Here is a 144179-nt window from a genome sequence, read left to right as displayed (position 1 = left end):
TCAAAAAGATTAAGAGTTAATCTAGTGAGAGTCCATATCTTTGGGCGTCACGAACGTTTTCTCAATCTTTCCTTCTTTTTAATTCTTCCTTTAGATTGTTCCTTATCATCTAAGTTTTCCAAGATCTTAGATGAGAAGAGATTATCATGAGAAACCAGAGGTTTGCCCGTAATAATTTTTAAACAATGTTTAAGGAGTTCTGGTGTGCGTTACAGATGCCAAGAGCAAGTTTTCCAAAGAAATTTCCCTTAAGGAAATTTTTAAGGATCAATCAAACACAAACTTATTAGGTTTATAGTGTTTGCCTGCTCTGATACCAATTGAAAAAACGAGGTCTAACAACCACACCCAATATTTTTCTTAGCAATCTATATGTAAAAACTCCAATATACTTTTAAGAGAATCAACTAGACAGTCGGACTCAATCTTAATAAAAGTATATCAAAGAGTTATATCTCACTTTCTCGATTCAATACTTACTCAAGCAAATAAGAATCTACGAGTCTAATGGAATACAAGAGAAACTACTTGAACGGTACCAAAGACCAATGTTCAAAGATCAATCAATTTCAATCAACAACCAAAGGTTGGATTTCCCAATTGATCGATTCAATGCACAACCTGTGATATTTCAATTATATAACAAAATATAATGCGGAAAATAAATAGCACAGACACCAGAAGTTTTGTTAATGAGGAAACCGCAAATGCAGAAAAACCCCGGGACCTAGTCCAGATTGAACACACACTGTATTAAGCCGCTACAAACACTAGCCTACTACAAAATAACTTCGGTCTGGACTGTAGTTGAAACCCAATCAATCTCACACCGATCCAAGGTACAGTTGTGCTCCTTACGTCTCTGATCCCAACAGGAAACTACGCACTTGATTCCCTTAGATGATCTCACTCACAACTAAGAGTTGCTACGACCCAAAGTCGAATACTTTAATAAACAAATATGTATTACATAGAAAAGTCTATGGTAATAGATAAATCTATCTCCCACAGAAATACCTACGAGTTTTTGTTCCGTCTTTTGATAAATCAAGGTAAACATGAATCAATTGATAACTCGGACTTATATTCCCGAAGAACAACCTAGAATTATCAATCACCTCAAAATAATCTTAGTCGACTAACGAAAGAAGATATTGCGGAATGACAAACGATGAGAAGAAGGTGTTTGTGACTTCTTTTTGCCTATCAGAGAAATCAATCTCAAGACAATCTTACGATTGTACTCAAATATGATAGATACAACAAGATCAGATCACGCAACTACAAAGAAAATATTTGGGTATGGCTTCACAATCCCAATGAAGTCTTCAAGTCGTTAACCTACAAGGTCTCGAGAATAATCCTAAGGTTAAAGGAGAATCGACTCTAGCTAATACAACTAGTATCACACAGAAGGTGTGGGGATTAGGTTTCCCAGTTGCTAGAGTTCTCCTTTATATAGACTTTCAAATCAGGGTTTGCAATCTAAGTTACCTTGGTAACAAAGCATTCAGTATTCACCGTTAGATGAAAACCTGATTAAATTCAAGCTAATATCTTTGAACCGTTAGATCGAACTTAGCTTGTTACACACAAATGAAATGCAAGTTTATTTAGGTTTGTGTAACCGTACCCAAACATGTACACTTAGTTGGTTCAACAGTAGTTAACCAAATGGTTATCCATATGAGCACTTCCATATCAACCATATTCTTCTTTACCACAACTAGTTCAAATGACTCAAATGAACTAGTTAGAGAGTTGTTCAATTGCTTAGATCTTATAGAAGTATACAAGACACGATCGAAGCAAAAACGATTTGATTCACTCGAATCAATTCATGAACTTTATAGCCACGGTTTTCAATTATGCATTCCTTAGTTTATATAAGTTTAAGTTCACGAATAACCGTTATTAGAAAATAACCAACTTAAGTTCGCATACTGATACGCGGACTTAAGTACCCAGAATAAGTTTGTTTTCGGTTCACAAACTCCAACAGATTTTCACGGAGCGTGAACTTCCGATGGTGCACGTACTGGTAAGCGGACTTTAGTTTCGGTTTCCTGAGCAACAAACTACGCATACTTTGGTTCAAGGAATAAGGACCTACACACCTATGTGTTACCACACAATGTTTATATCCTTCCAAGGTTATATATTATAAACTCTCATTTCAATCATTGAAACATTCTTAAAGGACGTTATATAGTTGCAATTCACAAACCATTTTTCGTCAAAGCCGTTTTCAAGTAATTGAAACTTAATATGACTTTAGTCACTAGTAAAGATGAACTTGGCCAAAGCGAAAGCTTACCAACACATATTTCGAGAAATAGATACGTGAGATAAACTCGGCTCGAAATAGCAAATGTGTATAATCAAAGTCTATATAACAATACGACTTTTCTCTCAAGATAGGAGATATAGTAGATAGACTTTTGAGTGATGGATAAGTTCAAGTCTCCACATACCTTTTAGTCGATGAAGTTCCAAAAGTTCCTTGAGTAGTTCTTCGTCTTTGTATGATGATCGCCATGGAGTCTTGAGCTCAACTACACTTTCTATCCTAGTCCGAGACTTAGCTATAAGTAGACTAGAAATCAAGACTTATAGTTTTGATTACTAACATTGACAAACATGCTTGAGATAGCAACGCATGCGAATTCGACCGAGCAGTGCTCTAACAATCTCCCCCTTTGTCAAATTTAGTGACAAAACTATCAATACATATGGAATACAAAATAAATAAACAAATTTTGTAGCTTCTCTTCCACTTGTCTGATCTCCTTGGTTCTTCAACATTACTCAAAATCTTCGTCACTTCCAAGTACTCCAATGATTCCAAAGGTTGTAAGTTTAGTATCATCGTTGTTCAAAATCCGTAGCTATAACAATGAGAAAACAAGAATTCTCAATCATTGTTACACAGTGTCGTAGTATTATTATACAGCATCAAAGTTCAATTGTATCACAACTTCGACAACAATACTATGGTGATATGTATGACTCTCCCTTAGTAAATACTCCATCTCACATGGAAACCACTCCCCCTTACATAATGATCCGAAAACCATACGTATTTGTAGTGTGAACTACACATTAATTCTCCCCATTTTCGTCAATAAAATTGGCAAAGGTACGAAAACTATTGGGATCCTAATGAAATTTCCATAGAGGCATTTCATGACCAAAAGAAAACACATATAAACTTTTTAGATGCAATCATATAGCCGAAACTACAGCAATACATGGTCGATAACTACATGAAGATCTCAATAATGAAGTTGAGATGGGTTCGAGATAACCAAAGGACATTCCGAGCTGATTGGTACTCTGGCACTCTTGATGCCGCATATGCAAACACGGGTACCAATAACTCAAAGCTATGATTATATAAGTTAGACTGCAATAACTGACTTCGCATTACAGAAATCATTTGAAAGTGACATTTCATAAACTGTCATTTTTATGATTATATAGTTGAAGTTTTGAATTACAGAAACTGTCATTTCTATGTATATTGTAGATTAAAATTCCTTTGATTTCCATTCCATAAGCAACTTATTTATAATTTCTCCTACTTCAGTATTACTTTTGTAAATCAAAACTGTATACACATATGGGTTCGAGTAACTTCCCTTAGAATCAGGTGGTTTTAAATTGGACTGTCCCTTTCTCTTTCAGATTTCTCTAAAATTGTGGTGGTTCTTTGCAGGTGATATTGGACAGCGGTTTATTCTGCCTCCAAGTTGCAGAGGAAGCCCACGTGATATGCATCAAAGGTATTATGACGCCATGGTATTGGTTCAAAAGTACGGAAAGCCTGATTTTTTTATAACCATGACATGTAATCCTAAGTGGGAGAAAATCCAAAAGAAATTAAAACCAGGGAAACATGCACATGACAGGCCAGATTTGACAACGAGAGTGTTTCATTCTAAGTTTGAAGAACTGAAGACAGATCTGTTCACTAAGGGGGTTCTGGGAAAGGTTGTTGCACATGTTCATGTTATTGAGTCTTAGAAAAGAGGTTTACCACATGCACATATTCTTATCATTCTCGATGAAAGAGACAAGCTACGTAGCCCAGATGACTATGATATAGTTGTTCGAGAAGGAATACCCGATCTGAATGTTGAACCAGAGTTGTACGAGGCTGCCCTGAAACACATGATACATACGCCATGTTCGTTGTCGACTGATAGTGTTTGTAAGAAGAACAGGAAGTGTAAGAAAAAGTTTCCGAAGAAATTTGCACCAGCAACTCTAGAAGGCGAGGATTCTTATCCAATCTGTAGAAGGCGAGATGATGGTAGAGAAGTTACACTCCACAATGGGAAAGTGGTGAATAACAGTTGGGTCGTACCGTATAATCCATGGCTTTTAAAGAAGTATCAATGTGGAGATTTTCTCAAGTGTGAAGTCTGTGAAGTATTTGTACAAATATGTTTGGAAAGGGGTAGATTGTATCTGCATGGAGGTTTCGAGCGAAAAAGGTGTCGAAGATGAGATCAAGCAGTTTGTAGATGCCCGTTGGATCTACCCGCAAGAAGCACTCTGGAGAATATACAAGTATCAGATGAATAAGATTTCTCCACATGTAGTGTCATTACAAATACACCTCAAGGATCAGGAAAAAATTTTACTTCCAGAAGGGCAGACCGTACGAGATGTGCTGCAGCGAGAGAAGGCATCTCGTACAAAGCTTACCGAGTATTTTAAGAAAAAGGCAGAAGATGAGTTTGCAAGAACCTTTTTATACAAGGAATTTCCGGAGCATTATGTATGGAATCAGTCATTAAGGCAGTGGGATAGAAGGCGACGTAACAACAGAGTCATTGGAAGAGTTAATGTTGTTTCAACTCGCATCGATAATTACTTTTTGAGACGTCTGCTGAATAATGTTAGGGGCCCAACTTCTTTTGAGGACCTGCTAAAGGTAGGTTCTGTTACCTTTCAACGTACAGAGAATTGGCGCGGCATCTTGGTTTGTTAGAAAGTGATACCGCCATGCGTGATACACTTCTTGAAGCAACACAAGTGCAAATGCCTTCTTCTTCGAGAAGGATTTTCTGTTCGATGTTAGCCTTATGGAACCCAACCGGAGTCCGCGATTATGGGATGAATTTCTTCCACACCTGACTGAAGATCACCTCCGCTCCAACACAGAACAAGGTGCTATTAATCTTCTGTTACGGGAACTTAGTTCTACTCTTGGTCCAGATTTGATGAAGAAGTATCAGTTTCCAACCATCACCGAAGACGTAGGCACTTCAGGAACAAATGATTTGGTCATGGAAGAAAAATCGATTCCTATTCCTCCAGAAGATTTTTCGGCTATCGGCCAGCTAAACAACGACCAGAGGCATGCATTTGACAGGCAAAATCCCTTGCAACATATACTCATATTGTAGTCTCAATTTTACTGACTTATACTCGCCTCGAGTCATTCATTTTGAGTTTGTAGCAATTAGCAAAGTGGTGTAGTGTGTTCAGTTGACAGATAACATAGAAAGCTTAGGTTAAACATTTATATTAGTATTTTGTTGTATATGGGTTTATTTGTAATTGTATGTTAACTCTTAAGCAGGGTGGTGAACTCTGTTTCTCACCGCGAAAGTTCTATATTCTTTATTGATGGTCCAGGTAGTTCACGGAAAACTTTCCTGTACAGGGCGATACTGGCCTATCTAAGAACTCAAGGACATATTGCAATTGCAACCGCGACATCAGGAATTGCTACAACCATGATGCCAGGTAGACGGACCGCTCATTATAGGTTCAAGATACTCGTACCACTGACTGAACATCTACATGTGATATACCTGTGGACACTGATTTAGCAGATCTCATTCGGAAGGGACGAAGCAACAATGGCAAACCTATATGAATTTGAAGCTTTAGATCGTACATTAAGAGACATAACTAAGGTTGAGCTACCATTTGGAGGTAGGATTTTGGTTTTGGGTGGTGATTTCCATCAAGTGTTGCCTGTAATTGAACGTGGCACACGAGCACATGCAGTAAGTGCATGCTTAACCAATGCAAAATTCTGGAAGCACGCCAAGTTAATTCATCTCAAAGAGAAGATGCGTTCAAGGTTGGATCCCTGATTCTCAGAATTCTTGATTCGCATTGGAGATGGAGTTGAGTCTTATGTTATAGAAAAGATGGTGAAACTTCCAGATGATATTATGTTGGAATGGAATGGAGAGCAGGTTGTTAGGAGATTGATTGAGGAGGTTTTTCCAAGACTTAAAGATAATGCATTTGACAAAGTTTATATGAGTCAGAGGGCTTTGATATCTCCAAAGAATGACGTTGTCAAAAAGCTCAATCAGAAAGTTATTGAAATCTTCCCCGGAGCCGAGGTAGTGTATCACTCCTTTGACACGGTAACAGATGACCCCAAGAATTTGTGGACACAAGATTTTCTCAACACTATTGCTCCAGGTGGATTACCTCCTCACAAGCTTATACTGAAGATAGGTGCTCCAATTATTCTCTTGAGAAACCTTGATCCAAAGTGTGGCCTTTGTAATGGCACAAGTTTATTGTGTCGAAGACTATTCACAAACTTCATCGATGCATAAATTGTTACAGGTATTTGCTCAGGGATGAGAGTGTTGATTCCGAGGATACCCATGGAGCCTCCAAAAGAGTCGAAATTTCCTTACACGAAAGCAGTTTCCAGTTCGTGCAAGTTTTGCTCTAACGATAAACAAGTCTCAAGGGTAGACCATACCACATGTTGGTGTTTACCTACAAGAACATGTGTTTAGTCGTGTACAGTTGTATGTTTCTTTGTCCAGGGGAGTCTCAAGAATCACAACAAAAGTATTAGTTAAGAATGGGGCTCTTCCAGCTGTTATAGGAACGTTTACCAGAAATGTTGTTTTTCAAGAGGTCCTGAAATTATGTGATAGTGTTGGGTGATGTATTTCGGATTGATTTAATCCTAAATGAAAAAAAATCTAATATTTATTGTTGGTATCTTGCTGAGAAATATTTTATTATAGCGTCATATTTTTGCGAACATGGAATAGCGTATGTAAGAGCCTGTTGTTTGACGATGTGCAACGCACGTGCACTCCACTTGTTATTTATAGTTCGGATACCAAAGATTGGGTAATACGTGTCGAGTCGGTTCGGTTTCATACCCTCTCAGTTGCTAATATTAGCACCATTTTTGTTTGGATCTGACTTTGTTTGACCATTGGTATTTTATTTTCTTGATGTCTAACTAAAGTCTCACTCTCCTATACTTACACATATGACAGGGAGCTAATTGAGTTCGATATTATTTTATATTTGGTTCGTAGGGCACATATATGATTGGAAAAAATAAATAATCCATAACTCTACTATTTTATTATTTTTGAGATGAGGCAGATATAGTGAATAGATTCAGATGCCATGAGTTTAATTCAAATGAGTGACACCCAGAAGACTTAGTCGAGTCAAGAAAAAACAAACAACCCGTTAATTTTTGAAGAGTCAGTCGGACAGTTCGTTGGATAATCCTAGAGAGTATTTAGCACCATCTTTCCAAATTTGACCTATTTGATTTATCACATTTGGTTTTGGTTTACTATATCTAATTCAAAAATACAAAACTTGTAATTGATTCTAAACTAGTATTATACTAAGTCATATTTCGAATCAGACCCATATAAAAATAAATAAGAAAACATACAATCTGACACCTGACTTGATCCGAATCAGACCTTCGTAATGATCAGATCTCGAGTGGGAAAAAAAAAACAAGGTGCATGTCTAAGTTTAACTCAAGGTAGTTAGATCATGTTTAAAACTTACCCAACGAACTCGGCGCTTCTAAAAAAATATGGTGGAGATTTGGAATATAAATTGATGCATTTTAGAGAAAGATAATTGTGGAACATTTTGGAGAATCATCAACCGGTTGGGAAAATCTTCAACCGAAAGGGTCAATGGGGTGTAATATGTGTCACATTATTTGCAATGAGCTTGAGGATTTTAACATACATGTGAGATTTAAGATCGGTGTGGTGAATGAAATTAGATTCCAGAAAGATCTTTTGCATCTTATGCAATTCCATTGGCATTTGAAGCTCCGAGAACAAAACATAAAGTGGTGGCTAGGTTATATAAGATTTTGAATAATGACATAAAAGGAAGTTCATGTATCGGAGTAGATATTCTCAAGCCGTAGTGAGAGATGTTTCTTCCATAAACTCATTAATAGAAGTGACAAGTATCCAAGAAGGGGCCTTAGATCTGGATTGTGTATGATGGATAAAATCTATGATGTGTATAAAAACAAAATTGATATAAATTTTATCTATGAAACAATTGCACTGCAAGATGACCCTTCTTACCACAATGACAACAAAACGTGGTAATCATCGAAACACTACCAATGCGATGAGTATGATTCAAATTTCTCTTAGATATTGATGTATAATGTGTATTTCGACATGTTAAATCATTAAAAGAAAATGAGACTTTATTATCATCTGATTTGTTTTTGGCACAACATCAGTGCGTTTATCTGAAAATAGTTTAAGCTTATTCTTTAAAATTGCATTCTTCTTTTTCAGAAGATTGCCATGTTTGTTTGTCAAGATGAGATCAAATTTGGCTTTTCTTTTCAAGTTATGCAGATTATCCAATTTTGAGAAATGATCCTCTACTAGTTGTTTTCCCCTTGTAACTCATTTTCTGGTAATGTCCTCAAGGGAAAGAACATTATGTTGGATGATATCAAATATTGAACAAGATTGTTAATTTTGAGGGAGCATGATTCGAGAGTTTTACAGAGAGAATATTCGATGTCAAGAGATTTGTTGAGATTATCAGCACATTGATCATATTTTTCTCAAAGAATGTTCATCCAAAGACTTGATAGTTCAAAACCTTAGAAAGGTCTTCAAAAAAAAAAAACCTGAATGGTACTGTTGATGGGGAAAAATAATTTGCTGGTTTTTCAGGAAATGGAGAGAAGACCATGCGGACGGAGACTTCTCAACCGAGAAAACTGCCTAACCTCAAACAGATGCACTGCACAGGAGTGCCTTGAGTTGGATATATCAATCTGTAGGACTTCGGCCTAAACCAAGAAATGGTCGTTCCAGAGTCAATTTAGCCACAAAAAGGGAAGAGGATTGATCTGTAGGAGGGAAGCTGAGAAGTGTGTGAGATCAATGGTGATCAAGTATTGTGAATGTGTTGTGGGTTTCTGCAAATGAAGAATAAGTTTTAATTCTGCTCAATTGAGTGAGATTGTTGCTCACATGATGATTATTGGTTAGACGAATGTTGTCTATTCGACCAATTTTGTTGCTCAATCGTGAATTCAGAAACTTATTTATATTGCTAGAATGTAGACACATTGATCCCCAGTAAGCGTGACAGTTGCTCGAGTGAAAGAGTGGGAAATCGTGGTTTAACCAATTCCAGGTCGTGCAGAGACTTGGTTGATTGTACTCCCACTACTTTGCTAACTCCCTCAACTGCTTGCAGGAATTACTCACATTTCTCATCGTGGATGAACACACGTGTCACATGCTGCCAGACAAAAACCCTAATTAATATCCCCCATATGACGTGATTGACGTCTCACGAACGTGGAGTCTACAAGGCATACATGTATTTGATTAGTCAGTCGTTGACTTGATTAGACGATGAGTCTAAGTATTGTTCAGTCGAGCATGATTGTTGAATGCTCAAGGATTCATGGATTGAGCATGTCTGCTGGGACGTATAGTTCTCGAATAAATGATCACTACACCAAATTCTGGGATTAGAAACAGAAGTGAGCCGTTACTAAAATGGGTTGTAAGTTGTAATGGCTTTTGCTTGTTTCAAAAAGGGGTATTACAGTTTTTTTTTACAACAATGGGGCCGTCACGAATTTTGGGTTGTAATGGCGTTTGTAACAAGCTTGAGCCGTTACTACGTGGCGAGTCGTAACAGGCACGAGTCGTTACGAAAATTTTGTAACCCGACAGTCATAACACCCCCAAGATGTTACGATTTTTTTTGTAACTGACAAAAAATTAATGCCAGTCAACATTGACCTGGTCAAAATTGGTCTGTAATGTCCAATTTTGACTAGGTCAATATTGACCGGCAGTTCATTTTCTGCCGGAAATAAGCTGGACATTCCGAATATCATGCATACACCTTTCAATCCATCCATTATCCACATTCAATACTTTCTTCAATCAATCAATTCATTTCAACATTCAATCAATTCAGAAAAGAATATAGATTCTTTTAAGTACAAAAAAAATCTGTTAACTGTTAAGTATCAAATACTGAGGGAAGTCATAGAAACCTATTAAGTTCCTAAGTTCAGTTCATTCTCACTATAAGCAGAACCTACATGGAAACTTACTCAAAATTTGCAGCTGCTAAGGGACATAATGGCTGCCATTTAATGGTAGAACCTCTTGCTTATGTTTGATTTCAGGGGTATAATCCCTCTTATCCTTCCACTAGCTCAAGTTGTTGCAGAAACACCAACGGAAACCCCCTCCAAAGAGATCTGTCATTGCATAGCTGAGGAGATATGAAAACAACAGTACGACATCTGAGACAGAGAAAATTTAGAGAGACATTCAAACTGGTTTAGCTCTTCCTAAAACATCAGCATAAAAATATGGCAAGGGCTACTGCATCAATGAATTCAGAGAGACATTTCAAGCATCTTCCGTCATACACAAAATAAATGTATTTAAGCTGACTACCTACCTGATTCTAAAGACTTTTCGACTAAATCCTAGTTAAGTTAGACAACACACATGATGGGTTTACTGCCAAATATGATACCAACAACAAAATACTAATGTCAGATCTTGAATACTACACATAGGTGTTGGACTTCACTCTTTCACCAAGGCGTGGAGCAAGGTTTCAACAACATCATGTATTTGACTATATTACAAGAACTGAGTACAATTGTAAGAAACGGGAAATTTATCAAGTATACAAGTGAAGTGCTTACCAGGTAATCTAGAAGGTACACAAGTTGATGCCAACCAAAAAGGTATTATAAGGATCGTCAGTAGATGCTCATAATTACATCACATTCATTGATGATTTCTCCAGGTATACTAAGATATATCTATTGAGAAATAAAGATGAAGCAGGTGAGATGTTTCAGAAATATAAGTCAGAAGTTGAAAATCAGTTAAACAAGAAGATTAACAGACTTCGATCTGACCGGGGTGGTGAATATGAGTCAAATCCATTTAATGATTTTTGTGAGAAACATGAAATAATTCATGAGATTAAACCACCACGCTCACCTGAATCCAACGGTATTGCCGAAAGGAAAAATAGGACTCTCAAAGAAATGATGAACTTTATGCTGGTTAATTCTGGTGCATGTCCGAACTTATGGGGAGAAACTATCTTATATGCATGTCATATACAGAATAAGATACCCTATAAGAAAACATGCAAGAAATCTTATGAATTATGGAAAGGTTACTTACCTAACCTTAAATATTTCAAAATGTGGGGGTGTCTTGCAAAGGTTCTTCTACCTGAACCTAAAAAGAGGAAATTAGGCCCTAAAACAGTAGATTGCATGTTCATTGGTTATGCACAAAATAGTGTCGCATACAGATTCTTGGTACTAAAAAGTGAAAATAATTTGGTTGAAGCCAACACCATACTTGAAACCAAGAATGCAGAATTCTTTGAGAATACATTTCATATGAAAGTAAAAACTGAAAGGCTTATTTCAACTACATCTCAAGAAAGTATTATGCCTCAAAAAAATTCTGAAATTGAAGTAAGAAAAAGTAAGAGAGCACGAAATTCTACCAGTTTTGGTGATAATTTTTATACTTTTATTATTGACGATGATCCACAGACATTTCGGGAGGCTGTAACATCCCATGATTCCCCATTTCTGGAAGGAAGCAATTCAAAGTGAATTGGACTCCATTTTGGCGAATCACACTTGGGAGTTGGTTGACTTTCCTCCAGGTGCTAAAACTATTGGATGCAAATGGATTTTCAAAAGGAAATTAAAACCATATGGATCCATTGATAAGTATAAAGCAAGGTTAGTCGCAAAGGGTTATACCCAAAAGAAAGATGTTGATTACTTCGACACTTATGCACCAGTAACTAGAATTTCCTCCATAAGAGTTTTAATTGCCATAGATGCTGCTCATAATCTTATTATCCATCAAATGGATGTTAAGACAGCATTTTTAAATGGCGAATTAGAAGAGGAAATTTATATGAATCAACCAGAAGGTTGTGTGGTGGCTGGTAGTGAAACCAAAGTCTGCAGGCTAGTTAGATCACTGTATGGCTTGAAACAAGCGCCAAAACAGTGGCACGAAAATTTGATACCGTGCTAGTATCTAATGGATATCAAATCAATGAGGCAGATACATGCATATACTACAAATCTACTGATTCTAGTAGTTATGTCATTATATGCCTCTATGTCGACGAAGGATATGAAGGATATGGGAGAAGCTAGTGTTATTTTGGGGTTAAAAATAAATAAAACTAGCGATGGCCTCATATTATCTCAAAAGCACTATGTAGAAAAATTCTTGAGAAAGTTTGGATATTTTGACTGTAAACCGGTGTCGACACCATATGATGCAAATATCCATCTTAAGAAGAATAAAGGAAATAGTGTGTCGCAAACTGAATTTGCTTAAATTATTGGAAGCCTTATGTATTTGATGAATTCAACAAGGCCTGACATTGCTTATGTCGTGGGAAGACTTAGTAGATATACACAAAGTCCCTGCAATATTCATTGGACTTCCATCGAGATAATTGCCAAATACTTAAAAGGTATAATGGATTATGGAATCAAATTCAGCGGCACTCCGCCAATTTTAGAAGGTTATAGTGATGCTAACTGGATCTCTGATTTGGACGAAATAAAATCCACCAGTGGTTATGTATTCACTCTTGGCGGAGGTGCAATATCATGGAAATCGTCTAAACAAACTTGTATTTCTCGGTCGACAATGGAATCAGAATTAATTGCCTTAGAGAAGGCATGTTCTGAGGCTGATTGGCTTAGAAATCTCTTGGCAGATATTCTCGTTGGTATTAAACCGCCTCCATCAGTGCATATGTTATGTGATTGTCAGGCAGAAATAACAATAGCAAAGAATAAAATATATAATGGGAAGAGTAGACACATTCGAATATGACGTCGTATTGTTAAACAGTTACTAGAGTCCGGAATAGTAACTATAGACTATGTAAAGTCATAGTTGAATTTGGCCGATTCTCTGACAAAACCACTAAATAGGAGGATAGTGGCAGAGTCCTCGAAGGGAATGGGGATAATGCCTAAACCTTAGATCAATAGTTATTTTAATCTCACCTATTCGATTGAAAACATCATCAAATAGGTTCATAGAGGAAAAACAAATCGTTAGTTGTTCACAACACTATCAAAATTTTGAGAAGTCCGTTCCTATGGCGCGATAGTGCACATATGCAGTAAGTAAGGATGAGTTATTACAAATACTCTTAATGAATTCCATACCATTTGTTGGGGTGTATAACTGTAGTACACATTTGATGGAGATTCACCTATGTGAGTTTGGAATAAGGTCGATTCCAATAGAAACTGAGGCATGTTTCTACATAAACTCATGAAACCAGAAAGGCGCAAAACCGAAAAGCGCCAAACCGCAGAACAATACTATTTTATAAACTCAGCGTGGATGATAATCCCTATGATTTACAAACAGAATAGTGGTTCATAGAAACCTTTGTCTCACCATATTCTTCTAGTAAAATATGATTTATCAAACAAAGATTGGTCCATAGCCCAAAAGGAACCAATTCTAATGCTCTTAGTTTGTGCTGTTTTAAAGGCTAATCTTTTACAGTATATTTTTGAAATGTCGGGGATTGTTGGAGTTTTATACCGAGTTTCAAAATACATATTGTAATATATTAAGTTATGGGAAGTTACAATCCGCTGGTTACAGAGAAGAGTGACAAAGAGAATTGCACCACGTAGTGAAGTGTTGTGTTGATTGGTTAACACCAATCAACAGTTTCATAAAGGATGAACATATGTATAATTGGGTCTTAATCCTAAGAGACACATCTGTTGAATTTCTATATAAACAGTGAGACTTCTCAATTGTAAGATATTAAAAAAGCAGGGGTCTAACAACCACACCCAATATTTCGATTAGCAATCTGTATGGACTAACTCGAATATACTTTCTAGAGAATCAACTAGACAGTCAGACTCAATCTAGAGAAAAGTATATCGAGGAGTTAATATCTCTCACTTGATTTGATTTTACTCAAGCAAATAGAAATCTGAGAGTCTTTATCAAATACAGGGATAATAAACTTGGATGGTACCAAAGACCAATATCTAAGGATCAATCAATTTCCAATCAACAACCAAAGGTTGGATTTCACAATTGATCGATACAAATGCACAACCTGTGATATTTCAATTATATAACAAAATATAATGCGGAATAAAAATAACACAGACACCAGAAATTTTATTAACGAGGAAACCGCAAATGCAGAAAAACCCCGGGACTTAGTCCAGATTGAACACCACACTGTATCAAGCCGCTACAGACACTAGCCTACTACAAACTAACTTCGGTCTGGATTGTAGTTGAACCCTAATCAATATCACACTGATTCAAGGTACAGTTGCGCTCCTTACGTCTCTGATCCCAGCAGGATACTACGCACTTGATTCCCTTAGCTGATCTCACCCACAACCAAGAGTTGCTACGACCCAAAGTCGAAGACTTTAATAAACAAATTTGTATCACACAGAAAAGTCTATGATGAACAGGAACCAATAAATAACCCGGACTTATATTCCCGAAGAAAAATCTAGAATTATCAATCACCTCACAATAATCTAAATCATATGGTAGCGAAACTAGATATTGCAGAATCACAAACGATGAGACGAAGATGTTTGTGATTTCTTTTTATCTTGCCCTGTCGGAGTCATAATCTCAAGCCAATCTTACAACTAAAATCGTAAGATAGAAAATGGCAAGATCAGATCGCTCAACTACAAGAGAAGTAATTTCGTCTGGCTTCACAATCCCAATGAAGTCTTCAAGTCGTTAACCGACAGGATCTTGAGAAGAAACCTACGGTTAAAGGAGAATCGACTCAAGAAAACCAACTAGTATCACATAGGAGGTGTGAGTATTAACTTTTCCAATTGCTAGATGTCTCCTTTATATAGTTTTCAAATCAGGGTTTCCAATCCAAGTTACCTTGGTAACAAAGCATTCAATATTCACTGTTACATGAAAAACCTGATTTATCCAAGCTAATATCTTTCAACCGTTGGATCGAAAATTAGCTTGTCACACACACAAATGAAATGTATTCATTTAGGTTTGAGTGACCGTACCTAAACGTGTACACTTAGTTGGTTCACAAATATTTAACCAATGGTTAGTCATATGAGCACTTTCATATTAACCGTATTCATCTTTCTCATAACTAGTTCAAATGACTCATAAGAACTAGTTCAAGAGTTGTTCAATTGCTTAGATCTTTATACATGGACACAACTGAAACAAAATCGGTTTGATTCATTTGAATCAATTCATGAACAATATAGCCACGGTTTGCAAAGATTGCATTCCTTATTGATTTATTGTTTAAGTTCATGAAACTACCGATTTGAGAAATATAACCAGCTTGGGTACGCGTATGGGTAGGCGTACCTTGATCGCTGTTGTATGCGTCAAAAATAATTTCACTTTCCTAAAGTACATAATAAGAAAGAGTTCGTCTCCACAGAGAGGCAATTGTAGTTATTACATATTCAATTTCTTAAAGTAATCAATTGGGGGGATTTCTGATTTTTATGTAAGCAATAGAAGTAAATTAAAAGCAAAGTATATTGGAGAAATAATCAATAGAGAGAGATATTGGTCAAGGAGTTCATCTTCAATCTTAAACATTTGCTTGCATACATGATTAGAATTACAATTTAATCTCTTCATCATCAAAAGCCTAGAGTATCAAGAGAGCAAGATATTCCATTAATTTCCTAAGTTCATCAACACACACATTAGAGCTGCGTATGTGAATTCTACCTAAAGAATAACCTAACGCCTTGCGCTAATTAAGTTCAATTCCTAGGAGCATTAAGTTTTGGAAATATGCTAATCAATGCAATTGTCATACATTGCGCATAACAATTCGGACAATGGTCAAACTCTACATATGATCACAAGAGTGTATCACTACAAACCGTGATCATATCATGCTACTTGTATTCGGGGTTATCGCTCGATGAAAAACCCTAAAATAGCTATGGACAAGGATGCAAGTCTAATTAATTGGCCACTTAACCAAACAAACACCTAATCCTATCACAATACATCAATCATGTGATTATAAAAACAGTAGAAGTTCGAACGATAATCAAGAGAGAAAACTAATGCATTAATCAAGCACAAGTTGTAGATATAGGACTACATCCTTAACCAAAAATGAATAAATTAGCTACTCATAGCTATGGAGTTCATCACAAATATATTAATTGAATAAAAGAAGATGAACATAAGCAAACCCTAGTAGAAATAGCCGCTCTCCTCCAAAGCTCCAAGTAGAATATGTGATATCAAAGTTTTAGAAAATTCTTCTCCTTTATAATTCCTCTTGTTCCAAAATTAGGTCCAAGTCTTCAAAGTCCAATAGATAGGAGTCCTCCAAGCCCATGTGTGAGAAAACCCGTGTAGAAAAACTAGCCAGAAAAGTGGTCGCCGGAAATCCCAAAAGTTGGCCGGAAGTTGCCGGGAAATAACTCAGGTGACTGGAGAAGTCAACAATCATCGGTCACAGTTCAGTCAAACGATTCAACTCGGAAAGTCAGGCCGAGTCAGCTAACTCGACTCAGTGATGTCACGAGTCAGAAACGAGTCAGAATCTAACTAGCCTGACTGAGCTGAGTTGCTTTCGCTTAGGCCATTTGCACAGGCCAGAGCTATGTGTTGCACCATGATGGTGCAGTAGCCAACTTCAACCCAGCCATCGTTCTTCACAGCTGCATCTCATAACTTCCGTAACTTCTCAGCCTCCATCCCATTCTCAGCACCATGAACAACCTAGCTCTCTGAAAGATTCATAATCATTCATTCTCCACCTGCTTCAGCTTGTACTCAGAGCTTCATCATCTTCAATTGCAGAAACTGCCTGCACCTTGAACCATAAAAACAGCACCTTGTCCAAATCCAGTTCCATGTCCTGCAACTGCTGCTTTAACCTTCTTCCCTGAATTGCAGCTGCAACCCTCTACTCATTTAATCCCAACTGTGTAAAACTACCAGCTCATACAGATACAGACCAACATACATAGATAGACTGCAACCACCATAAACTTATCAGTCTCTTCTATCCATCTCAGGTGCAAAGTAGCATCACCAGCCATTCTGTCCAGTACACAAACTGCAACTCATTCTGAACTGAAGTACCACCTGAAGCAATAGTTACCACCATCCACTGAAACACCAGCAATTTCACCTGCAAACGTAACATTCATCTACACCGTTCTTGAGCTAACACAACACCATATTAATTCCAGCACAAAGCTCGACTGCAACCATTCATCATTCCACTTGTTCACAGCTCAACCATGACAGCAACTCAGCTTCACTTCCATTCAGCTACACAATATACTTCCTGAAATCCATGGCAACACAGATTCGACCCACAACTAATCACTCCTTGAAGCAGCACCACCATCTCTAGTTACTATGCACCTGCACCTGAGTCTCCACAATTGAACAGCATCACACCATCACAGCCTCACTGCATACCATTTAAGCACAGACCAGCAAGACCTCCAGCTAACGTCATCACAATCCCATTCATTGCACCAGTCTTTGCTTACTGCAGCATCCATGTCCCTGCCCATTGCTTACAGCTGCACATTTATCCAGTCACAACCCATAACTCCATCATACATTCATCTCCATAAGTTGTGCCTCCAATTTCAGTTCCTGCAACAGATTCAACACAACCATCATCTACCAGTTCTTGTTATCTGCTCAACCACCATCTCTGTAACATCACTGGTCATTTCAGTACTACCCCCTTCACAGTCACCAGTTCATCTGAGCTACAGTTTCCATAGCTCCACAACCAACACCACATCTTGCAGTTCACCAACAACACCCTAATTTCTTCTTCAGATTCACCTTCTTCTCTATAACCTCTGACTGAGCACAACAAACAATTTCTACACCTCAATCATCGAACTCAGTTAAAACCCATCAATCTCTTCTTCACCAGTATCAGCAGCAAACTCCCATGGATACTCTTCTCCATTCATCAATTTCAAACATCACAGAAACCCTAGTTTTTGTTTCTTCTCAATCAACAACACCAGCAGCTAATTCAACCTCGACCCAAGCTTAACCACCTCTCAAATCAATCATTATAATAACAAGCTTCTTCAATCACTAATCTTCATATCAATTTCATTCCAGATTCGCACCCAAACCCTAACTGAATCTCTGACATTTCCAAAAGCTTTATGAATCAATTACAGTTGATACTAGTTGATTAACCTGCACAAGAACATCCTCAACAATACCCATTGGGTAAACATTAGAGCGATCGGCTAATTGCAATGAAATTCCATCCTTTTTAAGAGGACCAAGATCGAGTGAGTTATACATAGATGCATCCATAATATTAACGGATGCACCTAAGTCCAACATAGCTTTGTTAAATGTGGTGTTACCAATTATGACGGGAATGTCAAAACTACCGGGATTCTTGCACTTAAGTGGGAGTTTGTGTTGTAAGATTGCCGAAGCATTCTCCCCACACTTAGCACTTCATTACCTTTGAGCCTTTGATTATTGGTACACAAGTCCTTCAACACAGTTGCATACTTTGGAACTTGCTTGATTGCATCTATGAGTGGTATGTTCACATGGATCTTCTTGAGAAAGTCTAAAATCTTCTTTTTTAGTTCCGCCTTCTTGGAATTTGCAAATCTACGAGGACAACGTATAGGAGGAACATAAGTAGAAATCGGAGTTTTAAAGTTAGAAATAGGCACCTCAGAATTTTGGGGAGAATCCTCATTCTTCTCCTCCAATACAGGTTCCTTTGGAGCTTCCTCTTTGCCTGAATCAGTAACTCCGGGTTGCACAAGTTGTGTACCACTTCTCAACGTAATTGCATTGACACCCTCTTTTGGGTTGATAGGTTGAGAAGGGAGTTTCCCACCACTTTGTGCCTTCAACTGGTTCAACTCAATATCCATAGAACCAACTTGAGTTTGCAACTCCTTAACCGTGCTCTCCATTCTTTGCATAAAAGAATTCAGCAACTCTTCCATACTTGACCCCTGATTTTGAGGTTGTTGTTGTTGTTGTGGAAATTATTGTTGCTGAAATTGTTGTTGTTGTTGTTAAAAGCCACTCGGACGGTTGAAAGTAGGTTGCTGAACCTCTCCTTGCTTGATGGCATAGCTAAAATTGGGGTGATCTCTGCATCCCGGATTGTAAGTGTTGGAGTAGGGATCATACCGTCTTTGTTGATTTGGAAAGACCGCATTAGCTTGTTCATTGGCGTCTTCATACCCTTTAAGATAACTTGGTATCACCGCGGATGCAACTTGTTGCATCATTGCTGTCATGTTACCCATTTGTTGACGAAGTTCCTCGACCTCGCTCACTTCGTTTACTCTCCTAAGAATCACATCTGAACCACGACTCAAGAATTGTTGGGAGTTCGCTGACATGTTCTCAATCAACTCTCTACCTTGTGCCACCGTTTTGTTCACTAGTGCACCACCACCCGCAGCGTCAAGAAGATTCATATCACTTGTTTGGAGTCCTTCATAGAGGTATTAAGTTATCATAGCGTCACTGAATTGGTGGTGAGGACAGCTTGCCACCAATCTCTTGTATCGTTGCCAACATTCATATAAATATTCTCCCACATTTTGCTTCATCCTGCAAATCTCCTTGCGAATTTGAGTAGCCTTTGATGCTGGAAAATATCTCTCTAAAAAGAGTTTCTTCAACCCATTGCATGTTGTGACACTTCCGGAGGGCAAGTAATACAACCAATCCTTAGCACTATCCGCCAAAGAGAATCGAAAAACTTTCAACATTGCACCATCGACATCAGTATCCGCTGGAAGCATGGCCGTGACAATGGTGTGGAAGTCCATAAGATGCTTGTTTGGGTATTCATTCACCATGCCATGGAACTTTGGTAATTCTCTAAGCAACCCCGGGTTGATCTCGAAAGTAGAGTTTGTTTGAATACACCATTGTTGTGTATCCATCTTGTGAGAAGCCAAGTCCTCTTCTTCCACTTCTAACTCTTGTTCTTCCGTTGTATCCTGACTTGGTTGGAGTATTGTGCCTCTTCGAGTAGCTATCCCGCACCTTGGATAGTTCCAATCTTTAGAATCCAGGGATTAGGTACCTGAAAAAAATTCTCACAAACAAGTAAGAAAAACGAAATAAGAAACAAAAAGCAAATATGGAAGCAGAAATGATGATAAGAAACTAAAAACTTAATAACTAGCCGTATGCCTCCCCGGCAGCGGCGCCAAAATGATCGTTGTCGTATGCGTCAAAAATAATTTCACTTTCCTAAAGTATATAATAAGAAAGAGTTCGTTTCCACGGAGAGACAATTGTAGTTATTACGTATTCAATTTCCTAAAGTAACCAATTGGGGGGATTTCTGATTTTTATGTAAGCAATAGAAGTAAATTAAAAGCAAAGTATATTGGAGAAATAGAGAGAGATATTGGTCAAGGAGTTCATCTTCAATCTTAAATATGTGCTTGCATACATGATTAGAATTACAATTTAATCTCTTCATCATCAAAAGCCTAGAGTATCAAGAGAGAAAGATATTCCATTAATTTCCTAAGTTCATCAACACACACATTAGAGCTGCGTATGTGAATTCTACCTAAAGAATAACCTAACGTCTTGCGCTAATTAAGTTCAATTCCTAGGAGCATTAAGTTTTGGAAATATGCTAATCAATGCAATTATCATACATTGCGCATAACAATTCGTACAATGGTCAAACTCTACATATGATCACAAGAGTGTATCACTACAAACCGTGATCATATCATGCTACTTGTATTCGGGGTTATCGCTCGATGAAAAACCCTAAAATATCTATGGACAAGGATGCAAGTCTAATTAATTGGCCACTTAACCAAACAAACACCTAATCCTATCACAATACATCAATCACGTGATTATAAAAACAGTAGAAGTTCGAACGATAATCAAGAGAGAAAAATAACGCATTAATCAAGCACAAGTTGTAGATATAGGACTACATCCTTAACCAAAAATGAATAAATTATCTACTCATAGCTATGGAGTTCATCACAAATATATTAATTGAATAAAAGAAGATGAACATAAGCAAACCCTAGTAGAATAGCCGCTCTCCTCCAAAGCTCCAAGTAGAATATGTGATATCAAAGTTTTAGAAAATTCTTCTCCTTTATAGCTCCTCTTGTTCCAAAATTAGGTCCAAGTCTTCAAAGTCCAATAGATAGGAGTCCTCCAATCCCATGTGTGAGAAAACCCATGTAGAAAAACTAGCCAGAAAAGTGGTCGCTGGAAATCCCAAAAGTTGGCCGGAAATTGGCCGGGAAATAACTCAGGTGACTGGAGAAGTCAACAATCATCGGTCACAGTTCAGTCAAACGATTCAACTCGGAAATTCAGGCCGAGTCAGCTAACTCGACTCAGTGATGTCACGAGTCAGAAACGAGTCAGAATCTAACTAGCCTGACTGAGCTGAGTTGCTTTGGCTTAGGCCATTTGCACAGGCCAGAGCTATGTGTTGTACCAACATGGTGCAGTAGCCAACTTCAACCTAGCCATCATTCTTCACAGCTGCATCTCATAACTTCCGTAACTTCTCTGCCTCCATCCCATTCTCGGCACCAAGAACAACCTAGATCTCTGAAAGATTCATAATCATTCATTCTCCACCTGCTTCAGCTTGTACTCAGAGCTTCATCATCTTCAATTGCAGAAACTGCCTGCACCTTGAACCATAAAAACAACACCTTGTCCAAATCTAGTACCATGTCCTGCAACTGCTGCTTTAGCCTTCTTCCCTGAATTGCAGTTGCAACCCTCTACTCATTTAATCCCAACTGTGTAAAACTACCAGCTCATACAGATACAGATCAACATACATAGATAGACTGCAACCACCATAAACTTATCAGTCTCTTCTATCCATCTCAGGTGCAAAGCAGCATCACCAGCCATTTTATCCAGTACACAAACTGCAACTCATTATGAACTGAAGTACCACCTGAAGCAATAGTTACCAGCATCAACTGAAACACCAGCAATTCCACCTGCAAACGTAACATTCATCTACACCATTCTCGAGCTAACACAACACCATATTAATTCCAGCACAAAGCTCGACTGCAACCATTCTTCATTCCACTTGTTCACAGCTCAACCATGACAGCAACTCAGCTTCACTTACATTCAGCTACACAATATTCTTCCTGAAATCCATGGCAACACAGATTCGACCCACAACTAATCACTCCTTGAAGCAGCACCACCATCTCTAGTTACTATGCACCTGTACCTGAGTCTCCACAATTGAACAACATCAACACCATCACAGACTCACTGTATCCCATTTAAGCACAGACCAGCAAGTCCTCCATCTAACATCATCACAATCTCATTCATTGCACCAGTCTTTGCTTACTGCAGCATCCATGTCCCTGCCTATTGATTGAAGCTGCACATTTATCCAGTCACAACCCATAACTCCATCATACATTCATCTCCATAAGTTGTGCCTCCAATTTCAGTTCCTGCAACAGATTCAACTCCACCATCATCTACCAGTTCTTGTTATCTGCTCAACCACCATCTCTGTAACATCACTGGTCATTTCAGTACTACCCCCTTCACGGTCACCAGTTCATCTGAGCTACAGTTTTCAAAGCTCCACAACCAACACCACATCTTGCAGTTCACCAACAACACCCTGATTTCTTCTTCAGATTCACCTTCTTCTCTATAACCTCTGACTGAGCACAACAACCAATTTCTACACCTCAATCATCGAACTCAGTTAAAACCCATCAATCACTTCTTCACCAGTATCAGCAGCAAACACCCATGGATACTCTTTTCCATTCATCAATTTCAAACATCACATAAACCCTAGTTTTTGTTTCTTCCCAATCAACAACACCAGCAGCTAATTCAACCACGACCCAAGCTTAACCACCTCTCAAATCAATCATTATAATAACAAGCTTCTTTAATCACTAATCTTCATATCAATTTCATTCCAGATTCGCACCTAAACCCTAACTGAATCTCTGACATTTCCAAAAGCTTTATGAATCAATTACAGACCTATCATCAACTTCTTTAATCACCATGAACAACATTTGCTTCACTCATTTCTCGATCTTCCTGAATATCGCTAGATCTCTTTCTGGAGCCGCCATCGGGTTTACTCTCATCTGAATTTGAGAAGTAAAGTGAATGATTGAGAAATATCTCAATTTTAGGGTCATGTAATGACCATAAGTGCGCAAGGCACCACAGATAGATTCGGGCCACCCACTGACAACATTTAGTGACTCCACAGTAGCCCCTTTATCCTTGGCCGAGCTCCCAATAGCATTTGCTCCAGAAATGACGGTTTTGCTTTTCTTTGAATTTTTTCACCAGCAGCAGTCGCCTCTTACATCTCAAATCCACTTCTTCTCTTTAATTTCTTTTCATCACTAAAGCAGTCGTGCTTTTCAGACAAATATTTGCATCTTCAAAGCCGACATGCTTTTCAGATAGAAATTAAGAAATAAAAGCAAATAATGAGAAATAGTTCGTCTCCAACCCCAGTTGCACATGTGATGAGACTTTTGCGTTGTTTCTTCTTCTTTTGTTCCAATTGACTCTGAAGTACCTAAACACTCAAAATCAAACATAAGATACATAATCCACAAGAAAACTTAGCAAAGAAAGCATAAAAAATAGATAAATATCAAGGTGTTTTAGACACCTATCAAATTCCCCCACACTTAGACTTTGCTAGTCCTCGAGCAAAGCAACCAAAATAATTATAAAATATACATACAACTCCGTCTCATCGAGGCTACGGTTACCCTTAGCATAAATAACAATCCTTTAAACCCCTAGGCATCCCTAGTGGACGAGTTATAGTCTCGTGAAGGTTTACAAGAGGTGTACCTACAAAACCTTTACTTACAAAATCCAACTACCTGTGAAAAGTCTGAAAATGACATTAAATATTTTGTAATTGGCATACTATCAATGATTACAGAAGGAAGTACCCACTTTCAAATCCAATTAATAAATTAGTAATATAGCTTTATCAGAAAGTTAAACACAACCACAATACTCGGAATCGAATCAACCACAATCACATGAAAAGATTAAGAAGATGGATATAGAAAGTAGATGGTGGCGGACTGTTGCAAATATATTTGCTTGCACAAAATCTGAAACAACTTTAGAATCATTAGTTGGGGTGGCCTTAGCTTCCACCCATTTCGAGACATAATCCACAACAAGCAAGATATAATAATTCCCATTAGAATTGAAAAAAGGGCCCATAAAATCAATTCCCCACACATCAAAAACCTCAACAAATTGAATAATAGTTTGTGGCATTTGATTTCGAGCACCTAGATTGCCTGTTCTTTGGCACCTATCACATGTGATACAAAATGCATGTGCATCCTTAAACAAAGTTGGCCAATAGAAAACACATTCTAGTACCTTGAGAGCGGTTCGCTTGCTCCCAAAGTGTCCTCCACAAGCATGTGAGTGGAAAAAATACAAGATAGAATTAAATTCTGATTCGGGAACATACCATCTTATTACTTGGTCACTACAATGTTTTCATAAGTATGGATCATCCCATATGTATTGGTTTCCTAACTTCTTAAGTTTGTCCCTCTCAGCACGAGACAAGTTCTTTGGGATTTGTTTAGAAACTAAGTAATTAACAATATCAACGTACCATGGTTCTCCAAAGGCAATTGAGAATAGTTTCTCATCCGGGAAACTTTCACGCAATGGGATAGTTTCCTTGTCCAAAGAAAAATGGCTCAAGTGATCCGCAACGGTGTTCTCAATCCCTTTCTTGTCTTTGTTCTCAATATAAAACTCTTGCAAGAGTAAAATCCATCGTATGAGCCTCGGTTTCGCCTCTTTCTTCATTATCAAGTACCTAAGTGCTGCATGATCAGAAAAGACAGCAACTTTTGTACCAATTAGATAAGAGCGAAACTTTTCAAAAGCAAAAACCATGGCTAACAACTCTTTTTCAGTGGTTGTGTAATTTTTATTGGGCTTCATTGAGTGTCTTAGAAGCATAATAAATGGCATGAGGTATCTTCCCCACACGCTGCCCAAGCACCGCACCAATCGCATAATCACTTGCATCGCACATGATCTCAAAAGGCTTGCTCAAATCCGGCGGTTTAATGATAGGGGATGAAATCAAAAGTTCTTTCAGACGATTGAATGCCGCCACACACTTTTCATCAAATTTAAAAACCACATCCTTTTTCCAATAAATTACAAAGTGGTGATGCTATCTTGGAAAAGTCCTTGATGAATCTACGATAAAAATCTGCATTCCCAAGAAAAGAGCGTATCTCCCTCACCGTAGTGGGAGGGTTTAGAGCACGAATAAGGTCTATCTTAGATTTATCGACTTCCAAGCCTTTAGAAGATATCATATGGCCTAGAACTATGCCATGAGTTACCATGAAATGGCACTTCTCCCAATTCAGCATAAGGTTTGTTTCCACACATCGTTCAAGGATTAATGATAAATTTTTCAAGAAAAGGTCAAATGAATCACCAAAGACACTAAACTCATCCATAAACACTTCGATTATGTTTTCAACATATTATGAGAAAATACTTACCATACACCTTTGAAAGGTAGCTGGAGCATTGCACAAGCCAAAAGGCATCCTTCTATAAGAAAAAGTACCGAAAGGACAAGTGAAAGTGGTTTTCTCTTGATCTTCCGGCGCCATCACAATCTGATTGTAACCTGAATATCCTTCAAGGAAGCAATAGTAAGAATATCCAGCTAAACGTTCAAGCATTTGATCAATAAAAGGTAATGGAAAGTGATCCTTCTTAGTGGTGGCGTTCAATTTTCTATAATCAATACAAACCCTCCAACCGGTTTGCACACAAGTTGGGACAAGTTCATTCTTATCATTCTCCACCACCGTCACACCTGATTTCTTTGGTACCACTTGTACCGGGCTCACCCACTTGCTATCGAAGATGGGGTAGATAACACCCACGTCCAAAAGCTTGAGTATCTCGTTTTTCACAACACTTCCATCATGGGAGGGTTCAAACGACGTTGCGCTTCCCTTGTAAGCTTTTCATCGTCTTCCAATCGAATCTTGTGCATACAAATGGCAGGGCTTATACCCTTGATATCGGCAATTGTCCATCCTATGGCCGTCTTGTACGTCCTTAGCACCCCTAGAAGTTTTTTCTCTTGTAATTCACTAAGCTCATTAGAAAAAATCACAGGTAAGTCTTCGTTGTCACCCAAGTATAAGTACTTTAAGTGACTTGGAAGAGGTTTCAATTCTAACTTTGGAGATTTAACAATAGAAGGCACAAGTTTTTCATCATTGCAAGGTAAAGAAGCATATGAAATATTCTTAAGTGCAGATTTTTCCGGTAATGAGTCTAGAGAACCAATGGTTTCTTTAATCTCATCACCGTACTCCAAACCATTATCAATGGGCGTAGTGAGCACGGTTTCCAAAGTATCAACACCATTCAATTCAAACATTTGTTGCGCCAATGTATCCATCACGTCAATGGAGAAACAAGAGTGGACATCACTAGGATATCTCATCGTCTCGAAAATGTTGAAACGTATTATTTCTTCATCGAATTCCATATTCAGCGTTCCCTTGTCAACATCGATAATGGTTTTCGCAGTTTTCATGAAGGGACGCCCAAGTAGCAATGGAAGAGATGAGTCCGGTGAACCTTCATCCATCTCTAACACGCAAAAGTCAGCTGGAAATACTAGTTGATTAACCTGCACAAGAACATCCTCAACAATACCCATTGGGTAAACATTAGAGCGATCGGCTAATTGCAATGCAATTCCAGCATTTTTAAGAGGACCAAGATCGAGTGAGTTATACATAGATGCAGACATAACATTAACGGATGCACCTAAGTCCAACATAGCTTTGTTAAATGTGGTGTTACCAATTGTGACGGGAATGTCAAAACTACTGGGATCCTTGCACTTAAGTGGGAGTTTGTGTTGTAAGATTGCCTAAGCATTCTCCCCCACACTTAGCGCTTCATTACCTTTGAGCCTTTGATTATTGGTACACAAGTCCTTCAACACCTTTGCATACTTTGGAACTTGCTTGATTGAATCTATGAGTGGTATGTTCACATGGATCTTCTTGAGAAAGTCTAAAATCTCCTTATCTAGTTCCGCCTTCTTGTAATTTGCAAATCTACGAGGAAAAGGTATAGGAGGAACATAAGTAGAAATCGGAGTTTTAGAGTTAGAAATAGGCACCTCAGAATTTTGGGGAGAATCCTCATTCTTCTCCTCCAATACAGGTTATTTTGGAGCTTCCTCTTTGCCTGAATCAGTAACTCCGGGTTGCACAAGTTGTGTACCACTTCTCAACGTAATTGCATTGACACCATCTTTTGGGTTGATAGGTTGAGAAGGGAGTTTCCCACCATTTTGTGCCTTCAACTGGTTCAACTCAATATCCATAGAACCAACTTGAGTTTGCAACTCCTTAACCGTGCTCTCCATTATTTGCATAAAAGAATTCAGCAACTCTTCCATCCTTGACCCCTGATTTTGAGGTTGTTGTTGTTCTTGTGGAAAATATTGTTGCTGAAATTGTTGTTGTTGTGGTTGAAAGCCACTCGGACGGTTGAAAGTAGGTTGTTGAACCGCTCCTTGCTTGTTGGCATAGCTAAAATTTGGGTGATCTCTCCATCCCGGATTGTAAGTGTTGGAGTAGGGATCATACCGTCTTTGTTGATTTGGAAAGACCGCATTAGCTTGTTCATTGGCGTCTTCATACCCTTTAAGAGAACTTGGTATCACCGCGGCTGCAACTTGTTGCATCATTGCTGTCATGTTACCCATTTGTTGACGAAGTTCGTCGACCTCGCTCATTTCGTTTACTCTCCTAAGAAGCACATCCGAACCACGACTCAAGAATTGTTGGGAGTTCGCTGCCATGTTCTCAATCAACTCTCTAGCTTATGCCACCGTTTTGTTCACTAGTGCACCACCACCCGCAGCGTCAAGAAGATTCATATCACTTGTTTAGAATCATTCATAGAGGTATTAAGTTATCATAGCATCACTGAATTGGTGGTGAGGACAGCTTGCCACCAATCTCGTGTATCGTTCCCAACATTCATATAAAGATTCTCCCACATTTTTCTTCATCCCGCAAATCTCCTTGCGAATTTGAGTAGCCTTTGATGCTGGAAAATATCTCTCTAAAAAGAGTTTCTTCAACCCATTCCATGTTGTGACACTTCCGGAGGGAAAGTAATACAACCAATCCTTAGCACTATCCGCCAAAGAGAATCGAAAAACTTTCAACATTGCACCATCGGCATCAGTATCCGCTGGAAGCATGGCCATGAAAATGGTGCGGAAGTCCATAAGATGCTTGTTTGGGTCTTCATTCACCATGCCATGGAACTTTGGTAATTCTCTAAGCAACCCCGGCTTGATCTCGAAAGTAGAGTTTGTTTGAATACACCATTGTTGTGTATCCAGCTTGTGAGAAGCCAAGTCCTTGAATGTACGATTTGCATCACCCATTTCTTCTTCTTCTTCTTCTTCTTCAACTAGTGGTTCTTCTACAAATGGAACCTCTTGTTCTTCTTCTAGTGGTAACTCTTCTTCCACTTCTAACTCTTGTTCTTTCGTTGTGTCCTGACTTGGTTGGAGTATTGTGCCTCTTCGAGTAGCTATCCCGCACCTTGGATGGTTCCAATATTTAGAAGCCAGGGATTAGGTACCTAAAAAACAATTCTCACAAACAATCCAGGGATGAACATAAGCAAACCCTAGTAGAATAGCCGCTCTCCTCCAAAGCTCCAAGTAGAATATGTGATATCAAAGTTTTAGAAAATTCTTCTCCTTTATAGCTCCTCTTGTTCCAAAATTAGGTCCAAGTCTTCAAAGTCCAATAGATAGGAGTCCTCCAATCCCATGTGTGAGAAAACCCATGTAGAAAAACTAGCCAGAAAAGTGGTCGCCGGAAATCCCAAAAGTTGGCCGGAAATTGGCCGGGAAATAACTCAGGTGACTGGAGAAGTCAACAATCACCGGTCACAGTTCAGTCAAACGATTCAACTCGGAAAGTCAGGCCGAGTCAGCTAACTCGACTCAGTGATGTCACGAGTCAGAATCTAACTAGCCTGACTGCGCTGAGTTACTTTGGCATAGGCCATTTGCACAGGCCAGAGCTATGTGTTGCAGCATAATGGTGCAGTAGCCAACTTCAACCCAGCCATCATTCTTCACAGCTGCAGCTCATAACTTCCGTAACTTCTCTGCCTCCATCCCATTCTCAGCACCAAGAACAACCTAGTTCTCTGAAAGATTCATAATCATTCATTCTCCACCTGCTTCAGCTTGTACTTAGAGCTTCATCATCTTCAATTGCAGAAACTGCCTGCACCTTGAACCATAAAAACAACACCTTGTCCAAATCCAGTTCCATGTCCTGCAACTGCTGCTTTAGACTTCTTCCCTGAATTGCAGTTGCAACCCTCTACTCATTTAATCCCAACTGTGTAAAACTACCAGCTCATACAGACACATACCAACATACATAGATAGAATGCAACCACAATAAACTTATCAGTCTCTTCTATCCATCTCAGGTGCAAAGCAGCATCACCAACCATTTTGTCCAGTACACAAACTATAACTCATTCTGAACTGAAGTACCACCTGAAGCAATAGTTACCACCATCAACTCAAACACCATCAATTCCACCTGCAAACCTAATATTCATCTACATCATTCTTGAGCTAACACAACACCATATTAATTCCAGCAAAAAGATCGACTGCAACCATTCTTCATTCCACTTGTTCACAGCTCAACCATGACAGCAACTTAGCTTCACTTCCATTCAGCTACACAATATTCTTCCTGAAATCCATAGCAACACAAATTCGACCCACAACTAATAAATCCTTGAAGTAACACCACCATCTCTAGGTACTATGCACCTGCACCTGAGTCTCCACAATTGAATAACATCAACATCATCACAGCCTCACTGCATCTCATTTAAGCACAGACCAGCAAGACCTCCATCTAACATCATCACAGTCCCATTCATTGCACCAGTCTTTGCTTATTGCAGCATCCATGTCCCTGCCCATTGCTTACAGCTGCACATTCATCCAGTCACAACCCATAACTCCATCATACATTCATCTCCATAAGTTGTGCCTCCAATTTCAGTTCCTGCAACAGATTCAATACCACCATCATCTACCAGTTCTTGTTATCTGCTCAACCATCATCTCTATAACATCACTAGTCATTTCAGTACTACCCCCTTCACAGTCACCAGTTCATCTGAGCTACAGTTTCCATAGCTCCACAACCAACACCACATATTGCAGTTCACCAACAACACCCTGATTTCTTCTTCAGATTCACCTTCTTCTTTGTAACCTCTGACTGATCACAACAACCAATTTATACACCTCAATCTCAGTTAAAACCCATCAATCTCTTCTTCACCAGTATCAGCATCAAACACCCATGGATACTCTTATCCATTCATCAATTTCAAACATCACAGAAACCCTAGTTTCTGTTTCTTCTCAATCAACAACACCAGCAGCTAATTCAACCTCGACTCAAGCTTAACCACCTCTCAAATCAATCATTATGATAACAAGCTTCTTCAATCACTAATCTTCGTATCAATTTCATTCCAGATTCGCACCCAAACCCTAACTGAATCTCTGACATTTCCAGAAGCTTTATGAATCAATTACAGAACTATCATCTTCATCAACTTCTTTAATCACCATGAACAACATCTGCTTCACTCATTTTACGATCTCCTTGAATATCTCTAGATCTCTTTCTGGAGCCGTCATCGGGTTTACTCTCATCTGAATTTGAGAAGTAACGTGAATGATTGAGAAATATCTCAATTTTAGGGTCATGTAGTGACCATAAGTGCCCAAGGCACCCACGGCTAGATTCGGGCCACCCACTAACAACATTTAGTGACTCCACAGTATCCCCTTTATCCTTGGCCGAGCTCCCAATAGCATTTGCTCCAGAAATGATGCTTTTTGCTCTTCTTTGATTCTTTCACCAGCAGCAGTCGCCTCTTACATCTCAAATGCCCTTCTTCTCTTTAATTTCGTTTCATCACGAAAGCAGTCGTGCTTTTCAGACAGATATTTGCATCACTAAAGCCGACATGCTTTTCAGATATAAATTAAGAAATAAAAGCAAATAATGAGAAATAGTTCGTCTCCAACCGCAGTTGCACATGTGATGAGACTTTTGCGTTGTTTCTTCTTCTTTTGTTCCAAATGACTCAAAAGTACCTAAACACTCAAAATCAAACATAAGATACATAATCCACAAGAAAACTTAGCAAAGAAAGCATAAAAAATAGATAAATATCAAGGTGTTTTAGACACCTATCATACCTTAGCTACCGGATTTGAGTTGGCTTTTGGTTTCCAAACTCAGCAGAATTTTTAGGGTAGAAAAGTTCCGCCAGTACGTGTACGGGTACGCGTACCTAAGGTGACTGGTTCATGAGTTCGTAAACTCCAAACTCAGCAGAATTTTCCGGGAGGAAAAGTTCCGCCAGTACGCGTACGGGTACTCGTTCTTCTTTTATACCCATAGTTGGGCTTGGACCCGTTCATGAACCGCGGCCCACATAAGGAATATAGGATTTTTAGAGGTAAGTATTGTACAAACCCTTCTTGAAAATCTTTTGTCACACGGAGGAAAAAAAAAACTTTAAACAAAGTCAACCATTTACTTGCCCCATTTCAAGTTATATACAAACAGGGTGATGCCATTCCTGAAATCAGGTGGTGTAGTATGCAGAGAATTTCTCATGCAAATTTTTTGATTGACATTTGTGACCAGAACTGGGAGTAAAACCATAATGATAAAACTCAGAATATGTAGGTCCTTTTTTCTTATGACACGGAGAAGACATTTTCTTATTAATGATTCCTTTACCAATCTTACAAGAAATCTTTTTATTAACTTCAAGAGAGCTGGTAGTTGGAACAGTTTGTACATCATTAGAACATGATTTCACAGGTACAAAAATTTTATCAGAACGATTCCATTCTTCTATGGAGTTAAGCTTTTCTAAGAATTTTAACATGTTCTCAAACGCTCTAAATAGTTCCTTGTCAATAGATACTTTATGATAGTATTCCTCAGAAAGATTAAGTGTGATTCTTGTGAGGTTCCATACCTTTGATAGTTGATCATGTTTTCTTTGACGATTCTCATTAGAGAAATTTTTAGTTTTTCCTTTAGACTGTTTCTTCACATCAAGATTTTTCGGTGATCTAGATGGCATAAGATTATCATGAGAGACGGTTGGTCTGAACAATAATCTCTGAGCAGTCTTTAAGGAGCTCTGGTGTGCGTTACAGATGCCATGAACAAGTATCCCGAAAAGATTTCCCATAGGGATAGACTTTTGAGGATCGGACAAACACAAACTTATAAGGTTTCACGTGTTTGCCTGCTCTGATACGAATTGAAAAAGAAGGGGTCTAACAACCACACCCAATATTTCGATTAAAAATCTGTATGGACTAACTCCAATATACTTTCTAGAGAATCAACTAGACAGTCAGACTCAATCTAGAGAAAAGTATATCTAGGAGTTAATATCTCTTTCTTGATTTGATTTTACTCACGCAAATAGAAAGCTGCGAGTCTTTATCAAATACAAAGATAATAAACTTCGATGGTACCAAATACCAATATCCAAGGATCAATCAATTTCCAATGAACAACCAAGATCGATACAAACGCACAACCGGTAATATTTCAATTATATAACAAAATATAATGCGGAATAGAAATAACACAGACACCAGAAATTTTGCTAACGAGGAAACCGCAAATGCAGAAAAACCCTGAGACCTAGTCCTGATTGAACACCACACTGTATTAGGCCGCTACAGACACTAGCCTACTACAAACTAACTTCGGTCTGGACTGTAGTTGAACCCTAATCAATATCACACTAATTCAAGGTAAAGTTGCGCTCCTTACGTCTCTGATCCCAGCAGGATACTACACACTTGATTCTCTTAGCTGATCTCACCCACAACCAAGAGTTGCTACGACCCAAAGTCGAAGACTTTAATAAGCAAATCTATATCACACAGAAAAGTCTACGATGATAGATAAATCTGTCTCCTACAGATAAACCTAAAAGTTTTGTTCCGTATTTTGATAAAATTAAGGTGAACAGGAACCAATCGATAACCCGGACTTATATTCCCGAAGAACAGCCTAGAATTATCAATTACCTCATAATAATCTAAATCGTATGGTAGCGAAACTAGATATTGCGGAATCACAAACGATGAGACGAAGATGTTTGTGATTTTTTTTATCTTTCCCTATCGGAGATATAATCTCAAGCCAATCTTACAATTGAAATCGTACGATAGAAAATGGCAAGATCAGATCGCTCAACTACAAGGGAAGTAGTTTCGTCTGGCTTCACAATCCCAATGAAGTCTTCAAGTCGTTAACCGACAGGGTCTTGAGAAGAAACCTACGGTTAAAGGAGAATCGACTCTAGCAAACCAACTAGTATCACGCAGGAGGTGTGGGGATTATTTTTTCCAATTGCTAGATATCTCATTTATATAGTTTTCAAATCAGGGTTTGCAATTCAAGTTACCTTGGAAACAAAGCATTCAATATTCACCGTTAGATGAAAAACCTGATTTATCCAAGCTAATATCTTTCAACCGTTAGATCGAACTTAGCTTGTTACACACAAATGAAATGTATTCATTTAGGTTTGAGTGACCGTACCTAAACGTGTACACTTAATTGGTTCACAAATAGTTAACCAATGGTTAGCCATATGAACACTTTCATATTAACCGTATTCATCTTTCTCATAACTAGTTCAAATAACTCATAAGAACTAGTTCAAGAGTTGTTCAATTGCTTAGATCTTTATACATAGACACAATTGAAAAAAAATCGGTTTGATTCATTTGAAACAATTCATGAATAATATAGCCACGGTTTTGCAAAGATTGCATTCCTTATTGATTTATTGTTTAAGTTTATGAAACTACCGATTTGAGAAATATAACCAGCTTGGGTACGCGTACGGGTATGCGTACCTTAGCTACCGGATTTGAGTTGGCTTTTGGTTTCCAAACTCAGCAGAATTTTTCGGGTAGAAAAGTTCCGCCAGTACGCGTACCTAAGGTGACTGGTTCATGAGTTCGTAAACTCCAAACTCAGCAGAATTTTCTGGGAGGAAAAGTTCCGCCAGTACGCGTACGGGTACGCATACCTAACCCGTCTCCTTCACCAATACCGTATGCACACACATGCACACACTTGGTTTCCGGTACATGGATTTATACACTAATGTGCGAACGCACTATATATGCTTATATCCATAGTTGGTTACGTAATCTCAACTCTACATTTCAATCATTGAAACATTCTTCTATAATGTTATAATAGTCGTTAGACATAAAGAATCGACTATCATCATAAAATCTATTTTCAAGATTGAAACGTCATCATGACTTTCATCACGGGTAAAGATGAAAATGGTTAAAGCAAAAGCTTACCAACACTTATTTCGAGAAAAAGATAGGCGAGTAAACTCGGCTCGAAATAGCAAATGTGTATGTATGAAAACTATCATACTTATACGACTTTTGTCTCAAGAGTAGGAGATAGAGTAGATATACTTTTGAGTGACAAATGAGTTCAAGTCTCCACATACCTTTTGGTCGGATGAAGTTCCACTGGTTCCTTGAGTAGTTCTTCGTCTTCGTAAGATAATCGCCATGGAGTCTGGAGCTCAACTATTCCTAACTATTCTAAACCGAGACTTAGTCATAAGTATACTAGAAATCAAGACATATAGTTTTGATCACTAACATTGACAAACATTCCTGAGATAGCAACGCATGCGAGTTCGACCGAGCAATGTTCTAACAGATATGAAAAGAGCAGTCTCTCTTTCTCTCGTTCTCTCTAATCAGCGACACCATTGTGAATTTCTGATTACCAAGAAAACATACTTAGTATTTTTCATAAGGATCCTGTATTGAGAGTGCACTCTTACCGGATTAAGATCGTTGAATCCTGGGGAATAGACGCCATTAACCGTTTGCACTGTAGAGGCGAAAATCTATTCTTAAGGACAGTGAGTTTCTTCACGCCTCGATCCTTTTGTTCACAGTTATAACATCCAATTTCAGCAGAAGATTTCCAACAATCTTCCTTTAATACCTTGAAGTTCTATTGATGCATGTGAAAACAAAGAAAACATAACAAGTTACTTCTTCTGATATAATCAGAACAATTGGATGCGTATCTATGCAGATGATCTCAATGCTACAAACATCCTTCTCACATCAGCATTGGACCAATCCCAAAGTGGGCCACCAGATTCTGGACCTTAGTAGAATATACACAATTGTAGAAAATGCGATAACGTTGCCTAAAGAGAAAAGGACTTCATGGATAATAGTTTCCAGTTATGGGATGAGATAGGAGTAGCTAGCATTAGTTAAATAGTCTGATGGAAATTAGTAAGATGGTGAACTCTGGTGCTTATGTAAGTATGGAGGAATTTGGTTAGTAACATTTAAAAAGTTAACTTATTTCATTAAATGTAGCCGTAGGCACTGACTGGCAGGTACATATTATCTTCACACCAACAAAAGGGAAATAAATTCTTGTAGTTAGGTCTCAAAACAAGTACATGGTCATATTTCTTAACAAATAAGCTACTTACCTTCCAACTGCAAAGAATACCCTCATAAGGTTTTGGTAGGAATGGTCTTCAGGTAGATTTTCAGCAATGATAATGCGTGATTGCACATCAAAAAAAAAATGCATCAAAAATGGTGAGTGCAAACAGCCCTTCTAAGTTCTGAAAAATTATGAGCTTTAACCACAACTTTAAGTGCCCAACACAGATCATTGGGTGACCAGTTGAAATTGAGCACAGAAAACATGAAAACAATATCAAGTGATTATACAAATCCAGGAACATTGGTTCACTCTCAACTCCTGAAAAACGTACCTCAGATCACTTTTGTGTAAAGAGGAATTCACCAAATAGAATTCTGACAATGCGAAAGAGCAATGTTAAGTTAATCTTCTAGAATATTTTCTACAGATGGATCATAAACATACAAGCACCTAGCAATACTCTTTAATTGCCTAACACCTCAAGAGCTTAAGAGTTAAAAAAATTAAAGACTTAGGATGATATGGGAACAGAACCTTTTGGTTAGAAAATAAATCCCTGGTCTCTTTTTCTCATTCAGACTTTGAGCATCATCATAATCATGAACCTCATAAAGTGGAGAGTTAAGTAAAGCTATCCCCATGAAAAACGGTACTTCAAAATAAAACAATAACAGTAACGCAGCCGCTCTTCATGTTGATTGTCATCCAAAATGGGAACAATTTTGAAACTATAAAGTGATATACATGCAAGACATACCAGGGAAGCTTAAGCTTTCAAGTCTTCAAAATTGAAGTTTCACGTACTCACGCCTATCTTGTACTCTCTCCTCCAAACTCAGCAGCATCAACATCTGTTCCATATACCACTAACACAAAATCCGTCCTGATTTCTGATTTCTGTTGGAGTGTGTGGCTCGATAAACACCACATATGTATAGTTAGGATAGTCCCACATGGAATAAGAGGAAGTACATGTGGTTCCTAATAAGCTTGGGCATCTCCTTACATAGCACCGAGGCCTTTTAGATTAAAACCCCACACCTGCTGCAACAGGTGTTCAAGTGGGGACAATATCGGTGCTATGTGGTCGGGCCCGGAAGTAGGGTCCGGCGGTCCGTGAAGATCCTAACAACTGGTATCAGAGCCTATGGTTGGGGCTACTGTCCGAACGTAAAAACTGTCCGAACGGAGAAGTGGTTGTGTATGTCACCCGGTTTAGGACGCAAGTGGAGTCAGACTCAAGGTGGAGCAGGCAAGGCCCAAAGTAGAGTTGACGCTCAAGGTGGAGCTAGTGCCACACCCCATTAACTCAGGTGGAGCAGGATTCTATGGTGGGCAAGGTTGTGCTCAAGGTGGAGTTAGTGCTAGCCTTTCTATTAACTCAAGGTGGAGTACGGTTCCAGGGCGCGTGGTGGCAATAATCATGTTCGATGGGTACGGTTCCAGGGCGAGTAGTGACAATAATCATGTTCGATGGGTAGCATACACGAACGGTAATCATATGGTGGAGTATGATTGGATTAGTGAGGTGGTTTAATCTCGCCAAGGTGGAGATTGTTGGAGTATGTGGTTCGATAAACACCACATATGTATAGCTAGGATAGTCCCACATGGAATAAGAGGAAGTACATGTGGTGCCTAATAAGCTTGGGCATCTCCTTACATAGCACCGAGGCCTTTTAAATTAAAACCCCACACCTGCTGTAACAGGTGTTCAAGTGGGGACAATATCAGTGCTATGTGGTCGGGCCCGGAAATAGGGTCCGGCGGTCCGTGAAGATCCGAAAAATTTCTTCTCAACATCATTAGTATTTTCGCTTCAAGCACCACCAAAGCGGATGCATCTTAAAACAAGAAACATGCATTTAATGGTTGCAGCTTAAAACAAAAAGTGGAAGGAAAAGGCTGTACCAAAATGGAAGCGAAGGCATTGCCTTTAATCTTAAGCCAGAACCCACCTTTCCTCTTCCTGACATTACCTTTAATCGTCTCCATTAATCCTTGAAGTAATCCAGTACCAAGTCATACTCACAACAAGGACGACAAACAGGGAATGCACTCTAATTACAAGCACAAAGGCATCACCACCATTACAATCTTGTTGTTGGCTCTACATTACAATCTATTCCATATTATAGAACATTTCAAATTACCGAGTTTTTGAACCAATTTAACAAGAACCGATTGTAATTAACTTAACAAAACCAATAAATGAAGATTATGATCAGTAAAATTTCACCTAAGAAAGTGCAGGATTGGCAGCATCGGAAGAAAATCTAAGTAATTTGGTAATGAAAGTTCATTAATACTGGTTAATCGGTTTCCCATTCTTAAATCCCAATGGCTCTATCGAACCTTTATTAACACAAAAATTATAGAAATTTTTATCAATAAATGAAACCCTATATTATAAAGCGAAAAGAAAAGCCCTAAAAAATGAATTTACTTACCACAAAATTACCCACCCTCTTCAAAGATATGACACACTTTACCATCACTGATATCTTTCTGAAAATGCGGGGGCCTAACAACCACACCCAACAATTCGTTTGGAAATATAAGAGGACTTACTCCAATACACTTTCTAGAGAATCAACTAGACAGTCAGACTCAATCTAGAGTAAAGTATATCAAAGAGTTTTAATATCTCTAACTCTTAATTCAATCCGCAATCAGTAAATAGAAATTTGCGAGCCCGATTGAATAAGAGGAGTAACTTGAACGGTACCAAAGACCAATGTTCAAGTGTCAATCAATGTAAATCAACAACCAAAGGTTGGATATTCTAATTGATTGATCTTAACGCACAACCTGTAATATTCCAATTATATAACAAAATATAATGCGAAAAAGAAATAACACAGACACCAGAATTTTGTTAACGACGAAACCGCAAATGCAGAAAAACCTCGGGACCTAGTCTAGATTGAACACCATAATGTATTAAGCCGCTACAGACTCTAGCCTACTACTAATTAAGTTCGGACTGGACTGTAGTTGAACCCTAATCAATCTCACACTTATTCAAGGTACAGTTGCGCTCCTTACGTCTCTGATCCCAACTGGATACTACGCACTTGATTCCCTTAGATGATCTCACCCACAACTAAGAGTTGCTACGACCCAAAGTCGAAGACTTGATAGACAAATCTGTCTCACACAGAAAAGTCTATAGGATTGAATAAATCTGTCTACCACAGAAATACCCAAGAGTTTTTGTTTCGTCTTTTGATAAATCAAGGTGAACATGAACCAATTGATAACCCGGACTTATATTCCCGAAGAACAGCCTAGAATTATCAATCACCTCACAATAATCTTAATCGACTAGCGAAATAAGATATTGTGGAATCACAAACGATGAGACGAAGTTGTTTGTGATTTCTTTTCTATCTTTCCTATCAGAGATATAAAATCTCAAGCTAATTATTTCAATTGCACTCAACACTATAGAAACATCAAGATCAAATCACGCAACTACAAAGATAATAGTTGGGTCTGGCTTCACAATCCCAATGAATTCTCCAAGTCGTTAACCTACAGGGTCTCGAGAAGAAACCTAAGGTTAAAGGAGGATCGACTCTAGTTATGCAACTAGTAACACACATGAGGTGTGGGTATTAGATTTCCCAGTTGCTAGAGTTCTCCTTTATATAGTTTTCAAATCAGGGTTTGCAATCCAAGTTACCTTGGTAACAAAGCATTCAATATTCACCGTTAGATGAAAAACCCGATTTAACCAAGCTAATATTTTTCAAACGTTAGATCGAACTTAGCTTGTTACACACAAATGAAATGTACCCTCATTTAGGTTTATGTAACCGTACCCAAACGTGTACTCTCATATCAAACTTATTCATCTTAACCATAACTAGTTCAAATGACTCAAATGAAACTAGTTAAAGAGTTGTTCAATTGCACAGAAAACACAATTGAAGCCAAATCGGTTTGATTCACTTGAATCAATCATGCATATTATAGCCACGGTTTGCAAAGATTGTATTCCTTATGATTTAAATGTTTAAGTTCATGAACTGACCGATTTGACAAAGTAACCAGCTTAAGTATGCGTACAGGTATGCGTACTTAAGCAACCAGATTTGAGTTTGTTAAGTTTCCAAACTCAGCAAAAATTTTAGGTTCGAAAACTTCTGCCAGTATGCGTACGAGTACGCATACTTAAGGTGACTAGTTAAGAGTTTGTCAAAACCAAACTCAGCAGAAATTTTCGGTTCGAAAACTTCCACCAGTATGCGTACGGGTACGCATACTTAACCTGTCTCCTTCACCAATTCCGTATACACACATATGCATACACTTGGCTCCCGGTTTATGGATTTATACACTAATGTGCGAACACACTATATATTCTTATATCCAAATATGGTTACATTCAACTCTTTATTTCAATCATTGAAACATTCTTCTATAATGATAATAGACGTTTTCACACACTACTAGCATCAAAGCAATTTTCAAGATATTGAAATATTCATTGTCGAAACATTCCAAGCCTACATCAAATGATTGTATCACACAAACCATGTAAGATGTTACTCGGCAATTTTCTCATGATATAAGATGAACTTGATCGAAGCGAAAGCTTACCAACACATATTTCGAGAAATATGTGAGCGAGATATACTCAACTCGAAATCTCAAATGTGTATAGAGAAAACTATATTGTGACACGACTTATGTCTCAATATAGAAGATGGTAGAAATAGACTTTCCAAGTGATAGATGAGTTCAAGTCTCCACATACCTTTTTTCGAAGAAGTTCCACAAGCTCCCCTTAGTAGTTCTTCGTCTTCAAATGATGAACTCCGTGAAAACTAAGCTCAACTACACTATCTATGTCCTAGTCCGAGATATCTATAAATAGGCTATAAATCAAGACTTATAGTTTTGATCACTAACATGGACAAACATGCTTGAGATAGCTCCGAGCAATGCTATAACACTTTCAAACCCTAAAATGAACTCATATTAGGTCAGTTAGTATATTTAAACCATATATCCTTCAGACCCTAAAATTTGATTTAACAAATGATGAAACAAATTTCTTCAAAGTTCTAAAGTTCTTCAACAGATAAAACCCTAAAACGAAATAATTATTAAAAAAAAATTGTATTCGATTTATTAGATGAAGAAACCATAAATAAAAGAACAAACGATTAATGAAAAACTTACGATTGAAATTGTTGTCAAACTATAATCTCTAATCTCTTTGATGGATTTATCAGATGACTGAAACCCCAATCTCTTCAGGGGAGGCGATGAGAAGAGAAGAGAAAGAGAAGAGAGTCAGGAGCAGAAGAGAAAAAAGAGAAATGGAAAACGAAAACTCAATATGGATTTCACTAAGGTATATCCTCAAAATCAAGCATGTGAATGGAACACGCATGGAAGGAAATATCCCTAGTGTTACTCATATTGGGTGGAAACAAAATTGTACACGTGTGAATGGCACATGCACTAATTCCAGGTGTTACGACCCAGGTGTGACGAAGCGTATGGCTGGCACGCCTATAAAAAAAATTCGTAACGGCTGGCCTCTGTTATGAAATTTTGAAATATTCGTAACGGCTAAGGCATGTTAAAAAAATCGTAACGGCTATTTGTAACGGGGATTTCGTAACGTCCGGCAAGCCGTTACGAATTTCTGTTAATAAATCCCAGAATTTGAAGAGAAAATATGAATATACCCGAGCCTCAAGAATTTTTCCATAACGACTGAACGAATTTTCAAGTTGTCTATCTATAGTTTCCCATGACAAACCTCCAACAAAAATCCTATAATTATCTTCTTTGCCAGCCATTTTCAAGAAATCCTAGAAAACCAAAAGAAAAACAAAGATTAGAACCCTAAAAATGATAAACCCTAACCTATGAAATTGTTTTCTGTAAGCAATTTAACTTCCGAAACCCTATTTGAGAACAAGTAGAAGAGATTTGCTTGCCTTGTCTCACTCTCTCGGTCTATAGTATGAGGAGAGAAACAACGACACCCTAGAAATGAAAGAACACTAGAAAATTAATTGTATCTTCAGAGGTCTGAGAAGGGAAGGAAAAAAGAGGAGGAGAAAACGATTGTGTGAATTTTGAAGCGGTAGTAACGAATTATACATAGTTCGGATATAAAAGATTGGGTAATACGTGTCTAGTCGAGTCGGTTCGGTTTCATACCCGCTCAGTTGATAATGTCAGCACCATGTTTGTTTGGATCATACTTGCAATCTGACTTTGTCGGACCATTGGTATTTTATTTTCCTGGTGTCTAAATAAAGTCTCACTCTCTTATACTAATACATATGACAAGGAGTTATTTGAGTCCGATATCATTTTATATTTGGCTCATAGGGCACATATCTGATTGGAATAAAAAAAATTCCATAACTCAACTATTTTATTATTATTTTCGAGATGAGGCATATATAGTGAACAAATTTAGATTCCATGAGTTGAATTCAAATGAGTCACACCCAGACGACTTAGTTGAGTCAAGAAAAAACAAACAACCCGTTAATTTTTGAAGAGTCAGTCGGACAGTTCGTTGGATAATTCTAGAGAGTATTTAGCACCATCTTTCCAAATTTGACCTATTTTATTTATCGCATTTGGTTTTGGTCTACTATATCTATTTCAAAAATACAAAACTTGTAATTGATTCTAAACTAGTGTTATACTAAGTCAGATTTCGAATCAGACCCATATAAAAATAATAAGAAAACATATAATCTGACACCTGACTTGATCCGAATCATACCTTAGTAATGATAAAATCTCGAGTGGGAAAAAACAAACAAGGTGTATGTCTAAGTTTAACTCAAGATAGTTAGATCATGTTTAAAACTTACCCAATGGCGGCGCTTCTAAAAAAATGTGGTGGAGATTTGGAATATAAATGATGGTTTTTATAGAAAGATAATTGTGGAAAATTTTGGAGAATCATCAACCGGTTGGGAAAATCTTCAACCGAAAGGGTTAACGGGTGTAATATGCATCACATTATTTACAATGAGCTTAAGGATTTTAACAAACGTGTGAGATTTAAGATCAGTGTGGTGAGTGAAATTAGATTCCAGAATGATCTTTGGATTGCATCTTATGCAATTCCATTGGAATTTGAAGCTTCGAGAACAAAACAGAAAGTGTGGCTAGGTTGTATAAGATTTCGAATAATGACATCAAAGGAAGTTCATGTATCGGAGTAGATATTCTCAAGCCGTAGTGAGAGATGTTTCTTCCATAAACTCATTAATAGAAGTGACAAGTATTCAAGAAGGGGTCTTAGATCTAGATTGTGTATGATGGATAAAATCTATGATGTGTATAAAAAAAATGATATACATTTTATCTATGAAATGCACTGCAAGATGATCCTTCTTACCACAATGACAACAAAACGTAGTAATCGCCGAAACATTACCAATGCGATGAATATGATTCAAATTTCTCTTAGATATTGATGTATAATGTGTATTTTGACATGTTAAATCATTAAAAGAAGATGAGACTTTATTACCATCTGATTTTTTTTGGCACAACATCAGTGCGTTTTTTTGAAAACAGTTTAAGCTTATTCTTTAAAATTGGATTCTTCTTTTTCAGAAGATTGCCATGTTTGTTTGTCAAGAAGAGATCAAATTTGGCTTTTCTTTTCAAGTTATGCAGATTATTAAATTTTGAGAAATGATCCTCTACTAGTTATTTTTCCCTTGTAACTCATTTTCTGGTAATGTCCTCAAGGGAAAGAACATTCTCGTTGGATGTTATCAAATATTGAACAAGATTGTTAATTTTGAGGGAGCATGATTCGAGAGTTTTACAGAGAGAATTTTCTTTGTCAAGAGATTTGTTGAGATTATCAGCACATTGATCATACTTTTCTCAAAGAATGTTCCTCCAAGAGACTTGATAGTTCAAAACCTTAGAAGGATCTTCAAAAAAAAAAAAAACTGAATGGTAATGTTGATTGGGGAAAACGATTTGCTGGTTTTTTCAGGAAATGGAGAGATGACCGTGCGGACGGAGACTCCTCAACCGAGCAAACTGCCTAACTTCAAACAGATGCACTGCACGGGAATGCTTTGAGTTCGAGAGATCAATCTGTAGGGCTCCGGCCTAAACCAAGAAATGGTCGTTCCAAAGTCAATTCGGTCACAAATAAGGAAGAAGGTTGATTTGTATGAGGGAAGCTGAGAAGTGTGCGAGATAAATGGTGATCAAGGATTTTGAATGTGTTGTGGGTTTCTGCAAATGAAGAATAAGTTTGAATTCTGCTCAATTGAGAGAGATTGTTGCTCACACGATGATTCTTGGTTAGACGAATGTTGTCTATGCGACCAATATTGTTGTTCAATCGTGAATTCAGAAACTTATTTATATTGCTAGAATGTAGACACATTGATCTCCAGTAAGTGTGACGGTTACTCGAGTGAAAGAGCGGGAAAGTGGGAAATCGTGGTTTAACCAATTCCAGGTCGTGCGGAGACTTTGTTGATTGTCCTCCCACTACTTTGCTAACACCCTCAACTGCTTGCACGACTTACTCACATTTCTCATCGTGGATGAACACACGTACCGTAGGCCGCCAGACCAAAACCCTAATTAATATCCCCTATGTGACGTGATTGATGTCTCACGAATGTGGAGTCTGCAAGGCAGACGTGTATTTGATTAGTCATTCGTTGACTTGATTAGACGATGAGTCTAAGTAATGTTCAGTCGAGCATGATTATTAAATGCTCTAGGATTCATGGATTGAACATATCTACTGGGACGTAAAGTTCTCGAATGAATGATAATGATAATATAATAAACATAATGAATATTGATAGTCTGAGTAAATATTGCTCATATGAGCAAATATTGCTCGTACGATGAATCGTAGAATTGTTAAATATTGATAGTTGAACCGAGCATCTGAGCAAGTATTGCTCATTTGATGAATTACTCAATATTCGAGCATCTGAGAAAATATTGCTCAATTGATGAATTATTGAATATTGATAGTTGAAACAATATTCGAGTGTTTGAGCAAATATTGCTTATTTGATGAATTACTGAATATTGATAGTTGAATCAATATTCGAGCGTTTGAGCAAGTATTGCTCATTTGATGAATTATTGGTAGCATGACCAAATAAAATATTAATTAAAATATTGGTAACTGGTCTGAATATTATATAATTAATTCAGATGTTGATTGCTGGATCAACATAAGATTATTAGTGTTTGAACTTGCTCAGAATTATGATTTGCGGAGCATTCGTCTGAAACCCTAATTTTGATCAATTGCTGATGAATTGATGATTTACTGAAAATAAGTCACTGATTAAAGGTGGCACCGGCTACATGGGATGATGTCCGACCATGTGGCGCCCAGGTGCTCGAGTGAGCATGCACCAAAATCTTTTGGTTACCGGTTGGCGAAAGGATGATCATATGTTGGTTTAATCATTTATTGAAAAATAGTGCTCGTCTGAGCGTTAGGTAATAAAACCTAATTATGGAGAGGTGAGGGACCAACCAAGGGGTCATTGTACTGGCCCTTGGTTATCGTGGGACCAGCTGGCGGTCGATTGAGAAAATTCCAAGTTGGTTGGAGAGAGTTTGGACCTAATACTGTTGAGAGCTAATTAGGTCAAAATTATGAAAGAGTGTGGGACCGACTCCTTGCAAGCCTAAGGGCCGACCTTGGTAGGTCAAGATGGCATTCCCTTGTCACCATACTACCCGTGTCTCAATCCTGAGAGTTTTGGTATTTTTTGGTGCACGTTTGAGCAATATTTTGAATTTTCAGAAGAGTTTGATCTTGACTGAAACTCTCAATTTTGCTCGAATGAGCAAGTAGAACTCTGCTCGTGCGACCAATATTTTGAGAATATTAAAATAATAATATTTTAATTTTTGACGTGAGAATCCTAGTCGGTCATGTGACCATTTGACTTTTTGGCTTTTTCATGGTTTGAGCAATATTTGAGAAAATATTGAAAAACTAGGGTTTTCGCTCAAACGATGGAGTTTCATGGGATGAAGGAAATAATAATATGAAAAATAAGGAATTGCAAGGTGTGGGAACGGTCACAGCTAGGGCATGGCCGGCCGGCTATGTGTCCCAGTCCCGTGACATCTTTCCCTATATTTTACTATTTTTTCATCGTTTGATGGAAAGTATGGAGAAACTTAGAGTTTTGCTCAAACGAGGGACTTTACTAAAATGAAGGAGTCTTCATGAGATGAGGGAAAAATAACAAAATAATATAAAATAATTTAAAGAGGTACGGGACCGACCTCAACGACATGACCGGCCGGCCGGTGGGCCCGCTCCCCTTAGGCGCCTTTTTATTATTTTATTGATATTATATTCCTCCCTATTTTGCACAGGTTTCCTCGTTTGTTCACATTTTTGAATGCTCGTTCGTGCATTCGGGTGCTCGTTTGTGCATTATTACTAGATACACTCGCACCATTTTCTCGGGGCTTACTCGGTGGTGGCCAGATGCCCGATCGGTGAGTATTTATTACTAATTCATGAAATTAAGCTGAGAATAATTCATGAAACAAAATAATAAAAATCATTTGAGTATTTATTACTAATTCATGAAATTCAGCTGAAAATAATTCATGAAACTGAGTAATAAAATGAGTTGAGTATTTATTACTAATCCATGGAATCCAGCTGAGGATCAGCCATGAAAGAGAGTAATGAGATATAATATATTATTTTCTAGGAATTCAGTTGATGAATGACACGCTAGAATTAACCTATTTGGAGAATTGAGATATGAGATAATTGAAGCATCATACTCATTCTGAGGGGGTGTATAGTCAGGGAACAACGAATAGTGTGACGTCCTGATGGCGTTAGGCTCTTTACTAGCATACAATATGTCTAGGAGCCGCCCAATCATTAAGAGATTCTATACACGGTCTCTCTACGTAGTCAGGGAACAACGAGCACCGTGACGTCCTGAAGGCGTTAGGCTTTATACTAGCATGCAATATGTTTAGGAGTCGCCCAATCATTTTGATTCTATGTAGAGGTGATGATGAAATGTGTGAATCATCGAAAGCTCAGCTGAGAGGCTTTTCAAGAAACATATTCATCATAGCTCTGAGAGGAACGTTCGCTCAGTAAGATATTGTGAAATGGTTCACGGATCATAAAATATAAATTGTCAAATACATTCCTGAAGCCGGGTCAGAAACATGCAGTATCATGATTTTACGATTTTTTCCTTTGTCGAAAATCCACCTTCAACATTAAGTCTCATGCTTAGTTAGGGACAGTCATGTTCCGCAGTATGCACTAGATGGTGATTTTTCAGTACACGAGATAAGTAGTTGAACTTAGTCGTACAAAGGTATTTCCAGAATCCACGATTTGCTTCAATGATGTCATGTACAAGCAAATTCCTGGATAAGGACTCCAGCAGTATGATAGAGTTTCATCCCGTGAGCACAGAGAGACGAAGCACTGCTGATTTGGACGATCAGACGTCCAGTTTTGGTCGGTTTAGCTTTTACGGTCTTGGGCCCAAAAAAGGAAATCCTTGTTTTAGGAACAGACTTTCGTTCGTTCGTTAGTTTAAGAAACAAACAATAATCCCTAGCATAAGAGAGATTTTTTTTTAAAGTAGACATGCGTCTAATGATAAAAAAATTGTCAATGAGCTTTCACGGAAACCAATTTTTTTTTAAATATGTGAGATTTCACAAAATGGAATAAACTCTTGTTTCAAAGGTGGATGCTCGTACGAGAGAAAAGTTTTTTTTTTTTTTGAATAGACGTGCTTCTGTTAGTAATAAAAAAAATTTATGAGCTTTCATGAAAAATTTAATTTTCGATATGTGAGCTTTCACAAATTTTTGAAAATATACTCTCATTTCAAAGACTTATGCTCGCGCGAGAGAGAAAATATATATATATATATCAAATTTACTTGAGTTTCACGTTAAAATATATTTTTTTGTAAAATCAATGTTTTGATTTATAACAACTGTTGAAAGTAGACAATTATACATGATGAAACAATGTCTATATGTGAGTCTTCCCAATTGTAAAATGGACGTCTGTCCAATTTTTTAAAATCAGTGGATGTTAACACAGTAAAAATTTACGTGGGTTGTTCACGGTTTTATGAAAATCAATTATGATTTTTGAATAATGGACTTAGCCCGTCTTTGCAGGTTTGAAAAAACGGGCAAGTTCTTTAAACTTTTGTTCTAAGTTCACTATTGTTACTGAAATTGTAAACATGTAAGAGTTGGAGTGTTACCATTTTTGTTATGTGTTTGTTATTGGTATATCCATGACTCCATGTCTTTCTCCTCAGATAATGGTGACTTCCAGTTATAACCCCCCTTCTGACTCTTCCAGGGAACGCTCCAGAAATATCAAGTCAAAGATGAAGATTTCTGCAGATGTTCATGCCAAGGTGAATCAACCTTTCAGAGATGCTGGAAAGTTGATACATGGTATGTCTCTTGATAATCTGAGTATGTTTCGTGCTAAGATACATGCTTTCTTGGTCTTAGCAGATGCGGAAGGAAAGCAGAGACGTGATGAAATATCACAGAAGAAAAGAGCTGAAGATGGGAAGCTCATATCTCATCAGTAGAAGCACTTCCGACTTGCAAGTGAGACTATCGGCTGAAAATGAAGTTCGGCCTTGCGTTAATGGTGTATCTCTTGATTCAGATGTGGATGAATGAAGAATCTCGTCGTCATCAGAAAATTCAGAAGTTATGTCATCATTGAACATGTTGTAGAATCTTCATACGATGTCCTTTTTTGATGATCTACCCAAAAATTTTGATGCCCAGGAAGTTTTCTAGATTTAGGAAAGAAGCTTTTTCAGTTTTGAGCACGTTTAGTGGTCGAAATCAACGAAACAGTAAACTTCCAGGAAGTCTTCAGAAACTTCTGCTATCATGTATTTTGATGTTTCAGCCACATCTTTTTGCTCGTTCATCCAATTATTGTGAATTTTGGATATGTTGTAGATAACATCCATGCAAAGAGAATGGTATATGACACATACCTAGATTCTTCACCAATTTCTCCCAGCTCACTTCTTTGTGCAGGATAGTGTAAAATCGTCTCAGACGAGCTTGTTGTAAAACGCCCATGTTGTGTCTTTAGACCATTTGCTTATGTCTTGAATGCTTGATGAAATATTTCAATGCCATTGATTAATTTGCAATCTGAATCCCTTGGTTGATACATGAGCCCGGTGCTTGCAGTACCATTTTTTGTTTCTATTAGTCTTAGAAACATCACTTCTGAAACCCTGGTCATGGGACCATAACTGAGGTTTCTCTCAAGAGGGGATGATGTAATGACCATGGTTGTATGTCTCGGTTGTATCATTCGTTTTATAATGAATGATTAGTATAGGCGAGCTTGGTGCCAGTCACGAGCCGTGAACTGTGAAACTGATTGTCATGATCAGTGGATCGTCAGTTCCCGGTATTTAGTTAAATCTCCTTCTCGTTTTTCCTTCTTCTGGCAAGACCTAGATATAGGACCCAGGTAGAAAAACATGATGTAAAGACCTAGGTGGTCGAGGTTGGAGGTACCTTGATGAAGAACTTAGTGGAAAGACTTGGTGGACATCGATCGACTGTGAAGGTAATGAATCCCGTCTAAGAATTGCTGCTTGCATGTTGTATGCTCTAGAAGCTGTAGGAACCTCATATGACGTCAGAATTTGGTGCTTGACCCAAAATTTTGAAGATAAGATACTGACGAATCATATGCAAACATAATCCTTTATGAGATGTCTAGGGAATCCATTCATAACTTGTAATCCCGTGCAAATTTTCAGATTCCATAAACATGAGTGTGGAAGCCATATCTTTCAGCTCGTATGTCTGATTGACGTGCCCTTTTGGTATGTTGTAGAAGAGACATAGACGAACATATTTTGTAGAGGAAGCATTGTCCCATTCCTCACCCATTGGTACGTTTTTGTAAACCCATGCCTGAAGTGTGTTGTATCTCATTTGTAGAGGTGATGAGAACATCTTGTAGAAGACTTTGGATTGTGCCCTCCAGTCGTGCCCTTTGGAGGACTTTTATGTGAACATGTTATCAAGTCTACACATCTTGATATGAATCATTAGTTCTTGGAGAAGTCCGCTTCATGTGTAGCACTTCAGAGAATGGTTAGTTGATGAAGCCCTGTCATGAGGATGTTGCTCTTGAGATCGTTGTTGATGCTAAGACCATGGACATAGTTCCTCCAGATATCCTTGTTGATGCTGATACTATGGTCGGAGTTGCTCCAGAGACCGAAAAGGCTAGAACCATGATTATCGACATAGCCTTCGCTCCTCCATCCAGTGAGCCTTTTAGATTCACGGACTAGTTGATGGGTTGAGCATCCCTAAGATGAAGGTGTATTGGGAGTTCAACCCAATTCTCCTGGACAGTATAACATTATGATGAACTGGCTTTGTCAGTGAGTCGACGTTGTTGCGGTAGATAACAGCAGCAGTCTTCATTCTGGATGTGATTGGTGAAGAGAGAAAGTTCCTCAGTCGTGCAGGGGCTTGTGATGTAGAGAGGTCACGTTGATGAAGTTTCATGTAATCACATCAGGCTGCAATAACTTGTTATGTGGATAACATTTATTGAAATAGATTTGAATCGATTTCTCTAATAATATCAAGTCCCCAGTGTATGTTGAAGAAGTTTGTGCCATCCATGGATGAATGATGGTGCATATGCTTCATAAGTCTTATCATGGGGTAATGAAGACTTATCGATTGTAGTTCAGTTACACTTTGATTGTGCTGGTGTTGAATCAGTGTGTCATTGTCGAGATATTTGTGTTGAAGCTAGAGGCGTCATTATCGAAGGTGTACTCTTTGATTGGGAGTACAATTTGAAGGCTTCTGTGGCACTTAGAGATGAAAGGTTTTTGACTTTCAGTTGGCTTTGGAGAAGTAGATGATTGACAGTTGTAGGGATTTTATTTTGGTTTGATAGATTCAATTGCTTAATCCAAGGAGGAATTGAAAATAATGGATAAGTTAAGAAAAAATCCTAAATACTTCAAAACTTAGCTGTTTGAGCATTGAAGCGTCACACTCCTTAAGCGTCGAATGTCTTAGGCTTGACCCTCTCGATCTCGAGTATCTTTTGTTGATTCAGCATTCCTTTCGTTGTGGTAGTGGGATTCAACACTTGTGCAGACTTTCTGATTTTGTGGCACACATGGACACTCCTGCAAGGCTGTGAAGAAACACCCAAAGTGTTCTTTGCCAAGCTTGGAAATCATTTTAGTAATTAATGTCTCAGTGAGATGCTCTATTCATAGAGGTCTCAGATTCAACCACTTGGTAAAATATTAATATGGTGAAGCTACCCATTCATAACGTCTTGTAATAGCATATATAGTTGCTAGAATAATTGAGCCCTCATGCTAGGATAGCATGTGAGGAAATAAATGACATAGACATGGGAGGAATGAGACTTGCCTGAGTGCGGAACCTCTTGATGAATGTCTATGCATCTTTTGCAGGTTCTTGTTTCAACCTCGTCGAAGTTCGAAATTCTTCCAAGTGCATTGATGATGGAACGTCCGTCAAATCTTCTGGATCAAAACTTTCTTCGTTCGAGAGATGTGCAACCAAAGACTCTTTATCAATAGCCTTCTTTTCAGTGTGGATCCACGCTCGTTTGAGGATCGTGTCATATCTTAGATCTTCTTGATTATGTGAAACTTGGTTTCTGTCCAGGTTGAACCTATTTTCACTTTGAGAGTGATATATCCATAAGCATCTCTTAGCGTTCCTTCGTGGTATATGATTGAGATGGGAGCATGAATAGCTTCTTGTCGAGTGATGCATGTGGATCTGATGGTTTTCAGTGGAATGTTGTTGATGGCGGTGTCAGTATCGATCAACATTCTTCCAAATTCGTTTCTTCTGAGATTGACTGTGTTAAGGAGTCCCCAGTATTACATATCTTTGTCTGTGGTTGGAGGCTCAGGAAGTATTTCCGGAATGGACTTGCTGACACGATGTGATTCAGTGCTGTGAACATGCCTCTCCTTTGTTCCTTCAACAGATAGAGTAATTCACATATATGTTCGACCAAGGATTGAACTGCATTTTTGATAGGTTGTTCAGAGAGAGTGAAGGTCTTGATTGGGAGAGGGTTCTGTATAGTCCTTCAGTCCCCAGTTGAAGCTATTATGACTCAACCTACTCTTTGAAGATGTGCTTCAAAATATTGCAGTCACTTGTTGGATGACTGATAAACCTATGAAGGAGACGGTACCTGGGATTCTCCATTTCTTCTTTAGTTGGCTCTCTCCTGATGAACGACAATTTGATTGCACCATCTTGAATCCAGACTTCCAGTAACTCGATCACTCCTTCATGAGAAGAGGGAAGTTTGAGTATGTATGATCATTTCCCCGTTCATTGATGTCGGGTCGAGGTTTGCGCATTTCAGGATTGGTTATCTTTTCTTAGCGCCTTCAGAGGATCCTGGGATGTTGGAGAGCGTCCTGATATTGTGAATCGGCTTTCCTTTCATTCCTTTCAGCAACAACGTTCGTTGAAGGTCGGAGATCGTACTGATTGTTGACCAGGCGTCGTCTACTACGAGGTTCTTCTACCTTTGCAGACTTTGTTCTTCCCACTAAAGAAGGTGCAGTAGTCGCTGATCGTTTGGCTGCTTCATGAAGTTCTGAGAAAGTCTGGAATCAGAGATTTTCTAGTAAATCTCTGTAGACTTGGTCATTCCATTGATGCACAAGTCTACGAGTTGTTGTTCAGTGACATTCAGATCATGACGAATCTTGGACTCAGAACCTTTTCACGTAATCACTGGGATGCTCATTGTTCCTTTGAAACATTCTTCCCAGGTCTGAGAGGGTGACCTGTTCTGAAACGAAGAAGTACTTTCTGCAGAAAACATTAATAAATTCTCCCCAACTAGTGATGCTTCTTGGTGCGATGTTGTTGTACCATGTGTATGCTCTTCCGGTTAAGGATTTTGAAAACACCTTCAAGCGGAAAACATGGTTGTACTCACGCTCGCCCATGATTCCAAGAACCGAGAGACATGTTCTCGAGTATTGCCTGTTCCATCATAAAGTGTGAACGTTGGAGGAGTATAACCTTTCAGAAGAGGAACTATTTGTATAGTATAAGGATATGGAGGTTGGTGACGATGGACAAATGATGTCTTGTCTTTCCCTCGATCCTCCATAAAGCGTTCCAAGTATTCATGAGTGATGAAACCTGCAGACTCCATCGCTGGTGGGTTATCTGCAGCTTTGCGGACTTCATCATCGTCCACCACATGAATTCAGGAGATATCGGGATCAGCAGCCAAGGATGTTTCTTTGGCTTTTCCTTTCTCCGACCCGTTTTGAGTTTTCTCTGACATTTTGTATGTGAGATTTTTAAGATAAGTGCATAACTCCTTATGCGTTGCAGCCATTTCTGTCTGATTATTGGCGAAAACTTCCCAAACCTTCATGAGATCAGCTATGGTAGGCGGATTTTCTCTGATTTCATCGGGAGACCGACCGAAGAGAGGATTACTTCCGATGTTGGTTTGAGGAGCGGTGATATCAATAGTGCCATTGTTGGAAGCGGGAGTGACTGGAGTACTACCATTGTTGTTGCTAGTGCTAGCACCATTTGGGTTAGGATTTGTAACTGAACCTGACCTAAGACCAACCATTTTGATGAATTCAGATTGCAACCGAGAGAATGATCTCCCACTGTGGTCGCCAATCTGTTGACGGGGAAAAACGATTTGCTGGTTTTTCAGGTATGGAGAGACGACCATGCGGACGGAGACTCCTCGACCGAGCAAACTGCCTAACCTCAAACAGATGCACTGCACGGAAGTGCTTTGAGTTTGAGAGATCAATCTGTAGGACTCCGTCCTAAACCAAGAAATGGTCGTTCCAGAGTCAATTCGGTCACAAAGAGGGAAGAGGGTTGATCTGTCGGAGGGAAGCTGTGAAGCGTGTGAGATCAATGGTGATCAAGGATTGTAAATGTGTTGTGGGTTTCTGCAAATGAAGAATAATTTTTAATTCTACTCAATTGAGAGAGATTGTTGCTCACACGATGATTTTTGGTTAGACGAATTTTGTCTATTCGACCAATGTTGTTGTTCAATCGTGAATTCAGAAACTTATTTATATTGCTAGAATGTAAACACATTGATCTCCAGTAAGTGTGACGGTTGCTCGAGTGAAAGACTGGGAAATCGTGTTTTAACCAATTCCAGGTCGTGCGGAGACTTGGTTGATTATCCCCCCACTACTTTGCTAACTCCCTCAACTAATTGCACGACTTACTCACATTTCCATCGTGGATGAGCACACGTGCCATAGGACGCTAGACCAAAACCCAATTAATATCCCCCATGTGACGCGATTGATGTCTCACAAACAAGGAGTCTGCAAGGCATACGTGTATTTGATTAGTTAGTTGTTGACTTGATTAGACTATGAGTCTAAGTATTGTTCAGTCGAGCATGATTACTGAATGCTCTAGGATCCATGGATTGAACATGTATGCTGGGACGTATAGTTCTCGATTGAATGATGTTGATAATAGAATCAACATAATGAATATTAATAGTCTGAGTAAATATTGCTCATATGAGCAAATATTGCTCGTACGATGAATCGTTGAATTGTTGAATATTGATAGTTGAATCGAGCATCTGAGAAAATATTGCTCATTTGATGAATTACTCAATATTGATAGTTGAATCAATATTCGGGCATCTGAGCAATATTTGCTCATTTGATGAATTACTCAATATTGATAGTTGAATCAATATTCGAGCATCTGAGCAAATATTGCTCATTTGATGAATTACTGAATATTGATAGTTGAATCAATATTCGAGCGTTTGAGCAAATATTTCTTATTTGATAAATTACTGAATATTGATAGTTGAATCAATATTCGAGTGTTTGATCAAATATTGCTCATTTAATGAATTATTGGTAACATGACCAAATAAAATATCAATTATAATATTGGTAACTAAACCGAATATTATATAATTAGTACAGATATTGATTGCTGGATCAACATAAAATTATTAGTGTTTGAACTTGCTCAGAATTATGATTTGCAGAGCATTCATCTGAAACCCTAATTTTGATCAATTGATGATGAATTGATGATTTACTGGAAATAAGTCACTGAGTGAAGGAGGTACTGGTTACATGGGATGATGGCCGACCGTGTAGCGCCCGGGTGCTTGAGTGAGCACCAAAATATTTTGTTGACTGGTTGGTGAAAGGATGATCAAATGCTGGTTTAATCATTTATTGAAATAGTGTTCGTGTGACCGTTAGGTAATTAATAAAACATAATTATGGAGAGGTGAGGGGCCGACCAATGGGTCATGGGACCCACCTTTGGTGGTCATCGGACCATCTGGCGGTCGATTGAGCAAATTCCGAGTTGGTTGGAGAGAGTTTTGACCTAATATGAACTGTTGAGAGCTAATTAGGTCAAAATTATGAAAAAGTATGGGACCATCTCCTTGCAAGCCTAAGGGACGACCTTGGTCGGTCAAGATGGCATGCCCGTGTCACCATACTTCCCGTGTATAAGTCCTGAGAGTTTTGGTATTTTCTGGTGCGCGTTTGAGCAATACTTTGGATTTTCAGAAGAGTTTGATCTTGACTGAAACTCTCAATTTTGCTCGAATGAGAAAGTAGAACTCTGCTCGTACGACCAATATTTTGAGAATACTAAAATAATAATATTTCAATTTTTGACGTGAGAAGCCTAGTCGGTCATGTGACCATTTGAATTTTTGGCTTTTTCATGGTTTGAGCAATATTTGAAAAAATATTGAAAAACCAGGGTTTTCGTTCAAACGATGGAGTTTCATGGGATGAAGGAAATAATAATATGAAAAAAATAATGAATTGCAAGGTATGGGACTGGTCACGGCTAGGGCATGGCCGACCAGCTATGTGGCCCGGTCCCATGACATCTTTCCCTATCTTTTACTATTTTTTCATCGTTTGATGGAAAGTATGGAGAAACTAAGAGTTTTGCTCAAACGAGGGATTTTGATCAAATAAATGAGTCTTCATGAGATGAGAGAAAAATAACAAAATAGTATAAAATAATTTAAAGAGGTACGATACCGGCCACGTCTACATGATCGGCCGGCCTGTGGGCCCGCTCCCCTTAGGCGCCTTCTTATTATTTATTGATATTATTTTCCTACCCATTTTGCACAGGTTTCCTCGTTTGTACATATTTTTGAATGCTCGTTCGTGCATTCGGGTGCTCGTTTGTGCATTATTGCTAGATACACTCGCACCATTTTCTCGGGGCTTACTCGGTGGTGGCCCAGATTCCCGATCGGTGAATATTTATTACTAATTCATGAAATTCAGGTGAGAATAGTTCATGAAACGGAGTAATAAATATCATTTGAGTATTTATTACTAATTCATGAAATTCAACTTAGAATGATTCATAAAACAGAGTAATAAATGAGTTGAGTATCTATTACTAATCTGTGGAATCCAGCTGAGGATCAGCCATGAAACAGAGTAATGAGGTAGAATAGATTATTTTCTAGGAATTCAGTTGATGAATGACACGCTAGAATTAACCTATGTGCAGAATTGAGATATGAGATAATTGAAGCATCATACTCGTTCTAAAGGGGAGTATAGTCAGGGAACAACGAATAGCGTGACTTCCTGAAGGCGTTAGGCTCTATACTAGCATGCAATATGTCTAGGATCAGCGTAATCGTTAAGAGTTCTGTACATTGTCTCTCTACGTAGTAAGGGAACAACGAGCAGCGTGACGTCCTGAAGGTGTTAGGTTCTATACTAGCATGCAATATGTCTAGGAGCCGCCCAATCATTTTGATTTTATGTAGAGGTGACGATGAAATGTGTGAATCATTGAAAGCTCAGCTGAAAGACTTTTCGAGAAACATATTCATCATAGCTCTGAGAGGAACGTTCGCTCAGTCAGAGATCGTGAAATGGTTCACATATCATAAAATACGAATTGTCACATACATTCCTGAAGCCGGGTTAGAAACATGTACTATCATGATTTTATGATTTTAACCTTTGTCGAAGATCCACCATCAACAGATACTTATTCGGAGTTTGAATCATAATCATCAAAGTGCGTAGAGAACCTTGTCAGGGGGAAATATTATGAGTTTGTTACCATTGGCTCTGGAAGAATCGATCAACGAATCATCCTTTGTGGTAAAACCTAAACTCTTGGAATAATTTAATCTTGAGCAAACCATACTTGTACTAATTGTCACCAGTTTTGGATTGCTTCAAGTTAACACATACTTATAAGGTCTTTACAATGCTTGCATGCTCCGACACCAATTATAAATGAGAGGGTGTCAAGTAAATCACCATCTTTTTCGTTCGGGAACCTGTATGGACGATTACTTGTTACAATCAATAAGTACATATCAAAATGAAAAGTCTTTGTACCTGATTGAAAAATAAGTTCCTTGGACGATCTCAAAAATCAATATCCAAGAACAACCTAGTGTATATCCGAACTACACACAAACCGAATTCCAACAAGAAAAAATCTTGTAATATATATATTTCAAGACAAGAATTCACAAAAACAAATATTGTAGGTTTTATACATTTAGAGCTTAAAAATATTTCAAGACAAGAATTCACAAAAACAAGTATTGTGGGTTCTTGTTGTGACCTTATTATTTCTTGAAAAAAATTGTTATTGTATAGGTGATAAGGTATGTGGTGTGGTTTGTGGTGGGGTTTACCGTGGGATTGTATAGGATTGTACTTAATACCGTATTCCTTTCCCTGAGATGGGACATGTTTTTTTCGGACGAAGTTGAAACTATAAGAGGATTGTCAAACAACATCATAGTTGTCCTTAGTTCTGGAAGAGAGTTGATTTGTAATTGGTGTTACATTAGGATTGTAAATCAACGGTTAGGTTGTATGTACTTCTCTGGAGGGATACTTGAGTTGCAGTTTGTGTTACATTGTCGTTGTCAAACAAGTTTTGAAATTGGTTTCTAACTGGAGTTGTAGGATTACACTTGAAGGTGAATTTTGGTTAAAGGAATGGACTTTAGTTTCAATTAAGTGTTGTTTTTTCATTTTCCTCCATTTCATCCTCTCCTGCAACTTGATTCTCCGTTAGCACAACATTATCTTTTAGCATTGCAAGTTTATAGTTTGGGCATTGTTTTCTTTTTTTAAAAGAATATTCATTTCTCGCAATTATAACGTATACATGATATAAATAATTCAATGATTCGTTAGTGGGGAGAAATACAAAGTAAAGTTAAAAAAATAATAATAAATTAAATACAATTGTAGTTAAATTTGGAAAACTTACATGTTTCTCATAATCCAGGTTTATATTTTTCGATAGTTCCTTAGCAAGACACTTAGAAAATCCATTCCTTATTTCCTGTAGGTACTTATTCTACTTGGAATTTTAATATTTGTAAGTTTACGGGGATTTCCATGACACAACTCAACAAACTTTTATAAAACGTTTGGCCAAAACTCTTTCTTACTGAAAAACTTACTTCCTTCTCTAAAATACGAAAAGCAATAACATGATGCAAGTCTTCTTCAAATTTTAGGTTTTTGTTTTATAGAACATAGAATATAGATTAAGAAGAAAAAAAAACTAGTTCAATAGATGACCTGAAGTGATATGAGAATGGTGGAAGGATGTGATCTTATATCGAAAAAGGAAAAAAAGTCGAAAATCTTGAAAGTCGAGTCGTTAAGCATTTGAATTAATCATCTAACAACAAACAATAGAAAAGTTGGGAACCAACGGATATTATTTTTTTGGGAAACTTAGTTGTCTCCCCACCAATCATTTCATTGCGAGTCAGATTTTTTCACTTGTGATTGTGTTTCTCCTAAATCAAATTTAACATCAATTGAGACAGATCAAATTGAGTTTATTTAATAATTTCATCTTATCGATTTGTTACCCATTGAACTAAATCAAGTTGTACTAAAGATAATCACTTCGAAATTAAAATTATATTATCCAGTGGGTTATGTCGTTATTCCATTTTAAAATTATATATAAAAAAAATTATTAGATTTTCAAATTTAAGACTGTATTTTTAAATACAATAAAATACAATAGCATCTAAATTAGAGAATTGAAAACTATGTTTAAAGTTGAATTACTCCATTGCCTGAATCATAAACCTTGGTTATATTCAACCTCTTCAGAACACTTTATTTATTTTCCTTTAGCTTCGTGCTTTTGGGTCTAGGTTACAGGGACCCAAATCCATTTTGGTGGTGTCTTTTTTTTTTTTTTGTATCTTGTCTTGGTTATTCGTCATGATGTCAAACAATTGGACTTGTTGTTGCATTTCTCTTGTCGTATCTTTTACCATTCATTATTATTTTTTCCTTTAACTTTTAAAAGCATATGTTAATTCTCGTTGTTCATGGTTTCATGAATGCCATCCCCCTAAATCAAATCAATCCGATGAGTCTGATAAACTTTAACAATCGTTTTTTTTTAGCAGTTCAAAAACCTTTTAGTTGAATTCCTATGTAGACATTCGATCCTAGACTCAATTTAGGGTTGCTTGCTAAACAAAAACCGGAGTTCTTACTTCATAAAGTCACAAATCTTTTTTTTTCTTCTTTTTTTGATTGTAAAAGGGGATATTATTCATGTGCAAAGAATTTACATGTTGAAAATAAAAAGTACAAAAATAAAAATAGAAAGAAAGGAGAAAACTGAAAGAATAGCCACACTAACTGAAAATAGAAAAAAAAATTAAAAACCCAAAAGAAGTAAAAGCTCATAAGTTGTTGATGCCCAAATTCAATTTGCCTTCATCAAGATTGCACTATTTCCAGTGGTGTTGCAAATCCATGGTTGGTGACCCCTTGGGACTTCATTATAGCCATTAAAGTAGCATTACCAAGCCCAATGTATCAAAATACAGAAACCAACATCATAACCACACACAAATCCGACCCTACTCGAAAATTATCACAGGAAGCGAATCCTAATCTTGATACACATGAGTATGAATTACCCTAAACAAAAATTCATCCATTACCAAAAACAGTATTGTTGAAATCACCTTTAAAGTTAAAATGGACCCGTCATCTCAATACCCAAAAACCAGTAGCAGTCATATCTTGACAAACCGTCACCAAAAAAAGAATGAACTTTTATCATACATCATCGACCCTCAATAATAGAGGGAGAATCCTTTCACACTTCTATATTCACACTATCTCACATTTTAGACATTATTTTTCTCGATAAAACATAAATTGTAGGGTATCTGAAGATAATATTTTGGGAATATGCTCGTCTAACGAAGCTCTACAAACCCACAAAAAACGAGTTCATTCCGAGATTCTAAACCTCACCATCTACCAATCTTAATTTTAACCGTTGGAAATTTGTTGATTTTAGACGGTTGATTTTCAAAATGGTAGATGGTGGAGCTACACGTTTCGGAATTTCCTCATTTTTTGAGGGTATGTAGAGCATGGTAAGACGAATATATCCCCAAACGCCACCATTTAGTTTTTGTACGAAAAATAGTACCTAAAGTGTGAGATGGTGTGAATAAAGGAATGTGAGAGATCTTCCTCTAAATAATATCACTACCAAAGAGTTCCACGCTCTGTGACCCAATGGGTCCCACACCCAGTCGTTAGGCGCCACAGAAGCTTCGGCGGCTGTGGGTTAAGATTTCTTCAATGACATCATCTTCTAAAACTACCAAAAAGCAATACTGCTAATGGCGTACCAGATTCTACAAGAGGGTACCAAAACGCATATATATAGAACAAAATAAAAAGGCCTCTATCTTATATACGTTTGGTACCCTCCCGTGAAAACGGGTACCCCTATTAGCAATGTTGCCAAAGATTCCCCAATCACCCTCAATATCACTACCAAAGAGTCCCACTCCCACGCTCTGTGACCCAGTGGGTCCCGCACCCAATAGCTGGGCGCCACATAAGCTTGGGCGGCTATGGGTTAAGATTTTCCCCATGACATCATCTTCTAAATCTAGGATGATTTCCTGAAACCGGAAGGAATGGAAATTATCACTGAACATGGAAACACAGGCAGTTTCCGTTTTTGGAATATCATCAAATTTCACTATAATAAATACACAAACTTCGATTCGTATTTACTCTGTTTTACACTCTCTCAGTTTCAGATCTACAAATACCCTTTTCCATCCAGCTCTGAAATCAAATTCTTCTGATAAAGGCTGCTCCTTTCTGAGAATATCTTCAACTATTCCTTAGAAAAGGATACCCTTTGGTTTAAATATTGAAATACTTACTTCTCATCATCTGTTGGTTTTAGAGTTACAGACCTATCAGTGTTTTTTCATGGGTGAAAGTGGTGATGTAGCTGCTGCATTATCAGTTGATAGAAGAAGTGAGCTCAAGAGTCCACCCCCATCAAAGGTAGCACCATGGCTTGTGATTCCATATGGAGAAGAAGGTATGACAGAAAACCAAGCATTTTATAATATCTGTGAACCCAATAAAAAAACTCTTAGAAAATGTATACCAGAATTGAGTGGAAAAACCTTTAAGCAGAAAACATCTCATCAAGGTTGGTGCATTATTGTATGTGATGATCCTGATGTTGATTATGCACCAGATTGGAATTTTGGTGATTGTTTTCTTTGGAATCCTGCAACATTACAGACTATTGAATTGCCTAGTCTACTATTTTATATAGATAACGATAAGGAATTTCATCATAAAGACTGTGTTTTGTCCTCTCCTCCTAGTGGAGAGGATACAGATAATGATTCAATGGTTCTATTTCTTTTTGAACGAAAAGATAAACGGTATGACCATGTACTTATATATTGCTTCCCCGGGGACAAACAATGGAGAACACATACGGTGGCTCGAGATATGGTAGATTTCGAGGATGTTACATCGGTCTGTTATTTTAAAGATAAATTCTATGTAATGTGTGTGGGAGATCGGCACATAGAAATTGAAATGCAAAAACTTGGGGACATTGTTAGCTTCTCTATAAGGCCAATTGAGGTACCTGACACCATCTTATGGACAACAGTAGGAGGAATAGAAACTACTGTTACTGGTACGCATTTCGTGGAGTGTGGTGATGAGCTTTTCAGGATTGAGATAACTTACCCTGCAAGAAGAGGATCACCGAGAGTAGACATAGCAATATATGTAGCAAAGTATGATTTCTCTGTTATGGAGTTGAAGGAGGTGACCAGTTTTGGTGATCATGTTCTATTTTTAAGTAACAATACCTCATTTAGTTGCTCGGCGGCTGAGTTGGGACTCTCCAAGGGTTGGTTGTTTTACACACTCGAGCAGGATCAAAGTCTGCACAAATATGAAGTAGAAAGTAACGGTACCACTGTTATTTTGCCATGTCTAAAGCTACCAAGGCCGTGGTACACTTCTAGCTGGATTATGGTACACGATAAACATCATACAAAGGAAAAGATGTTTGGTAGAGACGAAGAACTGAAGGCGGTACTGGATAATAAAACAAGTACAACTGGTAGTGATAGCAATGAGGATCAGAGGGAAACAAACGGTAGACGAGAACTACAAGAAGCAATCCCTTGGGATATTCTTTATGAGGATATGGTGCGGTTAATAGCAAATTATCTTCACCGGTTGGATTATATACATTTTCGTCTTGCCTCTAAAGCAAATCGGGTACTAATGCCTATGGTAAAGCTGGCATCCACTTGTACTACTAGATGCACAGATTTATCTCCGTGGTTGGTTTTCTCTCGGGATAAATGCCAGGAAGTCTACAATTTTGTGAACCCGATGCATAATAACGAGAACTACCTCATGAACTTCTCTGATTTAGTAGGTGCTACTATCCGATTCCAGAAGGGTGGTTGGCTACTGATGTCCAAGGGGTCAGCCAGTATATTCTTTTACAATCCCTTCACGAAAGAAATCATCAATCTTCCAGATTTGCCAGTCGATACGTTTTCCGGCATCTCATTTTCCTCCTCGCCAACTTCGTCAGACTGTATAGTTTTTGCAATTCAACAAATGCGTGTCAGTGATGGAATGTCCAATGAAATCAGCATTTACTTGATCAAAAGAGGAGCAACGTCATGGAGTTCCTGTGACTTTCAGAATAAAAATGTGGAAAAGTTCATGCCTTTGCTCAACACCCCAGTTTTCTATAACGGGGTCTTCTATTGCGTCGATTACAACGGAACGTTGGGAGTTTTTAATTTAGAGGATCATAATTGGAAAATTCTGGAGAAGCCCCTTCAGCAATTTAGTGGTATATATCCAAGTTTCTTGGTGGAGTGCGCAGGACAGATTTTATTAGTAAGTTTAGGACACCTTGGCGCATCAGTTAGAGTATTTAGATTGGATTTCTCTAAAATGGTTTGGGATGAAGTTCGGGATCTGGGAAAGCACATGTTGTTCATCAGCTACACCTCGTGTATCTCAGCAATTGCTCTGAATAGGCGCATGGAGAACAAAACCTATTTCCCTAGATTATGTTTGAACGGCGAAGGGGTTTTATTCTATTCACTTGAAACAGGTAATTATCACTCTTTCGGGACTCGCCATTCTGCTAATAATTTTTATGATACAGAGGGTTGGTATACAAACTGTACTTGGATTGAACCGAATTGGTCAAAAGCTCAAGAGCTCGACTGGCTTAAGGCCCCCTCATAAAGAAGCTCCCTTGCAATCATGAAAAACAAGTACTAGTTTTTTTCCTATACCCTATCTGGACATGTTGTCTGTGACATTAGTCTTAATTATCTGGACATGTTGTCTGTAACATTAGCCCTTGATAAAGTAGTTTTTCCTACTCTATCTTGGATATGTTGTAACATTAGTCGTCTTCGTAAACTTGTGCTTGTAAGCTGCAATTTTTTTAATGAAGCAATTTTTACCATTAGAACTACTTACTATGGCATGAGCCTGCTGCTTGAACAGTTGAACTTAAATGCTCCGACTATCAGAAACTGAGGGACATGTCTAGGTTTACAACTACCAGTTTCACCAACAATGATGGCTCTCAACTGGAATTAACAGAGTTATCCTCTGCATTTGCTTGACAAATAAAAATGCAAAGGTGCCCACTGATACACCTTGACTAATTTCAATCTAATGCAACCACACTTGGTTGAATGATATTAGAATTATGCAGCAACAACAAGTATTGGTTGCTAGTAATTTTTTTGCTTAATCATAATTTTATTGAAAAACCAAAAACAGCACCAAATAGAATTACAAAAGGCAGACGAAAAAGCAGAAATAACAACTTTTAGAATCAGTCCTAAAATATAAAAAATTTAATGCAAAGCCCATTCTCCAGAAACAGCTAATACAAAACCAGTAAACCACACATCACTCGCTCTGCCAATGGAACTATACCCAGACTCTCCAGGATTCCACAAGAAGCTCCATCATAACACATCAACAACTGATTCTGACAAGGGAGAGAAAAAGAACATTCAACCCAAAACTCGTCAAAAACTTGCAACTCATATGCAGTATTTCACATAGAGCACAATCCTTCTCTGCCTATTTCTCTATTGGTTGCTAATAAGATGGACAAACCATGAACTATATACAAAATAAGAAGAGCTTTCGTACAGTCAAAAGACAAAGAAGAATATGATAAGACATACCCGAGACCAGAAACCATGTCAGAATCACTGAGACTATTCTAAATCAAGAAAGACAACAGCAAAGTCACCACCACTTCTTCCATTACTCAATACCCCATACAACCACGAGCACATCAAAGTCTGGCACCTATTGCTGGCCTAGAGTCTATTCTCACATCTACTATTGCACGATATAACCTATTGAAGAAGAAGAAGAAAAAGAGCAACTCACTCTGTATTTGATTCTCAGCTCAAAGCCATGGAAGCTATCTCATACCACTGGTGGCGGTGGTAATGGTGGAACGAGAAGAAGAACCATTTCTCAAATACATACGGCCTCTACTCTATCTATTTTTATAACACTACCAACATCAACAGCAGCAGAATTATTCAGTCTCGCATTTTCTCATCCTCTTCATCAGAGACCCTAGTTTCAATCCCTCAAAAACCCTCTCATTTCCCCAAATTCATCAAAACCCACCACCAGCATAACCGACACTACACCCTATATGCGATAAGATAGCTGTGATCTAAACATAACACCCTAGACATTACATTCTAATCACAATCGAACAGTTAACCATATTCAAAGGTACCCCTTCCAGCATTAAAATACGAAAATTTTAAATATACCAGAATATAAAGATTAAAGCATAACGAAATGTAATTCAAGACACACCCATGGATCAAAAGATAATGTACTATGATATATATACCAAGACCAAATATTTGAGAACATAATTTCTCAATCAAAACGGTAAATCTTAACAGATAAAATTTGGTTCAAGAAAACCTAAATGTACTTGTAAAAACCAAAATAACCCATTCAATGTAATCTGAAACTGATGATAAAAGTGAACCCTCATAAAACAAACTCCTAGAAAACGTAACACACCAGAAGCTTTTTACTCATGTTGATGCAGGTGCTGCTTCTGGTTCTACCTGAGGAACATCATTTTCCTCACTGTGTGGTACATCATCGGTCAAAAGGAGGCTTAAAGGGTCCTTGACTCGAGGGCTATCAGCCCATTCAGGGTGCTTGTTTTTTGATACTACAAACAAAAAAAAAAAAACAAAAAAAAAAAACAAAAAAAATAATTAAAATTTGCTAAGAGTTGGAAGAAACTCGTAGATGCCTGTAAATCTTGAGGAAATAGAAACATTTTTACCATATTTGGAAACATATAAATAATACAAGATCTACACAAATCCTTCTTTAGATTTTGAGATGAGAGGGGTACCCTCAATACTAGTAGGTGGGGGACGACGACTTTTACCATTCTTGGTCCTAGGTTGGTTTGAGCTGCTGCTGATTCGGCCTCCATTGCCCATGTTTTCTTTCTCAGATTTGGATGGAGTAGAGAAAGAGGAGAGACAGACACTACAGTGGAACCCTAAGTGCTTATTTATATCAATGAAATGTGTATGTAAATTACCAAACTAACACCAAAATGTATTATTATTCCACAACCAAACCCACTGTCTTTTTTTTATATATTTAAATTAAATTCATTACCAAATTTAAAAATTAATAAGAAAATAAATTTAAATCAAAGTCGTTATCAAAATTAAAAATCAATACGAAAATTACAAATTAAATTAAATCTCTATGAAGTTGCACTCGGTCATTACAAAAAAAATCTTGCTGGTCCTCTCATGCAAGATGGATCCCTAGACTTCAGCTATAGCATAAAGCAACTTCTCCTTCACTGTATCCTACAAAAAAAAAAAAAAAAAAAGCTCACCTTGTTAGAATAAGGAGATAGTTGGCACAAGTCATCACACTAGGCAAGTCCCCATCAGCCAATTCGTTTAAATGCTGCGAAAATATTAACAAAAATAAATAGCAACCAAAGGGACTTCCAAGTCTGTAAAGGAGTGATGTTCATGGAGGTGCACCTTGCAGACAATTGCCATCTTAGGGTCCGGAGCTGCTAAGTCTACATGTGGGAGAGGTGATCCAGCTCCAAACTGAATGAAAGCTTCTTGTTGATCACGTTGCAAGTCCTTCATCATTTTTAAAAGCTGCAGTAGAATAGAAAGCAAAAATAACTACATTAGAAACATATTCAGGTGATGCAGCTGTAGGATTGTGAAAACGACGGAAGGAAAATGATAGATTAGTACTGACATAAATGATCAGGGGACTGCTAACTGTGTAGCCATGATCAAATTGGATGGGATGCAAAAGCTCGTTCCACTGTAGAAAACATGACCACCATGAAGTTAAGTGACACCGTCTTCCGCAACACTAGGCATACTATAAGCTATAACAAAAGATTAAAACTCTTATTGAGTGAATTTTTGGCAAACTCAGTAAGTTACAAGTCTAGTAAGAAAAAGTAGACTAACTTAACAAACAATTAAAGTAGTCTGGTAAAGATCAAATAGAGTGTTTTCCAAAAAGGTAAACCAAACCAACAGCTATTGTGTGAACTAATGTTGAATAAGTTGAATTCAAATTGTGTGAACTAATGTTGACTTCGAATTGAGTGAACTAATCGAGAATAAGTTGCTCTTTAGGAATCCAACAAAGAGATACACATGGAAAGTGAGTCCACAGGACCAGATTTAGACTGTGTATCTTCCAATGCATGACCATAGATTCTTTCAATGAAGCTGCATATGAATTTAATCAATTTATGGAACACCGGACTCTTGGCATGTTATCTAATGACGAAGGAAATCAAGGATTAAAGACAATAATAGATACATTGAAAGACAACTGACAACCTTGGGCTAAAGAGATTAACAGATAGAGCTGATGGCGTGTTACGGGTGATGGCACAAAGTGTTTCTGCTGTACCAGCTTGAGCCTCAGGAGAACTCTGAATCCATTAAAAACACCATAAACATAAGGCTTGTACTCTTTCACGAAAAACATCTAACCACCCCTGGAAATACGAGATTTTGGAACTTACTGATGGGTTCAGTTTATCCACAAGCATTTCTAGCAAATTGCTCCAGCAAAGCAGCAGCTACAGCATCACATACTTCCTCGCCCCATTCATCTTTCAGCTCCTCGACTTTTTATCATCATCATTAATAACTTCCTGCACCACACAGAATTGACGGCACTCTTCATACTCAGAAAGTGATGGTAATTTAAGGGAGAAGATAATTTACTAACACAGCTCTTTGTCAAGGATAAAACAATGCGAGAAAAATATAAAGGAATAGGACATAAAAGTGAACGAGATGCGCTTGGTAGAATGATTACTTACATGATGCTTTTTATCGATTGTCACATGCTTATAAAGATACCGCTCTGAATCTTGTATTTTATTTTGCCACAACGAGCATAGCTCAACTGTTCCCATTCTGTAGTCGAGAACTAGTTGAAGCAAATATCTCGAAATGGTTTCTCATTCAGCTCCACCGTCCACTTCATCCCAATTACAGGAGGACGCGGACGTACATTTAAAAACCATCCAAACCCTGCAGGACAAGGATAAATCACCTGCTTGCTTTGAAACAAAGACAATAACATTTTGGAGCATATGGAATAAGTCTTTTCATAAGATTCTTACCTCAATCAAAACTTTGTGTGCCTCCTGTGGCTGGCGGTTACTTCTGCACTCTTTGGAGATAAGGGTGTTATTGAGGCTAATCAAATCGTTCTCTTCCAGTCTTTTACAAATATCATCCACCTCTGTTAAGGCTTGAACATTTTCTCCTTCAAATTTCTCTTGCACAATTGCGCAGTACTCAACTCTCTTGTAACCTGCATCGGAAAGGTTTCCAATTTTTTTCGTTCCCATCATGTTTGCTTTCTCATGGTTCACAAAGTTGACCGAGAAGATATAAAAGGTAATTGAGGGTTTAATCGATAGACTTCAGGTTGACAGGAGTTCCTTTTCACTTAAACAGATAGCTGCTTGCTTTGAGATCCAATTGTGCCTCACGCTTTTCGGTTTTTTAACGTTGCTGCTCGAGTTCTCAACTGTGAGTCTCTAACTCCCTCATAAATGTCTCATTCTCATACACAATCTTCTGGATATTTCCCAGTTATACAACCAAGCAATCACGAACTTCAAAAGTTCAAAAACCAAAATATAAGTCTTCCAAATTCTTTAAAAACACCACAGAGTTCTTTCTCAAACAACCACCAGGAATATCCAAATGGAAATGGATGTAGGAAGATACTCAAAACTCCATGTACCGCGTAACAGTTCAAGAAGCCTAACGAACTCCAAAATATCATTGTAGTCATCTTCCGACACAATGCTGGTAACAATATGAACCATTTTGCTTTATTGATCACAGATATCCAAAAGAACTGATTAACACATCTGCCATTAGAAATTCTTAAATAGTAAGTTCTTTATAAACACCAGAGTTGTTCCTAAAAAAAACACTAGAAATGTTCAAGAGAAAATGTATGTAGGAAGATACTCCAAACTCCATGTACCGTGTAATAGTCCAAGGAGCCTAACGAACTCCAAAATATCACTGTAGTCATCTTCCGACACAAAGCTGGTAACAGTATGAACCAGTTTGCTTTATTGATGACAGATATCCAATCCAATAAGTCTGCCGAATGCCTTTTTAAACACCACAAAATTGATTCCAAATGAAGTAATGAAACAACATATATTTAACACAAAAAAACAAACCAGATCATTAAGTTGAGTTACACGCAAAGCATTGATACTAATGTAACTAGTGACCCATGACAAGTTAAGCAGTCAGAAGTGCCGCAGTTTTGCATTAGCTTTGCACTACTTATCTTGAGATACTACAGATTAATTCAAGACAAAACTACCATAATAAATACAACAACAAAACCGGTACTTTTGATTGTATTTAAGATGATACTATGACTGGTACACTTTATTGATCACAGAAATCCAAAAGGGCCAAAACACACATATGACACTAGTCATACATGAATTATAAATCTACCAGATTCTCCATGCACCAAACATGATTTTTTAATATTGCATAAGATGTTACAAAGTTCTGTTTTCGGTAAACTGATCATCTCCCATCTAAGAGCAACTCCTAATACGGTGGAGTGCTTTGACACTCCACCTCTTTCAAAATGAAGGGTTTTAGCCTGTGGAGAAGTATTTGAAGGAACCGTCGCAGAGGGATCTCACCTACACCATGGGCTACATACTTCACTCTGAAAGCGGCGGAATGCGAAAACATTCCATCCCTTACGAGTAGCTCATAGGACAAGAAAACAACAGCCACTCTCACTTGAAATTATTAGCACACCGGAGTGTTTTTTTTTTTACTATAGTCACCTTCGTTTAAAGAGAATGGAACCGCAATCATATACCAACAAGAAAAGCAACATTGGCAGATAATACTGCACACAAAGGCAACAGAGTTCTATCAAAGCCACATTCAAAAATTTAATAAACTGATTATATCCTATCTTTGCTGAGGACAAGAAAGCAAAATGGTCTTCCTTGTTTAAATAGCATACAGGATGTTTTTCACTATAGTCATTTTCAGACACGAGAATGGTATAAGGAACCACAAACGCTGTGAAAATGACTTAAATACCAACAATAAAATCAACCACAACAACCTAGATACAGAAATTAAATTTCCAATATGTCCAACTTGACCGCTATTCCAATTCATGTTTTCATGTTTCATAGTAATTTCATATCAAATGTAAAATCTTAATGAGTTCCTCTCAGACAAATGCCTCATTTAACATCAAGGTTAAGAATGGATATATCAGTCTCGATATCTATTTTTGACATCATTGAGAAACCCATAGTTCAATCATTCATACAATTATCAAAACTATGATAACTAATGACTTGAATACAAAAATCAACCACAGCAACCTAGATGCAGAAATTAAATTTACAGTATATCCAACCCGACAGCTATTCCAATTCAAGTTTAATTACCTTCAAGGTGAGCTTGAATCAGCTGATCTCTTTCTTACGTCGAGAGCTGAAGACAAGCTTGATTCATATTATCTCTCTCATCTTTCATTATACCAAGAGACACCGATAGGTCGGTCGGTTGACCTTTTTTCCATGCATTTCATCCTTTGATTCTTTACATCTATCTCTGTGGTTAGTCTACACCCAGGATTCTGCAGTCTCCTTACCTCTTTATATCAACAAGTTGCTATCAAACTTGAACCAATCTATAAGGCAAACAAGGATAATGATACGAAAATTATGTTATGGATCAAATGAATCTAGCTAATAATAATAAGATTAACAAATAAGAAAAATCACAGCAATTCAGTGGTTTAATTCGTCAACAATAACAAGCTAAATGAGACTAGTGATATACTACCTCCGTCTCTAAAAGATAGGCAGGTTTGTGTGTAAAATTACACACAAACCTGCCTATCTTTTAGAGATGGAGGGAGTACAAAATTACAATGGCACCACCACACCCAAAATAACTAATTAAGAAGTTCAAAGTTTTTAATTGGATTTGATTGATGAGAAATACCTTATCCATATGGAATTAGCAATCTAGACAGATCGATTGATGCTTCCCCTGCTACTTTGTTCACCCATGAATAGGATTGATCTAGCAATCTAAACTGATTCATTATTTAATTGATTGAGATCAATACAAAAATCTATTATTCCAATCAAAGTTTGCACCTTTTTGAGTAATTGATGAAGAAATCTAAAGGAGCCGCCTTTCGCATGTTTTGAGAGAAGTACAGAAGGCTGTAAATCCAAATTAACATTAGGAAAACAAGTGATGAATATCATAAAGGATCAATTTGAATCAAACGAGGAACCTTTACGGGGATTTGTTGATGAATTTGAGTTTTTCCCTAATCGGATAGAAGAACACAGGAGTTTCTTCTGGGAACTTCACATTGAAAAAGAAGATGGATTCAGAATGTTGTTTCTCAACCCTAATTAACTAATTTTACTTTTTCACACCCCGTAAAAGTAAAAAAAAAAAATATTTGGGTGGAAAGTAATTTCGAGTTTGACTTTATTCAATCGAGTTTGACTCTATCATTGGTCTTGGACAGACCTAACAAACCCATGATAGAGTAGAAAATAGCTAAGTATGTTAAGCAAGACGGTTTGAAGCTGCTTTGTTTCAAGCAATCATGTCACGATTTATAAGGGCCGATACCAACGTTACTAGGGGTTGATATCATCTCAAGATCTTAAGCGATCCTGACCGTTGGATCGACTAAATGGTATCAGCCCCAGTAATCCTGGTATCAGCCCTTTAAATCATGAACCATGGAGACGAGACAAAAACATTGATATATTATTTCTCTGTCTATGTGGTAAAGGAGAGTGTACTAATATTATTAGTTTCAGAACTAAAAATGCAGTTGAGTTTTTTTTATCATATTATGTAAGCACGTTATTATGGGTGGCCCACCATTTCACCCATTCGGAAACATTCCAAGGCTTACTGATTTTGATCTTGATAAAGCCAATTAAACAGATAAACATTACATAATGAGTGTCCTAATAATGACATGTAAGCAGACATGTGACACTTTTCTGTATGCCATGTCATGCAAATGTTTGCCTGTAAATAGGCCATATACGTTCTTTTTTATGAGGGAATAAGATGAAACTTGGTTTCAGTATTAAACTTATCGTATACTATTACCATAAATTAGTATATCCCCGTATATTATTACCACAACTTAGTATGGCAAAGCTAGTGTATTTATAACACGTTATCAACACAAATTGCTCTGCGATAATCGGTATGGGAGCAGATGATACAGAAAAGGATAATTCTCTTCTACCTTTGCATATTTTAATTAACTATTGTTGAGTAGTTTTATGCATTAGTTTTGGTAATGCCTAACTTCGTTTCTTATTTTGGTTAGGATTTGTTAAAGAGAAAGTTAGACATCTTACTGTGTCTTGTATGTGCTATTTGGAGCACAGGAAATTGTACGGTATATGAAGAGATATCCAAAATAGGTATGTATTAGCAACGACTCATATTTGTGATGTTATTCGGTTTCCGAATTTAGTCAAATATTTGAGTGTTGTACCGTTGTTGCTATTTTCCTCCTTAGCCAACCAACGAAAGGTTTTTCCGCGTCCTTTTGGATAGCGTAGAAAGTAAAATTACCTTTGTTGGTACACCAATGATTTTTGTGGTGTTAACGGTTTTAGTATCGGCAGAGCGAGGAATTGTTGCATCCTGAGGGATGGCAAAATTTTAATATTCCTTTGCTATAGTAATCTCCAAAATTCAAAGTTGTTCCACCTAAGGTCGGTATGCGATGAAAAATGGACACTGGGTTAACACGGTTAGCCAGTCTCTACCAATGGTTCGTGAAATGACCTACTACTGATATCGAGACAGTTTCTTTTAAGAAAAATGTTCATATTTCAACTTTGATAAATTAATGTTTCGTCGACCCTAGCTAACGGAGTCGGAGATTTGTCGGTATTATGTTAGAACCGTATGTATTACATTTTGAATTTTTCTTCCTTATTTCACCATTGATTTTTGTGGAAAATAGTTCGGCTTGATTTTAGAGAAGATATATGCATCGTATATAATATTGCGGAGCAATAATGAGAGTCGCACATTTTGCGCCCTTATGTGTCCCTATTAGCTTTGCGACGTGCATAATATATATGCGCCTATTATATGCATCGACGAGCTTTAAAGAGCTAGTGCTTAACTTGCACTTTGTATATGTTGTCACAGCAACAACGAGAGATGCATATTTTAACTGCGTCTCGTAGATATACAAATGTCGATCGATAATGAGTGTCGCATTTCTTTAAATGATATTTAGAGTTTATATCATGTCTTCTCGTCGCCTGAGCTATTACCTAAAATTTTGAATTTGGTGAATTAAATTTGCAGCAGTGCCTATGCAAATAAGTCTATCCTTGGCAAAGAAGAAAAATACAATTGTGGTAGGCATATTTGAATATGGGAACCACAATAGTTATCAGGTTTGAGAATCTGGTAAACCATGTACCTCCAGAAGTGGAGAAATACGGGACGGTAGCACAATGATTGGTTTAAATAAGCCATCTTTGAGCCTGGAAGAGCTCTGCTATCGTTGTGACATAAAAAAAAAAGAAAAAAAAAAAAAACACGGTACGTGCATTTGAAATGATGTTCATTGTTGTTGATCTCTATCGGTCGTCTTGGCAGGACTGGTACTGATATTAAGATAGTGTTTATGGTCACAAAATTCGTTTATAGTTTACTATTAATTATACATGGCAATGTAAATTCTTAAATTTATTCCAGCTGGACAGTAAACGAGAGATGAAACCTGATCAGTTATCTCTCCTGAGTTGCGTGTTATGTTGCTTTGTACACCCAGTTACTCCCTTGATAGGTAGAGTAATACGGAACTGGATGTTATGTTGATGAGACATTCCCGCCTGAGGATCAGGGGGAGAATCGTCGACGACATTGGTTAAATCCATTTGAGTCTCATCTAAATTCTCACACCGAGAAATGCCCGAGGTGTTGGAGATTACTCTGTTGCTAGATTTAGCAAGAGTACACTTGCTTGATTCGGCATAACCAAAGTCCTTGCAAGGCATGCCATGGAATCGCAATAATCGTTTCGAAAAACATGCTTAGAAGCATAGACAAAAACCTATAGTTAGAGGTATGCCAATCTAATCAAATAACGTCCATATTCTCTTTGAGTGATGAGTTGATAACTCCTGACGAGGGGCATATCCATAAAAGTTGTGTTGATATCCCGTGGAGAAGAATATCCGCATACTGAAATATGGTACCAATGGATCAAAGTATCCTCATGCTCTTGAGAATGATGTAAGATCGTTAACTAGATGATTATGAACTGGTTGTCGATAATGTTCAGAGTAGCTACTGAAATTGTTGTGGATAGATATCCCCCTTTGCAAAGGAATTATCGACAGAGTTTATGGATTGGGAAGTATGGACCCCAGTCCATATTGAATTGTTTTCTCCCTTATGTATGCTTTTGAGACCTTAGTCTTAGCGTTGATCACAAATTTGATGCTTATATGAAAGTGTAATGTGAGAAAACTAATTGAGGTTACTTGTTATGCAGCACCACCCCTTGACAATGAGTTTCTGCAGACACTAACCAGGTTAATGGAAGTATGGTCTGGTAGTCATAAATGACTTGACATATCACCTTGGTGGTAATTGTGTATTTATTTTAATATGGATTTTAATTGAAACTCTCGCTTGTCAGTCGTTGATGTTATATCATCCTAGTGATGCTTTGGGCATTGATGGTGAGTATTTTTTTAATTGTTCTTGTGCATTCATTTAATGGTTTAGTTAATTCATTCATAAAGCATTTTGAACTTATTAACTCATGTAACCATTGTCATGTTTTCTGTTCGATGTGTGCTATGCTCCACTGCTTATGTTACTATAACAAGATTTGCAAAAGTTGATGAGAAAATCTTCCCACCATTAGGGGGAGGAAAGGATATCGCCTGAAAAACGGCGTGAAGTATCCTAGTTTGTACAAAGATAAAACAGGATGTATATCATCTTGATATTTTCAGCAACGAAAGACCTGCAGAAGATTTGATATCTTCAGAAATTGCAGATCAATTTGCTCATGAGAAGCAGTGTATGTAGTAGCTAGTGTGTCATTTAAAAACACACCACAGCATGGATGACTGGTTGATTGAAAATATTCTGCTCCTCCTAAAAGGAAAGAATCAATCACAATCGTTGAAAGATAGTGCTCTTAAAGAGACTATCAAGGGAAGATCTAATTTCTCTGATTATAGTTCTCCTCATAAGAGAAAATCTCTGCAATGGTTGTGGAACTTCAAAATAAGAAGATCCCCATAAAGCATGCATGCACTAGAGAAATTTGCGATCATAATCCAATGGTTGTTGATGACATAGTCAAAGTATCCACTGATACCGCCATAGGTGGGAATGCCATCAAAGGTATGATTGGTCAAACCAGGAGAGATCGAAGCAGAATAACAACTTTCTCACAAAATGCAAAACTTTGGTATTGCAGCTCGAACACTCGATAATGTGAGCTACTCTTGGCCACAGACAGGTGTTTGCAGTCTCGACATTCGATAATGTAACCCTCAATGGTTACAGGTGGGTGTGTACATAGTGAAAAAAGCAAAACCAACTAATGGCATAGAGTCTTTTACGGAAACCTGAGATGGGTTATACATAAACATATTCCCTGTTATGGATGCAAACCCCTTTGGTAATTGTTTGACAATCTCTTAAGACTCGACATGCATCTAGTTGATGTGGTTACAGCGAATCTGTATTTAGTACAGATAATTGCATATAAATTTCTGAAGTTTTTAACTATCAGTTGGATCACCATGTCATACGCATTTGCTCAATAAAGGCGAAAGTAGTCAATCGTCTAAGTGAATGCTTATAATATCCAGGGATATGTGTGAACCATCTTATATGCCCATGTACTATGCATTTACTAGATTTGGTATATACAACATCTACTTTATTGGAACTTCTGAAGAGTCCTCCAAAGCACAAAAATGCTTAAAGCAGAAGTTCGAGATGAAAATCTCGGTAAAACAAGATCTCAATATGTTAGTTGGGCATTATAGCTTGAAGTCCATTAATTTCATCAAACTTGAAGGTTTAGACATGTTTAAATGGACAAGCTAATATCGATCTCTTACTTTTAAGATTGAACAGTTTACATCTTAACAAATAAGATGTATCACTCTGTAGTTTGTATCGCACAAAAGATGTGGAATCAGTATATTAGCTGAAATACGCTATAGATACTTGATATTGGGTATGTAGTAATCTGGATTTCCCAGCACCAATATCGAGACATCGTTCCGAAGAAAGTCCCCCTCATCTTCGTGGTACCATTAAGCTGGATCTTTTTCATAAAAGATCGATGTATGTCTCCCTCATAGAAAAGCTAATCGAATTGTTTAAGTTTTGATTTTTGGCAGGCAGCTAAATATTTTCCTAGCTAATAGTATGGTAATAGAGGATACTTGTTTATCCTCCAATCGATTATGATTGTTCAGACAAAGCTAGTGGAGAATATATAAAGGTTGACTCAATCAGATGATCATTAAGAGATTGCAAAGAGTAAAATCGGACCAAGTTTCTGAAGCAAAGAAAGAAGCTAAATACGTTAAAGGATGTTTCGTGGTCTCTACGCAGTGTTATAAGGCACAATGATCAACTGAGAAGGCTCTGCATCAGGGGGAATAAAATCATCGAAGACTATGGACATTGGGATTGTTGGACATTACGTCGTGTACTCTTTTTCCTTAGTCAAGATTTTGTCCCGCTGGGTTTTCCTTGTCAAGGTTTTAATGAGGCATGTGAGTCCAATATTATCTGCAGTTCGAAATTTTGTACTATTTTTCCTTCGTCCTGGTTTTTGTCCCTTTGGGTTTTCCCGGACAAGGTTTTAACGAGGCAACATCTGCGGTTTTATCATTGTTCTGAGAACTCATGTTTTCCTACGTCCAGGTTTTGTTCCTATGAATTCTCCTGAAAAGGTTTTTAATGAGATAACAATCTTAGAACAGTGATCATCATCTAAAGAGATGAGATATCCATAGAATTTCCTGGGATGCGATTTTTGAATAATTGCACATGTCTTGTGATCAGGATTTTTACTGCACGAGGTTTTTCCTGAAAATTTTAACGAAGAAAATGGGTAACTTCGTCCACATCATTATGAGATTCTGGTGGTCAGGTTTGATGTGGGCTTCTGGTGGTCAGGTTTTGTCCTAAATGGTTTTCCTGACGCAGCTTTAACAATGAGGGAAAATTGGTGACAACCATCACCATTTTAAGGTACCAAGGGCTGTACTCTTTTTCCTTCGACCAGTTTTTCTCCTAATTGGATTTTTCTGGCAAGATATTGACAAGGCAGCAACACTCTTAGAATGGTGGTCCAAGAGGAAGTATTATGTAAGCACGTCATTATGGGTGACCCACCATTTCACCCATTCGAGAACATTCCAAGGATTACTGATTTTGATCTTGATAAAGCCAATTACATAAATAAACATTACATAATGAGTGTCCTAATAATGAAATGTAAGCAGACATGTGTCACTTTTTCTGTATGCCATGTCATGCAAATGTTTGCCTATAAATAGGCCATATACGTTCTCTTTTACGAGGGAATAAGATGAATCTTGGTTTCAGTATTCAACTTATCGTATACTATTACCATAAATTAGTATATCCCCATATATTATTACCACAAACTAATATAGAAAAGCTAGTATATTTATAACATATCACGAATTTTAAAAATTGATGAAAATTAACAACAAGAAAAATCGAATCATTAATTAAAATATGATATATAAAGAATATTTAGGTACCAATACTACTGACTTTGACTAAAATTTTTTGCGAGGATCAAATTGCCACACAAAAAGAATCAAATTCTTTTTCTATAAGTTATGCCACAACAAATTTAATTTAAATGAATCCCTCTAAATTCTAGTTGTTCTTTCTGTCAAAATGACTTTAAAACTATGCACCACTTGTTTTTCAATTTCAACAATATTGCTCCCATTTGGAATATATTATATAAAATGACATGAAAGATTCTTAAAACAATTGCGTTCTATGGATATTACTGTTAGTGGTATTAGTTGGAGTTATATTATTCTGCAGGTAATTTGGTGTATATGGAATAGTTTGAAATTGTGGATTCATGAAAAGAAAATGTTTGTTTCTTTTAAAACTCTTGACTTGGCAATAAGGAGAGCTAGAAAAAATTTAGTTCACCGTTATACATGTGTATGATTGAGATATTCGTTAAGTGGACCCATCCCAAGAATGGTTTTCATAAGTTAAATACAAATGGTGTGTCTTCTAACACTTTTTCTTTTGCACGGATAAGGGTGGTTCTTTTGTGGAAGTTTTTGCTAAACGGGCGGCTGTTCCTGATGGCCTTTACCTTGCTGTGTAGATCCATCGTATGTGATCCAACTATGCAGAGAAATTTCTACTTTGTGGCATCTCAGAGTTTTAGTTCATGACATTGAAGATTTGAAGATGAAGTTTGAAGATATTTTCTTTGAGCATCATTATAGAGATACCAAATTTGTGGTTGATACTTTGTAAGAAGGCGTTTGAAAGGCATTGAGAGAGAGCTTGATTCAATTTTCCATCAAAATTCATTATTAAACTTGTAGCTGACATTCAGGGTGTTCGTTTTTATCCCAAAATGATCGGAGTTAGTTAGTCTTTTATTTTCGATCATATCAAAAAAGACTATTAATGTGAGCTAAATTGTAAAAAGGGATAGATACATATTATTACTACTAATCAATTTTTTTGAGAATTGTTAGAGCACTGCTCGGTCGAACTCGCAAGCGTTGTTATCTCAAGCTTGTTTGTCAAGTTTAGTTGATCAAAATTATAGTCTTGATTTCTAGTCTACTGATAGCTATGTCTCGGATTAGGATAGAATGTGTAGTTGAGCTTTAGACTTCACGATGTTCACTAATTGAAGACGAAGATCTACTGAGGGGAGCTTGGAGGAACTTCATCGATAAAAGATATATGGAGACTAAAACTTATCTATCACTCAGAAGTCTATTCTATTTTATCTCTTAATGACACTCAGTCGTATATCTATATAGACTTTTACATTGTATACATTTGATATTTCGAGTTGAGTTTATCTCGCTTATCTACTTCTCGAAATATGTGTTGGAAGTTTCTTTCTTTAACTATGTTCGTCATTATTCTTAACGTGATTAGTTGGAAACAATGTATTGTTGGAAACTAAATATTAAGTCAAAAGATGATCATGTGGAAATTGCCTTGAAATATTTTATATGAATTGTGTGAGACAATCATTTGATTTCGACTTTGAAAGTGTTGTATTGATCATTCGATCACTTGAAAATTACATGAAGCAAATAGTTTGTGTGAGACAACTATTGTCGTCTTCTACGGATGTTTCAATGATTGAAATGGGAGTTTAGAACAATTAACCATGTCTGGATACAACACAGTATGCATACTTAGTATGTGAACTATTTTGTAATGATCGGGTCCGGGAACCTTGTTTGCGTACCTAGTATGCGAACGGTTTTATCTGTAAAGGCCTGGGAACCTTGTTTCCGTACCTGGTATGCGAACGGTTCTACCTGAGTTAGGTCTGGGACGGCTGTTCGCGTACCTGGTTTGCGAATGGCTGGACATGCCAAGGTCCAGAGTTATTGTTCGTGTACCTGGTTTGCGAACACAGTGGTTTAAGTTCTAAAATCGGCTAAGTATGATTCTCATACTCATGAACTAAAATATTTATGAATTAAGGAATGCAATCTTTGGAAACTGTGGCTTAATGTTCATGAATTGATTCTTGAATAAGTACTTTGTACGATTACGAATCAACCCGATTTTGTTTCAACTTGTTCATATATATTTCTATGAGATAGTGAACATTTGAACAACTCTATGTGAAACACAACTAGATTGATTTGATTATCTATCATGTTTGATTGATCATCATATTTGATCTAGAAGTTTTAGATGAATATGGTTAAGAAAAAAATGTTCATATGGCTAACTTCGTTAACAGTTATTGAGCCAACTCAATATACACGTTTAGGTATGGTTACCTATATCTAAATGAAGGTATATTTCATTCGTGTGTAACAAGCTAAGACCATCTAATGGTGGAGATTAATTATTTTATTTCTAAGAAGACTTAGCTTGAATCTTAAATCAAAATTTCATCTAACAGTGAATATTAAATGCTTTGTTACTAACTATCTTAGCTTTGATTGAAAGCAAACCCTGATTTGAAAGACTATATAAGGGAGAACTCTAGCAACTGGAAAACCTAATCCCGGCACTTTCCGGTGTCCTAGTTGCGTATTAGAGTCGATTCTCCTTTAACATAGTTTTTTCCAAAACCATATTAGGTTAACGACTTGAAGACTTCATTTGGCACTCGTGAAGCCAGATCCAACTATTTTCTCTGTAGTTGCGTATTCTAAACTTACTTGTTATATTGTATTGAGTACTATCTTCTTTAAGATTTGCTGGAGATTTATCTTCGATAGGTAAGATATAAAAAGTAATCACAAATTTCTTCGTCTCAGACTTTGTGGTTTCGCATTAACTTATTCTACTACCATATAATTAAGTTATTTTGAGGTGATTGATATTTCTAGGCTGCTCTCCGGGAGTATAAAACTGGATTATCAATTGTTTCCTATTCACCTTGATTTATTATAAGACGGAACAAAAATTCATAGGTACTTCTGTGGTAGACAGATTTATCTATTAGGATAGACTTATCTGTGGGAGACAAATTTGTTTATAAGTCTTCGACTTTGGGTCGTACCAACTCTTAGTTGTGTGTGAGATCATCTAAGGGAATCAAGTGCGCAGAATCCAACATGGTTCTAGAGGCGTAAGAAACGCGACTGTACCTTAATCGGTGTAAGACTTGGTTAGGGATCAAATGCATTCCAGTCTGAAGTTAACTAGTAGTAGGATAGTGTATGTCCGAAGTTAATTTGTGGTTTCCTCGTTAACAAAATTTCTGGTGTCTGTGTTATTTCTTTTTCGCATTATATTTTTGTATAATTGAAATATTACAGGTTGTGCATAGTTCAATCAATTGATAAATCCGACCTTTGTTTGTTGGATATAAATTGATTGACACTTGGGCATTGGTCTTTGGTACCGTCCAAGTATTTCTCATATCAATCAGACTCATAGGTTTCTATTTGTTTGATTTGCTGATTGCATTGAGAAATTGAAATATAACTCTTTGATATCTTTCTTGATAGAGCTCGCTTTATAAACTGGTGCTCTCAGAATAATATTGGAGTTAGTCCATATAGATTGTTGAACGAATTATTGGGTGTGATTGTTATACCCCCACTTTTTCAAGAATGACTTGACCCAATCCGAAATCCAAAAAATAAACTAGGTTTTAACATAGAAAAACATAAAATAGTCATTCTTTTTCATTAATTTAAATATATAAAACAAAGATGGCAAAACTTCTACTATTTAAAGTCCAAATCGGACAATTAGTGATATCAAGCTTTTGTAGTGAACAAAACCTTACTAAGTACTGAAAAACCGATGCAATATCAAAGATTGTATGATGTTTATATATTTTTCTCAAAATTTTCAATAAAATATCACACGTTTATGTTTATTGTTTTTAAAGATGAGACACCTTTCATAATTAAGTGGTGTTAGTGCACGGGTTTTTCGCTACTTGGTAGGTTTAATGAAAAAAATAATTAAAAGAATTTGCACTCATTATACATGAAATGTTCAACACATTAATAACGAAACAAATTTCTCTTTTATGAAAAACATCATAACTTTTAAAAACCATTTATACGGGGATGATAAATTTTTTTTAAAACATATATCTTAGAATGATCTCATCCAAAATCGCTCCCTCAGAAGAGGTGTTTTTTGTTGTTGCCGAAGTCCATGTTTTTCTTGAAAAACCCATCATTCTTAATAATAGCTATCTGTTCTTCTGTTTAGGATATAGTTTAGGAGGTTTCGAAACGACGATATGTTTAGGAATAATATTTTTAAGTTTGTTAATGATGATATGTATTGCAACATTTCATTGTTGATAAATTTTATTCGGGATTACATGGTTACACTTCCACTCTCCTACAAATATACTAATAATAGATGCTCAAGCAGTTGGGTTCACCCATTATCTTTTTCACCCTTAGTGTTGCGGATTTACAATGGCCGGAACTCTATGCCATTCTTGACCAGGAAAACAAATTGGGAAGTCTGGATCCCATGGAAAGAAGGCGATAAAGGGGAATACTTTTGAATGAAAACCCATTAGTCGCTTCCTGGTTTTTTGCAGAAGAGGGTAGATGTTTTTTCTCAATTAACATTTGAAGAAGGAATTTTGTATAGTCGACCACTGGTATAGATATGAATGGAGGGACAAAAGAAGTGGGCATGTGCACGACTTCTTGCGGCTCAAGGATAGACCCTATTTTTATGATATTTGGACAAATGAGGCAGTACGGAAGTTGATGTGTGATTACTTTGACAAGCTCGTACGCACGACAAACCCGATCCAACTTTCACAATCAACATACAAGACCATCCGTGTGTAAAAAAGATTTTTTTTTGAATCAAATGTCGAAGAAGATGACCCTGACTAGCTTTTCTTGTTAACTTTGTGATGCGGCACACAAAATGTGGAACTTATTGCCTAAGAAAAAGTAAAATAACAAAGAAACATGTTTGTCTTCATAGTCATAGAACCCCTGTTTTTTGATGGTTATAGCTTCTAGGTAGGGCAGTTTAAGCCTTTGTTCTGGAAGATGTAACTGTTACAATTTTTGGAAAGATTTTCATTTTACACAGATTGAATTACATTACAATTGACCATATGTGCAGGGTTGTCGATTCATATTTCCAAGAAAGATGTCAGATGCTTCTAAGATTGTCGAGGAACCGCCAAACAACAACATGTATAAATTCGTTGGTCGTAGAAATGACAAACGAGTGAATTCTCACAACAGAGCGTTTCTATAAACATGGAAATCAGTATCGATCGGTCTGCTGTAACGACCATAGATTCTGTTACTCAATACGTTGGTAAGTATGCAGCAAAGTTTGAACCTGCTTCAAAGAATTTCATTGATACTTTGCGTGGGATTGTGGATGATAAGCTGCGACCTTGTCTCGATTCCACATCTGCAATCAAGCGGTTGTTCATAAAAAGTGCATCAGATAGGGATATATCCGTGCAAGAAGTTTGCCACCTATTGATGGGTTGGCATTTGACAGAGTCATCAAGATAGGTAGTGCTTCTGAACCTAAGTGAGACAAGCTTATTCTCCGCGCAACTGCGGTGCAAGCGACATGTTGACAGTGGCGAACATGGGTTAACCTAAGTGAGGTACATGCATGTCTAAGTTCATTCTTGATGACCTTGTGATCTCCATTTATAGTTCTTCTAATCTAACTTAGGTGTCTAACCAAAATATGATTTTATATTATTGAATAAAGTTTAATGAAAATTAATTATGTATAATTAACACAATTATTGCCTGTTATACATGAAACAATCAAGACATTGTAAACGAATAAATTTCTCTTTTATGAAAAATATCATGACTATTAAAAAAAAAGATATCAATAAGGATAATAAATGAAAAATATCATTTTTTTTTATTTTTTTTGTTGAATTCCATATTTTTCGTGTGAAACCCATCATTCTTAAAAAGAGTTATTTGTTGTCGTGTTTAGGATATAGTTTGGAGGTGTCTAAATAGTCGATCGGTTTAGTAAGACTATTTTTAAATCAGACAATGGTGTTATATATTGGAACATTTCATTGCTTCTGAATTTTATTTGGAATAACATGATAACCTTCACTCTCTTTCAAAAGTATTTCTCAAATATGAAAAGACGATGGTATCGAGTCTACCACAAATATTTTTGGACCTTGTATAATCTTCTTGATACCGTACAGATCAAAAACTAACTTAAACAATCTAATCAAACGTACAAAAATAATTTAATTATAATAAAGATAATTATAATACGAAAATAAAGTAAATCACACATCAAAGTTTTGTTATCGAGGAAAAATATAATCTTGTAGAATAACCCTGGGACTTAGTCCAGTTTTGAATTCTCAATGAATTAATCTGCTACACAAAAAGCATACCCCCAACTTCGTGTAATTGAGACCAAGCAATCTAAAATCTTAGTTACTCAGCTTCAGCGATATTCTTGTTTTGAAACATCTAGCATAACTTCAATTTCCAATAGACATTAGAATACTAGATGTCTCAGCAGAACAATTGTTATCTTTAGGACTAGATCTTATAGATCTTCTTAATGATTGCCAAAAACTTCTACTACTAATCTTTCAAATGGTAAGACAAGATTCCTAGAGTATGAACAACAATGTCAATTATTATACACATGCCTAGAACAATAAGAATGTTGTACATTGAAACAAACAAACAAACAAACAAACAAGAAAATCCACCTCACTAACATATGATATCAAGAAAGATTCTAATACTAACTAACTTAAAGTATGAACAACAAGAACACTGAACATTGAGGATCTATGGAACAACGTAGACTAACTGCCGGATGTGGAATCATACGAATAATCAAACACAACAGGACCCCAACCTAATGATGTGATTGTAGAAGTGGTAAATATAGATTCGTTTACTCGTACTTATTAAGATCGGTTTTAGACCTAAAAATCGATTTTATACTAGTCAAAATTAAGACAACAAAAATGGACATCCCATCTGATATTTCAACTCGGTAATATATTACAATAAAATCAGTCATTTTTTTTTTGGATCTAGATCAATAATTAAGTATAAGATAAATATTTCGTTAATTCAATATACACAAATAAGGAGTCATTTAGAAACTCCCCGTTCATTTTGTTACAAAGCCAAATTTTGATGAGCAGGGAAGAATGATCATTCTGTTGTTACAGTGGAAATTGAAAATATAAGCACAAACATTAGCAATCTGTAAGTAAGCGGTTAAGTCACTAACTACCAACCAATTAACGACATACAACATCTGGAATGCTTGACAAATCCTTAAACTCTGGATATAAGTTTTGTAATACCTTAATTATATTTTTTGATAAAACCTTAATTACAATCAGTCCAATTTCAAGAACCATATTCGATTTAGTTTTTAATTGATGTATAGCCTCCTTAAACTAGTGTTTTACTTTCATGTTTCGAAGCTACCGGTTCTTACTAAAGTTGGTACTCCAAAACAAATTGGAAAGCAAATTTCTAACAAATTAAATGATAGTTAAAAAAAATTAAGGCAGTGACTAATACAACCTACACTTAAGTTATCTACAACCCTTAGAAAATATTATATAACCGCAATGATATGAGTAAACAAAACTCACCTTCATCATCTTCTTTGTTTCAATTTGTTTAGTTTTTCCCTAACTTCCACAAACCATAAATCTTATTCTCTGTAGTTTTCTTATTTATTTTAATCAAACAACTATAGGTTTTATTACTATTTACAGATTTTATGCGGATAAAAACCCTTTTACATTATTATATTTTAGTTGACACCACCCCCAAGAAAAAAGGAGAGGTTAGGAAACCAGTTAGGCTATAATCGATGATTTTGAAGATTGTCGCTGCCGTAAAAGTAATAATGGGTTGATCTTGATGGGACTTAACGACCAAATACTATTAGCTAGTAACTGCCCACTGTATTTTCAATCAGACTTAAAAGGAAAAGACGATTGATTAATGATTCATAAAATACCTAAGGACTGCGTATTATACGTAAAGCATAACTTCGCCGCCCAAATTAATTTCTTCTATTAATTCAAAGGACTTAGTGATCAACGACAGCGCTTCGGATTTATGTTCCTATAACCATTGTCGGGTGTTGTTGAGAGAAGATTGTGAAGGTGGTTTTGTTTGCCCACTTCAATAAGGTTTATGATATTTTGAAAAGGTTTTATTTAACATTAGTGTAGGTTACATTTAGTTATTTCCAAAACTAATAACATGTTGTTATTTTGTAAAGAGTTTTCTTTTCGAAAATATTTTGGAGGGGCCATGTAATATAAAAGTAGGATCAAATACATAAATATTTCTACATAATTGTTGTAATATTGGGGTGGCCATGGCCATCCCAAAGTTGTATATGGCTCCGCCACTACGCATTTGTAGATTAAAGTGTGGCAATGCAGATTGCATGAAAACCAGATCTAGTCGATGATATCTGTGACGAAATTCTTCCTCAGAGAATAAATAAGCGTATGTTTTCGGCCCTATGATATGATCAACATTTTTAAAGATGGGTAACATCACCTTTGACACATTAATTCGTGGAGATTTTTTGGATCATGTGTTTGCAGCTGAGCTCGGCCAACTTTTTCCTTCCATTTAAGGAGAAAAATAGGACTTTGGAGCTTTATATACCTGATGATGAATTAAGAAATCATAAGAAATCGAATGAGTATAGTTGAAGACACGTATACAAAGATGAGATCGCCAGATCATGAAATAGAATTTTACGTCTTCTTTGCCTAAATTAAAATATCATGGCGGGCGCCACATCATGTTGGGGGATTTGGGTGCACAAGTTTTGGTATCCACAAATGGAGAATGATAAACGGACATTTCCATTGAACCAAGCACAAGTTATGCTTATGCATGAGATAAAGTAGATAAGTAATCTAAAATGAAAATAGAGCTACATCCTATAAGGTAATATTTGAATATACATGAAGGTAATTGTTTGATTCGTAAAAGATTTTTACCTCAAACAAGAAAGTTGATGATGATTAGGTTGATGATCGAGCCGCTACCTTTCTCTCCACGTGAACGGTATTGGGGGAGGGGGTACTTTCAAAAAATCCATTGATGCTTAAGTTAGCCAGAGTTTTTCACGTGAAATTATGTAAAGAAGATTGCCTACCTTTCAAGATTTTGAACCCATTTATATGTTTCAGATTAGGGTTTAACCCTAGTTTCGAGATAAAGATGACCTAAGTTAAATTGCCCGACAAGTCCCCTAGAACATTCCAGAACACCCATGTGTGACTTGGCCACCAAGTATTCCAAACATTTCCGGAATATTCATATAGGGTTATGGAATTAACCAAACAAAAAGATGCAAAGGGTTATCCCAAGCAAATGGATGCGAAATGCCAAGCCCAAGAAGAATAGTGTGCTCAAGCCCACAATGGGGCATATAAATCCAACTGCATGGGGAGGAAACATCTTAGCCAAAAGAATAGGCTAGCTTGTAACTCGGCTTGGCTCGGCTCTCTCAAGACTCGGTCTGGCTTGGCTCAGCTGGGGATTTATCCTGTTGTGTAAAGGAGGAGAGCGCAGACATCCGAGGATTGACGACAAGTGGTCCAGCCGCATATGCACAGGAACCTAACTAGCAGCTGCCAGACCAAGTTCTGTCCGGCCACCGGACCACGTCGTCGGGAAAGGCCGCCGGGATAGGTCATCGGCAGTTGCCACCTTCCGCCGACGTAAGGATGATGCCATTCTCTGATGACGTCACGGTGATACAATGTTGCTGACGTCACGATGGCGCAATGTCTGCTGTCGTCTCGCTGACGCGTGTTGCTGCCGACGTCATGCTGACGTACATGACGGCGTTACGACAGAGTGACAACAGAACTGCATGACTGGATACTTTGATGACGGCGTTGTAACGACGCTAACGGAGTTATAACCTTGCTGAAGGCGTTATGACGGAATGGCGTGTTGATAACGTTACTGCACAGTAGTTAGTTGACTGTGTACTTTGTACTGACGTGGACTCCGGAACCAGGTCATAGTCTTAAGGTATCCATGCCGGTATGCATACCCAAACGAGGAGATGCTTAACAGTGTAAAAATTGGTATATGTACTATGACTGACTTGAGGCACGAACGATAATGATATTTTTATCTTATACATCTACTAACCATGTCGATTATTTTCAAGTGCAATATAATTATTTCTATGAGATGATTAGCATTTGATTGAATCTCTAAAAACACCATAGACTTATTTGATCACATGATTGTGACTCAAGGTTAATGTCTTAAGTGTTTATGAAAATGAATGTTAAGCTTATAAGTTCATATCGGCTAGTTTCGTCTAACCACCTTGAACATAGTCTTTGCACACGATTAAATTACGGTTTACCTAACCAGAGTGTATATCTTGTTTATGCAATTCAGATTCAAAGATTCATCTAATGGTGGATATTGTTTGCTTGGTTCCAAATTTATCTTAGCTTAAACCTAAAGCAACTTATGCTTTGAATGTCTATGAAAGGAAAACCCCAAGCAACTGGGATTTCAGAATCCTGACACTAGTTTTTGGGTGTGTCCTCATTGTATCTAGAGTCATCCTCTCCAGGAACGCCTTTAGGGTTTAGCGACTACAAAGACTTCACAAGGATTCATGAAGTCAGGTCCAGTTATCTTTTATAACTTGAGTATCCTGATCTTGTTCCATTGTTGATTTATCACTTGAACAAGATAGATATAAATCACAAAGTTCTCTTCGTCTCAACTTTGTGATTCCACATGTTTTATACTTGTAAGTTGAATAATAATCTAAGCTGCATTTCGGGTTGCATAAATCCGGATTTTGAGGTTAGCTAGACTTTGTTTATTGCTATCGATTTCCATCAACTTGATCATACGTTTTGATCATAAATAGGAAATTATTCATATAGGCTTAATTTGTGTGACGAAGATCGGTTTAAAGTCTCCAATTGAGTTGAAGCAACTCTTATTTGGTGTGACGTCATCTAAGGGAATCAAATTACGCGGAGTCCTGCTGGGATTCAAGAGGCGCAAGAAGAGCGATTGCACCTGAATCAGTGTGAGACTGAGTTCGGGCTCAAGTACATTCCAGACTGAAGTTAATTGGTAGTAGGCTAGTGTCTGTAACGGCTTAATACAATTTGGTGTTCAATCTGGACTAAGTCCCGGGTTTTTCTGCATTTGCGGTTTCCTCGTTAACAAAAATTCTGGTGTCTGTGTTATTCTTTTTCCGCATTATATTGTTTATCATTGTAATTTAAATATCACAAGTTGTGCGTTAATCAATCATAGTAGATACATCCGACCTTGTTTGTTGGATATGACTTGATTGATTCTTGGACATTGGTCTTTGGTACCGTCCAAGTTATCTTTTTGGAATTAGGTTCACGTATTCAGTTATGCAAACGTTCTAATCATAAGAGATGGAAAGATATAACTCTAGACACTATTCCTTGATTGAGTTTAGCTCTTGGAGTTGTGTTAAATTTGTCCATACAGATTGCCTATAAAAAGTTGGTAGTGTATTTTGGTACCCCGGTGTTTTCAAGTATCGCGGGAGAAATAATCATAATCATCGAAGAAAACAACAAAGAATTCATCTTCATTATCACAAGAGTCCCAAGGATTTATTGATTTCTTCAGCGTTTGTATAAAAGGATAAATTAGTTTTTGTAGCTTATGATTAGGATGATTTTCCATCCGCATCTTTCATTTCAATTTCAGTTTTAGGATTCGCTTGATTCGATGCTAACCTTCGGAGATAAGGATTTTGGTTGGGAAGAATAAGCGAAATGCACAACTTCCAAGTCAGATTTTTTTTCTTCAATTTCAAGTATTGCTATAATCATTATTACGTGTAATCGAGATCCTTCCTCTTTATTTAAAACATCTGAATCTTCCTCTTTGTCACTATTCTTCCACTTTATCCAAAAAAAGAAACTAACATGGATATTCGTGGTATGAAGATTACCCGTAGCGTCAGATTAATTTATATGAACATTGAAAGTATCGCTGGATCTCTTATCAGAATCATCGAAGAAAATAGTAAGAAATTCATCTTCATTATATCCCAAGAGTCTCAAGGATTTATCGATTTCTACACGGTTTTTACAAATGTTAAATTAATTTTTGTGGCTAATGATTAGGATGGTTTTGCATTCACATCTTTTATTTTAATTTCAATTTCAGGATCCAATTGATTCGGTGGCCGACCATAAGAGATATGGCGTTGGGAAGAATAAGCGGAATGCACAATTTCCAAGTCAGAAAAGTTTCAATTTCAAGTATTGCTACAATCACTATTACATTTAATCGAGATCCTTCCTCTTTATTTAAAACGCCTGAATCTTCCTATTTATCAGGAGACAAAATTTTAAGAAAAAAATTCAACCCGCTTGAATATTTTCTTGCTCAGATCTGCACCTTTTGGGGTACCTAGATTTGAGTAAAACAAGTTCAACCCTGCTTCACTCTCTTCTTCTTCTTATTATTATTATTATCTTTGTTTTTCATTTTTTCTTGGAGCTTTCTTTTTGAATCTATTTGTTTTGTTTCAGACCTTAACTTTCTTTTATTTATTTAATATATGTATTTTGACTGTCTTTTAATCTTAGCATTTTTAGGGGCCACCCAAAAGGAATTAGGGGCCAACAATAAGACAAAATAGGGTCACCAAAACGTAAATTGAAGCTAGCCCTTATCTCGCGTATTTCATAATGGAAAAATTACCCTTCCACAATCGGTAGTTAATACTACAATCGGTAGTTTAACTACAATCAGTAGTAAAGTGTGTTACTTTAACCTCCGAATGTATTCAATTTTCAAATTTTGGTACTACCATAATCGGTAGTAAATTTAACTTCCGAATGTATATTGTCCCCAAAATGAGATTTTGCCAAAATCCTAAAATTTTCAAACTTTGGAACTACCATAATCGGTAGTAAAGTGTGTTACTTTAACCTCCGAATATACTAAATTTTCGAATATTAGCACTACCATAATCGGTAGTAAATTAAACTTCCGAACGTATATTGGCCCTAAAATGAGATTTTGCCAAAATCCTAAAATTTTCGAACTTTGGTACTACCATAATCGGTAGTAAAGTGTATTACTTTAACCTCCGAATATACTCAATTTTCGAACTTTGGTACTACCATAATCGGTAGTAAAGTTTGTTACTTTAACCTCCGAATATATTCAATTTTCGAATATTAACACTACCATAATCGGCAGTAAATTTAACTTCCGAACGTATATTGACCCCAAAATGAGATTTTGCCAAAATCCTAAAATTTTCGAACTTTGGTACTACCATAATCGGTAGTAAAGTGTGTTACTTTAACCTCCGAATATACTACATTTTCGAATTTTAGTACTACCATAATCGAAAGTAAATTGTGTTAATAAGTGATGCTTATTATCTGCCGATTGTGTTCATGGCCTCAAATTCAAATTTCCAAAACTTAACAAAAATTTCAAAATTTTCTACTTTCACAATCGGTAGTTAATGGTGTTCATTATCTATCGATTGTGCTCAACTTTTTGTACAGAGAAATTTAATTTTTAGAATCAAGAATAATCGGTAGATATCGATCAATTTACCTACCGATTATGATTGATGTTCTTAAGAAACGAAGAACATTAACCATAATCGGTAGGTAAAGTAGATTATTATCTACCGATTATGTTTCTGCTAATGTAAATCCAAGAACATCAACCATAATCAGTAGGTAAAATATATAGTTATCTACCGATTATGTTTCTGCTATTGTAAATCCAAGAAAATTTTCGGATCAAATTTTTGATTTCAAGTAATCAAATCCTAATTTTGAATCACAACTACTATCATCTATTCGTTTTGTTTGTTGAACTCTTTTTTTTTTTTATGTTCTAAGTTTCAACTTTAAGCTTTATGAATTTTGGGTTTTAATTTTAAACAATCAATCATAACATTTGTTTGATCGACGATCTTTGTTTTCAATCAAAATTAAAATGATGAAAAAAAAATTAATGGGTAGAAAAGAGAAGAAGAGGAATGATATGATTATGAAAATAAAGGATATAGGTTTAGATTTAGTATAAAGGTGAAGGACAATATAGACATTGTTCTATTTTTAAGACACCCCTTAACCTCCTTCAATGGATGGGAATAAAAAAGTGGCCCCTAATTCCTTTTGAGTGGCCCATAAAAACGCAAGGCTTTTAATCTCACTTTAAGTTTTTTAGTTTATGACTTGGAGTTGTGATAGGTCCACTTCAACTGATCTTGTAATCAATTTGATTAGGAAGATCATGTTTATAGCAGTAACATCAAATAGGTTGACATAAATCAACAACATGATTTCTATGAAAGACACAAAAAGATACATGTTACCAAAGATTCCAGCAACAAAAAGTTCAAGACCGAGTTCGACGAAGATCCCATTTCGGTCGACTCAACACAATGATAACCGATTTAGTTTATAAATGTTACTCGTGTTACCTATGTAACTGTTATCATGAAAAAATCATTGACAAGTGGTTGGATTTATGAATCTTTTTATGCCTTTGTCATTTGTTGTACTATGATATGGAAAAACTCCTGAAAAATGTTTGGATCTATGGATCCTAACATCTATTTTGTCTGTAATTTTACTATGTGACTTGAATGTGATACTGTATTGTTGAGAGAGTTGAAGGTCTTTGTTGCCTGTTTGATTACTCATTATCAGCTGACAATCCCAGAGTTAGTGTTGTAACCATTACCAATTTCAAATTGTTTGATTACTCATTATCAACTGACAATCCCAGAATTAGTGTTGTAACTATTACCAATTTGGAATCGATATGTTGCCCCATCTCGAAAAAAAGAATTCAAATTTTATTATTTAATATAAAAATTCAAGTACATGGCTACAAAGTATAGACTGCCGATACTTGGATTTTAACTAATTGAAGCTGCCAAATGGCCATACGTCGGGAACGAAAAAACACAAGAAAAAAAAAAGCTGAGCTTATGCATTGCTGCTTATCTTGTGTGATGCGAGTGGCCACATCTTGGGGGAGCTCCGCAACCATAGTTATGTCCCTTTTGGATCATCGTTGCTTGAAGAAAGATAACATAATTTTAATATCTAGTCGTATGAACAAACTTTGCCACCACATTCTAAGATTTAGAAGTAGGGTGGTGGTGGGGAGTGGAAAATCTTATTGGATGAAAATGTTACGAGGTTATTTGGATTATTGGGGTCTATTGTCGGATTAATATGTTTTAGCTTAATTAAGCTAGTGAGAGATAAGATTCTCAAAAGAGTGCAATCCATCAAACAAGGGAGTGGACTTCAGCTGCTGTGGAGTACTCTTAAGTTGTGTGGTGTTAGCCGAAGAATTGTTGCATCCTTTGGTGTCCTTCATTTCTGCCATCGGATCAACTTGTCCGTCGACAGGCTTCACGGAAATCTTTGCCTTGATTTGAGTATCAGTACTTGGCTTGATACGCGAAGAAATAGGCAGCAGAGGCAAACCAAATTCATCACCAAAGTAATCAGTGCAAATTGCATTAGAACCGAAAATCGACATCCTTAAAAATGGTTAATGATGAAAAACTCAGAGGAGCAAAAAAGTTTGATTGAGTAGTAGTAGAAGAATAACTATCGAGTGAAGAACTAGTATTACAACATGATGCATTTATATGGGAACAAAGCTAGAGATATAGACAATGAGTTTGGCAACGGAAAGGTAAATGAACCTATTACTACATTGTTCATTTGGGAATCACATTTTTTATGGGCTTCAAATTTCTCCATCTTTACCTAACCACCCTTGAATCAGGAAGCGTTAAAGTTTGTCAATTGCCATATGTCATTTTATGGGTTCCTTAAACCACATAAATCCTGCCTAAAACCAGTACTATATATTCTTTAATAATAAATTTCAGGGAATGTAATGTCTGTTATATTACACAAGGCACAAATTCGTGTTCCCTCCACTCTTAACCGGTCAATTTTTGAACGAACTCAAAATTTTTGAATGGTTAATGTTTAGTTGGGAAAATGAGCGGAGGAAAACGATAAGGCCGTTTGGTCGTAAGGATGAAACTCTTAGCTTAAATTTAAAAAATAGCAAGGATGAAACTGGATACATCATGTGTAAATTAAAAATAAAAAAAAATATTTGAAAATGGGCACGATGAAACTGGTTACAACCTAACTATTTTTTACATTTTTGTCCATTTAAGCAGTATCAAAATCTAACCGTCCATTTCACCCAGAAATTGTTGATTTTGGTCTTTCTAACCAATTTTATGTTAATATTATGCCCGTCCGGTTACAATGTAGACAAAATGATAAGGCCAAAACTAGCCCGAACTCCGAAGTAACTACTCTTGCGGCCTTGCCTCCTAGCATTGCCGCCCAGGATGTCTTCTCGGTTATTTTCACACTAGCACGCGGGAGAAACTTCCTTGGTAGAGCAAAATTTCAGATAATCGAAGAAAGTTTCCCCAAATTGCTTCACCCACTCACCATTTCCTCGGAGATCCTCCGTCTCGCTCGCGGTCATCAGCTTAACTGAAAATATCACCAAACGAAGCAGTTGAAGAACAAATTCCGCAAAACCCTAGAAATCTACGGCTTCAATCAACCTCTGATCGCCATTTTTGATGGTACTTCTGGTGGGATCGAAGCTGCTACCAGTTATTTTTACAATGATAATCAGTCTCTCATCTAATCATTTCTTTCAAAACCCTAACTGTAGCCCTAACCTACTTGTTTCAGGAAATTAGGAAAGTTTCGACAATGGGAAAAGGACGATTTTGAGAAGAGAATCGATATCAGATGGTAAAATCTTACTTATTCAACTCTGAATCAAATTTCCAGGTTTTGATAGATTTTTTGTTTGTTTGAATTTTTAGTACACATTTTTGATAACTGGTAATGTAGGTAAAGGAGCTTGAAGATGCTGTCCTCGCATTATTGACAACTATCGAGATTGGGCACATTTCTTGTCTGCTGTCCAAACTGTTAGAAATTCTAATCAACCTGGAGAAGGGGTAGATTTCTCTCTCTCGGTTTTCCACTTTGTTCGCAAATGCCAGTTTCTTAGTTATTTACGTACTCAATTGGGTTTAAATTACAATGAACTGAATTTAAGAAGTTGTCTGACGAGGAAGCAAGGAAAACGAGGGCTACTAACCCTTCAGTTCCTAAAACCATCCATCTCTATATCAGTTCAGTGAAGCTATTTAGGTTAGTTTTCTTTCTTTTTTTGACCAGTTTTGCCATTTTAAGACTTGAGTTTCTGTAAGTCACCCTAAAAATCAATGTCAAAGCACTGAATGAAAATTCATTGTTTTAACTTTTTTGGTACACTAAGTGAGCTAAGACATAGAAATTAGAAGCTACAAATCTTAATGTAGTCTTTTTAGCACTTATGTTGTATAGCAAACAGAGATGAGGAAGCTTAAACAATCCAATGCTGATCGTGTACTTTAACTAGATTCCATACCGGAGGTGGAAGTCCTTGGATAAACTCCTAAAGTTTTGTTAATTAGGACAAACTTGGATAAACTCCTAAACTTTTATTAATTAGGACAAAAGTGGTATTCCACTGAAACTAGTATATCTCAGAATTCAGATCCTTCTAAAGTTTGTAGTTTGCAATGACAGTCAATTTTTAGTGTCGGAAGTCAAGCCAATGCGAAATCGATATATATGTACTTGTCTTCATTACATTTTCATTTGAGTAAAGTGTTACTTCTCCAGATTGTTGTTGCCACGGGGGATCACTGGGTCTCGGCTAACATCCATATATTCTTAGCTCACATTTTGCTTCTGTGGAGTTTTTGAAGGATTATTTTGTTTTATGACTTACTCATCTTAGAATTGCTCATAAAAGCTCCCCTTCGAGGCAGTAAACTGAATTGAGCTAAGTTAATTTTAGTAAATCAGGTCAAACTTGAATAAATCATGCCAACGACTAATCACAGTTTATTTACTAACAGATAGAACCACAAGTGCTGCACCTATGATCTTCATTAGCTGCCAATGCACTTCGGTGCAAATGGTCATTCAAGGAGCAGGCGATGACTCGTGATTGTAATTTAAGCACTGGTGTGCCCGCTAAGCTTTTATTTTGTGATTATTAGATGAGTGATAGTGGAGGAAAAACCAATCAGCTTAACAAAATTATACTATAATGATGAGACCATATTAAGACCTTTCTATATGCACACAGCAAAGATGTTATTTAGATTTATTTACTATCTAGCATACGTGTTACATTTATTCAGCTCTCCATTTCCTTTTTTTTTTTTTTTAATCCACTTTTATATGCTTGACACTCTCAACCGCTCCTCCACAGAGTTTTCACCATGGAAGTCAGCCAAGGCCTGGTGGCGAGCAGTAGGACATTGTAATGACTAGCACACAGACCAGCATTTTGAATATCGTAGGTCTATAAAGTGGAAATCCTATTACTGAACTACAAGATCCTGTGCGGAGGTATTATACTCTCAATCAAACTCATATTGTCATAATAGTTTATATTAGGTAATCGCTCTAATCTATATATCACGTAGGGGTAGTACAGTTCTGTACTTGTTTTAGATTGAATATGAGTGAACCCATTGGGTGAATCTTGGTGGATGAAGGAGCTACACAGTTCAAATTGAGAATGATATTGGGTTTTTCTGGGGTGCGGGAAGAAAATGGCAGTTTCTAGATAGACATTTGTACAATTGCAAGTGACTTTGATAAACAGTATGCTCATTAGTTGCAATTTGATTTCCAGATGTTGTTGGCTTTCAACTATAATAACCCTTTCCCTAGTCATATAACATAAGTGTATACTGTGTATGAGCGTGCGCTGTCATGTATTTCTTACTTACATGCTTTAGCTGATTTAATCATCTTCCAGGAGATTTGTATGATGGGTTTTCGGTTCTAATCGGCAGATATTTATCCTCTAGTTTTACTTTTCAGATGTGTTGTGTCCAGGTGCAGCATCTAGTATGATGGGTATTTGGTTCTAATCGGCAGATATTTATCCTCTAGTTTTACTTTTCAGATGTGTTGTGTCCAGGTGGAGCATCTAGTATGATCTTATCTATATGGTCTCAGATAGATTCTTTCCTCCCGTGTATTGATGCATATAAATTAGGTTGAGCTGGCTTAAGGGCTTCTGCACTAAAAATAGGAGATTTACTGTTGGTTGGGACGAGACTTACTCTCCGCTTCAGGATTCATTGTGCTGTCCAACCATGAGAAGGGTATCAACTTCTTGGGTGTCCCTTGTGCTAATGTAGCTTATCAACCATAATAGTCATTCAAACAATTGACAGAGTTGATATAGTGCATATATGGATACACAAGCTTATATACAAAAAGTCTTCTATGTAGAGTGCCCATACATCAATTAGAGAAGGAACGAGGATTTCAACAGCGATTAACACCAACTATGTGACTTGCTTAATGATATTAGGTGCATCTACAGATTATACTAGCGTTGCAGTCACCTGTGTATATTTGTATCACAAAGATTCTTTCTAATATTGAAACTTTTACCTTATTTTGTTTGGTGCAGTATAGATTGCAAACATATTTATGAAACGAAGGTCGTATTGCACTATATCAAAAAAGAAAGGCCACCTTGCAAGTGCTCTGTACCAGGTAACTTTGGTTTAGTACTGTAGCCTACTTCTTCATTCATCCTTTAGCGTGATACTGTGATCGGAGTGGGAAATTTGAGCCAATGAAAGCCATTTCACCTCCTTGATCAAGAAAACTTGTACATTTACTGGAGAAAGGAATTTCAACCTACAAGGATGATTGATTTACCATGATCATGACTAGAGCCTATAAATATAAAACGATGACGAGGATACCTCAACTGATTTAGACAGATGGTTGGCAATATGCATGGCATCATCATCAACTCCCCGTGACCCCATTTAATAGCTAGAGAAGGTTTGACTCTGAATGCTAATAACTGCATACCGTATATTTTCTGGTCCTTCACTGATTTAGTATGACTTCTCCAATTTTCTCTATCTTGGGAGGATCAGAATATCATCACTCAATGTCTCGATCAAAGAAAGAAAAAAAGAACATCTTATATGATCACTCTGTTGTGGCAGAAGTGAAGCCATGCTAGTATGTTTCATGTACTATTACAGTATACAAATTCCTCCAATATCTAAAAAAAAAAAAATACAGCCCCAAAAGAAAAGAAAATCTTACTTATTCAACTCTGAATCAAATTCCATGTTTTGATACACATTTGTGATAATGTAGGTAAAGGAGCTTGAAAATGCTGTCATCGAGTTATTGACAACGTCGAGTGGTTGTGGCGTGATGCACATTTCTCATTGTGGTCCCAATTGTTGGAGATTCTTACCAACCTGGAGAAGAAGGGGTAGATTTCTCTCTCTCTCTCTCTCTCTCTCTCTCTCTCTCTCTCTCTCTCTCTATTCTCTTTCCCCCTGTGATCTCGAATGCTAGTTTCTTAATTATTTACTTCGTCTGATATACAGTTAACTGATTTTAAGAAGTTGTTTGCCAAGGAAGTAAGGAAAACGAGGGCTAGTAACCCTTTGGTTCCTCAAAACCATCCATCTCTACATCAGTTCAGAGAAGCTATTTGGGTACCTTTTCTATCTTTCTTTTACCAGTTTTGCTACAGTAAGAATCAATGACAAAACACGGAAACAAAATTCGTCTTTTTAAGCTAAGTGATCTAAGACAAGAAGTTAGAATGTTGAATCCACAAATCTTAGCAAGTCTTTTTTAGCACTTATGTTGAAGTCCCATTAGCAATACAAACAGAGATGTGTAAGTTTGAACACTCCAATGCTGATCGTGTACTTAACTAGACTCCACACTGGAGGTGAAAGTCCTTGGATAAACTCCTAAAAGTTTTATAATTAGGCAAAAATGGTATTTCACTGAAACTAGTATCTCAAAATTCAGATCCTTCTATTTCCTGAAGAGTGACCTTCAATTTTTACTTTTTAGTGTCTGAAGTCAAAGAAATGCTAAATCGATATATATGTATTTGTCCTCATTACGTTTTCATTTGAGGAAAGTGTTTACTTATCCAGATTCTCGGTTAACATCCATATTTTCTATAACTATAAGTCACAGTAAGAATCAATGACAAATCACCGAAAATAAATTCTTAAAACTTTTTTGGTACACAATAGTGAGCTGAGATAAGAAGTTAGAATTTCGAAGCTACAAATCTTAGTGTAATCTTTTTTGGCATTTATGTTGAAGTCCCATTATCAAAACAAACAGATGTGTAAGTTAAACACTCCAATGATGATTGTGTACTTAACTAGATTCCACACCGGGGGTGGTAGTCCTTGGATAAACTCCTAAAGTGTAGTTAATTAGGACAAGAGTGGTAAACTAGTATCCAGAATTCAGATCCTTCTATTTTCTGCACTTGTGAGCTTACAAGGATTGTTTGGTTTTGTAACTTACTCATCTTAGAATTGCTCAACAAAGCTTCCCTTCAAGGCAGTAAAGTTGAATAGAGCTAAGTTAATGTTTAGTAAATCAGGTCAAAATTTGCAGAAATCATTCCTTGATATCATAAACTATTGGGGTCAAATCATAGGTTAGTTACTAATAGATAGAACCACAAGTGCTGCACTTGTGAGCTTCATGAGCTGCCAATGCACTTCGATGCAAATGGTCATTCGAGGAGCAGACCATGTCTCATGATTAGTGTAATTTAAGTGTTGGTTTAACAAAATTAAAATAGTATCATGAGGAGACCACGTTAGGACATTTCTTTCTATATGCAAATGCACGCAGCAAAGATTTAATTTAGATTTTTATTTACTATCTAGCATACCTGTTTCAGTTACTCAGTTCTTAAATTTTTTAATTTTTTTTTAAATCAGTGTTATATGCTTGACACCCTCAACCGCTCCTCCACAGAGGGTTCACCATGCAGGTGAGCCAAGGCGTTGTGACGAGCAGGAGGACATCGTAATGACTAGTAGTGGGATCAGCATTTTGATAATCATGTCCGTTAATTGGAAAGCCTATTACTGAACAACAGGATCCTGTGCGGAGGTATCATATTCTCAAGGCTTTATTCCTACTTATAATAATCTGGGAAGTAGTATATCCAAGTTACTAGTAGGTCGATTTAGCATCTCTTATCTGGAGTCACAGACCGAATCATGTATTTATATCAATCAAACTCATATTCATAGTTTTATATAAGGTAATTGTTCGAACTTCTAGTCTATATATCATGTAGGGGTAGTAAAGTTCTGTACTTGTTTTAGATTGAATAGGAGTGAAACATTGGGTGGGTCGCGGTAGATGAAGGAGCTATACAGTTCAAATTGAGACTGAAATTTGGCTTTTTAGAATGCAGTTGCTGCTATTTGATCTCCAAATGTTGTGTGCTTTCAACAATAAGAACCCTTTCCCCAGTCATATAACATAAGTGTATGAGCATGCACTGTCATGTATTCCTTATTTACATGCTTTAGCTGATTTATACCTTCTTCCAGGAGATGTATATGATGGTATTCAGTTCTCATTCGCAGATATTTATCCTCTAGTTTTACTTTTCAGTTTTCAGATATGTTGTGTCCAGGGTGCAGTACCATTTTGAATCTTATCTGTATGGCCTCGTTTAGATCTCTTCCCCGTGTATTTGATGCATCTAAATTAGGTCTAGAGCTGGCTCAAGGGCTTCTGCACTAAAAAAAGGAGATTAACTTTTTGTTGATACGAGACTTCATTCATTGTGCTGTACAACTATGAAAGGGGTGTCAACTTCTTGGGTATCCCTTGTGCTAATGTAGCTTATCAACTATAAAAGTCATTCAAACAATTGACAGAGTTGATTAGTGCATATATATGGATACACGTTAGCTTATATGAAAAAAGTCTTCTATGTATGGTGTCGATACATCAATTAGAGTTAAGCAATAGGATTCAGACAGCAATTAACACCAACTTTTTGACTTGGTTAATTATATTTAGTGCATCTATAGATTATACAAGTGTAACAAGTCGATTACTCATTGCAGTCACTGTGTATATATGTGTCAAAGAGATTCTTTTCTAATATTGAAACTTTTGCCTTATTTTATCTGGTACAGTATGGATTGCAAACATATTTATGAAATGAAGGTCGTGTGTACTATAGCGAGAAAGAAAGGCCACCTTGCTAGTGCCCTGTAGCAGGTAACTTTGGTTTCCAATAGTACTCTAGCCTTCTTCTTCATTCATCCTTTACTGTGATACTGTGGTTGGAGTGGAATATGTGAGTCAGCTATATAATTTTTTTTTTAATACCAAAGAGCAATTGCATTAATGGTAAAAGAGTTATAAAACAGATAAGTCTGCCTGCACACCCAAAAGAATCTATTGGGGCAGGGGCAGACTCTGCTTCCAGTCTTCTAAACTAGACAAGAGTAATACCATAGTTCGCCTAAGAATATGCCATGTGATTCGTGTCTCTTGGCACATGAACACAAGCCAATGTTCAAAATTTAAACTATCCGAGCTTCACTGTTCTCTTGATAGCATGAATGACATTCCAGGAACGGTTTCACCACTCTATTGCTCTTGTCCCACTGAATTCTAGGGAAGGCAACGCTTCAGCCTGCTCTGCATCTAGTGCTTTTGCTGGCTTACATCTATGTTCCATTATGTCCCACTGCACCATTATGAAGGATTAGACCAAAACTTGCTTGTTCCATATTCTCAATAAACGATGTATCAAAATTGACTTTTTAAGGTCTTGTGGGTGTGATTCTATAGGCTGCTCAATGTAATCACACTACAATAACTTTGACTTCTTTCTTTTGAGTTTTTTACTTTGACCTTTTTGTGGGTGTGATTCTATAGGTTTGCCCCCAAAATGTTGCGGCCTAGAAGAGTGGTCTGTGACCCGTTATTGCATATCCTTATTGATGAATATCACTCATACAGTACCCAAACTGCAAGTCCAGCTATGGTTTAGATTTCGCGGAGCTTGAAGAAGATGAAAGTTATACTTTTATTTGGTATGTTACAAAAGCGTTGGTACAATGAGTAATTCACTTTTTATTTGGTATGTTACAATTAAAATCCAAACAGACAAATTTGAAAAATTAGCTTTTACTTAGACTGGGTTCTCAAAGATTTCTAAATTTTGTAAGATAGGAATACAGAGGCCGGAGTATCAAGCCACATTCCAGTTTTACTTTGTCTTTTTTTCTTCAAATGATCCCCATCTATATTCAGAACATCACACAGGCATCTTGCAATCCACATTTCTTCAGCCAAGTTAGCAAAATAGGATTCTCGGTCAGTCGCCCATGGACGATAGTGGTAATGACCACCGTATCAAGGATAGGTTCTTCCTCTAATCTTCTTTTAAAACCTCATCGGTTATGCATTCAGCATCAATAGTCAAAGCAGCAATAGGAAGAAGGGGTTGTTTCTCAAAGTTGCAGAGCCTGTTATCAGCCAATCTTGATTTATACGCTGACTTCTTGTATTCAGACCATGTGAACTCCTTGTACAAACTCTCTTTTCCACGTGATAACATTGCTGGTAGGGGTGCTATATTTTGTCTTAATGGTGGCCCACCAAAATATATCATCGAGACCCTAGATTTCATACTGTTCTGAATCACTCTGTGCGTCACACTTTTGAACCTCCCATTAGTCATCACCTGCAAAACCATGCATGATATACTAAAAGTTAGAATATCTTACTTCATCCATTAATATCTCCCCATTTTAAAACTTCAATGTCAGTCTCTCTAGTTTGATATTGATACACAAGGACCCCAGTTTGATGCTCAGTATCCTTATTCTAATTCTTATCGAAAGATTATGGAAAAAAATAATATTTCTATTAACAGGAAAAAAACAAAATAAATGTACAGTGTATGTACTATTAGGCATTAACATAACCAAGAAATATAGTACCTGTAGAGAATCGCCAACAATGATGAAGAAAGAATTTTGATCAGATGGAACAGGAATCCAAGACCCATTCTTAATGTCAGCAATTTCAAGACCAGAGGTGTTGTTTGATCTTAATACAGAGATTGTCTGTGGGTCAGTGTGTTCTCCAAAACCAACTACGTCTCTGCTATTTACAGGACATGGAGGGTAATGGTTTAGACGGAAAAATGAGTCACTTTCTTCATCTTCAAGCAATCTACTAAGTGTATTTCTTGGTTCAATCTTTAATCCATCTGCCAGTAACTCGAGAACTAAACAGCCTAACTTCTTCACTAACTCTATATAGTTATTCAAAAGAGACCTACATAGAAAATGAACAAACAAATTAGAATAACATAAAAAAACAGAGATTGTAACATAACTATTGCTTTTGGATAATCTGTTACCTGAAAACCTCTGGGGTTTCATTGGATGAATTGAGCAGTTTAGAGAAACCAGAATCAAGGTTGTTGGTATTGAAAAGAAGGTATTCAATCCAACCAACATCACCATTTGGACCAATCTTTTTGTTGCCATATCCAAATGGGCCGTCAGCAGGAGCAGCTTTATCTTTTTCTGATTGAGGTAATTTGAAGAACTTAACAGCTTCAGACTCTAGTTTATTCATTAAATCCATAGGTATTCCATGGTTAATGACTTTGAAGAATCCATGTTCTTCACAAGCGTTGACAAGAAGCGTTTTTGCATCAGACTTTGATAAGTCAATTACAGGAATACTACCATTCACAACACAAGTGTTTCCATGTTGTTTACTGGTTTTGATTGTGAAATCTTGTTTCAATGGAGAAGGTTTTGAGAGAACAACCATTGTTTTCGAAGAACCAGAATGCAGAGAAAATGGTGGTGGTGGTGGTGGTGGTGGTGGTGGTGGTGGGGTTTAAGAGTGTGGTTTGGTGACATTGGTATAAATAGGCTCCTGGATTGAGATTTGGATGAAAAGAAAGAGAAGAGAAAGTTTAAGACATACGTTATGTACTATGAACTGGAGACATGTGGCTTGACAATTACTCATGCAAAAATTTATGGTTCCGAGGAAGCATTTTAGTGGATGATATACTATCACGCGCTCGACCTCACAGTAACATACCGAGGTCGCCAGCAGCAGGCTAATCCTCGAAACCAGTTACCAATAAACCACACAAGTAACCATAACTCGACAGCTGTGAGCCTGTGCTGAGTGACCTCGTTAGTGGAGGTCCGCGTTCGAGCGCGTGACAACGATATAAAATTTTACACCGCGCAAGATGCAAGAGGTATATGTACAAGACTCCAAAGACTCTGAACCGTGATGCTGTCGATCTTAAATGTATAAAATTGTCAATCTCATGTCCCAAATTAACTCCCATATTTCAAACCTTCCGTTTTATTTAAGATACGGTGCATGCAATGCATTTATTCCTTTTTACTAAAATAACGACATAATTTATTTATTTTTACCACCACTATAAGTATCTTTACTTTCCCAGTTTAGGTCTTCTAGCTTGCTTAAATACTATAGTATGCATGGTATGCTTTGATCTGTAAATCACTTTTTGCAGTGCGGAACTGTGGATACCTCCTTTTCATGTTTTGGGTATGAATTTGTCTTCTTTTCTTTTTCTCTGATAAGAAAAGGGAAAATTTTATTAAGATATAAACTGTTCCTAGGAGAGTTACAACTCACAAGAAAACAAAAAAAATACTAGTGATTAGAAGTTACCAATAACTTGAAGTAATAAAATTATTTTCCCCGTTCATTTTCACTAAAATTCCTTTTGAAATCAAAATCCCATGCATTACACGAAAAAAAACAATCTCTTACAAAAGATGATTTCTTTTTAGAAAAGATTGGAAAAGATAAGGGAAAATAGTTTGCAAGCTATTATTCCCGATCTATTTATCTTTTCAGAATTGCATCTTACATCCGTTATCCACTTTAAATACAATATTCTGAATACATATGATTCTTGAATTTCAGAATGTGTGCCCATAAACTATGACACACAAATTTAGAAGCAGAATTAGGCATAAAAGAATTATAATTATCTCCAAAATTTCTCAAAGACGATTCTCTAATGAGTTTTTTCTCTACCCCATACTTCTAAATCCACTTGTAGCGTAAAGCTTTATTGACAAGTTTCAATTTTTTAATACATATTCCGCCTATATTCTTTGGAACGCGGGCTTTATCCCAACTTATTTTCTTTGTAGATATTGAAGATCCCCATAGAAAATATCTAATGATATTCTCCATGTCTTTTAAAACTACAACAGGCATTTGGAACATAGATAAATAGTATATTGGCAGACTTGTTAAGACACTACTAATCAGCAAAAGTCTCTGGCCCTTCGAAAGGTGTCTCCTTTTCCAAGTTGAAAGTTTCTGATGCATTCTCTGGATTATGATGACCCACATTGGTTTACACTTAGACTTACTATCTAAAGGTATGCCTAGGTAGTTGATTGGCAATTGAACAAGCTCACATCCAAAAAAAAAGACCACATTGCAAGTCATTATGATTTGGACCAATACCAACAATATAACTCTTTCTAAAATTCACTCTTAAACCAGACATTAATTCAAAAGCAAACAAAATATTTTAGATATCTGATTTTCATTGTCATCTAGTAAAATTAAGAGCTCATCCACAAATTGTGAATGATGGATTAAGGTACCTCCTGGAACAACTTAAAAGTCTAATATCAATATAAGAGCACCAGCTTTTTTGAGCATCAGAGAGAGAACTTCCTCAACCAAAATAAACAAAAAGCGGAAGATTAGATCCCCTTGTCGAGTCCCTTTTTGAGATTTTAACATAGAGGTAGCTTCGTCATTTATGAGGATTGAGAACCTTGCGAAAGAAATACACCACTTGATACAGGTTCTCCATACATGCCCAAAGCCACATTCCGCTAACACCAAGTCAATACAAACCCAATTTATTTTGTCGAATGCTTTCTCAAAATCCACATTGCATAAAATCCAAGATTTATCTTCTCTTTTTTCTAGAATCGATCACCTCAGATGCTATCAATATACCATCACTGATTTGTCTATCTTGGATAAAAGCCCCTCGTAGTCTGAAAATATAGAGGGGAGAACCATCTTCAATCTATCAACAAGTAGTTTACATATGGTTTTATAGACTCCTCCGATTAAACTTATGGGAGCCCTGAAGTTATGTAGAGAAACAACACCACTATATTTAGGAATCAACTTCAAGTTTGTGCAATTTAATCCCCATGCTAGAGAGAATGAAGTTTCAAACTCCTTAACCACCTACATAAGATAAAATTTAATAATATACCAAGCATGCTTAAAAACTTCCACTGTAAACCTATCAGGGCCCGACGCTTTAATTTTTCCAAAGTGCAAAATAACTTGTTTAACTTCCTCTTTAGTAAAAGGCCTTTCAATAGAGATTATGTCTTTAATAGATATTTTAAGCATAATAAGATCATCCAAACCAGGTCTAGAAGCATATTTCTAAATTAGTGTAGAAATCGGTAGCTTACTTAGCAATTCTATTTTTGTCACACAAAATATCACCATAAATATTAAGGCAATTAATGTTGCCGACCTTATATTTATAGGAGGCAATCTGATGAAAGTACTTGGTGTTTCTTTCAGCATCTCTGATCCGTTGTTTTTGGCTCGTGGACCCCATTTCTTAGATAAATCCAAAGTGAGAGAGACATGTTTAATCTTAGTATTTTCTCTGGCCATAACATCAGTCATGGAGAGTTGTAAAATCTCTTCAGAGCAATCAGGAAAATCAATTAATAAACTATTCAAGAGAATTAATATTAAATTGTTGATTACCCAAAGAATTCTCCAAGACTTAATTAAGTGCTTCAAAGCTTAAAGTTTCTTAGCAAAAACATAGCTAGGTTTACCAAAGAAAGTCAAGTTATCTCACCACAACTTTAGATTATCAAGGAAGGATGGGTGACATAAAAGATATTTGTCTAGCCTAAAAGGAGAAACAAATTTTGAATCAGAGTTACAATTTATCATTATTGGTGCATGATCTGAGATGGGTCTTTTGAATCTTAATTGACGTAATGCAGTGCAATGCGACATCCAACCATCTGTGATAAGAAATCTATCCAGTCTAACTAGTATAGGTGGTTTTTGACTATTAGTCCATGTGAATCTACCACCATTCATTGGAATATCAATAAGAGAATGCCTACTTATAAAGTTCTTGAAATATCTTCTCCTTGTAATGCACCCACTAGTATTAATCGTCCGAGCCTCTTTTATGAACAACTTTCTTCTCTTGCATCCCAAGATTCATGGATGAAAAAAATGATATACTCTTTAGGCCCCATGTTTAACATAACTTAATACTGACCCATTTTTCCTTTTTTGATTTTGTTTCATGTCTTATTTTGACAGCAGGAAAGCTTCCTCGATCACCCCACCCCATCCCAAGTAATTTAATTTTTTCTGTGGGTCCATTTTAAAAGGTTTCTATCATGGGGAGTCCAATTTAATGCACACTCCTTTAAAGATTGTGCACAAAACAAATTGATCTTATTGGTTGGGATAAAACAACCGTCATTCTTTTTATTTATTTTTAATTCTAATTCAATTGAAACATAAATACAGAAAATATATCTTATCCTAAATATAATGACATAACAACCAAAAATAGGTAAGTATGAAAAATCAATTGATATCTTACTTGTTCTGAAAATTAGCCTGGCAAATGCATCTTCTGGTACAGATGCATATTATTGTGTTCTTTATTTTCTAATAAATTATTTCCTCACTTAATGTTGATAGCTTTTGATGAATGAGTTAGGTCAAATAATGATCACGCTCAAAATCTTAAAAGGAATGGATTGTCGATGCATATTCATTTAACTTTTAAGTAACTTCTACCATTTGCATATAAAAAAATCAATTGATTGGATCCCAAATGAAAACCATGGAGATATTGGCAATATCAAAACTGAAGGAGTCCAAGTCTAAGAAAGAATTGAAAAAAACACTAATTTACATGCATGTTAAGGGATAATAAGAGCTAATAGAATGGATTCCGAAAAAATGTAGTATTTTTGAGGAAATATAAACCATACAATTCCTTTGCAATAAATACTCCAGTGACAACTTTTTAATGTCTAGACGAACTCATTATGAAGATACCCATCTGTAACCAAGTAATACACGATCATTAAATTTAAATTAAGAGAAAGAAGAAAGAAAAAATGATGTCATTGAAGGTAATAATTTAAAACTCCTAAGAGAAGACAGGATGAATCTCACATCAAGAAGGACTCTCCACGACCAAAACTCCTGATAAAATTCTAGGAAATAACTTTAAAGATGGTGAATCGGCTAATGGATAAATATTAGTCGTGTCTTGGAAATGTTGGGGGTTGGGGAACATCCCAACAATTAGGGATCTTAAAACATTCCTCAAGGGTACTGATTCATCAGTCTTGTTTATTTTTGAAACAAAAATGTCTATGGAAGCCTCTCTGCAAAGAATTAATCGGTTCGGTTATCACAATTATTGTATTGTTTCTTCAGTTGGAAGGAGTGGAGAGTTATGGCTGCTATTGAAATAAGAAATTAGTATTGAGGTTATCTCTAGTCCCACAAATCTCATTCATGCAGTGGTGCACAATGATGGTCCACAAAATCTTGGCATCTCTTTTGTATTTACAGACCGGTTGTTGTGACTCAAAGAGAAAATTTCTTGCATAGTTTAACTTATTATGTCCAAAACTATCAAGGATGTAAATGTTCCATCGGTGATTTCAACGCAATTTGTTCTGGTGCTGAAGACTTTGATGGTCTTCCGGTCCATAATTCTAATATATATTTTTTAATGATTTTATCTAGAAAAATAATTTGATAGATTTGGGTTTTAAAGGTGCTGCTTATACATGGAGTAATGGTCGCAATATGGAGGGATTAATTCGACAACGTCTGGACAGAATTATGGAAAATCCAGAGTGGTGTATAGCTTTTCACAATGCAAGGGTTATTCCTTGTTTGGTCGGTGACCATGCACCAATTCTCTTGAATACTTACAGAAACACTCCTAGAGCTCCTCCAAACTACAAATTTGAAGCTTATTGGTTATCTCATCCATAATTCTTTGAAAAAGTCATCCAATGTTGGTTGCAAGATGGGGTGATGATATCCAATATAAATTAAAAAATCTAGGTACTTTTAATATAGATTGGAACCGTAGAAGGATTGGTTGTGTAAAATATAAAATATTGTTTCTGGAAAATAAACTTCTAAAGATTCAATCATGGAGACCTTGTGCTGCTTTTATTCAACAAGAAAAATTAATCATTACTCAACTTAATGATTATGGAGACAACGTACTCGGATCAGAAAATGAAGAAACTTTGGGCTAAAGATGGGGATAGAAACACAAGACATTTCCACTTGTTTATTCAACGAAGAAGAAGGAAAAATAATATAATCCATCTGAAACAAGACGACAATTCATGAGTGATAGATCAGGGGGAGATATCTAGAGTTTTAGTTAATCACTTTCAGTCGCTTTTCTAATAACCTGCTACTCAAGATAAAACTCATTTCTCTTTACAAAGTTTGTGCCCCTCTCTTGAAGTGGATAATGCAGCAATCTCGAGAGTTCCCACTCAATAATAAATTTGGTCAGTGGTTGTGAAAATAGGTTATTATACTACACCGGGTTCAGACGGTTACTCACCTATTTGTTATAAGAAATGTAAGAATATTGTTTGTAATGATGTGGTAAATGCATTAAGAAGTATATTTTAATATGATATTTTTCCTAAGCTTTTTAACCACACGAACATTACTTTATACCAAAGATTAAAAAGCCTTGAATCTCCTTCGGATTACATACTAATATCATTATGTAATGTTTTTTATGAAATTTTTGCAAAAATTCGATGGAAATGCTTTTGGATTCCTTCGTCAGTTAGTTTCAGAATGCTTTTGTACCAAGGCGTCAAATCTCGGATAATATTATTATCGCAAAAGAATCGTCGCATTGTATGAATTCTTCTCAATCTATGACTGGGAATTTTGCTTCAATATTCAACATGGCTAAGGCGTACAACAGTCAACTTGTCATTTCTTGAAGATATGCTTCATCTGATGGGTATTGTTGGCTTATCTCACTATCTCACTATGAATTGTGTTACATTTTATCAACTGGAGAAAATGGAGTTTCAAAAATAGTATGGAGGTTTGGGTATTCGGAATATTGAAATGATGAATAAATCCCTTATCTGCAAACTTGTTTGGAGATTTCTGGAAAATAAAGATGCAAAATTGGTTCAATTGTTATCAACAAAATACTTAAAAGGTCAATCATTCTAGGCTACGGATTCAAGCATCAAAGCTTCTGTAATATGGAACAGTATTATGGAAGTAAGACCAACACTAGAAAATAGAGTGTTATGTCAGATATCTAATGGTAATAAAGTGAGTATTTTGGATGGTCCTTGGGTACCAAATCATCTACAACATCTGCTTCCAAGAACTGAAACTTTGCCTGATCAAGTTCATTTATCCATATTTTTTTGAGGAGATTAATTCATAATGGTATTGCTGTTAAAGGAAACATACATAGACTCATTAATTTTTATCAGTCTTCATCATGAAATTATTGTGGTGAAAGTGAAAAGATAATTCTCTACCTGTTTTTTACTTGCTCATTCTCTAAAATGATTTTCGAATATTCTTTTTTCGATCTCCTTCATGAGACTTTTTTTTGGGAACCCAATGGACATTATAAGGCAGTGGATGGAGCACAACTTCGACATCAGTTTCATTTGAAAGGTCGTATATTGTGGAATATATAGAAGATGAGGAATGATATGATTTTTTTCCAATGAAAATGTCTCTGCAAATTTAATTATGAAAAAAGCTCAACATGATTTTAAATTTAGTAAGTCAAAAGATGTTCCTAACTGTGTGACAAGACTAAGAAGTCATAGTGTCTTACAATGGGCTGCACCGGATTATCCTTTCATTAAAGTAAATGTAAAAGCTACTTTCATTTGGAATAACGGTTCCGCGTGAACTGTTGCACAAGATCACAATGGGTATTATTTGGATTGTGGTTCAATTACATTCAATTCTACTTCCCTCTTCTTGTTGAAGCTCTAGTGCGTAAATTGGGTATTCAATTGGCTAAGATATTATCTTTAAGCAGGGTGACAATTGAAGGAGATGCTCTGAATGTAACAAAAACAATATTATGAGACATAAGTGATATGAATTGGAGTATAAGATTAATGATCTTAGAAATCCGACAAACATCGACTTCTTTTGTTAATATTAAATTCACTGATGTTGCTAAAAATGTAAACTTCTTGGCTCACTCTTTATGCCAATATGCTTTCCACGAAAATGTAAACAATTGGTAGAATATAAATTCTCCTTCGTGATGTGTATCTTCAAATCTCAAGTTTAATGAGGGGTTCAATAAATTTGTTGGGCTTTTAAGCCCTTCTTTCCTTAAAAAAAAAAAAAAAAAAAAAAAACACGATGTTATTATTTTCTTGAAACTGAATTTAGGATAAAATATATATTATTTTCCATTTTGAGATCATATTAAAAATGAAAATAAAAAAATTAACAGATACTTGTGTTGGCTTAGCCCAACCAATATGACTAATTTTTTTGTGCTCACTCTTTCAAGAAGTGTGTACGAGATTGGATTCTATGATCGGAGGGTAAAAAGGTGATGCGGTGTCACCGTGTGTATGGAAGGGGATTCATATTTAAAGTATGGAACACGTAGTTCTTTTCATATTGTATGGTTAGGATGTTTGATTTGGTTATAATCTTGTTAAAGTAATAAACTTAACAAAGGTTCAAGTCGGGATGACGTGCTAAATAATACTTTCCCTGTCCCACAAAAATTAGTTTTTATTATGAATAGAAAAGGAGACTGAAAAAAGAGAGAAACAGAAAGGATAAATCTTATTAAGGTGTGTAGAATACTAAGGTTTAAAGTTCGATTTATATATTTTAGATATATTTGGTACCCAAGCAATAAAACCCCACTAAAGTGGGCATCTACATAATAAACCTATATTTATAACACTCCCCCTGGATGATCATTGTATCTAAGCTAATTGCCTCATTAAAACCTTGTTCGGAAAACTCGAAGGGACAAATTTTGATTGAAGGGAAAATAATACAATTGTGTGGAAACTTAGAACAAAGATGGAGATGTATTTTTTGCCTCGTTAAAACCTTGACAGGGGAAAACCCAATGGAAAAAAACCTTGACGAAGGAAAAAGAGTACAACGTGATAGTCCAGTAAAATATCTTTTACTATGATGCTTCCCCTAATAAGTACTTTAGTTAAATCTTGGATTGCAGATCTTTGAGTCAGGATTTCCCTATTTCTTGAATGCAAAAGATTGTAGTCATCCTTCAGACACAAGCGGTGTTGTTTTTGAATAATACTATTGTTATTTACGTTCTTCTTTATCACATTGAGACTCATTCCATTGATTGCTAGATTCTCGAGATAATGTGTAGAATTAATTAATGTTGTTTCTTCAACAAAGTGATAAGATACGAATACATTATAATACATGTACAAAACTGTATTTGTGATTAAACCTTATGTGGATCACAAGGACATCCAAATCCCAAGGGACGGTTATATTCATTTGGTTTAATCAAATATAGGAATCCACTAGTCAGCCCAAATTATACAACTCCACATAGGATGACCACATGTTGAATAAATTGTCTCACTAAAACCTTGCTTTTAAAACCCAACGGGAAAAGAAAAATATGGACGAAAGAAAAAAAGTATATGTTAGGGAACTGCTCGGTCGAACTCGCAAGCATTGCTATCTCAAGCTTGTTTGTCAATGTTAGTGATCAAAACTATAAGTCTTGATTTCTAGTCTACTTATAGTGATGTCTCGGACTAGGATAAATTGTGTAGTTGAGCATTAGACTTCACGACGTTCATCAATTGAAGACGAAGAGCTTCTAAGGAGAGCTTCTGGAACTTCATCAACAAAAGGTATGTGGAGACTAAAACTCATCTATCACTTGGAAAGTCTATTTCTACTCTATCTCCTATATTGAGACAAAAGTCGTATTAATATATAGTATTCCATTATGCACATTTGAGATTTCGAGCTGAGTTTAACTCGCTTACATATTTCTCGAAATATGTGTTGGTAAGCTTTCGCTTCAATCAAGTTCATCTTATATTCTTGACGAAAGTCAAAAGATGATCATGTGAAAGTCGCCGAGTAACATCTTACATGGTTTGTGTGATACAATCATTTGGTGTAGACTTGGAATGTTTCGTTATGATTATTTCAATAACTTGAAAATTACTTTGATGCTAATAGTTCGTGAAAACAGCTATTGTCATCCTCTAAGAATATTTCAATGATTGAGATAGAGTTTAGAACAGTTGGATATAAGCATAGTATGCATACTTGCATATATGTTATCCATGTCCGGGAACCATAGTATGCATACCCGTATGCGTACCTATTGGTTTTTCAAAGTCCGGGTACCTAAGTACACATACCGGTACGCGTACAGGCGTAAGGTTTGGGTCCAGAATCTTTTGCTGTGTTTGGAGGTATGCGTACCCGTTCGCATACTGGCGAACCCAAACTCAGTCTGGCTACTTAGGTATGCGTACCCGTTTGCATACTTGAGTGGTTAATGTTCTAAAATCGGTTTGTTCATGAACTAATACATTTATATAATAAGGAATGTGTTCCTTGCAAACTGTGGCTACAATGTTCATGAATTGATTCGAGAGAATCAAACCGATTTTTCTTCAATTGTGTTCTTGTATACTTCTATGAGAATATAGCAATTGAACAACTCTATAACTAGTTTCATTTGAGTCATTTGAACTAGTTGTGATTAAGATGAATAAGGTTGATATGAGAGTGTTCATATAGCTAACTTCGTTTAACTATTGTTGAGCCAACCTAGTGTACACATTTAGGTACGGTTACTCAAACCTAAATGAAGGTACATTTCATTTGTGTATAACAAGATAAGTTCAATATAACAGTTGAAAGATATTAGCTTGAATATAAACAGGTTTTCATCTAACGGTGAATATTGAATGTTTTGTTACCAAGGTAACTTAGATTGCAAACCCTGATTTGAAAACTATATAAGGGAGAACTCTAGCATCTGGGAAACCTAATCCCCACACCTCCCGTGTGATAATAGTTGCGACTAGAGTCGATTCTCCTTTAACCTTAGGTTTTTCAGGAAACCCTGTAGGTTAACGACTTGAAGACTTCATTAGGATTGTGAAGCCAGACCCAACTATTTTCTCTATAGTTGTGTGTTCTGATCTTACTTATACTATCGTGATTGAGTATTATCTTTGCTAATATTTGCTTGAGATTTATCTCCGATAGGTAAGATTAAAAGTAGTCACAAACATCTTCATCTCATCGTCTGTGATTCCACAATATCTTGTTTCGCTTCCATATAATTAAGATTATTGTGAGGTGATTGATAATACTAGGCTGTTCTTCGGGAATATAAGTCTGGTTTATAAATTGGTTCATGTGCACCTTGATTTATCAAAAGACGGAACAAAACTCGTAGTTATTTATGTGGGAGACAAATTTATCTATTCCAATAGACTTTTCTGTGTGAGACATATTTGTTTATCAAGTCTTCGACTTTGGGTCGTAGCAACTCTTGGTTGTGGGTGAGATCAACTAAGGGAATCAAGTGCATAGAATCCTGTTGGGGTTCAGAGACGTAAGGAGCGCAATTGTATCTTGATCAGTGTGATATTGATTAGGGCTCAACTACATTCCAGTCCGAAGTTCATTGGTAGTAATCTAGTGTCTGTAGCGGCTTAATACAGTGTGGTGTTCAAAGCTGGACTAGGTCCCGGGGTTTTTCTGTATTTGCGGTTTTCCTCGTTAACAAAATTCTGGTGTTTGTGTTATTTCTTTTCCGCATTATATTTTGTTATATAATAGAAATATCACAGGTTGTGCGTTAAGTTGAATCAGTTCTTGTATTCGACCGTTTGGTTGTTGACTGAATTGATTGACACTTGGATATTGGTTTGTGATACCGTCCAAGTTATTTCTCTTATTCAATTGGGCTCGCAAATTCCTATTTTTTTGATTGCAGATTGAATTGAGAAATTGAGATATAAAATCTTTGATATACTTTTCTTTAGATTGAGTCTGACTGTCTAGTTGATTCTCTTGAAAGTATATTGGAGTTTGTCTATTCACATTGCCGAACGAAATATTGGGTGTGGTTGTTAGACCCCCGTTTTTTCAGTATAATGTCCACATTTTGAATAGAAATTTAATGTCCGCAAGATGTTTCCTTGTTAAAAACTGAAACGAAGAAAAAAGAGTACTCCCTCTGTCCTAAAATTTCTGTTCTCTATTCTATTTTCGTCTGTCCTAAAATACTGTCCAGCTTCTGTTTATAGTCATATTTTTTAGTCAAACTCTCAAATATATCCTTCAAACATTTATAATTATAAAATCATTTTAAATATCACCAATATATATTAAATGATATCGTCCTCAATAGGAAACAAATCTAATAAATCAATCCATAAAAAAATTGTTTTTATCTTCTATTTAAATATTTCTATAAATATTACAATTATATCATTTAATTTTAGTAATAATATATCATTTAATAGGGGTAGTTTTGTGCACTCCTCCGGTCTCCTTAATATCTTGACTTAGTCAAAGCGGACTAATAATTTAGGACAAAGGGAGTACATTTTTGACGATTTATGGATACTAACTCAACTATATGATTATTACAGAAAACAAACATCAAAATCATAACTATAGTCTATATTATAGACAAGTTTTACGCAAGCATAATGTTTAAATGTAGATTTAAGAAAAATAATATATATGCTGCTAAAGCATGATTTTTGTGTTTTTAAGTGAAAAAGAGAGGATACCAAGTGCACCACCAACTTTTTCGTTTGGCAACCTGTATGGACAATACCTGACAGAATTCCAAATAGATCTGAAGATGTTTATTAAGTTTCCTCTTGTCTCTTCTACAATCAATATGTCTAGACAACAAAGTCCATGAACCTGATTGTGTAGAAAAGTTCTTGGACAATCTCACAAACAAGGTAGTTAATATCGTGTATCGGTCTCGTATCGGCCGGATCCGATACACCTATACAAAAGATATTACCGGTTTTTATCGATGATACATCATTAAAATCAGAATTTCAAATATTTATAAGACCTTAGAAAAATAATAAGAATCATACACGTATCTCATGCACATTTCTAAATCATAAGGTCACAAAATTTTACGTGTTGTGACTGTTGTCCAGTTTTTCCGGTAAATTATTTCTTATTATCCTTGCTTTATAGTTGAAACAATCACAAATATAACTACAGTCAATAACAACCGCTCAAATTCTCCACTATCTTCCGTCATCCACATCAAAACCCAAATCCATTCAAATTCCTCCTCGAGTATATATGGTGTCCATCTTATATCCTACGTATAGTCGTTGATTTTATATCTTAAATATATTAGGGTTTCTTACATTCTCTAATTAATTCACGTTGTACTTGTCTGTAATTAGACTAGATGCACGTTGCTCGAAAAACTTATTCACTTTATTTGGTGGTGATTTTGGTAATTGATGGTGCCTAGTTTTCAGTTTATAGAATTCATCTTTACCACAAATGATATTGGAATGCCTAATTTTCCCTTCATAGGTTTCATCTTAACCAAAGATGATATTGGAACCGATATTATCGGTGTATAGGTAAAACCGATATATCGGCCTGTACCAGCCTGTACAAACGTTTTTATCGTTCCATCTTTGTATCGTCGATATTTTCGATATCGTATAGGTATTTTCTGATACCCGATAAAAACCTGTAATATCGGCATGTACAACCGATATTGACTACCTTGCTCACAAATCAATTTCCAAGAATAATCTATTCGTATCCAAATCAAGAGGATCCGAATTCTTCCAAGTATGAAACTTGTTATCTTTCAAGATATGAATTCTACAAGAACAAGTATCTTAACTGATCACAATTAATAAGGACTTAAATTACCTATATTGAATACATACTACTTGTACTATTCCTATTATAGGAATACAAAAATATAACGTGGAAAAGGAAAAACACAGGACACCAGACACTAGCTTACTTCAGACTAGAATGTAGTTGAGACCAAACTAACCCTCTTAACAATTTAGCTGCAGTCGTGCTCGTTACGTCTCTTTAACCTCGCAAGGATGTACGCAATTATTCACTTAGCTAACGTTCTTTACAGCCTAAGAGTTGGTTCAGCCGAAGTGAATACTTTTGATACCAATCTTCATCTAACATATAAGCCTATTTTATTTCCGTTTAGATGAAAGATCAAGGCTTGGAAATCTCTTTGCAATAGACAAAGCTAGCAAACCTCATAAATATGGAACACTTACACTCAGTTAGCTGAAATTCCTGGATTACTGACTACCTCTCAAGAACAATCTTAAACCGAATAACAAAGAAGAGTTTTAGATATCTATCTTGAGGAATCACAAAGTTTGATACGAAGAGAACTTTGCGATTTCTATGTATCTTGTTATTGATTGGAGATTGACTAAAACCTGGACAATAAATAAGAACAATATCAGGATACACGAACTATCAAGGTAAAAAAATAGTCGAACATGGCTTCAGGAGTCCCTAAGTGAAGTCTTTAAGTCGTAAACCTAATTATATTTCTCAAAGGTAACCTAGATTAATAGAGGATGCAAGGAATTAGGACACAAAAGTGTCAAGGGTTGGAATTCCCGGCTATTTTAAGTCTATCTATTTATAGACTTTCAAGACTATAGGTATCTTTGAATTCAAGCTAAGATAACTTGAGATTCAAGCGAACACTTTCTTTGTTTTAATGAAATTCTTATGAGGAATTCATGTAAGCATGTGAGAAGTGTGTCTTGAAAATTACATAGAAGAATATACAATATGGTCCGGGTACTGGAACCGTGTACAACGATAGTTGGTGGGAGATATGCCAGAATGTATAATCATAACCATGTTCAATGACACTTAAGACTTAAACCATGATACACAAACACAATGATTTAGTGATCAAATTTGTCTTATGAGAGTTGTAGCAATGCCAAACATATTTTTGTGAAAATAGTTGATAAGCATCTTCTTAATTCGTGATGGGTAGGTATGTGTAGGGGCACACGTACCTATGGAATAGTTCTTAAATTCAAGGGTGCTAGGATACGTGTATTGGGTCTGCATAACCTAAGTAATTCACGAACTCGGGCCCTTGGGAGTATGTGTACTGGATATGCGTACCTTCCCCTTTACACGAACTCAAATGCTTAGGGTTGCGTACTAGGTATGCGTACCTACCCTGTGTGTGAAATCTCAATAGTTCTGAAAACTCTCTTTCAATGATTTGAAAGAGAGTTTTTAGATGATCAACATGAAACAAAAATAGTTTTGGAACACTAAATTGTTCTTAACTAAGATTGCTAAAGATCTATGAACATCCATTTCTTGAATCATATTTTGAGATATTCAACAAGACAAACTTGACTTGAAAATTCTTCTTAAATCTACTAAAATCATAATACATAGTATCATAAACATAGAATAGTAATTTCATGAGTAAATATGATGCTTCAGTCTTCACATACCTCTTTGTCGATGAAGTTCTCCAAATGTCTTAGTTTGATCTTCAATCTTCAATATTTGAGGTTATTCAGTGTTGTCTGATACTCAACTACCATACTATAATCCTAGTCTGAGACTTAACTTTAGTAGCTAGAAATAAAGATATAGTTTTGTGCATCTAATATCGATAACAAGCTTGAGATAACATAACTTGCGAGTTCGGCTGAGCAGTGCTCTAACAATATCTCCTTTGGTCAATTTTAGTAACAGAACTATTAGTATGTATGGATTCAAGATAAATAAACCTTTCAGCTTAAAATCTACCATACTTGATTTTCTTGGTTCTTCAACATAGTCTTGAATACTTGGTTCTTCAAGTTCTTCTATGGTTCTGCATATGAACATTTCAGCACCTTTGTTGTTGAAGATCCATAGCGATAACAACTTATGAAATACTCTTTTAGAGCTTTTATAGATTGACAAAGTTATCGGGAAACAGATGTTACTTTCATCTCAAACCGGCATGTTTCTATAGAAGTCAATTTCATGAAACGTCCTACTTTAGATAACTAGCTCGAATATGTTACTTACATCTTTAAATTAACATGATTGATAATACTAGCATGAATATATAATCAACATGATAATAAATAATCACACACGGCACAAAGATTACGTGGTTCACCCACTATTTGTAGGATAATCCACGGCCAAAACTACCCGACAATCTTTCATTATCATAACAAGTTAATCAACTAGTTATATAACCCATTAGCGATAAACGATTTGGAAACAACAAGACATATTACGAAAAGTACCTCTTCTCATTCCATAAACCTCCACATCCATGGTTGCTTCGACTTTAGACAAGAACATGAAGAACATCATGAATTCTAGCTTCTCTTATATGAATCCTAGAAATCCTAGATTTATTCGGTACCCACTCTTTCTACTAGTCACTCATCTCGCCTATATTTTTCCTCATCACCAAATATTGTAGGACATGATGGTAATGACCCTTACCTTTTGCCAAGTTTCCAAGAGGATTCTACAAGATAATGATTTCTCTTCACCATATAAACGCTCTTATATAGTAGTTACATCCTTGCTCTCCCAGTCTTAGAGAACTTCTAAGAATAGTCTCACACCTTAATTAGGAAATCCTAAACTTGGAAAATACTCCTACAAATTGTCAAACAAGTTTTTTATCCAAGTAAAGCTTGTAGACATTCTATTCCCAAAATAGCCTTTTAGCCACGATTTTGACAGCAATAAATCATTGTTTCTGCTTCAAAACTGTTACCAAAAGTCTGTTTTCAACCATATGGTTTTGTATATGGAACAAAACCCCAACGAAAATCACCCTCGATGGTTGTTATGTTAATGGATAGTATTGTTACCTCCCTCCCTCAAAGACCGATTGTACTAAAACTTTGAAGTAATATGTGATACATTGTGGTACATGAGTTATCGTTGTCAGACTGCTCGGAGATATATTCTAATCGTTCTCTGCCACCTGCCGGGAGGATTGTGTTATAGTTTTTTTAACGCAATTGTTTTTCTTTAACATGCTACTAATGCCAGGGCAATTGGTGTCTCACTTACGCTTGTTTTTATGCAACATATTCTTTTTGAAAGCTAGATTTAGATTGCAAACTACTACAGTGAACCAGGTAATTTTCAAGCAATATTAAAATGCAGGGGTTACCAGACATACCCAACTTTTTCGTTTCGGAAACCTGTATAGGCAAAACTTGATACAATTGCAAGTAGACCAACTTAATGATCATTAACAATATGTATATAGAGTTAATATCTCAACCTCTACTCAATTAGTATGTATCTAGACACAAGGTCCTTGAACCTAATTGTTAAGTAGAGTACTTGGACGATCTCAAAAATCAATATCCAAAATCAATCTAGTTGTATCCAAATAGTTCAATCGGAATTCTTCTAAATGATTAAACTTGTTATCTATCTTTCAAGATACGAATTCTACAAGAAACAAGTCTCATAATCGATTACAATTAAGCGGACGTATCTACTTAGATTGAATACGTACAAACCCGTGTAAATCCAATTATAAAGATAAACAATATAATACGGAAAAGGTAAAACACATTATATTAAGCCGCTACAGACACTAGCCTACTATCGGACTTCGGACTGGAATGTAGTTGAGACCGAATCCACCCTCCAAGCGATTCAGTTACCATCGCACTCCTTACGTTTCTTGAACCTCGCAAGGTTCTACGTGCTTTCCCTTAACTGACGTCCTTTACATCCTAAGAGTTGCTTCAGCCGAAGTGAAGACTTTTGATACCAATCTTCCTCTAACACGTAATCCTATTTGATTTCCGTTTAGATAGATGATCAAGGTGTGGAAATCTGTTTGCAATAGACAAGCTAGCAAACCTCACAAATCTGGAACTTACGACTCCCGAAGAGCATCCTAGATTCTTAACCACATCTCAAGAAAAATCGTCGAAAGATCAACTAAGATCAGTCTTTAGATATCTATCTTGAGGAATCACAAAGTTTGAGATGAAGTGAACTTTGCGATTACTATCTATCTTTCCTGAAACAGATTATGAAAACCTCGATAACAGAAAGCAAGATCAGATTCACGAACTATCAAGGTAAATATAGTCAGACCTGACTTCACGAATCCCCAAGCGAAGTCTTTTTAGTCGTAGACCTAAAAGGTCAATAGAGGCGACTCTAGAATTAACTAGGACAAAGTTTCAAGGATTGTAATTGACAGAGATGCTCTGTTTATAGTTTTCAAAGACCAGGGTTAGCTAGAATTCAAGCTAAGATAACTTGAGAATCAAGCAAACTAATTAGGTCTTCAAACTATAATAAAAGACTATATACACATAGGTCCGCTTACTGAACCGCGTATAATGATTGTTCAGTTTGGCAAGTAAGCCAAAGAACTGTAAGGTATTTGATGTTCATTTAAACTTAAGAAATTAATCATAGTTCACACACATAAGTGTTTAAGTGATCAGGGAAGTCTTAGAAGTGTTTGAGAGAGTTCTAGCAATGATAAACATATTAAATTAATAAGTCTTTGAACATCTGTTAAACATTGCTGGGACAGTTGGTATAACGGTTTACCAACCGAAGAGCTTGTTCACGAGTCAGGGTGCTACGGTTCGTGAACCTGGTTCCCCAACCCTACTAGACTACCGAACTCAATTGACCTCAGTTCGTGAACTGGGTTCGCCAACTGCGAGCCAATTAATCCAACTTATAAAATCAGTTCACCACGGTTTGCCAACTGAGTCCGTGAACAGTTCCCAACTGAACTTGTGGTCTGCGAACTGTTTTGCCAACCTTCTGTATTTATGTATCTCATATATCTATGGTTTGCAAACTGAGCTCGCCAACCTACCTGAGTAGAAATTCCAGTAAGTTCATATATCTCTCTAATGATGTTTGAAACATTTCCAAGTAATATAATCATTTGCATGAGAAATTTTCAATTGATCCACAAATTAATTCATAGAACAAATATTTTTAAGGACCTTTGAACATATAATCGTTAAATCATATTTCGAGATTTTTCACAAGACAAACTTGACTCGAAACACCTTTTTTGTTAATCTTACGACATAGTCTCGATAGATAAGATGACGGTATACTGAGTAAAATAAAATGATTAAATCTTCACATACCTGATCCAGAATCTCTCCAAATGTCTTCGTCAATCTTCAAGGGTGATTTCTGACACTCAACTACAGTTCTAACCTATCTGAAACTTGACTTAGTAGACTAGAAATCAAGATATAGTTTTGATCACCTAACATTGACAACAAGATTGAGATAACAAAGCTTGTGGGTTGAACCGACCAATGATCTAACACAATATGCTTTGATTTCTTCTGAAGTTCATTATTTTTTATATTGTTTGCCTGCTGATTCATCTAGTAAGTTTGAGTAGTGATTGTGGAAGTATAGCTTTGTTACAAGTTAGTATGACTCATTTTCGTGATATTAGCCCCGAACATGTCTATGAGACTGAGACTCGAGTTTCGAGGCTTGTTAGTACGCTTGAGTTTTGTATTTGTACTGATGAAGATGAGCTTGTGACCCTTAATGAGTAAGTGAGAACACGCTTGATATGATTAATGATCACAACGAAGGTTGTGGATAATAGATAATCAAGTCTTATGCGAGTGAGATCTAAGTTTTAAGTCTTCGTCACTGAGACCAAGACTCTAGTTTTGAATATTAGAATTGAGCCAGCGGGAAACATGCCTACAAGAGGGTGCACATTAAAATTGAGCTGGAATTTGTCCGAAGTAAGGTTTACACTCCTCGTCACGAACTCCCATCAAAAACTGAATTAAAGAGTGGATTTTATTTGTAGATTTCAAACAAAATATCAAACAACGCAATTAAGAATCGAAGTTAAACAAGTAATAAAATCTAGGCGGAAACATAGTTGCCACGCGCTAAACAATGACTTACCATCAATACGACCTGTAGTTCCATCAACCATGACTTGTCCGATTACTATTAGTAATCTAGCAAATTTTGCTACCCCAGCGGTTTCTTTTTTTTAATAAGAAAGAAATTTCATTCAAAAAGAATTAATGTAGGACTACATTCAGTTCTTCTCTGATTAGAGATTTTAACCAAAACGGTAAATCTGAGATCCAACATTGATCTACTCTATCAATTCTAGCCCTCTTAGCTAGGCTATTGGCAACTTCATTCGATTCTCTACGCACAAAAGTGCATTTCCAATCCCTAAAACTTACTAAAAGACTTCGAAAGTCTTGGATTACATTATTGTTTGTCCATCTAACACAATCTAATTCTCCATTAATTGCTTTCACTACATTCTGGAAGTCACCCTCCAAATGTAGTCTTTCAACATCTGAATCTTTTGCCCACTTTATAGCCGCTAGTGCTGCAAGAGCTTCAGCTTGCTCTTCATCCAGAGTTATCCCAGCAACTGATTGAGCTCCTCCAAATTGCCCTGCAGCAGAAAACAACATTAGTCCTAAACCCATATAATTATTTTTTTTCAAGAAAGCAGCATCAAAATTGATTTTATCAAACCCATTTGGTATTTTTCAAGGTATTACATCCCTTGTCTGATTCACAGAGGTTCTAGATGATATACATTTTCTAGAGTTTTCAGTCCACTCAGCTATGTCCTTATTTGCTTGTCTTACAAGACTAGATATTTGAATTGTTCCATTATCAAACACTACAAAACATCTCAACTTCCATATTTGCCATATAGCAAAGCTAACAAACTGAACATATTTCTCATGTTCATCCCTGGATACATTACTGGACTGAAACCAGGTAGCTATCCAATTCTGCATATTTATATTAGCAATAGTTCATGCGATGTTAGCATCAAGGGCAAACCAAATTCTTTTAGGAACTTCACATTCAATAAACAAGTGGTTGAGGCTTTCAATTTCATGATTGGATAGAGAGGAGTCACTAGTTATATCTTTAACAAACCTAGTAATTTTACTTCTAACTGAAACACGGTCATTTAAGAATTTCCATATATGATGCTTAATCTTTTGAGGAAGATTAAGACTCCACAAAGCTTTCCAGGGGAAGGATACAATTACAGAGCCATGAAACTCCTGCATAATGCACTTATATATTGATTTAACACTAAATAAACTATTGTAGTATGTGTTAGAGCATATCTCGGTCGACCTCGCATGCGTTGCTATATCAAGCATGTTCGTCAATGTTAGTGATCAAAACTATGAGTCTTGATTTCTAGTCTATTATAGCTAAGTCTCGGACTAGGATAGAAAAGTGTAGTTGAGCTCAAGGACTTCATGGCGATTCATCATACAACGACGAAGATCTACTCAAGGAACCATGGAACTTCATCAACAAAAAGGTATGTGGAGACTTGAACTTATCTATCACTCAAAAGTCAATCTATTCTATCTCCTACTTCTTATGAGACAAAAAGTCGTATGCTATATAGACTGGATCATACACATTTGACATTTCAAGCTGAGTATTTACTACTTATATTTTTCTCGAAATCGTGTGTTGGTAAAACGTTTCGCTTTGATCAAGTTTATCTTCACCTAGTGACGAATGTCATGAAAAGTTTCAATTACTTTGAGAATTGTTCTGACGTGAAACGGTCTGTAAATAACGGCTATATAACGTCCTCTGAGAATGTCTCAATGATTGGAATGAGAGTTTAGATTACATAACCATGTATTCCTTAATCCGAAGTTTTCGAACTTTGTTGATTGAGAGAAACCGGAGGAATTGGCTTTGCCAAGTCCGCTAACTCGGTTTGCGAACTCAGTCCGCGAACTCAGTTTGCGAACTCAGTCCGCGAACTAACGGAAGTTCTCTTGCCGAGAATTTCTGCTGGGATTTTCCGAAAAATCGTTTGCGTGTTTAGTCCGCGAACTGGCGAAAGTCTCTTTGCCGAGATTTTCTGATGAGTTTGGAAAACTATGCCATTTGCCTTAAGTCCGCGAACTTGTTTGTGAGCTTAAGTGGTTATGATCTAAAGATATGCTCTGAACATGAAACTTAAATTACTAAGGAATGCTTTATGCAAACCGTGGCTATAAATTTCATGAGCCGATTCATCGAATCATCTTTGTTTCAATTGTGTCTTGTGTAGTTACATAAGATCTCATGGCAATTGAACAACTCTCTAACTAGTTCATTTGATTCAATTGAACTAGTTATGGTGAAGAAGAACTAGGTTAATATGAATTGCTCATATGGTTAACGTTTTGGGTTACTATGTTGAACCAACAAACACGTACACGTTTGGGCATGGTTTTCACAAACCCAGTAAACGTCTACCCAAGTATGTGTGACAAGCTAAGTTTTCGATCCAACAGTTGAGAAATATTAGCTTGAATCTAAATCAGATTTTCATCTAACGGTCAATATGGATTGCTTTGTAACTAAGGCAAAACCATGATTTGAAGGCTATATAAAGGAGACATCTAGCATTGTGCAAAACTGATCCCCACACGTCTGTGTGATACTAGTGCGCTCGCTAGAGTCGATTCTCCTTTAACCTTTGGTTTTCTTCTCTAAAACCAGGTTAACAACTTATAGACTTCATTGGGATTGTGAAGCCAGACCGATACTACTTATATCGTAGTTGTGTGATCTGATCTTGCATCTTCTAGCGTACGAGTACAATCTTTGATTGGCTTTAGATCGTGAGAGTTATTCGATAGGCAAGATAAAGAAGTCACAAACATCATCGTCTCACTGTTTGTGATTCCTCGACAAACCGCTTGTGTAGTCAAGAAGGATTGTTGAGAGGTGATTGATTAATCTAGGTTGTTCTTCGGGAATATAAGACCGGATTATCAATTGATTCCTGTTCACCTTGATTTTATATCTTAAGACGGAACAAAAACCTAGGGTTTTTCTATGAGAGACAGATTTATCCTTTGATAGACTTTTTTGTGTGAGACAGATTTGTTTATTATCAAGTCTGCGATTTTGGGTTGTAGCAACTCTTAGTTGTGGGTGAAATCATCTAAGGGAATCAAGTGCGCAGTATACTGCTGGGATCAGAGGCGTAGGAGTACAATTGTACCTTGAATTAGTGGGAGACTGCTGGGATCAGCCAAGTATGTGGACATTCGATCAGTACACCTGATTCAGTAAATAAAAAACAAATATTTAAAAGATCTCGCCAGGATCAACGAAAGCAAAGGCTGCAGATCATTTACTATAGTCTAAGCATTAAAATCTTCGTATCCAGAACTATATCCATGGGAAATTATTAACTTTTATCTAATATATGCATGTTATAAGAAACCCCAAACTCATAAATTGATAAGTTTCGGTGAATTCACCTCAACTGATGAAGAGAATCCATTCTGAAATCAAGCAAGCTTGACATATTTTATAATGCAACAAGTAGAAGTGTAGAAACCATACTGACTTCAAGCAAGTTTACAGTCATTTTCTATCCCACTTTAAAGTCTAGAACGACAAATTAGCACATATAAGGAAGTGATATACGAAAGCGTAAAATCATAGGTATCAACATATGGCAATTATATTCAGTGCATTGCCAATCCCAAAGCACTCAAATGAAAAAAGTGAGGCAATGGATCATCTGTTTTATATCCGGAAACCAAACATGTCCCAGGAGTGAGTCATAGAAACATACCACCACTCTTGGAATATAACCCTCCTCTCACATAGCCAAAAATGAACAAAGTAAGAGCATAACATACAATAAATGTTGTGACAATCGCTCCTCGCCTGAGACACATCAACAGTTTCAGTGGAAATATTCGAAAAAATTAGAAGACAAATCAATAGAAAGTACCATACACAATAAGCAGAGAAATGGACGAATATAAACAGAGATGTCTCATATGTTATAATTCTTGCAGACATAGGGGTTAGCTGCTCTGACTATATTATAATCACCCTCTTGTCTAACCGTTTGCTCGGGAACTCAACTTAGGCAACATAAACGGTCATCTGATATCAACTTAGCATTATTGAAGAGATGTACAAATTTATAGCCTAAACTCTATATGTTCTCTTAGGCAATCTAGGATTAACACCGCTCATTCCCAAACTACTTAAGTGCATATGTAATTGAAACAACATGCTACTGACTCATTTCCATACTACTTGAGTGCATATGTAATTGAAACAACACGCCACTGGCTCATTCCCAAACTACTTGAGTGCATATGTAATTGAAACAACACGCCACTGGATAAGAGGACTTGTTGTCCTCGTGAGTTGGTAACAAGGGAGCAGAGGCTGAGTTGTGTGTTACTTAGGTAGTTCCATTGCCATGGCAAGCGTCCATTAGTATAAATTACAACATATGAGTATGAAGAAGAACCCTACAAAAAGGATGTTGGATTCTCGGTACCACATACATCTTGCATACATGCATTTGAAAGCCGTTCTCCTTCAGTTGTATAAATTCTGAATCAACAAGAATAGAACACATCATATGAGTGTTGGGGTGTGAACAGGTGACAGCAATGCGGTATGCATCTCGACATTACACTCTACGGCAACACACCATAATTCAAATAACCATGCAAATAGAATTTTTAATATTTTTTCGATTTTATAATTCATCTCTTGGTGTCCTGTATACATATATAACGAGTCTCAAATACAAAATTTCAATACAGAGAGAAATGAATACAATTCTAATTACCAAAACGGTTGTTGATAGGAACCGATGTGTTAATCGCGTATTAGAACTTTTCATATAAAACCGTAGGAAATAAGGAATAACAAAAGATGTAGTAATATGCTGTCACAGAGAAATGGCAAGGTCGTTCTCCAGATTCAGTTCATTCACCAAAAGAACTGGAAATGAAGTCGCATATGCTTTGGCAGAGGAAGGAATAGGAAGACAACAATGTACACAGAATCAGTCATAACATATAAATTGTTCAATTTATCATGCTTAGATTCGAATTTTACTTCTTGTAACCCAACTGTAACAGATAGCTCTGGGAGGGATCTCTTTTAAGTTTAATTTATTCCCCTTTGCTTAAAAAAAAAAATCTACATCTTTACTGAATCCACATCATTGACAATTATAGATTTTTAAGTAAAATGGGGGATTTAAGATCAGACAGTATAAAGTACTTCAACCTGATAATATGGACAGAAATGCATAACTGTAAATCTGGAAACAGATATCTATTGATGACAACTAAAGAGGCCAAGATACTGAACTAAAGGGGAGGATATAAGGTGGAAGAGCAGTCGAGCAACTTATTTTGCAAAAAAGATCTTAGTCAATCCATTTTGCAACTCAATCAATGAAGGGAATAGTGTCGCTCCAGTGGTTGGTATGGGTGGAGAATATAAAGTATACACAAAGTACATGCATTTTAGTTTTCCTCAGAAATCTTTTACACCAGTACCACTTCGAAATGAGGGAGAAAGAGAAAGATGTAACAAATTCTTAATTCAGTAGACAAACCTTTGGAATTCTAGCACAAATTTCAGATGTACAGGGAATGGTATTCAATTTTCTAAACCAACTAACAACACAAAAAACATGAACATTGATATACATGAAACACAAATTTCAGAAGATGTTGTTTGTCTTCATTGCAAACAACACCCACCACACTCAGGCCAACACCAATTGATTATTACAAAAATTGGAACAGAAACTCCGAAAGGGGACTCCTACCAATTTCAAGACTACTAAAGTACAAAGTTCACTCACTGAATCGAAAAATAAGCATCCAGATCCTATCAAGAAAACAAGAAAGAACGGAAATGATATACAATCTCAACTAATCAAACACATTCAAATTAGAATCAATAATTTGGGCGAATTAATAAGCTTCAATCAATCTCAACTCAAGTATATTTCATTACTTACTCATACATTATATGCTGATGTACATCTAAAAACTATATTTTCTTACCGAATCCTACATGCAAAAAAATCTCTTAACACTACTGTCCTTTGGGTTACTCTCCAAAATTACCTAAATCCTCAGAATTCTCACTCAATTCATCATAAAGTAACCTATTTTATCAGTCTTCAGTACCATGGACAAACAACAAAAGTTAACAGATTCACTCATATTCTAGTTAGGATTAGGATTTTATATAAACAAAATTGATTCATAAAGGAACATCATTATGAACAAAAAAAATTGATTATAATTTCATGAATCAATACCACACCCACCACTCACCTCCCAAGAACAGAAACATGATATTTTTTAAATTAATCTAATCAGACAACCAGAAAATCCCCATATTCTACCCAACTTATAAAACCCCTAATTCATGCAATTAATCAAAATCAGAGAACAAAAACAAATTGACAATCAAATCAGAGTCAATCAAGTGATCTAATCACCGATTCCGTCATAATTACATACCTTGATATTGAATTGTTAGCATAGATTTGTTTCTCACGAAGGGATTTGTCTTCTCCGAATTTTTTGAATTTTTTTGTTGAATAATTTTCGAACTCCTACATCTTCAGATCCTTGGTTCTTATTCTTCAGTGCTTCTCTGAAATAATTCGTAGTGAAGGTGGTGGTGGCTATGGATTATCAGCGATGTGGAGAGGTTTTTGCTTGGGGAAACAAGAATAAGTGCTCGAGAGAGAGTGAGAGAGAGAGAGAGAGAGAGAAATTTAAGATGTTCAAGTAGCCAAGTCTCCCAGTGTTATTGCTTTTAGTTTCGTCTAGGGTCGACCATGGACCATGGTTGTAACAAAGGTAGAACTAAATTTTGGTTCCGCACACCGACTAGTTTTTGGATTTAAGTTATTATGTGGTTCTAGAATTTTAATTGGTTCCAAATAAAAAACTTAAATGTTATTTTGATTTTTCAAAAATTAAAAATAAATCCATGTATTAGGTATGTATAAGTGTGTTACCAATAAAAGTGATGAAGAGTTATAAAGATGGGTTTGATCTTGATATACTTGGATTTTGGGTAGAAATATTTATATTAGTTATTTATTATAAAGTGTGTTAGGTATTTACAACTAACAACCTCACACTTTGAATAGTTATTTAGTTTTTATAGAATAATTCTGAATTATGGTAACTACTCATAAATTAGCTAACTCTTTATAGTTGTTACTAGAATTATAATGGATTACTAGACTTACAATAGTAAAATGAGTTAGGAAATCTATTGGGACAGTTGGTATAACGGTTTGCCAACCGAAGGGCTTGTTCACGAGTCAGGGTGTTACGGTTCGTGAACCGGGTTCCAAACCCTACTAGACTACCGAACTTAATTGATCTCAGTTCGTGAACTGGGTTCGCCAACTGCGAGCCAATTAATCCAACTTATAAAATCAGTTCACCACGGTTTGCCAACCGAGTTCGTGAACAGTTCCCAACTGATCTTGTAGTCTGCGAACTGGTTTGCCAACCTTCTGTATTTCTGTATCTCATATATCTATGGTTTGCAAACTGAGCTCGCCAACCTACCTGAGTAGAAATTCCAGTAAGTTCATATATCTCTCTAATGATGTTTGAAACATTTACAAGTAATATAATCATTTGCATGAGAAATTTTCAATTGATCCACAAATTAATTCATAGAACAAATATTTTTAAGGACCTTTGAACATCTAATCGTTAAATCATATTTCGAGATTTTTCACAAGACAAACTTGACTCGAAACACATTTTTTGTTAATCTTACGACATAGTCTCGATAGATAAGATGATGGTATAGTGAATAAAATAAAATGGTTACTCTCCACATACCTGATCCAGAAGATCTCCAAATGTCTTCGTCAATCTTCAAGGGTGATTTCTGATACTCAACTACAATTCTAACCTATCCGAAACTTGACTTAGTAAACTAGAAATCAAGATATAGTTTTGATCACCTAACATTGACAACAAGCTTGAGATAGCAAAGCTTGTGGGTTGAACCGACCAATGCTCTAACACAATATGCTTTGATTTTTTCTGAAGTTCATTATTTTTTATATTGTTTGCCTGCTGATTCATCTAGTAAGTTTGAGTAGTGATTGTGGAAGTATAGCTTTGTTACAAGTTAGTATGAATCATTTTCGTGATATTAGATCCGAACATGTCTATGAGACTGAGACTCGGGTTTCGAGGCTTGTTAGTACGCTTGAGTTTTGTATTTGTACTGATGAAGATGAGCTTGTGACCCTTAATGAGTAAGTGAGAACATGCTTGATATGACTAATGAGCACAACGAAGGTTGTGGCTAATAGATAATCAAGTCTTATGCGACTGAGACCTAAGTTTTAAGTCTTCGTCACTGAGACCAAGACTCTAGTTTTGAATATTAAAATTGAGCCAGTGGGAAACATGCCTACAAGAGGGTGCACATTAAAATTGAGCTGGAATTTGTCCGAAGTAAGGTTTACACTCCTCGTCACGAACTCCCATCTAAAACTGAATTAAAGAGTGAATTTTATTTGTAGATTTCAAACAAAATATCAAACAACGCAATTAAGAATCGAAGTTAAACAAGTAATAAAATCTAGGCGGAAACATAGTTGCCACGCGCTAAACAATGACTTACCATCAATACGACCTGTAGTTCCATCAACCATGACTTGTCCGATTACTATTAGTAATCTAGCAAATTTTGCTACCCCAGCGGTTTCTTTTTTTTAATAAGAAAGAAATTTCATTCAAAAAGAATTAATGTAGGACTACATTCAGTTCTTCTCTGATTAGAGATTTTAACCAAAACGGTAAATCTGAGATCCAACATTGATCTACTCTATCAATTCTAGCCCTCTTAGCTAGGCTATTGGCAACTTCATTCGATTCTCTACGCACAAAAGTGCATTTCCAATCCCTAAAACTTACTAAAAGACTTCGAAAGTCTTGGATTACATTATTGTTTGTCCATCTAACACAATCTAATTCTCCATTAATTGCTTTCACTACATTCTGGAAGTCACCCTCCAAATGTAGTCTTTCAACATCTGAATCTTTTGCCCACTTTATAGCCGCTAGTGCTGCAAGAGCTTCAGCTTGCTCTTCATCCAGAGTTATCCCAGCAACTGATTGAGCTCCTCCAAATTGCCCTGCAGCAGAAAACAACATTAGTCCTAAACCCATATAATTATTTTTTTTCAAGAAAGCAGCATCAAAATTGATTTTATCAAACCCATTTGGTATTTTTCAAGGTATTACATCCCTTGTCTGATTCACAGAGGTTCTAGATGATATACATTTTCTAGAGTTTTCAGTCCACTCAGCTATGTCCTTATTTGCTTGTCTTACAAGACTAGATATTTGAATTGTTCCATTATCAAACACTACAAAACATCTCAACTTCCATATTTGCCATATAGCAAAGCTAACAAACTGAACATATTTCTCATGTTCATCCCTGGATACATTACTGGACTGAAACCAGGTAGCTATCCAATTCTGCATATTTATATTAGCAATAGTTCATGCGATGTTAGCATCAAGGGCAAACCAAATTCTTTTAGGAACTTCACATTCAATAAACAAGTGGTTGAGGCTTTCAATTTCATGATTGGATAGAGAGGAGTCACTAGTTATATCTTTAACAAACCTAGTAATTTTACTTCTAACTGAAACACGGTCATTTAAGAATTTCCATATATGATGCTTAATCTTTTGAGGAAGATTAAGACTCCACAAAGCTTTCCAGGGGAAGGATACAATTACAGAGCCATGAAACTCCTGCATAATGCACTTATATATTGATTTAACACTAAATAAACTATTGTAGTATGTGTTAGAGCATATCTCGGTCGACCTCGCATGCGTTGCTATATCAAGCATGTTCGTCAATGTTAGTGATCAAAACTATGAGTCTTGATTTCTAGTCTATTATAGCTAAGTCTCGGACTAGGATAGAAAAGTGTAGTTGAGCTCAAGGACTTCATGGCGATTCATCATACAACGACGAAGATCTACTCAAGGAACCATGGAACTTCATCAACAAAAAGGTATGTGGAGACTTGAACTTATCTATCACTCAAAAGTCAATCTATTCTATCTCCTACTTCTTATGAGACAAAAAGTCGTATGCTATATAGACTGGATCATACACATTTGACATTTCAAGCTGAGTATTTACTACTTATATTTTTCTCGAAATCGTGTGTTGGTAAAACGTTTCGCTTTGATCAAGTTTATCTTCACCTAGTGACGAATGTCATGAAAAGTTTCAATTACTTTGAGAATTGTTCTGACGTGAAACGGTCTGTAAATAACGGCTATATAACGTCCTCTGAGAATGTCTCAATGATTGGAATGAGAGTTTAGATTACATAACCATGTATTCCTTAATCCGAAGTTTTCGAACTTTGTTGATTGAGAGAAACCGGAGGAATTGGCTTTGCCAAGTCCGCTAACTCGGTTTGCGAACTCAGTCCGCGAACTCAGTTTGCGAACTCAGTCCGCGAACTAACGGAAGTTCTCTTGCCGAGAATTTCTGCTGGGATTTTCCGAAAAATCGTTTGCGTGTTTAGTCCGCGAACTGGCGAAGTCTCTTTGCCGAGATTTTCTGATGAGTTTGGAAAACTATGCCATTGCCTTAAGTCCGCGAACTTGTTTGTGAGCTTAAGTGGTTATGATCTAAAGATATGCTCTGAACATGAAACTTAAATTACTAAGGAATGCTTTATGCAAACCGTGGCTATAAATTTCATGAGCCGATTCATCGAATCATCTTTGTTTCAATTGTGTCTTGTGTAGTTACATAAGATCTCATGGCAATTGAACAACTCTCTAACTAGTTCATTTGATTCAATTGAACTAGTTATGGTGAAGAAGAACTAGGTTAATATGAATTGCTCATATGGTTAACGTTTTGGGTTACTATGTTGAACCAACAAACACGTACACGTTTGGGCATGGTTTTCACAAACCCAGTAAACGTCTACCCAAGTATGTGTGACAAGCTAAGTTTTCGATCCAACAGTTGAGAAATATTAGCTTGAATCTAAATCAGATTTTCATCTAACGGTCAATATGGATTGCTTTGTAACTAAGGCAAAACCATGATTTGAAGGCTATATAAAGGAGACATCTAGCATTGTGCAAAACTGATCCCCACACGTCTGTGTGATACTAGTGCGCTCGCTAGAGTCGATTCTCCTTTAACCTTTGGTTTTCTTCTCTAAAACCAGGTTAACAACTTATAGACTTCATTGGGATTGTGAAGCCAGACCGATACTACTTATATCGTAGTTGTGTGATCTGATCTTGCATCTTCTAGCGTACGAGTACAATCTTTGATTGGCTTTAGATCGTGAGAGTTCTCCGATAGGCAAGATAAAGAAGTCACAAACATCATCGTCTCACTGTTTGTGATTCCTCGACAAACCGCTTGTGTAGTCAAGAAGGATTGTTGAGAGGTGATTGATTAATCTAGGTTGTTCTTCGGGAATATAAGACCGGATTATCAATTGGTTCCTGTTCATCTTGATTTTATATCTTAAGACGGAACAAAAACCTAGGGTTTTTCTATGAGAGACAGATTTATCCTTTGATAGACTTTTTTGTGTGAGACAGATTTGTTTATTATCAAGTCTGCGATTTTGGGTTGTAGCAACTCTTAGTTGTGGGTGAAATCAGCTAAGGGAATCAAGTGCGCAGTATACTGCTGGGATCAGAGGCGTAGGAGTACAATTGTACCTTGAATTAGTGGGAGACTAATTGGGGTTCAACTATAGTCCAGTCCGAAGTTAGCTTGTAGTAGGATAGTGTCTGTAGCGGCTTAATACAGTGTGTATTCAATCTGGACTAGGTCTCGGGGTTTCTCTGCATTTGCGGTATCCTCGTTAACAAAACTTCTGGTGTCTGTGTTATTTCTTTTCTGCATTATATTCTATATAATTGAAATAATACAGGTTGTGCGTTAAGATCATCAATTGGAAATCCAACCTTTGGTTGTTGATTGATATTGATTGATCCTTGAGTATTGGTCTTTGGTATCGTCCAAGTTATTTCTTATGTTTGATTAAAGACTCGCTATTGTTTTAGCTTGAGTAAATCAAAACAAGTGAGAGATATTGACTCCTTGAGATACTTTAATCTAGATTGAGTCTGGCTGTCTAGTTGATTCTCTAGCAAAGTATTTCGGAGTTAGTCCATACAGATTCCTAAGTGAAATATTGTGTGGTGTTGTTAGACCCCCACTTTTTCAATTGGTATCAGAGTAGGCAAACACGTTTATGACCTAACAAGTCCGTGTTTGTAGCGATCTGACTCTATGGACAGAGGTGCTATCTCTATTAACGTACCACCAGTCTTTGATGGCTCAAACTACTCATCATGAAAAGTTGCAATGTGTGCTTATCTTCAAGCATGTGATTTTCAAACCTGAGTATGTATTGTTAAAGTCTATAATCCTCCGGTTAATACAAAAGACGATGTATCTATACCAAAGGATGTTGGTAGTTATAGTCCTGAAGAATCTCTTGCTGCAATGCAAAACTCTTTTGGATTAAATGCTATCAGACATGCCGTTACCCCAGATCTTCAGTACTATGTGGCTACTTGCACTAAGTCTAAAGAAGCCTGAGATATCTTAGAAACTGTATTTGAAGACAAGAGATACGTTTCTAAGAAACATGCCATCAATGGAGGAAACAACTTCAACACTCCTTCCACGAATACCTCCTGTGTACAGGTAACAATTCGTGATCCAAATTTTGTCCAAACCTTTGCATTCAACGTTATTTCCAAGACAAGTAAATCCTCTAACTTATCTTGGGCTGATGAGTGTTGTTCATCTGGTTATTGGTTCAATAAACCGTTGTTAACAGAAAGGATCAAGGATTTTATAAAGAGGAGCGTTAGATGTGATAAACATCCCCTGTCAGCTATTGCTTCTAAAGATTCTATGGAAGATAAATCTCTTTGTGTCGACGTCTTGAATACGTCTGCTGGATGTGAATCTACAGCTCTCGCGGAAGAAACCTCCATACACTCAAAATCTGATTCAGAAATTGAGTGACACAAAGATTTTCGATTTCTTGAACAAAGAGGTCCTTCAAGAAAATCTTCAATTAAAAGCTTTATTGAAGAAACTGGAATCTTTAATCCAAGTGAAAGATCTTGAGATAGATTGTCTTAATGATCAACTCACCAGGACCATTTTTCTAAAGGAAAAAGAGATTAATACTCTCAAAGATGATCTTCAACGATTATCTGGAAGTTCTGATAAAATCTCAGCAATGTTATTTGGTCAGAAATCCTTTGGAAACACTAATGGTTTAAGATTTAAGAGCAAGACTGCAGGTATCGTCAACTATGTTCCTAAGTGTCCAGGAAAACAAAGGATGGCAGTTTTGATAAACAGAAGGCACTTCAACAAGACAAAGGATCACCGATTTGTTCGTTTTGTGGAAATGCAAATCATGTTCAAAACACGTGTTGGAGGTTCAAGCAGGGGAACAAAAGAATTTATAAACTATAAGAGAACATGCAAAAGTTGAATCTGGATAATCAAAGGTCGTGCAAAACCAATGCTTCCAGAATCAGAAGGAGGAGGAAACCTGTTTATGCAACAAGCCTTGACAAGAAAGGGGAGCATCCGGCTCACTTTGTCTCTGGTTGAGATCGGAGACGCCTGCATCCTCATTCTTAGCTTGAGAGGTTGAGGCTCTGCATCTTGTGGCTCAAGTATGTATCTATGGTTGTTAAGAAAATTTCCTGCTAACGATATTGATTATGGATCCTTAAACCGTGGAAGACCGTGTCAAGGATTAGGGTTTGACACTTATAATTCTTCTTATCTTCTTCTTTCTTCTCATATGTTTTCATGGCTCCTGTAACTAGAGGCATTTCCAAAAGTAATGCAGTAGAAGCAGTCAACGTATATCTGTACAAAGGAATTACTTCCTCAAGGATGATAAAGAAGAAGTCCACAATCAATATAAAAAGTTCTTCCTCTAACTGTCTCTTTTCTGTTTGTCGTGCTGATAATCATTTTAGAGAAATGGTGAAAGACTTCATCAGCAAGAGAAATGATTTAAAATCTCGAATCATTTCCTCTGTGGAAGAAATAACTCACTATGAACAAAGGTTGTCTCTAACCAAGAATACCTTGCGTGATCTAAAAAGGGAATTTAGTGAGTTAACTGATATTTCTGAAGATTTAGAGGAATTGAACGATCCCATAATCAATGGGTTTTTCAATAACAAGAAGGAGTTCTTTGTAGATGCCCTGAGAAAGATCTACAATACCTAGTAAGTATTCTTTTTGATTTAGTAGGAAGAATAACTAGCGTCATGAATAACGACGATTGTGACTACACATAGCTATTTTTGTTTTCATCTTCTTATGTTTATTTTTTAGGTTTATTGGTTTTTAAATTCTAAAAATATTTGGAGGATGATATTATTGCAGTATTAATCTGTTTTGAAGTATTGCAATATTTTTATGGGATATGTATTGTTTGCGTCCGTGAACTTGAAGGTCCCATATTATGTCAAAAGTAAAGTCGTTCATAAATTGATATTCGTATTGATGAAAGGACGAATGGACTTTTGACAAATTACAAAAGTTATGCCTATGCATTCATTTATTTGATGGAAAATATGATGAAATATTTTGTTTGACAAGGATAAAGTCTATTATGTCGTTATGCAAATAGTGATGGAAAATAGAATAGATCCTTGTATGTTATCCACGGTATTGATCTTCATTGATCCATTTTGTTATGTTTTACCGTGAAGGCTCTATTGTGTATCTTATGTTGAGCACCTTACAACTATGTCGATTAATATTGGCCTTGTTGGTTGTTCCATGAGATGATATATGTTGAGCATTCTTGAACTAAATTAATCATCTTGATTGGTTGTTTAGTTATTTGCTATGAAAGTCTTCTTTTGTCGAGCAAAATCTTTTGACAATTAAATTGATTGCTTCGGTGAATAGTTTGGTTATGTATTCCAATTAGATTAATTATAGGTTCTATTGTAATTAATCTAGTTGAGTTTTTCATATATTCCACAAGTTCTTGTGTTGAGTATATGAACGTCTATACTAATCATGTCCTATTGGTTGATGTAGTCGTATATTCTGTAAGGTTTTCCTTATATTGAGTATTTGAACGATTAAGGTAGTCATCTCCGTGTGGTTATAGTCGTAGCTCCGTGAGTTTTCTTATGTTGAGCACAATCAATCAAATTGATCACTTTTGTGGTTTAATTTAGTTGCGTATTCCGATTAAATTAATCATGGGTTTACTTGTGATTAATTTGGTTGAGTTTTGGATATAAAAAATCATTTCCATGGTTTTTGGTGTCCAATTAAAAAAATCCTTCTTTTCTTTCGAAATTAAGGTCGCTCTTGTTGTTCTTTCGGGAATGACATCAAATGGGGGAGAGTTCTTTTGAACTTGTGCTTAATGGTAATATCTTGCGGGGTGTGCGACTGTGGAATTTTATAGGGGTTATCTTATATCTTAAAACTCCTTGATGAATGCATTTAGCTTCGGCTTTATGATTGCATCTAAATTAAGTTGGTATGTATTTTTTGTTTTAGTCTATGAAATGTCTCTTGTGGAAATTTCATTATGGTCCCGTTCTTTTACCTTTGCAAATTTTATTGAAAAAAAGGGGGAGAAATAATGTAGTTCACACTACAAATACATATGGTTTTCGGATCATTGTGTAAGGGGGAGTGGTTTCCATGATCGAGATGGAGTATTGACTAAGGGGGAGTGATACATATCACCATAGTATTGTTGTTAAATTCGTGATGCAATTGGACTTTGATGTTACATAATGATACTATGACATTGTATAATAATGATCGAGAATCTCGATTTCTCTCATTGTTATAGGTACGGATCTTCAACAACGGTGGTGCTAAACTTACAACCTTTGGGATCATTGGAGTACTTGGAAGGACGAAGATTTCAAGGAAAGTTGAAGATTAGACTATGGAATAGGAGACACTAAAGTTTATCTTTTTTGTATTCCATATGTATTAATAGTTTTGTCACTAAAATTGACAAAGGGGGAGATTGTTAGAGCATAGCTTGGTCGACCTCGCATGTGTTGCTATATCAAGCATGTTTGTCAATGTTAGTGATCAAAACTATGAGTCTTGATTTCTAGTCTATTACATCTAAGTCTCGGACTAGGATAAAAAAGTGTAGTTGAGCTCAAGGACTTCATGGCGATTCATCATACAACGACGAAGATCTACTAAAGGAACCGTGGAACTTCATCAACAAAAAGGTATGTGGAGACTTGAACTTATCTATCACTCAAAAGTCTATCTATTTTATCTCCTACTTCTTATGAGACAAAAAGTCGTATGCTATATAGACTGGATCATACACATTTGACATTTCGAGCTGAGTATTCACTAGTTATCTTTTTCTCGAAATCGTGTGTTGGTAAAGCGTTTCGCTTTGATCAAGTTTATCTTCACCTAGTGACGAATGTCATGAAAAGTTTCAATTACTTTGAGAATTGCTCTGACGTGAAACGGTCTGTGAATAACGGCTATATAACGTCCTCTGAGAATGTCTCAATGATTGGAATGAGAGTTTAGATTACATAACCATGTATTCCTTAATCCGAAGTTTTCGAACTTTGTTGATTGAGATAAACCGGAGGAATTGGCTTTGCCAAGTCCGCGAACTCAGTCCGCGAACTGACGGAAGTTCTCTTGCCGAGAATTTCTGCTGGGATTTTCCAAAAACTCGTTTGCGTGTTTAGTCCGCGAACTCATTCCGCGAACCTAGTCCGCGAACTGGTGAAAGTCTATTTGCCGAGATTTTCTGCTGAGTTTGGAAAACTCTGTCGGTTTCCTTAAGTCCGCGAACTTGTTTGTGAGCTTAAGTGGTTATGATCCAAACATGTGCTCTGAACATGAAACTTAAATTACTAAGGAATGCTTTATGCAAACCGTGGCTATAAAGTTCATGAGCCGATTCATCGAATCGAATCATCTTTGTTTCAATTGTGTCTTGTGTAGTTACATAACATCTCATAGCAATTGAACAACTCTCTAACTAGTTCATTTGAGTCAATTGACCTAGTTATGGTGAAGAAGAACTAGGTTAATATGAATTGCTCATATGGTTAACCTTTTGGGTTACTATGTTGAACCAACATACACGTACACGTTTGGGCATGGTTTTCACAAACCCAGTAAACGTCTACCCAAGTGTGTGTGACAAGCTAAGTTTCCGATCTAACGGTTGAGAAATATTAGCTTGAATCTAAATCAGGTTTTCATCTAACAGTCAATGTGGATTGCTTTGTAACTAAGGAAAAACCCTGATTTGAAGGCTATATAAAGGAGACATATAGCGTTGTGCAAAACTAATCCCCACACGTCTGTGTGATACTAGTGCGCTCGCTAGAGTCGATTCTCCTTTAACCTTTGGTTTTCTTCTCTAAATCCAGGTTAACGACTTATAGACTTCATTGGGATTGTGAAGCCAGACCGATACTACTTATATCGTAGTTGTGTGATCTGATCTTGCATCTTCTAGCGTACGAGTAGAATCTTTGATTGGATTGAGATCGTGAGAGTTCTCCAATAGGCAAGATAAAGAAGTCACAAACATCTTCGTCTCACTGTTTGTGATTCCTCGACAAACCGCTTGTGTAGTCAAGAAGGATTGTTGAGAGGTGATTGATTAATCTAGGCTGTTCTTCGGGAATCTAAGACCGGATTATCAATTGGTTCCTGTTCACCTTGATTTTATATCTTAATACGGAACAAAAACCCAGGGTTTTTCTGTGGGAGATAGATTTATCCTTTGATAGACTTTTTTGTGTGAGACAGATTTGTTTATTATCAAATCTGCGATTTTGGGTTGAAGCAACTCTTAGTTGTGGGTGAAATCAGCTAAGGAATCAAGTGCGCAGTATCCTGATGGGATCAGAGGCGTAGGAGTACAACTGTACCTTGAATTAGTGGGAGACTGATTGGGGTTCAACTATAGTCCATTCCGAAGTTAGCTTGTAGCAGGGTAGTGTCCGTAGCGGCTTAATACAGTGTGTATTCAATCTGGACTAGGTCCCGGGGTTTTTCTGCATTTGCGGTTTCCACGTTAACAAAAATTCTGGTGTCTGTGTTATTTCTTTTCCGCATTATATTTTATATAATTGAAATAATACAGGTTGTGCGTTAAGATCATCAATTGGAAATCCAACCTTTGGTTGTTGATTGATATTGATTGATCCTTGGATATTGGTCTTTGGTACCGTCCAAGTTATTCCTTGTATTTGATTAAAGACTCGCCATTGTTTTAGCTTGAGTAAATCAAAACAAGTGAGAGATATTGACTCCTTGAGATACTTTAATCTAGATTGAGTCTGACTGTCTAGTTGATTCTCTAGCAAAGTATTTCGGAGTTAGTCCATACAGATTGCTAAGCGAAATATTGGGTGGTGTTGTTAGACCCCCTCTTTTTCAGTATGGAGCCCACTTGAGAATGTCCTTTCCAGTGGAAGGGATTCTGATTTTACAGATTTTTATCAAAAAGGCAATTCAGAGCATCTACAATCCATTCATTAATTCCGTGCATCATAAGTTGGTTAACTGTTTTCATAGAATTTGAAACAAAATTACTGTTAAGAAGGCTATTATTAGTTGGCACCCATCTGTCCTTCTATATCTCAATGGAAGTACCATCACCTAATTCTCAACAGTAATATTTCCTTACCAATTCATGACCCCTACAAATGCCTTTCCACACCCAAGAAACATTTTCAGTAACATAAGCATGAAGAGGATTGAAATCAAGGAGATATTTATGCCCGAGGATTTGAATCCACAAGGCATTTGATTCAGTTAGCATTCTCCATGCTAACTTGGCTAGTAAGACAGTATTTAGATATTTTGTTTTCCTAATATTCAAACCTCCCATCTCAATGGGTTTAGCTATATTATCCCAATTACAGGGATTACCCCCTCTAGCAGACTTTTTCTTATTCCAGAAAAACCTCCTTTGAACAACATCAAGTTTATCAGTCATCTTTTTAGGCATATGGAACACAAATAGATGATGTGAAGCTATGGTGCCTAAAGTAAATTTAATAAGAATAGTTCTACCTGGTTGATTTAGGTACTTACCTTGCCAATTATCAAGCCTCTTATCACAAGTATCCTCAAGATGCTTGAAAGACTCCATTTTGTTTCTTTGAAGAAGCAGTGGAACACCTAAGTACTTGTCAGCCAAGCCAAGGTTTTTAATTTTCAAAACAGAGAGAATTTGAGAATTAGTTCTAGGTTCAGTCTTAGGACTAAAAGAAATCCCAGATTTCTCAAAGTTTATGGCTTGTCCAGAAAACTTACTAAATCTTTCTAGCATGCTCTTCAAATTCCTAGCATTCTTAACACTAGCCTTAATAAAAACAAGGCAGTCATCAACAAAGAATAAGTGACTTAGAGCAACTGCAGTGGTACGACTATAACCAAAGATCAAAGACCAAAATGAAAGACCAAATATGAGTTTAGTCTGCACTGTGACGCTAGGGTAGAGGAGTATATTTAGTCGAGCGGATGTATAATCTACTCTTGGTTATGGAGCGTACATATAAAGTTCGTCCCGCTGAGGCTGATGAGTGCCAAATATTGTATATATTTATCCCTTTTTGTTGGCATTTAACTCATCTTTTGTGCATTAGTTCTACATTTTATCCCATATTCTGTATTTTCATTGTTTTCAAGAATAAATATTTTTATTAATTAATTTTGCATTTTTAGGTAATAAATAAAGTTCGGATGAGTCGCGGAGCGAAAAGAGCAGAAAAGTAGTGAAAAGCCGGGAGAAATCACGCAAGGAAGCCGCGAAGAATGGTGCGCACAACCTCATTTTCCACACACAAAAACGCCTCCGTTCTCAGCCATCAGATCAGTTCTCAGAAGCATCCGACGGTCGCTCCTTCATAGAGCATCAAAATCTGAAGTCTCTGCCAAGCACCACAGCGCTGAAATTCCAAGCCTTCAGATTAGATGGTAGTTGAATCCAACGGTCGCTCCCTTGCTGTTCATCAACGTTTGATACCTCCGCCTTACACTACAGTACCTAACTCCATCAAGTACCGTCCGTTTCGTTGTATCCATTCATCCGACGGTCGATACCCGCTTGCCTCCGTATCACCGTCCGATCTACCAACCAGCTTCACATCCCACGGCCCATCTCACGAAACATCATCTCTTGATGGATCCGCCTCACACACTAGCAACCTATACCTATACCCTAAACTCGACCCATTCTTCTCCTCTTTCTTTCCTCTTCCACCCCCTCACCTCTGCAGAGACACCATGTCCTGCCACCACCAAACACCATCTCCTGCCTCCACCGTACCAGCCTTCACTTCACCCCCATTTCCACTGCCAAACCACCCACTTCCCCGACATCACAGACGCCACCATCTCTCCTAACTGTCAAGTTAGTTCATCCATTTCACGCCTCTCACTGATGGCATGTGAACTCGAGGAACTAGGTTGATAGCTATGATTCGACGCAACAGAGACATGGAGAAGGAGCAGAGAAGAAAGAAGAAGCATGGGTCGACATTTTGAAGCTGTTTTGTCACGTCAATTAGGTGAAGTTTCAAACCCTAGAAAAATTAGGGTTTTCAAAATTAGGGTTCCACTTACACTTTTTGTATAAATAGAAGAGATGGGTCTGGTGTAGAAGCTGTTCTTGGGCTAGCCGAGATTCCCCCAAAATTGGGTTAGTTTAGGTTTAATTTTAATTTCAATTTCAACTGTTTAATTTTAGGGTTTCAAAATTTCAATTAGATTTCAATTTAGGGTTTCAATTTTAATTCCCTGTTATGTTTCAATTCTAATTTCACTGCATATGTTAAAAGTGTTATTTTCCTGTTAATGTTCAATTTTAGTTTCACATCAGTTTCTGTTCATGTGTGTTAGTTTTAATTTCATTTATTTTCATATCCTGTTAATGTTCCTGTTGAATGTGCAATATCCTGTTAGTATCCTGTTTAGGTTCAATTCCATGTTAGTTCAATGTTAATGTATCTGTTAGTTGTTGTTCACTGTTAAGTAATGAAGTGTTAGATTAAAGCTTTGATGCA

At 36.6% G+C, this 144179-nt stretch overlaps 3 protein-coding genes, 1 long non-coding RNA gene, 1 other non-coding gene and 1 pseudogene across 12 annotated transcripts; 3 read left to right on the top strand and 3 right to left on the bottom strand.

The window, feature by feature from the left end:
- Positions 1-3281: 3281 nt before the first annotated feature.
- LOC113312025 lies at positions 3282-6116 on the top strand. Its single transcript, XM_026560800.1, has 7 exons — positions 3282-3369; positions 3719-3801; positions 4027-4357; positions 4461-4942; positions 5070-5383; positions 5594-5795; positions 5850-6116. Exons 1-7 carry the CDS (start codon positions 3282-3284, stop codon positions 6114-6116), a joined length of 1767 nt encoding a protein of 588 aa, XP_026416585.1.
- A 57-nt stretch (positions 6117-6173) lies between these two features.
- LOC113312024 lies at positions 6174-6939 on the top strand. Its single transcript, XM_026560799.1, has 3 exons — positions 6174-6492; positions 6607-6706; positions 6816-6939. Exons 1-3 carry the CDS (start codon positions 6174-6176, stop codon positions 6937-6939), a joined length of 543 nt encoding a protein of 180 aa, XP_026416584.1.
- A 59304-nt stretch (positions 6940-66243) lies between these two features.
- Positions 66244-71629, bottom strand: LOC113311007. 8 transcript variants are annotated; one of them, XR_003341517.1, is made up of 11 exons: positions 71223-71627; positions 70661-70905; positions 70037-70101; positions 69196-69328; positions 68315-69076; positions 68009-68222; positions 67706-67837; positions 67518-67612; positions 66916-66984; positions 66684-66809; positions 66244-66500 (listed from the first exon to the last, which is right to left on the bottom strand). It is a non-coding gene; the product is annotated as an uncharacterized LOC113311007 (long non-coding RNA). The 8 variants fall into 8 exon arrangements; XR_003341514.1 differs by having other exon boundaries at positions 69196-70101; positions 71223-71628; XR_003341515.1 differs by lacking the exon at positions 70037-70101 and having other exon boundaries at positions 66305-66500.
- Positions 70433-70515, bottom strand: LOC113314689. Its single transcript, XR_003342570.1, has one exon. It is a non-coding gene; the product is annotated as a small nucleolar RNA SNOR75 (small nucleolar RNA).
- Positions 71630-94443: 22814 nt separating the features above from the next.
- On the top strand, positions 94444-102326 carry LOC113312023 (annotated as a pseudogene).
- Positions 102327-102389: 63 nt separating this feature from the next.
- Positions 102390-103852, bottom strand: LOC113313641 (gibberellin 2-beta-dioxygenase-like). Its single transcript, XM_026562434.1, has 3 exons — positions 103391-103852; positions 102966-103305; positions 102390-102706 (listed from the first exon to the last, which is right to left on the bottom strand). Exons 1-3 carry the CDS (start codon positions 103810-103812, stop codon positions 102395-102397), a joined length of 1074 nt encoding a protein of 357 aa, XP_026418219.1. The 5' UTR covers positions 103813-103852; the 3' UTR covers positions 102390-102394.
- Between the last annotated feature and the right edge of the window lie 40327 nt (positions 103853-144179).

The sequence above is a fragment of the Papaver somniferum genome, chromosome 9 (genome assembly GCF_003573695.1).
Source record: "Papaver somniferum cultivar HN1 chromosome 9, ASM357369v1, whole genome shotgun sequence".
In the NCBI taxonomy this organism is placed as follows: Eukaryota; Viridiplantae; Streptophyta; class Magnoliopsida; order Ranunculales; family Papaveraceae; genus Papaver; species Papaver somniferum.
The sequence above is the reverse complement of the archived record's forward strand: the minus strand, read 5'-3'. Positions and strand labels throughout refer to the sequence as shown.

Coding starts and splice junctions, on each gene's coding strand:
- LOC113312024 (XM_026560799.1), top strand. CDS start 6,174: ATGGTGAAACTTCCAGATGATATTATGTTGGAATGGAATGGAGAGCAG. Junction 6,493..6,606: donor CAAGCTTATACTGAAGATAG/GTGCTCCAATTA, acceptor AAATTGTTACAG/GTATTTGCTCAGGGATGAGA. Junction 6,707..6,815: donor GCAGTTTCCAGTTCGTGCAA/GTTTTGCTCTAA, acceptor TTCTTTGTCCAG/GGGAGTCTCAAGAATCACAA.
- LOC113313641 (XM_026562434.1), bottom strand. CDS start 103,812: ATGGTTGTTCTCTCAAAACCTTCTCCATTGAAACAAGATTTCACAATC. Junction 103,306..103,390: donor GAAACCCCAGAGGTTTTCAG/GTAACAGATTAT, acceptor TTTTCTATGTAG/GTCTCTTTTGAATAACTATA. Junction 102,707..102,965: donor TTGTTGGCGATTCTCTACAG/GTACTATATTTC, acceptor ATGGTTTTGCAG/GTGATGACTAATGGGAGGTT.
- LOC113312025 (XM_026560800.1), top strand. CDS start 3,282: ATGAAGTTGAGATGGGTTCGAGATAACCAAAGGACATTCCGAGCTGAT. Junction 3,370..3,718: donor TGCCGCATATGCAAACACGG/GTACCAATAACT, acceptor GGTTCTTTGCAG/GTGATATTGGACAGCGGTTT. Junction 5,796..5,849: donor ATTATAGGTTCAAGATACTC/GTACCACTGACT, acceptor CTGATTTAGCAG/ATCTCATTCGGAAGGGACGA.